Here is a 130,380-nt window from a genome sequence, read left to right as displayed (position 1 = left end):
GCTTACACTGCCATAACTCTAGTCTAAATGGGTTTAAACAAGGACTGCTTTATAGAGCAGCTGGTACAGGAGCCGATGAGAGAAGGAAAAATTCTAGACCTAGTCCTTAGAGCCCATGATCTGGTGCAGGAGGTAATGGTGATGGGGCTGCTTGATAACAGTGATCATAATATGATCAAATTATTAGCTTTGAAGTAAGTATGCACAGGAAATCTAATACATTAGTGTTTAACTTTAAAAAAAGGAGACTATGATCAAATGAGGAGAACAGTGAAACAAAAATGTAGAGGAGCGGCTTTGAGGGTCAAAAATTTACATCAGGCGTGTTCAAAAACATCATCCTGGAAGCCCAGGCCAAATATATTCCGTGTATTAAAAAAAGAAGGGTGGAAGACCAAACAACAGCCGGCATGGTTAAAAAGTGAGGTGAAGGAAGCTATTAGAGCTAAAAGAAAATCCTTCACGAAATGAAAGAAGGAACCGACTGAAAATAATAAGAAACAGAATAAGGAATGTCAAGTCAAATGTAAGGCACTGATAAGGAAGGCAAAGAGGAACTTTGAAAAAAAGATTGCATTGGAGGCAAAAACACGTGGAGGGGCATAATCGAACGAAAACGTCTATCTCCATGGGCATTTATCTCCGAGAACGGGTCCGTGAAGGGGCGGACCGAATCGTATTTTCACAAAAAATAGACGTCCATGTTTTGTTTGAAAATTTGTGAGCTGGGCGTTTTTGTTTTTCAGCGATAATGGAAAATGAAAGCGCCCAGCTCAAAAACGAATAAATCCAAGGCATTTGTTCGTGGGAGGGGCCAGGATTCGTAGTGCACTGGTCCCCCTCACATGCCAGGACTCCAACCGGGCACCCTAGGGGGCACTTTTACAAAAACAAAAAAAAAAGGTAAAAGAGCTCCCAGGTACATAGCACCCTTCCCTTGTGTGTTGAGCCCCCCAAATCCCCCTCAAAACCCACTGCCCACAAGTCTACACCATTACTATAGCCCTAAGGGGTGAAGGGGGACACCTACATGTGGGTACAGTGGGTTTGGGGGGGGGGGGGGTTGGACGACTAATAAGCATTAAGCAGCACAATTGTAACAGGTAGGGGGGATGGGCCTGGGTCCACCTGCCTGAAGTCCACTGCACCCCCTAACAACTGCTCCAGGGACCTGCATACTGCTGCCAGGGAGGTGGGTATGACATTTAATGGTGAAAATAAAAAGTTGTGAAACATTTTTTTGTGGTGGGAGGGGGTTAGTGACCACTGGGGGAGTCAGGGGAGGTCATCCCCGATTCCCTCTGGGGGGTAATCTGCTCATTTAGGGCACTTTTTGGGGCCTTATTCGTGAAAAAACAGGGTCCAGGAAAAGTGCCCTAAATTCTAGCTACAAACGCATACTTTTTTTCCATTATTGGCGAAAGGCGCCCATCTCTGTTCGGGTGATAACCATGCCCCAGTCCCGCCTTCACCACGCCTCTGACATGCCCCCGTCAACTTTGAATGCTTCCGCGATGGAGTGCAGTTGAAAACGTCCAAGTTCGGCTTTCGATTATACCACGTTATTCGTTTTTGTGAGATAAACGTCCATCTCCCGATTTAGGTCGGAACTTGGGCGTTTTTCTCGTTCGATTATAAGCAGGATAGTAAATGTTTTATAGGTATATTAAAAGCAGGAAGCCGGCAAAACAATCGGTTATACCACTAGATGACCGAGGGGTAAAAGGGGCGATCAGGGAAGACAAAGCCATAGCGGAGAGATTAAATAAATTCTTTGCTTCAGTCTTTACTGAGGAAGATTTGGGAGAGATACTGGTGCCAGAAATGGTATTCAAAACTGACGAGTTGGAGAAACTGAATGAAATCGCTATAAACCTGGAGGATGTAATGGGGCAGTTCTACAAACTTAAGAGTAGCAATTCTCCTGGACTGGATGGTACTCATCCCATAGTACTGATAGAACTGAAAAATGAACTTGCGGAACTATTGTTAGTAATATGTAATTTATCCTTAAAACTGAGTGTGGTACCAGAAGACTGGAGGGTGGCCAATGTAACGCCGATTTTTTTAAAAGGTTCCAGAGATCTGGGAAATTATAGACCGGTGAGTCTGACGTCGGTGCCGGGCAAAATGGTAGAGACTATTATTAAGAACAAAATTACAGAGCATATTCAAAAGCATGGATTAATGAGACAAAGCCAACATGGATTTAGTGAAGGGAAATCTTTCCTCACCAGTCCTACTACATTTCTTTGAAGGGGTGGATAAAGGTGAGCTGGTCGATATTGCGTATCTGGAATGGATTTTCAAAAGGCATTTGACAAAGTACCTCATGAAAGACTCCAGAGGAAATTGGAGTGATGGGATAGGAGGTACTGTCCTATTGTGGATTCAAAACTGGTTAAAAGAGAAAACAGAGAGTAGGGTCAAATAGTATTCTCAATGGAGAAGGGTAGTTAGTAGGGTTCCCCAGGTGTCTGTGCTGGGACTGCTGCTTTTTAACATATTTATAAATGACCTAGAGATGGGAGTAACTAGTGAGGTTGTGAAAAATTACAAGAGGACCTTATGAGACTGGTAGACTGGGCGTCTAAATGGCAGATAACGTTTAATGTGAGCAAGTGCAAAGTGATGCATGTGGGAAAGAGGAACTCAAATTATAGCTACGTCATACAAGGTTCCACGTTAGGAGTTACCGACCAAGAAATGGTGTCATCATTGATGATACATTGAAACCTTCTGCAGCGGCTAAGAAAGCAAATAGAATGTTAGGTATTATTAGGAAAGGAATGGAAAACAAAAATGAGGATGTTATAATGCCTTTGTATCGTTCCACGGTGCTACCGCTCCTCGAATATTGTGTTCAATTCTGGTCGCTATATCTCAAAAAAGATATAGTGGAATTAGAAAAGGTGCAGAGAAGGGCGGCAAAAATGATAAAGGGGATGGGATGACTTCCCTATGAGGAAAGAGCTAGTGCTTTTCAGCTTGGAGAAAGCACAGCTGAGGGGAGATATGATAGAGGCCTATAAAATAATGAGTGGAGTGGGACGGGTAGACGTGAAGCGTCTGTTTACGCTTTCCAAAAATACTAGGACTAGGAGGCATGCGATGAAGCTACAAAGTAGTAAATTTAAAACAATCGGAGTAGAGAGGTGTGGTAGCCGTGTTAGTCCACTCTTAAAGGTTATCAATAGAAATCAAACAAAATAAAACATGGAAAAGGAAATAAGATGATACCTTTTTTATTGGACATAACTTAATACATTTCTTGATTAGCTTTCGAAGGTTGCCCTTCTTCGTCAGATCGGAAAAAAGCAAATGTGGTAGCAGATAGTATATATGAAGAAAAGTTTTCTTCACTCAACTTGTAATTAAACTCTGGAATTTAGCAGAGTTTTAAAAAAAGGTTTGGACGGCTTCCTAAAGGAAAAGTCCATAGACCATTATTAAATTGGACTTGGGGAAAATCCACTGCTATTTCTGGGATAAGCAGCATAAAATGTTTTGTACTTTTTTAGGACCTTGCCAGGTATTTGTGCCCTGGATTTGCCATTGTTGGAAACAGGATGCTGGGCTTGATGGACCTTTGGTCTGTCCCAGTATGGCAATACTTATGTACTTATGTTATGTAGAGAATGTCATGGGGATAAAATTTGTCCCCATCCCGTGGATTCTGTCTCCATCCCCACCCCGTCCCCATCCCCACAGGCCCCGTCTCCGGCCCCATCCCATCCACAAAGGCTCTGTCCTCATCTGCAGAAGCCTCAAGCACTTTTGATTTTATATTTAAATCTTTTTATTAAAGTACAAAAAGGAACAATATGCTTTGTTGTGTATAAATTACAAATAGAATCCTCTACCCTTCCATCCCCAATAATAGCTCACTTCTACTACCCCAAGAAATCCTAATCCACCTTGTTAAAATGTCCAGGGGTACAAAATAGAACCCATTCTTTATGCCCTAGAGTTGAAAATATGCCCTATGAAGAAGTTATGATTTTTTAATCTGTGGATGAATAAGAAGTCATCAACAATCTCAGGATTCAGTCTAGCTCTCCTGTCTTCCACAGTCCCTCCTGCAATAGAAGATGTTTTTTAGAAGATGTGCTGGTAGCAGGATGTACAGGATCCCCCATGCAAAAATTTGCTAGCTGTGGCCAGCATGTTTGCTTGTTTTTCTAAAAAATAAAAATATTGTCATTTGCATCAATCAAATATAAATAAGTCCAGTTCATTAACAGGCTTCAAAGTAGAAAGTGACACAGGGACAAAGTTTGTCCCCATTCTCACGGGCTCTGCCCCTATCCCTGCCCCGTGGGCTCTGCCCCCGTCCCCATCCCCGCGGTTACTGCAGGTCTCCGTCCCATTCTCTAGTTTAAATCCTTGCTGGACAAGCTACTTAGGAATGAGGGGGTTGTAGATGGGTTTTGTTGTTGTTGTTATTTTCAAAAATAATTTTTATTGATATTTTGTATAAGTGCAATGGTACAGTATAACAGATGGTTTTTCTAACTAAAGAAATAAAATTTGACAGCTACAGTGGAATCTCTTTTGATTCTAGGGCTCCTGTTAAAGTAATTTAGCAAGAGTATGTCAGTGGTCTGACTGATAAGACCGTATAAAACAATCACATTCTTGCAGCACGTTTGAATACAAGTGGTACACAAGACTTGCTTCAATCACACAGTGAATGAAAGGAGAAAAGGATCAAACTGAGATCTTCTAATATTACTGCTCTGTACTCTTTAATGCACTTGCTTATAGGTTTAACTAACCACAGAATGAAGAAATGGAGGTTCCTTTCACTATCTGATTTGAATAGCATTTGTGGGTGTAGGAGAAAGGACAAAACAGAGTGCTTCCAGCCACAGCCCAAACTAAAAAGTAGCTTTACTGCAGGGTGTGAAATGAAGAGAATATGTGGCTCGCACATAAGTCACTAGCTGGTCATGTGTTCCTTTCAGTTTAGTTATCAGATTTGGTTACAGAAAAACACATCTTGTCCTGCTCTTGTAAAATATTCCTGCACTCTAAGAGTTCTGATGAAAAGAAAAAAAAAAGACAGGAATTTTCCATGAACACATCTCAGTGGTCCTGCAGAAACTAGTCTGTCGCTCTCTCTCTCATAACTCTTCTGGGAGCACTGGTTTCTAGCTCATCTTTCCAATAGATATGTTTCTCTCTTGACTCTTCCTTCTGTATCCCTTTCTCTCCCAAACTTGAGACTCTGGCCTGTACCTCATCTTCCCACGATACACGCCTCTTATCAGGCTGAGGAGGTGGTTGAGGCTGCGGTTGAGGAGGTGGTTGAGGCTGCGGTTGAGGAGGTGGCTGAGGCTGAGGCGGTGGCTGAGGTTGCGGCGGTGACTGCGGCTGAGGCGGTGGCTGAGGCTGCGGTTGAGGCGGTGGCTGAGGCTGCGGCGGTGGCTGAGGTTGCAGCTGTGGCTGCGGTCGAGGTGGTGGCGGAGGCTGCGGCTGAGGTTGTGGATGTGGTCGAGGTGGTGGCGGAGGCTGCGGCTGAGGTTGTGGTCGAGGTGGTGGCGGAGGCTGCGGCTGCGGCCGAGGTGGTGGCGGAGGCTGCTGCTGAGGTTGTGGCTGCGGCCGAGGTGGTGGCGGAGGCTGCGGTCGAGGTGGTGGCGGAGGCTGTGGCCGAGGTGGTGGCGGAGGCTGCGGCTGAGGTTGTGGCTGCGGCCGAGGTGGTGGCGGAGGCTGCGGTCGAGGTGGTGGCGGAGGCTGTGGCTGAGGTGGTGTCGGAGGCTGCGGCTGCACTGTCCCTTTCTGCTCCACAACTATGTCTCTATTTTTGGAGCTGGACTGTGGTTCATCTTCCCAATATACATGCTTCCTCTGCAGCAGCAGATGATTTGTCTCTCTCTCTGGCACACTTATGTCTTCAATGTCAGATGAGCATGTGTCTTCTGCTGAACTATCTGGTCTGATCCTTGCCTTGCCGGAACTGTACCTCTCTCTTGCTGCACCAGATGATTTGATCCTCTTCTTCCCATAAATGTACTCCAGTATCTCTTCAACAACTGGTCTGAGCCCCTTTGTCCCATAAAGGTGCCTCAGGCGTGCTGCTGTAGTTGCTTTGAAATCTGTTTTCTTAGATAGAGGTTTATCCTTTTTCCTATGGTCATTCAAGTATAACATCTGGTCTGGTCTGGTCTTCATTCCCAGAAGCTGCCTGAGTAAATCTACAGAATCTATTCTTTTCCTGTTTTCATTGCCAAATACAAATGATATTACAGCATTTGCTCCATCTTTCTTCTGATACTTGGGCCGCATTACTGCTATAGAATCTAGTCTGGCCCTTAGTTTTCTAAAATTCGAGCCCGGTACTTCTAGAAAATTTAATTTATCCTTGCTATCACTGTAATTTGGTGTTTCCCTCCTATCACTGGTACTCAGGGATGCCACAGAATCTGATATGTCCCTGCTGTCAATGGAGTTCAGTGATGTCTGAGAATCTGATTTCTTCTTCCTGCCACAGGAGCTCAGCAATGCTACAGATTCTGATCTGCTCCTCTGATTCCCACCAATGAAGGTCAGTGACGGTACAGATTCTAATCTGCTGCTCTGATTCCCATCACTGAAGCTCAGCGATTCTGATCTGCTCCTCTGATTCCCACTAATGGAGCTCGGTGATGCTACAGATTCTGATCTGCACCTCTGATTCCCACCACTGGAGCTTGGCAATGCTACAGATTCTGACCTGCTTCTCTGATTCACACCACTGGAGGTTGGCGATGCTACAGATTCTGATCTGCTTCTCTGATTCACACCACTGGAGGTTGGCGATGCTACAGATTCTGATCTGCTTCTCTGATTCACACCACTGGAGGTTGGCGATGCTACAGATTCTGATCTGCTTCTCTGATTCACACCACTGGAGGTTGGCCATGCTACAGATTCTGATCTGCTTCTCTGATTCACACCACTGGAGGTTGGCGATGCTACAGATTCTGATCTGCTTCTCTGATTCACACCACTGGAGGTTGGCGATGCTACAGATTCTGATCTGCTCCTCTGATTCTCATCACTGAAGCTCAGAAACGATACAGATTCTGATCTGCTCCTCCGATTCTCACCAATGGAGCTCGGTGATGCTACAGATTCTGCTCTGCTCCTCTGATTCCCATCCCTCGAGGTCAGTGATACTACAAGTTCCAGTCTCCTTTGATTTCCACCACTGGAGCCCAATGATGATCTAGAATCTGATCTACCCTTTTGATTTCCACCACTGGAGCTCAGTGATGTTTTTGAATCTGATCTGCCCATTTGATTCCGCCTGCCGGAGCTCAGTGACATTTTTGAGTCTGATTTACCTACTTGATTTCGCCCGCTGGAGCTCAGCGATGTTCTAGAATCTAATTTGCCCCTTTGAGTCCTACTATTGGGGCTCTGTAATTCTACACATTCTGATCTTCTCTTTTGATTCCTACAGGTGGACCTCTGTAACGCAACAGAGTCTGATCTGTTCCTTTGATTTCCATCACTGGAGCTCTCCAATGCCACAGTATTTGACCCACATCTTTGATTCTCATCATTAGAACTGAGTGGTGTGACATAATTTGATTCATCCAATTGACCATCACTAGGGGTAAGCGATGCAACACAATCTGATTTGTCTGTTGGATTCTCATCACTAATGTTAAGTGATGCGACATAATTTGATTCATCCATTTGACCATCACTAGGGGTAAGCGATGCAACACAATCTGATTTGTCTGTTGGATTCTCATCACCAGTGGTAAGTGGTGCGACATAATTTGATTCATCCATTTGAACATCAGTAGAGGTAGATGATGCAACACAATCTGCGCTGTTCGTTTGATTCTCATTAGGGGTAAACGATGAGACATAATCTGATCTGTCCATTTGATTCTCCTCACTAGGGGTAAGTGATGCAACACAATCTGCGCTGTCCGTTTGAATCTCCTCACTACGGGTAAGTGATGCAACACAATCTGCGCTGTCCGTTTGAATCTCCTCACTACGGGTAAGTGATGCAACACAATCTGCGCTGTCCGTTTGAGTCTCCTCACTAGGGGTAAGTGATGCAACACAATCTGCGCTGTCCGTTTGATTCTCCTCACTACGGGTAAGTGATGCAACACAATCTGCGCTGTCCGTTTGAGTCTCCTCACTAGGGGTAAGTGATGCAACACAATCTGTGCTGTCCGTTTGATTCTCCTCACTAGGGGTAAGTGATGCAACACAATCTGCGCTGTCTGTTTGATTCTCCTCACTAGGGGTAAGTGATGCAACACAATCTGCGCTGTCCGTTTGAGTCTCCTCACTACGGGTAAGTGATGCAACACAATCTGCGCTGTCCGTTTGAGTCTCCTCACTAGGGATAAGTGATGCAACACAATCTGCGCTGTCCGTTTGATTCTCCTCACTAGGGGTAAGTGATGCAACACAATCTGCGCTGTCCGTTTGAGTCTCCTCACTAGGGGTAAGTGATGCAACACAATCTGCGCTGTCCGTTTGAGTCTCCTCACTACGGGTAAGTGATGCAACACAATCTGCGCTGTCCGTTTGATTCTCCTCACTACGGGTAAGTGATGCAACACAATCTGCGCTGTCTGTTTGAGTCTCCTCACTAGGGATAAGTGATGCAACACAATCTGCGCTGTCTGTTTGAGTCTCCTCACTAGGGATAAGTGATGCAACACAATCTGCGCTGTCCGTTTGAGTCTCCTCACTACGGGTAAGTGATGTAACACAATCTGCGCTGTCCGTTTGAGTCTTTTCACTAGGGGTAAGTGATGCAACACAATCTGCGCTGTCCGTTTGAGTCTCCTCACTACGGGTAAGAGATGTAACACAATCTGCGCTGTCCGTTTGAGTCTTTTCACTAGGGGTAAGTGATGCAACACAATCTGCGCTGTCCGTTTGATTCTCCTCACTACGGGTAAGTGATGCAACACAATCTGCGCTGTCTGTTTGAGTCTCCTCACTAGGGGTAAGTGATGCAACACAATCTGCGCTGTCCGTTTGAGTCTCCTCACTACGGGTAAGTGATGTAACACAATCTGCGCTGTCCGTTTGAGTCTTTTCACTAGGGGTAAGTGATGCAACACAATCTGCGCTGTCCGTTTGAGTCTCCTCACTACGGGTAAGTGATGTAACACAATCTGCGCTGTCCGTTTGAGTCTTTTCACTAGGGGTAAGTGATGCAACACAATCTGCGCTGTCTGTTTGAGTCTCCTCACTACGAGTAAGTGATGCAACACAATCTGCGCTGTTCGTTTGATTCTCCTCACTAGGGGTAAGTGATGCAGCACAATCTGGGCTGTCCGTTTGAGTCTCCTCACTACGAGTAAGTGATGCAACAGAATCTGCGCTGTTCGTTTGATTCTCCTCACTAGGGGTAAGTGATGCAACACAATCTGCGCTGTTCGTTTGATTCTCCTCACTAGGGGTAAGTGATGCAACACAATCTGCGCTGTCTGTTTGATTCTCCTCACTAGGGGTAAGTGATGCAGCACAATCTGCGCTGTCCGTTTGAGTCTCCTCACTACGGGTAAGTGATACAACACAATCTGCGCTGTCCGTTTGAGTCTCCTCACTAGGGGTAAGTGATGTAACACAATCTGCGCTGTCCGTTTGAGTCTTTTCACTACGGGTAAGTGATGCAACACAATCTGCGCTGTCCGTTTGAGTCTCCTCACTACGGGTAAAGGATGTAACACAATCTGCGCTGTCCGTTTGAGTCTTTTCACTAGGGGTAAGTGATGCAACACAATCTGCACTGTCCGTTTGAGTCTCCTCACTACGAGTAAGTGATGCAACACAATCTGCGCTGTTCGTTTGATTCTCCTCACTAGGGGTAAGTGATGCAACACAATCTGCGCTGTCTGTTTGATTCTCCTCACTAGGGGTAAGTGATGCAACACAATCTGCGCTGTCCGTTTGAGTCTCCTCACTACGGGTAAGTGATACAACACAATCTGCGCTGTCCGTTTGAGTCTCCTCACTACGGGTAAGTAATGCAACAAAATCTGAACTGTCCGTTTGAGTCTCCTCACTACGGGTAAGTGATGCAACACAATCTGCGCTGTCCGTTTGAGTCTCCTCACTACGGGTAAGTGATGCAACACAATCTGCGCTGTCCGTTTGAGTCTCCTCACTAGGGATAAGTGATGCGAAATAATCTGATCTGTCTGTTCGATTCTCCTCACTAGGGATAAACGATTGAACACAATCTGATTTGTCCGTTTGATTCACATCACCGGGGGTTAGTGATGCAATACAATCTGATGTGTCTGCTCGATTCTCATCACTAGGGCAAAGGGATGCTATACAATCTGATGTGTCTGCTCGATTCTCATCACTAGGGCAAAGGAATACTATACAATCTGATGTGCCTGCTCGATTCTCATCAGTAGGGCAAAGGGATGCTATACAATCTGATTTGTCCATTTGATTCCCATTGCTAAGGAGAAGTGATGCCGTAGAGTTTGATTTGTTCATTTGATTGCCATCATCAGGGGTAAGTAATACCACAGAATCTGATTTGTTACTTTGATTTCCATCACCAGGTATAAGTAATACCACAGAATCAGATTGGTTAATTTGATTCTCATCATCAGGGATAAATGATGCCGTAGAATATAACTGGTCTATTTGGTTCACATCGACAACTAACGGTACACAATATAATCTTCTCCTTTCATGCCAATCTCCATGTCTTGGCTTTGCATCTTGTGCATTATTCAGACTCTCAACACTGGAGCTCTTAGATATGCCCCTCAGACTTTCATCACTGGGGCTCGGAGATACTCCTGAATCCAGTATGTCCCGTAGGCTTTTGTCACTAGGGCTAAGTGATGCTTCTTTATGTGATCTGTAGTTCTGATTTTTATCACTGGGGCTCAACAATGCCTCTGTATCAACACTGGGGTTCGCAACTGCTGCTATATCTATTATGTTTCTTTGTGTCTTGTCACTGGAGCTTGATCCCTTTATATCTACTCTGGGGCTTAGAGTTGCTGCTATATCTATTCCGTTGTTTTGTGTCTTGTCACTGGAACTCAGTGATTCCTCTATATCTGCTCTGGGGCTCAGAACTGCTGCTGTATCTGTTGTTGCTTTGTGTCTTGTTACTGGAGCTCGCCGGTGTTTCCTTTGTATCTGTGTTGATGACTCATTAATGGGGCTTGGTGATACTCTGGCACTCTGAGTCTTTTTTACTGGAATCTGATGCTACCGGATCTAGCCGGCCCCTCTCATTCCCGTTACCGGGGCTCAAAGACGGTTCTCCAGTTGGTGTCTCCCATTCATTCCCATCATTAGGCCTCACTGCAGCTCTCGAATCTTTCCCTTCCCTCTTATTCCTGTCTCCGGGTCCAGAGGCAGCTTCCTGAGCTATAAGCACCTTTATACACACCGTGGCAGAAACCGCTACTTTCTCTTTCTCCTCCAACCACTGAACAAGAGCTTCTAAATATTACATTAATGCGTTTCCGCACCGGCACCAAGAAGTGAAACATTCCGGAAGAGACTTCATAGCACTATACAGGGAAGTCAGGGGCTTGCAATTTTCGTAAATCCCCTTGGTTTATTAGTCAGTTGTTCCGACATTATAGCAGCAGCCGCTTTCAGTAACAGCAGCCATCTTTGCGCTTCAAACGGAAATGACGTTAAGCCATTTAACAACAAAGGTGCCTCGCAGCCGGGAGGGGCGAGTTTTACGTCACATGACTGAGCGAGGCCCCCGCCTTTTTTCTCGGGTGCTTCCGTTCCGGGTGGCGGTTGTCGTTATGTTTTATCATGTGAGTGGTGACTTTCTCTTCTGGTACAGAATATTGCCGTTTCTTTTCTCCTTACCTCAATTTATCTCGTTTCCCAAATCTGTATCCACTGATTTATCTTCGCCAAGTTCTGACTCCTGTCCTAAGATTTGTACCATTCCTGCTGTTTGCCTCCTATCTTGTCCTGAAATCTGTTTAGCTTGGATTGCAGATCTAGGAGCTCGTATGCTGTGTTCGAAGTGGGAGGGTGGGGAGAAGGGTGTTATTAATCATTTTGTTCTGTGGGGCTACCTGGCAGGTAGAGAGGAAGTTGAAGAGTGTAGTGTCAGTATCTCGCTCTCCTCTTTTTCTCCGCAGATTTCCCTAGAGCATGAAATTCTGCTTCATCCTCGTTACTTTGGGCCGAATCTTCTTAACACGGTCAAACAGAAGCTGTTCACTGAAGTGGAGGGTACCTGTACAGGCAAGTGAGTGACAGCCACGTGGGGGGGAGGGCTCCTCATGGGAGTGGAGTAAACCTTTGCATAATTTGTAGTCAGCAATCCAAATTACGGTAGGGATTTCAGAAGCCTTAATTAGACAACATGTATGTGTGTTCTAGTTTGAAGTTGAAACCTGGATCATGATCCACAAGACTCCACTAATGTTGAATGGGAGTTCATACACCTTAGCATTCTAAAAATGATTTAGGAGAAGTCACGGTTGCTGTAGTCGATTAAAATGGGAGGTCAGGGGATTAGGTAGTAATTTCATCTTCCAATCTTCCCTAGCCATATGAGATGGTATACTACAAAATGCACCACTAGAGAGAGAATGAAATTGTTGGATAAGCAGGGCTGGCCAAAGAATACCCTAGGTGAACCTTCAACTATGTGCGCCCACCCCAGGACCTTCCACCATATTCACATAGCTCCCCTACATGCCCCCCCCCCAATAATCCATTGTATCTCTGTACACCCCGTCCCCAGGTGTGCAGTATCTCTCTTCTCAGCTTCCCCCTCCCAGTGATCAATTTCTCAACTTCCCCCTCCCCCCGAGGTATTTGGTGGCTTTCCTTCCCTTTCTTACCCCCCTCCAGGGTAACACCGACATGCCTGTGGAAGCCATAGCAGCTAACAAAGGGCCTTGAGCATGTGCTGTTGATGAACGCCCCATTCCTGCTTCAGTGTTTCATAGATGCAGTGACTGCCACATTAGTGCCACTCCCCCCAAAATTGTGCTGCCCTAGATGTATGCCTAATCTACCTAGTGGTTGTGCTGGCCCTGTAGATAAAGGCAGGTTGAATGAGTCTCAACCTATTCTGGAGCTTTTCTGTTGTAGCATCCCTCCAGATTACTCGGTAGTAGTTGCCAAGTCTTTTGGATTTTATCTTATACCTTTTTCAGTAGTAGCTCAAGGCAAGTTACATACTGGTATAGTAGGTGTTCTGTTCCTGGAGGGCTTACAATGCAATTTTTTTTATTTAAATTTTTCAAAGGCAATTTTATTGAACTAGTAAGCATTCAATAAACACAAAAATAATCAAATGCAGTACAGAAATCAAATGGTTCAGCAAATGAACAGAACTCAAACCTTAAAAAAAAACGTTAGTTACACAGTATCTTACCTAACAATACAAGTTTACCTCCCTAAACACCCTATACCAGCACACACCACAAAGAGCAGTGAATTATATCTCGCTCATACTAATGTGAACAAACCGTGTCTCAATACACTACTACTGTAGATGAACCTGTAATTTATATGGTGGTCCTCTGTGTCAGAACTTTAAATACACGATGTGGTAAAAGAAGAACATATCTGTTCCCATTTAGCCAAAACATGCCTCTGTTCAGCAGAGAGCCTCTTAATTTCACAAATGTAGCGTAGCGTATTGTACCACTTAACTAATGAAAGACAACAAAGTTGCTTCTAGAACTTTCCTATTAGTCTTGCAGCATTAAAACATAGTGTAGATATTACATTACATTTTATACTGCTTCTACCATCAGGTGCGATTTATATCTTGTCAAAACGTCTGAAAAACATAGCCTTTAGATTTCACTCATTGTTCCTTACAGAGACAATGTAAGCAGTAGGGGGTTAAGTGACTTGTCCTAGATCACAAGTAGCTGCAGTGGGATTTGATCCTTGATTTCCCCGGTTGTCATCTGCTCTAGCCATTAGTTTATTACTCAAATGGAAATATTTGATGAAAACGTGCCATTAATAACAGATATATTATGGAATTAAATTACACATTGTAGATAGAATGTATTTGGATACAGGCAGCAGATGATGTTTTGTATATTCCTGAGAATCTAGCATGTGATGTTTTTGTTCTTTCCTGAGAAAGTAGCAGAATAGCAGGTGATGTTTGTACATTCCTGAGCAGGTTCACGAGCTGTTCAGGAATGTACAAACATCACCTGCTATTCTGCTACTTTCTCAGGAAAGAACAAAAACATCACATGCTAGATTCTCAGGAATATACAAAACATCATCTGCTGCCTGTATCCAAATACATTCTATCTACAACACATTAACAAGGATGTTATGGACTGACAGATAATGTACTGGAACACAGAACTCTGCAGTTGAATAACTTGCAGCAATAGCAGAGGGCCTGTTCCCATGAAGTACTAGCCACCTTATTAAAAAGATATTGTGAGTTCTGATTTTATTTGCAATCTTAATCACTTGCTTTCTACATGCAAATTCTTGTCAAGGATATACAAACAGAGCATAGATTTTAGATTTAATTATCAAAAGTTTAATATTTATTTTGTATGTTTTATTTGTTTACTATTTAGCTCTAGTAGCAATTAGTGGAATATAAATGGTTTTAAATAAAAATATGTGGGGGGGGGGGCACTCGTGAGTAGCATAGTAGATGGCAGCATAGAGCTTTAGCTTGGCTCTCTTCCTACTTTATTTTTGGCATCCTGTGGTCAGATTTGAAGTTTTTCAACTCAATCCATAGATATCCAGATTGTACTCTAAATGGCTGCTTCAAAAAATACCAAACTTGATCATGCTTATTCACAAAATCAAGTGTGAAGCCTCAAAAATCTGAACCTCTGTCACCTTGAAAAAGAAGCTGGATAAAGAAGAAGAAATTTCACTGCTTTCCATCATGCAGGAATTGCGGCTAGTTAAAGATCGAATCACTAAAAATAGTGAGTCTTTATCAGAACTTGAGGAAGATGTCCTTAATATAAAAATTTACTTAAATTCGCTTTCAGCAATAATAAATTCAGTGCAACTCGTACACGATCAACAACTGCAAGCTCTACTGCATCTGCAAAAAAAAGAGAAATGGAAGATCTCAATAATCGCTCCAGACACTGCAATTTCAGAATACTAGGTCTACCTGAAAAAAGAGAAGGATCAGACATAATGAATTTTTTGACTGAATGGATTCCTAAAATGTTAAACTTTAACCCATCTCTTCCACTGGAATTAGAACATGCACACCGTACTCCGTCCTACATACCTCAAAATTCTAAGTAACCAAATCCTACAATTGGTAAATCCAAAGCTCCAATTAATTATGAGGGTAATCCAATCCTTTTTATGACCAATCTTCATAAAAAAAACTGTACAGTGCCACAAGCAATTTCTTGCAATGAGACCTTGGCTAAAGCGCTCTGGCACGAAGTATGGACTGTTTTTTTCACGCCACTATGAAGGTCACCATTAACAATGCAACAAAGTCATTTGAAGATCCACTGGCATTTCAGCAATATATGGAACAACTCAGATTCCATGATATGGACACATCTCCTATTTCTGCAGTAACTTGAAAATTGCTGTCTGCAGATTCGGATCCAGTTTGACATTATCTTAAAACATTGTGTGTCATACTTCAACTCATCCGGTTTCAGGTTCTGGTTTAATACAGCTTTATTTCTCTTAAACTCGCACATAGTTCTACTGAAACCTGAAACATCTTGCAGACTCTGATCCAGTTTGAGCTTGTCTTTATCTTAAAATAATGCACTTCCTATTCTGAATACTCTTATAAACGAGTTATCTTTTGTGTTTTGCAGTATTTACACCCCCAATATAGATGACTCCCCTCCTTTTATTATTATTATTATTTATTGCATTTGTACCCCACATTATCCCACCTATTTGCAGGCTCAATGTGGCTTACAGAGTGTTGTTATGACAAAGTCATGACAGGATCTTAGATACAATCGGTAGTAATCAGAAGATGTATGAGGGATTAGAGAGGTAGGTGATTAGGTAGGGTGGTGTAAGAAGTGTATTTTAGTCCTTGAGTGGGTTGGGTGGTGAGTTGAGTCATTAAGGGTTCTTTTTGTAAGCTTTGTTGCAGAGATGTCTTCAAAGATTTGCGAAAGTTGGTTAGATTGTCCATGGTTTTCAAGGCTGTGGTTAGTGCGTTCCATAGCTGTGTACTTCTGTACGAGAAGGTAGTAGCGTAAGCCTGCTTATATTTAAGTCCTTTGCAGCTGGGGAAATTCAGATTGAGGAATTTGTGGGCTGATCTTTTGGCATTTCTGGGTGGTAGGTCCACTAGGTTTAGCATGTAGAGTGGGGCATCTGCGTGTATGATTTTGTGTATGGTCGTGCAGATCTTAAACTCAATGCATTCCTTGAGAGGGAGCCAGTGTAGTTTCTCTCTTAAGGGTTTTGCACTTTCGTATTTAGTTTTTCCAAATATGAGTCTGGCTGCGGTATTCTGAGCTGTTTGGAGTTTTTTTAATAGTCTGCTCTTTGCAGCCAGCGTACAACGTGTTACAGTAGTCCAGATGACTTATTACCATTGACTGTACCAGGGTGCGGAAAATGTTTCTCGGGAAGAAAGGTTTCACTCTTTTGAGTTTCCACATCGCGGAAAACATCTTTTTCGTCGTGTTCTTCGCATGGGTGTCAAGTGTGGGGTTTCGATCGATAGTGATTCCAAGAATCTTCAGATTTTCTAAAATGGGAAGAGTGCAGTATGGAGTGGTTATGGTGGAGTAGTTGCTTGTGTTGTACTGGGAGGTAAGAACTAGGCATTGAGTTTTTTCCGCATTGAGTTTTAGCTGGAATGAGTCTGCCCAGGTGTGCATGATTTGGAGGCTTTGGTTGATCTCGTTGGTGATTTCATTTAGGTCGTGTTTGAACGGGATGTAGATTGTGACATCATCTGCATATATGTATGGGTTAAGGTTTTGATTGGCTAAAAGTTTGGCTAATGGAGTCATCATTAACTTGAAAAGAGTTGGAGAGAGGGGGGATCCTTGAGGAACTCCGCATTCCGGTCTCCATGGAGGTGATCTTTCAGCGTTCGTTGTTACTTGGTAAGATCTGGTGGTGAGAAATCCCTCGAACCATCTGAGAACTGGACCTCCGACTCCGAAGTATTCTAGTATATGAAGTAATATTCCATGATCAACCATGTTGAAGGCGCTAGACATGTCAAATTGTAATAGGAGTATGTTCTTACCATTTGCAATTGTTTTTTTGAATGAATTCATAGCCGACACTAATACCGTTTCGGTGCTATGATTTGATCGAAATCCTGATTGGGACTCATATAGAATTGAGTGTTTAGTTAGGTATTCAGTAAGTTGTTTCGTCACTATGCCCTCCATCAGTTTGGTTATGAGTGGAATAGAAGCAACTGGGCGATAATTGGTTAGGTCCATTGTGTTTTTCTTGGCATCTTTTGGTATTGGGGTGAGTAGGATGTTTCCTTGATCCATGGGAAAGAGCCCATTTTGGAGTCTGTGGTTTACCTGGTTCGTGAGGTCTATTTTGAATTGTTTAGGGGCGGCTCTTATTAGGCTAGTGGGGCAAATAGCTAATGCTTTACTTCCTTTCTTAGAAATACCTATAGGGGTTAGTGATTTTAATGTAGCGTTAAATCCCATTTTTGATAGAAAATCAAAATCCCCCCCACCCCCAATCTTCAAAGAGTAAATCCTATGTTCTCAATATCTTAAATGAGTTACAGTTATGCGATGCATAGAGACTTCTCCACCCTAATGATTTACATTTTACTTTTTATTCAATACCTCATCACACTCACTCATGTATTGATTTCTTTTTATCTTCCAATTCACTATTACCTAAGGGCCCCTTTTACAAAGTGGTGGTAAGCCAAACTTGGACGTACTGCCGGGCTACCGCAGCAACCCAGCGGTAGTTCCCACCCTCAGCGCTCCGTTATATCCGGTGTGTACCCAGCGGTAATCAGGCAGTGCCGCGCAAAGACCGGAAGCAGTGCAAAGAAAAGCTACAAAAATGGTATGGGATTTGTGTTGCAAACTGTACGAGGAGAAACTTGCCGACCTGAACGTGTATACCTTGGAGGAAAGGAGAAACAAGGGTGACATAATACTGATGTTCAAATATTTGAAAGGTATTAATCCGCAAACAAACCTTTTCCAGAGACGAGAAGGTGGTTAAACTAGAGGACATGAATTGAGGTTGAAGGGGGGCAGACTCGGGAGTAATGTCAGGAAGTATTTTTTTCACGGAAAAGGTAGTGGATACATGGAATGCCCTCCTGCAGGAGGTGGTGGAGATGAAAATGGTAATGGAATTCAAACGTGTGGGATTAAACACAAAGGAATCCTGTTTTAAAACAATGGATCCACAGAATCTTAGTGGAGATTGGGTGGCAACGCTGGTAATCGGGAAGCTAAACCAGTGCTGGCCAGACTTCTACGGTCTACGCCCTGATTGTAATGGAATACATGTGGGTGGGCTGGAATGTAAATTTTAAGGGACTTCAACGTTAGCTTCAGAACTTTTAGTACAGGAAGAGTGCTGGGCAGATTTCTACGGTCTGTGCCCTGAGAATAGCAAGGACAAATCAAACTCGGGTATACATATAAAGTATCACATACCATGTAAAATGAGTTTATCTTGTTGGGCAGACTGGGTGGACCATTCAGGTCTTTATCTGCCATCATTTACTATGTTACTTCCCATTTTCCACCAGGTTAGTGCGGGAGCCCTTCCACTTTAATGGGTGGTAATAAGGGATCCCTGCCCCCCACTCCCCCGAAATGGCTGCACATCACTTGCTGCACGGCCATTTCCTCAAAAAAAGACCTACCTTTTACCCGCTGGGGTAAAAGGGCCATGGCGAGCGTCCTAAACACATGCCGATGCCAACGCAGGCCCCTTTTTGCTGCAGCTTGGTAAAAGGGGCCTTAAGATTTTAGGTGTAAAACTTCTACCTATAACTATATCAGATCCCATACCCATTCAGTTAAAAGTAGAACTTTCCTCCTGTAACAAACAAAAATCACAATGACGTTTCAATCCTATCTTCATACATGAAGATGGTTTCCGAGATTTAATTAAAAATACTATACAAGACTACTGTCTTTATAATAAAATTGAACATACTTCCCCCTCTATTTGGTGGAACACATTCAAGGCAACAATTCGTGGTGTATTATCAGCTTTTATATAAGATGGCAAAGAAAACAAATTACAACCTTATCAAACATAGACTTAGAAATTAAAGCTCTGGAATCTCAGTATTTTCTTTAAAGTAATTATACTACTTTCCTCTTATGTGAGTTTTGAAAAGAATATAACTCGACTTGTGCAAAACAAGCTGGACAAATTAATGCCTCTATTGGTGTATGATATTATGCAGAACAAAATAAAGCAGGTCGTTTCCTGGCCTCTTATGTTAAAGGCAAATTCACCAAAAGTAGAGCAACTTCCCTGAATGACTCTTCAAAAGATATAGTCACTAAAGATGCTGAAATTTATCTTTTCCAAAAATTCTATTGGGTCATTATATTCCTCAGAATCTTTCGCCTCTGGTAAAGACTTTGATACTTTTTTTCTCACAGTTTTCCCACCCAGCTTTAACAGAGTCTCAAATTAAGTCTCTCAACTCCCCCTTACGATAGCATTTAGTAAAGTGCCGGGACCTGACAGTCTCGCGGGCAAATTTTATAAAGTCTTTTCTTAAGACCTTTCTCCCCTTTTACATTCCTTTTATAATATTACTAGTAAAAAAAAGCCCTGTTTATGATGCAAATGAAACGGGGGCTAGCAAGGTTTTCTTCTGTGTGCATGTGGGAGTGTGTGTGTCTCTGCCCTCTCTCCCTTCCCGTGTGCTCTCTGTCCCCTCCCCCCTCGGAGTCGTCTCGAGTCCTTCAGTGTTAAGTTTCCTGCTGTGTTTGTATTACAGAGATAGTGAGGGCTTCTGCCCTCTCTCCCCTCCCCCCTCTGAGTCCTTCACTGTTACAGAGAGAGCGATTTGATTTCGTGCTTTGCTGTGTTTTCCTTCACTGTTTGTGTTACAGAGAGAGCGAGGGCGGGGCAGACACTCATGGGGAAACCAGATATCTCTCCCCCTTCACACTTCCGGCTGGAGGCTTCATTTAGAACGTTGGTGGTGCCTTTTATATATAGAGATTACTGAACAAAAAGTCTCTAACTTATGTAGAGGCCAAAATTGTTGTTATTATTATTATTACATTTGTACCCTGCGCTTTCCCACATAATGCAGGCTCAATGCGGCTTACATAAACCATGAAAAGATCACGCTTATGTAGCGATTTATAGACATACTAGTAAAAAAAGGCCCGTTTTGGTGAGCAATGAAACGGGCGCTAGGAAGGTATTTGATTTCTGCAATGATTGTGTTGAAAGAGGTTTATTTTATAATTGTGTTGGTAATGAATATTTGACATTTTTGAGTTATGTGCCATTTCATTTTTTATTTTTTGTTTTGTTGTACTGTTGTTTGTTTTGTTATTGTGTTTGTAGGATGTAGGATGTAGTGTAATAAAGTTACAAAGCCTTTTTTTCTCACACATTTTATTAGTTTATTGTGGTAGTGTGTGTGTGTGTTTGTGTCTGTCAATGACAGGGGGGGTGTTTCATGGGTTGGTGAAATATGAGGGTGGTTGGAGGGGGGGGTCAGCGTCTTGTGAGGGTTTGAGTGGGTTGTGTTTGTGTTGCTTTTTTTGTGTGTGTTGTGCTGGCAAAGTTGGAGGAAGTGTTTTTTTAACTGAGAGGGTTTTGCAGGTGGGTTTGAATTTGGATTTGGTTCTGAGTGTGTGTGATATAGTGAGAGAGAGAGAGTGAGTGAGTGTGAATGTTGTGCATCAGCGTATGTGTGTTTTTTTTGTTTTTTTTTAGTGGGGTTTTGGGTTGGAGGTTGTAGTTTGTGTGTGTGAGTGAGAGTGTGTTTGTGTTTGTTTCAGTGTGTGTGTGTGATAGAGGGTTGGGCAGTCAGGGTGTTTGTGGGGGAATGTGTTTGTTTCTGTGGTTGTGTGTGTGTGTTTGTGTCTGTCAATGACAGGGGGGGTGGTTCATGGGTTGGTGAAATGTGAGGGTGGTTGGAGGGGGGGTGGTCAGCGTTTTGTGAGGGTTTGAGTGGGTTGTGTTTGTGTTCTTGGTTTTTTTTTGTGTATGTGTTGCTGGCAAAGTAGGAGAAAGTCTTTTCTAACTGAGAGGGTTTTGCAGATGGGTTTCGATTTGGGTCTGCGTGTGGGCACGTGCGGGACCTGAGCTGTGTTAGAGAGGAAAGTTCAGAGTCTGGATGCTTTTGACTGCTGCTGCCATTCGCCGTAACAGCATCGATGGAGGGATGGTGCCTACAAGTGTTTTGGAGGGATGACGCGACGACCCTTTGGGGGGGGGAGGAGAGGGTGTTGTCCTATACGTCCGGAGGTGTGCCGTGACGGGAGGGCGGAGGGTAGAAACGGATTGTTCTCCAATTCGAGAGGGAGTCTGTGGGGGAGGAGGGGGAGGTCTGAAGTCGTGGAGGAGAGGGCAGGTGTCCGAAGTCGGTTGAGGGGGACGTGGTCAACTGGCACCTCGGGAGGGGTGATTGACAGAGCACCGGTGGTGTGGGGGCTGTGTTCTAGTGTGTCAGCTTTACTGGCAGTGCTCTTGTTTTTTTTTCCCGTTGGCGGTTTCCTTTTTTTTAATACTGGTCCGGCAGTGCTGTTCTTTTTGTGTTGTTGGCGGGTTTTTTTTTTTGTTTGGTGACATTGTCTCTTGCTGCTGTGCTGTGATTGGGCACAGTCTTTTGTGACGTGTTTGGAGTTGCGATACGTCATCATGTCAGCCGATGCATACTTTGAGCACGAATGCTTCAACTTTTTTGTCCACGCTGCCAGTGGCCTGTCAGCTTCTTAACGTTGGAGGTGGGTTTTATTATATAGGATATCACTTATAAATCTCAACAGTAAAATATATGCCAAACTGCTAGCTTTAAGGTTGTCCTTTATCCTCCTGTCATTAATCCATCCAAAGCAGAATAGATTTATGCCAAATAGATCCACCTCCGATAACTCAAGACTGTTTTGTAATATACTTTCTCCGAGGACAAGCAGGCTGCTTGTTCTCACGACTGGGTGACGTCCGCGGCAGCCCCCACCAACCGGAAAAAGCTTCGCGGGACGGTCGGCACGCAGGGCACGCCCACCGCGCATGCGCGGCCGTCTTCCCGCCCGTGCGCGACCGCTCCCGCCAGTTCCTTTTTTTCCGCGTCTGGAGAGAGTCGTGCTTTGCCGCTCTCTCTATTCTCAGCCGCCGGAAAGTCGATCGCGTTTACGCGAATCGTTTGAATTTTCGTTTCTTTTTTCTCTTTGGTTTGTACACCGCCCGGTTTTCTTTTAAAAAAAAAAAAAAAAAACCTGAGCGTGTGGAGCACGCGCTCCCCTTTTTCCCTCGCTTCTAGCGGGGACGCCGCGTTGCGGCCTAGTGGCCGCACGGTCGTTTTTCCCCTTTTTCGAGGTGTGATTTCCGCCACCATCGACGACTTTGACTTCGCCGACGCGATTTTTCCGTCGATGTCCTCGAAGGTCCCGAATGAATTTAAAAAGTGTGGTCGGTGCGGCCGGCCCATCTCGCAGACCGACACCCACGTTTGGTGCCTCCAGTGCCTCAGGCCGGAGCACAATCTCAAGTCGTGTCCCCTGTGTCTCGGTCTCCGGAAACGGACTCAGGTTGCGAGGCAAGTTCTACGGGACTGTCTTTTTGGAACTTGCGCCGGCCCGTCGACCTCGACGGCATCGGTATCGACGCCCGGTCCTTCGGTACCGGTATCGATGCCCGAGACATCGGCACCGATGGCATCGACCCCAGGAGAACAGGTCCCGTCGGCCCGCCGGTCCTCCGGTGAGGGTAGAGGTGAGAGGCCGCGTGGGCAGTCGGCCCCGGTCACTCCCTCAGCCCGTGGTCCACGGGACCGAACCCTGTCTGACCCGGCTCCTCGAGACCGAGGGGGATCGTCCTCCTCCTCCTCCATACCTCCCGGCGCCGGTGACGTGCATCGCAAGAAGGATAAGAAGCGTCGTCACCGGTCGCCCTCGGTGCATCCGGACATCGGAGAGGAGGCGACGCCGAAGCGTCCACGTCGAGAGGAGAGGTCCCCGTCGGTTGTGGAGGTACCGATGCGTCAGGGTTCCGGCACCTCGGTGCCGTCTCCTGGCCCCCATCAGCTTCTGGCGCCGACACCCCTACCGGCCCCACCGCCTTTCCCGGCAGCGGGCCTGGACGAGTGCCTCAGAGCCATCCTTCCGGGGATCCTGGAAGGGCTGATGCGCCAGGCTGTGCCGGCGCCGGCGAGCTCTAGCCCGGCGCCGGGGCCGTCGACACCGCCGCCGCTTGCGGCGCCGGTCTCGACTGCTACGCAGGTGGAGTCCCCGTCGACATCGATGGAGGGAGCTCCGTCCCCGCCGGCGCGGGAGTCCACCGCTCGACGACACCGAGACCTCGGTGCCTCGACGTCGAGCCGGGCCCGGTTCAGGACTCAGCTACATGAGCTTATGTCCGATACCGAGGATGAGGCCTCGTGGGGGGAAGAGGAGGACCCTAGATAGTTCTCCTCAGAGGAGTCTACGGGCCTTCCCTCGGACCCCACGCCTTCACCGGAGAGGAAGCTCTCACCTCCTGAGAGTCTCTCCTTTGCCTCCTTTGTGCGGGATATGTCTATCAGCATTCCCTTCCCCGTGGTCTCTGTGGAAGAGCCGAGGGCCGAGATGCTCGAGGTCCTCGACTATCCAACACCACCTAGAGAGTCCTCCACGGTACCGCTGCACAATGTCCTCAAGGAGACACTGCTCGGAACTGGGTGCGACCGTTAACTAACCCCACCATTCCCAAGAAAGCAGAGTCCCAGTACAGGATCCACTCTGACCCAGAGTTAATGCGGCCCCAACTGCCCCATGACTCGGCGGTCGTGGATTCTGCTCTCAAGAGGGCACGGAGTTCGAGGGATACCGCCTCGGCGCCCCCGGGGCGGGAGTCTCGCACTCTGGACTCGTTTGGGAGGAAGGCCTACCAATCCTCCATGCTCGTGACCCGCATCCAGTCATACCTGCTCTATATGAGCATCCACATGCGGACCAATGTGCAGCAACTGGCGGACCTGGTCGATAAGCTCCCGCCGGAGCAGTCCAGGCCTTATCAGGAGGTGGTCAGGCAGCTGAAGGCGTGCAGAAAGTTCCTGTCCAGGGGTATCTATGACACCTGTGACGTGGCTTCTCGTGCTGCGGCCCAAGGTATAGTGATGCGCAGGCTCTCATGGCTGCGTGCCTCTGACCTGGACAACCGCACCCAGCAGAGACTGGCCGACGTCCCTTGCCGGGGGGATAATATTTTTGGTGAGAAGGTCGAGCAGCTGGTGGACCAACTGCATCAGCGGGAAACCGCCCTCGACAAGCTCTCCCACCGGGCGCCTTCAGCATCCACCTCAGCAGGTGGACGTTTTTCCCGGGCCCGGCAGGCTGCACCCTATTCTTTTGCAAAGCGTAGGTACAACCAGCCGGCCCGAAGGCCTCGTCAGGCACAGGGACAGACCCAGCGCGCTCGTTCTCGTCAACAGCGTGCGCCTAAGCAGCCCCCTGTGCCTCCACAGCAAAAGCCGGGGACGGGCTTTTGACTGGATCCACGGGAACATAGCCGCCCTCAAAGTGTCCGTACCGGACGATCTGCCGGTCGGGGGGAGGTTAAAATTTTTTCACCAAAGGTGGCCTCTCATAACCTCCGACCAGTGGGTTCTCCAAATAGTGCGGTGCGGATACGCCCTGAATTTGGCCTCCCTGCCACCAAATTGTCCTCCGGGAGCTCAATCTTTCAGCTCCCATCACAAGCAGGTACTTGCAGAGGAACTCTCCGCCCTTCTCAGCGCCAATGCGGTCGAGCCCGTACCACCCGGGCAGGAAGGGCAGGGATTCTATTCCAGGTACTTCCTTGTGGAAAAGAAAACGGGGGATGCGTCCCATCCTAGACCTGAGAGGCCTGAACAAATTCCTGGTCAAAGAAAAGTTCAGGATGCTTTCTTTGGGCACCCTTCTGCCAATGATTCAGAAAAACGATTGGCTATGTTCCCTGGATTTAAAGGACGCATACACTCACATCCCGATACTGCCAGCTCACAGACAGTATCTCAGATTCCGCCTGGGCGCACGGCACTTTCAGTATTGTGTGCTGCCCTTTGGGCTCGCCTCTGCCCCACGAGTGTTTACAAAGTGCCTCGTGGTGGTAGCGGCCTACCTACGCAAGCTGGGAGTGCACGTGTTCCCATATCTCGACGATTGGCTGGTCAAGAACACCTCGGAGGCGGGAGCCCTCCGGTCTATGCAGTGCACTACTCGACTTCTGGAGCTGCTGGGGTTTGTGATAAATTACCCAAAGTCCCATCTCCAGCCAACACAGTCTCTGGAATTCATAGGAGCTCTGCTGAATGCCCAGACGGCTCAGGCCTACCTTCCCGAAGCGAGGGCCACCAATCTCCTGGCCCTGGCCTCGCAGACCAGAGCGTCTCAGCAGGTCACAGCTCGGCAGATGTTGAGGCTTCTGGGTCATATGGCCTCCACAGTTCATGTGACTCCCATGGCTCTTCTTCACATGAGATCTGCTCAATGGACCCTAGCTTCCCAGTGGTTCCAAGCCACCGGGAATCTAGAAGATGTCATCCGCCTCTCCACCAGTTGCCGCACTTCACTGCTCTGGTGGACCATTCGGACCAATTTGACCCTGGGACGTCCATTCCAAATTCCGCAGCCCACGAAAGTGCTGACGACGGATGCATCTCGCCTGGGGTGGGGAGCTCATGTCGATGGGCTTCACACCCAGGGTCTGTGGTCCCTCCAGGAAAAGGATCTGCAGATCAACCTCCTGGAGCTCCGAGCGATCTGGAACGCACTGAAGGCTTTCAGAGATCGGCTGTCCTACCAAATTATCCAAATTCGGACAGACAATCAGGTTGCAATGTATTACGTCAACAAGCAGGGGGGCACCGGATCTCGCCCCCTGTGTCAGGAAGCCGTCGGGATGTGGCGTTGGGCGTGCCGGTTCGGCATGCTTCTCCAAGCCACGTACCTGGCAGGCGTAAACAGCAGTCTGGCCGACAGACTGAGCAGAGTCATGCAACCGCACGAGTGGTCGCTCCATTCCAGAGTGGTACGCAAGATCTTCCGAGAGTGGGGCACCCCCTCGGTGGACCTTTTCGCCTCTCGGACCAACCACAAGCTGCCTCTGTTCTGTTCCAGACTTCAGACACACGGCAGGCTAGCGTCAGATGCCTTTCTCCTTCATTGGGGGACCGGCCTCCTGTATGCTTATCCTCCCATACCTTTGGTGGGGAAGACCTTACTGAAGCTCAAGCAAGACCGCGGCACCATGATTCTGATCGCGCCCTTTTGGCCTCGTCAGATCTGGTTTCCTCTTCTTCTGGAGTTGTCCTCCGAAGAACCGTGGAGATTGGAGTGTGTTCCGACTCTCATCTCGCAGAACGACGGAGTGTTGCTGCACCCCAACCTTCAATCCCTGGCTCTCACGGCCTGGATGTTGAGGGCGTAGACTTCGCTGCGTTGGGTCTGTCTGAGGGTGTCTCCCGTGTCTTGCTTGCCTCTAGGAAGGATTCCACTAAAAAGAGTTACTTTTTCAAGTGGAGGAGGTTTGTCGTTTGGTGTGAGAGCAAGGCCCTAGAACCTCGTTCTTGTCCTGCACAGAACCTGCTTGAATACCTTCTGCACTTATCAGAGTCTGGTCTCAAGACCAACTCAGTAAGGAATCACCTTAGTGCGATTAGTGCTTACCATTATCGTGTGGAAGGTAAAGCCATCTCTGGAGAGCCCTTAGTAGTTCGATTCATGAGAGGCTTGCTCTTGTCAAAGCCCCCTATCAAGCCTCCCACAGTGTCATGGGATCTCAACGTCGTCCTCACCCAGCTGATGAAACCTCCTTTTGAGCCACTGAATACCTGCCATCTGAAGTACTTGACCTGGAAGGTCATTTTCTTGGTGGCAGTTACTTCATTCAGCTCGTAGGGTCAGTGAGCTTCAAGCCCTAGTAGCTCACGCTCCATATACCAAATTTCATCATAACAGAGTAGTGCTCCGCACCCACCCAAAGTTCCTGCCGAAGGTGGTGTCGGAGTTCCATCTTAACCAGTCAATTGTCTTGCCAACATTCTTCCCCAGGCCGCATACCCGCCCTGCTGAACGTCAGTTGCACACATTGGACTGCAAGAGAGCATTGGCCTTCTACTTGGAGCGGACACAGCCCCACAGACAGTCCGCCCAATTGTTTATTTCTTTCGACCCTAACAGGCTAGGGGTCGCTGTCGGGAAACGCACCATCTCCAGTTGGCTAGCAGATTGCATTTCCTTCACTTACGCCCAGGCTGGGCTGGCTCTTGAGGGTCATGTCACGGCTCATAGTGTTAGAGCCATGGCAGCGTCGGTGGCCCACTTGAAGTCAGCCACTATTGAAGAGATTTGCAAGGCTGCGACGTAGTCATCTGTCCACACATTCACATCACATTACTGCCTCCAGCAGGATACCCGACGGTCGGTTCGGGCAGTCGGTGCTGCAGAATCTGTTTGGGGTGTAAATCCAACTCCACCCTCCAGGACCCGAATTTATTCTGGTCAGGCTGCACTCTCAGTTAGTTGTTCTTCTTAGGTCAATTTTCTGTTGTACCCTCGCCGTTGCGAGGTTCAATTGACCTGGGTTCTTGTTTTGAGTGAGCCTGAGAGCTAGGGATACCCCAGTCGTGAGAACAAGCAGCCTGCTTGTCCTCGGAGAAAGTGAATGATACATACCTGTAGCAGGTGTTCTCCGAGGACAGCAGGCTGATTGTTCTCACCTACCCTCCCTCCTCCCCTTTGGAGTTGTGTGTTTCATCTTTTTTGCTAGTCATTCAACTGGCGGGAGCGGTCGCGCACGGGCGGGAAGACGGCCGCGCATGCGCGGTGGGCGTGCCCTGCGTGCCGACCGTCCCGCGAAGCTTTTTCCGGTTGGTGGGGGCTGCCGCGGACGTCACCCAGTCGTGAGAACAATCAGCCTGCTGTCCTCGGAGAACACCTGCTACAGGTATGTATCATTCACTTTAGCATCTAATTATTCACAGCCCTTGGTTGTACTATTCCTGGATGCAGAGAAGGCATTTGATTATTAAAGGTTCTATCCTGGTTTGGTTTCGACACTCTTTTTGTTAATATGATTAAAATCCTGTATTTAAACTCCCAAGCCAGAATTTTTGTCAATGATATGCTCTTGTCTGACTTCTCGGTATCCAGTAGTACAAGACAGGGATGTCTCCTATCCCCCCCTTTTGTTTAATCTAGCGATTGAACCTTTTGCCATTGCCCTTAGACAAAATCCATTAATTGAAGGTTACAAAACTAATAACTTTGAAGTTTAATTATCCCATTATTTAGATGATCTACTTCTTTATATCACCTCCAATTCAGTACCTCCTATTTTAAACAAAGATTTTTCTTGCATATCAGGCTACAAAGTGAATTGGGGTAAAACAAAATGTCTTCCTCTTAATAATTTAGTTGACTTTCAAAATTTAGCATCCTTCCCATTTAAAATCCAAACAGATTTCATTAAATACCTAGGTATTTTTTTAAATAAGTCTGTTGAAGCTACCATTAATAAAAATATTACCACTCTTCTATCCTTTCTGAAAGATATAACTTTCCATTGGTCCTCTCTATTCCTTAGTTGCTGGGGCAGACTAGAATCTATTAAAATGACCCTCACACCAAAGATAAAGTATATATTAAACATGTTACCTCTTTGGTTGCCAAATCATATCTATAAATCAATAGAGAAGATTTTAATTAGCTTATTATGGAAGAAAAAACCTCCCCGCATTGCTTTAAAAATTTTACACCTTCCAAAAGAAAAAGGAGGAGTCAATTTTCCAAACTTCACACAATATCACCAATCATTCATTTTAAATCAAGCCTCAAAGTGGTTTCTGTTTATGGACGATAATTTAAATTTGAAATCCTCTTTTCCCTCCTTCCCAGCTTCCCTTCTTTATCAAAGATATTTAGTACATCCTGTATTGCTACATCTCCTCTCTGAAACAAGATCACTCCTTTACTAGTTATTTCCGCCACTGTTGATGTTATTAAAAGATTCAAATTTTACTTCTCAAACAAATCAAAAGCTGTATATATCATTTGCCAATTTGGAATAATCTCCTAATAAAGATTGATAACAAGTCATTTGGCCCTTTTAGCATAAGGAAAATAATTTATGGCTTCTTTCTCAATATCTAATGGAAAATTTAAATCATTTGCACAATTGCAACAAGAATTTTCCCTCCCCGACTCTCAGTTTTTCAACTAGCACAGATTTTTATAATTCATACTAACTTGAGTATTTCTTCTCTCCTTGTCTCTCACCACTCTGGTAAATACGCTGCCTGAATATTTTATAAGATATTTCAAATTCACTCTAAACAATTATGTTCTTCTTCACAGAAAGCTTGGGTAACTGATTCTAGTGAGCAATTGTCAGAAACTACTACTGCTGCTACTTATCATCATTTCTAAAGCGCTACTAGACGTACGCAGCGCTGAACACTTGAATATGAAGAGACAGTCCCTGCTCGACAGAGCTTACAATCTAATTAGGACAAACAGGACAAATAAGAGATAAGGGAATATTAATAGGTAAGAGAAGAGTTAGAGAGTAAGGCATCTAATTTTAAAGAAAGTTGCACATGAGGTCAGAGAGATGATTAACATATAGATAGGTAAGAGTAAGAGGAATTAGAAAAGAACAGAATAGAAAGAAGGGGGATATACTTAACATGTTGAGACATTAGCAGTCTAACATTATATATTGATCTTTGCAAACCAAGAATTTCTCTTTGGCCTCAGAGTATCATGAGATGAAGTGTTTGTAGGCATTTATTTTCCTACAGAGCAATGCAAATGATAGAAAGTTGCGTTCCAAGACGTATGAAGAGAGACTTGCTGACCTGAACATGTATACTCTGGAGGAAAGGAGGAACAGGGGTGATATGATGCAGACGTTCAAATATTTGAAATGTATTAATCCGCAAACGAATCTTTTCCAGAGATGGGAAGGCGGTAGAACGAGAGGACATGAAATGAGATTGAAGGGGGGCAGACTCAGGAAAGATGTCAGGAAGTATTTCTTCACAGAGAGGGTGGTGAACGCTTGGAATGCCCTCCCGCGGGAGGTGGTGGAGATGAAAACGGTAACGGAATTCAAACATGCGTGGGATAGGCATAAAGGAATCCTGTGCAGAAGGAATGGATCCACAGAAGCTTAGCTGAAATTGGGTGGCGGGGGGAAGAGGGGTTGGTGGTTGAGAGGCTAGGATAGGGGAGGGCAGACTTATACGGGGTCTGTGCCAGAGCCGGTGATGGGAGGCGGGACTGGTGGTTGGGAGGCGGGAAATACTGCTGGACAGACTTATACGGTCTGTGCCCTGGAAAAGACAGGTACAAATCAAGGTAAGGTATACACATATGAGTTTATCTTGGGCAGACTAGATGGACCGTGCAGGTCTTTTTCTGCCGTCATATACTATGTTACTATGAAAGACCATCCAATCCATGTAGCTTGCTCAGTTATTCTGCCTACGTTGCTAAGGATACACTCCTTCCATGAGACAAGAAGAACTGAGGTAGTGGAGACAATGGCTATGAAATTGTGCAATGCCTGCATCAGAAGCAGCTAGCATTATGAGATGAAGTTACAAAATATGTACACTGTAAGAGGCAGTATAATATGATTTATACACTTCTATTCCACTTAGCCATTAATTCAAAGTGGATTATAATCATATCTCTGTTACAAATAATTAAGTCGCATCTGCGATACATTCATATTAAAAAACAAGACAGATTAGAAATGTCATTATCTTAAAGGTATTAATGCATGAGCAGTCAATCTGTTTAAGGGGACAGGAACAGAAGTTCTACCATAGTATAAGGCTGTGAAAGATGGACAAATGTGAGAAAATGAAGAAACAATGGTGGAAGCATAGAACAATGGTCTCTTTTTTTTTTTTTTTTTTTTTTTTTTTTCTATGGCCTCAGACCTTCTGTCTCTACCTCCATCACTCAATCTCTTTTCTTCCTTCAACATAGAGCCTTATGGACCCCTATTAAATCGTTTAAAAGCAAATTTTCCTCTAATGATTTATGTTGGTCCTGTTCCAAACAAAAAGGATCACTTAAACATATATTATTTGATTGCAACAATGCCAACATTTTTTGGCTTGGTCCAAAATGCAGGAAGTTATAGAGTTTACATAACCCTTGGCTTTTAAACACATTGGGCTCATTTTACTAAGCAGTGGTAAGCCCAACTTGGGCTCACCACTCGCTATACAGGAAGTACCACCAGGCTACCGCAGCAGCCCGGCAGTACTTCTCACCCCTAGCACGCCGTCATTTCCGGCGCTAAATAAATTAATTTTTGTAGCGCCGGAATGTACCTGGCAGTTATTGGGCAGTGCCATGCGTTCTCATTTCTTATCTTGTTTTATGCTTCATGTTTGAAGCGTTCTGTTCCTTCTGTTCATACATATGTTAACGAATATGTCGCCTGTATATGATTTTGTATTATTGTAATGTTATCCTTAATACAGGTGATTTTAAAAAAATATGTGGGAGGTCCTAGAGTGTTTACAGTCTAAGCTAATACCTGACTTTCCTAAGGCATGTCAATGGGAGAACCAGAATTTTAACCCTGGCTTTCCTTGGTCTATCACTAACCACACTCTGTCCAAAAGACATTACACAATGTGATACCTACAAGCAAGCCTTCTCCGGAGTAGTCCCCACACTCTGGAATGCACTGCCTGAAAGGCTCCGCTTAACGCAAGACTATCTCTACTTCAGGAAGCAGGTGAAAGCTTGGTTCTTCAGCCAGACCTTTAATGGAAGAAGTAACTGACTTGTTAGTCTCATCACACACACAAGGAGTGACAAGGGCTGCACATACTGCAGCAGGACATGTTTATCCACTCCTAACCTAGCTGATATAATATTTAACCATGTCGCTGACCTCATTTGCACTTTTCTTTAAATTAGTCACTTTATTTTCTAACGCCTCTTACTCTCCTTTCTATCTGTATGTTAACCATCTCTCTGACCTCATATGCAACTTTTTTTAAATTAGTCGCCTTTCTCTAATTCTTACTCTACCTATCTATATGTTCCATCTTTTTTACTGTCACTTAAAATGTTCTATTATGTATTGTGTTCACATTGTAAGTAGTATATTATGCCATTCTTTGTATTATTATTTGAATATTTTTACTGCATGCTAATCTATTGCTCATGTTTGCCTATTGCTCATGTTTGATTTATTCTTACTGTACGCTGCCTTGAGTGAATTCCTTCCAAAAGGCGGTAAATAAATCATAATAAATATAAAGATTCAAATTTATAAAAAGTTTCCAACTATCTGTAATCATAAATCAATATAAAGACTCCACTATATCTATACCAATTTAAAAAAAAAAAAAAAACTAAATTAAAATATATATAACCTTACCACCCCACCTACTGGTGAACACAGTAACTTTTGTCAATCACCACTCCCGCTGTTCACACGAGAGGCATTGGCATTCAATAAAATAATACAGTAACACTTTACAGTTTCTGATATGTTTGTTACAAAATGCACATCAACTTATTCACTGATCTAAAAAACATGTACTTAATTTATCAGTGATACTTACTAAAGTCCCAAGTGCCTTTCACATGCTCTTGAATCTTTGAAAATGTATTCGGGGTGGGTAAAGTTTATCAGTTGGAGCTACTCATCCACAAAATATTCAAATCTGCAGTCTCCCAAATACAAAACTCAATGTTCAGAATCCATCATGCAGTTATCCTCATTATTTAATCCCTTGTATTTTCTCATCCAAAATTGCTCTTTTTTTTTTTTTCCCCAAATATTTTATTGGTAATATAGCAAATTACAACCATAACAAAATAACATCAGATATCATCAACCAATATCTAGTTTATGGTCCCCCTCCCCCCCTCCCTCCCACAGTCAGTGGCGTTGATTCTGGTTCTTGAGATTGTTCATATATTGACCAAATGTTCGTGAATATTTTCATGGTGCCTTTCCTCTTAGCAGTCAATTTCGACATCTGATATAGAAAGTCTACTTTGCGAGTTATCAGTTGTAATGCTGGTGTTTCTGCTTGTTTCCAGGCTCGAGCTAAGGCTATCTTGGCCGCTACAAAATATTGAGTAGCCAGTCTATGTTGTCCACTGGGAAGTGAGCTGGGCCGGAAATGGAGGAGGCAGTGTTCTGCCTTCTTTGGGTATGGTTGAGGCAACACTGTATTTACCAACTTCACTACTGCCTCCCAGAACAGTTCCACTTTCGGACATGTCCACCAAATATGGTAGAACGTACCCTGGAGACCACATCCCCGCCAACATTTTCCCGAGGTCCCCGGATATATCTTTTGCAATCTATCTGGGGTATAATGCCACCAGTACAATAACTTGTGTCCGTTTTCATTGATAGATTGTGCTGGGGATGCCTTGAGTAGATATTTATAATTGCTCATCCATGTTGTTCTAGGGTGCGTACATTGTAACACCCTTTCCCACTTCTTATGGTAAATAGTTTGAGGGTCTGTCCTACCCAATAATGCAAGATATATCCGGGATATACTACCTCTGCCCCCTCCCCTGCGCATTGCTAATTCGAGGGTTGTCTCTTCTAAATCTAGTTCGTCTTGTGCTCGTCTTTTAATAAAATTACGTAAACAGCAATAATAAACAAGATCTTTCTCCGTTAAACCATATTCTTCTTGAAGTTCCTGGAAACTAATCATGTTTCCCTCCGACCATACCTGCCCCAGTGTGTATAAGCCTGCTTTTGCCCAGCTGCCAAATACCTTTTCTGATCTCCCCAGTGGGAAACCCTCCGCCCACCGTATTGCTGTTCTTCGATAATATTTCCTTTCCGGGAACATATGCCTTCTAATTTGTAACCATGTTTGGAGAGGGTGTTTTAAACTAATAGGTAGTTCCTGCAGTATAGATGTCAGTTCTCTCCCTGATATCCACAATATATCCTCTATCGTGTATCTGCCTATCCATGCTCTCTCCCAATGCATCCATTTCTTTATTGCCCCTGGGGCCCAGTCAGCTAGTATTCATAATTGTGCTGCTTGGTAATATAGATAAAAATTGGGTGCTCCCTGTAGAAAAGGCCAGACGAATTTCCTATTTAATATAAAAAGTTGTTTATTCTTAGTTCAGAATTTACTGAATAGCTCAATGGGCTATTTCAGGAAGCATTTCGGTATAAGCAATATACAAGTCAGAATGATTAAAAAAAGCAATGTACAGCAAAGAAATCAGAATGCTTAAGGCAAAGGAGTCAGAATGCTTACTACATATTTCTTCTATCCTGCTTATATACTGTTTTTCCCTGCTATATCTTCTAACATCACGTGCAGGCTGTATGCAGGCTGTACCATACCATAAATCCTCAATTTAAAGCAGAACATATGCCGCATCTGTTTCCCCTTATTGCCCCCCCTTCTTGCCCACAGACTTTCTGGAGCCGTGCCTTTGGCTGATGTGTTTTACTGCCCTTTTCTCATGCCTCAGGAGATTTAGTGTTGAAACAGCTTGTTGTAATCATGGAGCCTTCCACTCCCATCTTTCATACTTTTATTCAACATCCCATACCCCCTCGGTCTAGTGTTTGATACATCGTGGCTCTATTAACCCGTGGAGGCCTCTTCCTCCATATATATCGAAACATTTTCCTATTTAATTGCGAAAAAAAGGAGGCAGGAATCGGTATGGGCAGCGCTAGAAATAAGTATAATAATTTAGGGAGCAACATCATCTTGATAGCATGGATACGCCCTTTCCAAGATATATTGAGGCCCTCCCATCTATCTAGTTCTTGAAAGAGTTCAGCTATCTTTGCTGGAAAATTAGCCTGGAATAAATCTTCTGTATTGGGAGTGATCTGTATTCCTAAATATTTAATGGATTTTTGTGCCCAGGCAAATGGAAATGTGTCTCGCAGGGCCGGTATCTCTTCATTCGGTACTGTTATGTTTAATAGGGTAGATTTAGTTAGATTGGGTTTAAATCCCGACACTGCTCCATAATATGTCACGTGATCTATTGCTTTTTGTACTGATATTGCAGGTTGCGCAAGGGTGAGTAGTATGTCATCAGCAAAGAGCAGAATTTTCTGCTCTTTTCGCCCTCTTACTATGCCCCCCACTTCCTCATCATTTCTCAATATACAAGCGAGCGGCTCTACCGATAAAGCAAATAGAAGTGGGGAGAGGGCACACCCCTGCCTAGTGCCCCGTCGAAGCGGAAATGCCGCTGTATATGACCCATTGATTTTTAATACTGCTTTCGGGTCTTTATATAGAAGTTGTAGCCATTGTAGGTAACGTCCCTTTATTCCCACCTGCCGAAGCACCGCGAAGAGGTATGCCCAATCAACGCGATCGAACGCTTTTTCTGCGTCAATGGAAAGTAATACTGCTGGTATTTTTTCATCTTGGGTGTATTGGATAGTATGAATGAGGCTTCGGATGTTGTCAAACGTTTGTCGTCCTATGATGAATCCCGCCTGATCTTCATGAACTAGGTTTGGGAGCTGCTTTTGTAACCTATGTGCTAATATTTTCGTGAAAAGTTTATAGTCTACGTTGAGCAAGGATATCGGGCGATATGAGCTACATTGTTGGGGATCTTTGCCTGGCTTTAAGAGCAATGTAATTGCTGCTAGCTTCCATGTTTGTGGTATCTCTTGAACCTCTTCCAGCTCATTAAATAACCTCTCTAGTATTGGGATCAGGTGCTTTGCAAATGTTTTATAAAATTTTATAGTGTACCCATCAGGGCCTGGTGCTTTCCCATGCGCACTATCCTTAATCGCCCATTTAATTTCCTCCGATGTTATGGGGGCCGACATTGTTTCACTCTCTACTCCCCGCAATTGGGGGACACCACTCTCTCTCAAATATCGTTCCACGATTGCTGGCTCTAATGTGGGCTCTTTCTCATATAGTGAGGTATAGTACTCTAAGAAGGTTCTCTGTATTTGATCTAATTGTGTGATGTGCTCTCCACTCGCATCTCGTATCCCCCCTATATGGTTCCGCTGAGCTTGCTTTTTAAGCTTATTGGCCAAAAGCCTACCCGCTTTCTCCCCAAACTCGAAATGTTCTTGTTGAGTCTGTTGTAATTGCGCCGCTAGGCTTTCCAGTTGGAGTTCATTAAGTGCTAATCTCAACTGGTGTAACTTTTCTGCCTCATTAGTGTCATCTGGCTGTGCTTTGTGTTTCTGTTCTGCTTGTCTGAGTTCTTTTCTAATATTGTTTTCCTGGTCCATGCGGGTTCTTGATATATGGGCTCGTAGTGCAATTAAATGCCCTCTAGTCACTGCCTTTAGGCCTTCCCACAAGGTGCTCACTCTGACCTCGCCTGTATCATTGAATTTAAGATATTCCATAATATATTGTTCTATCTCCTGTGTATTCCTCTCATCATATAGTAAGGTGTCGTCTAGTCGCCAGTACCTTATGCCTACAAAATGAGTTCCTAGGGTAAGTGTCAGCACTACTGGAGAATGGTCAGACCACGTGCGAGGTTCTATGCTGGTATCTTGTGTCTTTCTTGCTATATTAACATCTCCTAACCAGCCATCTATTCTAGAATAGGACTTATAATTGGGGGAGTAATATGTGTAATCCCTCTCATTACCATGTTTCTCTCGCCAAATGTCTATCAGTCCCCATCGGGCCATTAACTGTTTCAATAGTTTTCTATCTGCTTTGGCATATGTTGCAGATCCTGTGGAATTATCCATAGGGGGGTGTATGGTGACATTAAAGTCCCCTCCCAATAATAAGTGGCCCTGTTGGTGTTGTTTCAAAACCCGTTCTATCTGCTCCAAGAAAGGGCCCTGTCCCTGATTAGGGGCGTACACATTGAGTATAGTATAAATGGTACTATATACAGAAACCACCATCAATAGGTATCTCCCTTCTTTATCACTTATAGTTTTCAAAGCCTGCCATGGGCGAGACGCTGCCAGCGCTATCAAAACCCCCCGTTTTTTAGGCATGACAGCACAGGAGGAGAACTTGATGACAGAATACCGTCCATGGTTCACCAGTTTCTCATGCGATTTTTTCAAATGAGTTTCTTGCAATAGGACTATATCGGCCTGCAAGCGTATCATATCTTTAAACATTAGCTTTTGTTTTGTAGGTGAATTAAGCCCTCTTACATTTAAAGTAACAACTTTCAATTCTTTGTCAACCATAAATATAACAGATTTCAGTTATGAAATTACCACTGACGTCCCTTTCCCAGATCCCTACCTCCCCCCCCCTCCCCTCCTCCCCAAAACCCATGTAAGACATATCTTTCCCCTTGGGTATGACATGCCAAGGAGGTAAGTGAATGCAATCCCGAAACATTACCAGCCTGGTGTTGCTGCACAATGTTCAATCAGGTGCCATTATAGCCCCCTTTGATGATGTCTATCTTGGCTCTTTGCAAATTCCAATATTTATAATCCATCAGCGTTGGTTGGGCCCTGTATGACCCGATTGCTGCCTTCTCAGCCTTCTTCGCCCCTGCGAGACGCGCTGCCATCGCGCTTTGGTGCTGTTCTGTGGGGTAGTCTTTGGGCGGCTTGAGTGCGTAGGTTCCGCCATTGCTCCTTGGTCTAAATGCTCTTGGGCCACCTCCAATGATGTAATTCTGCACTGTTTACCAGCTTTATAAAATAGCAGGGCAAAGGGATGCTGCCACTTATACTTTATCCCTTCTGCTCGCAGCTGTGCTGTAAGTGGCTGCAATTCTCGTCTGCGCTTAAGTGTAGTTGCCGAAATATCATGAAATATTTCCAGCGGATAGGTGTTCCATGTAATCGGGCTATTCGCCCGTGCTTTGTGCATGAGTTGATCCTTAACTTTATATTCAGTGAAGCAGGCCACTATGTCTTTGGGTACATTGGCCCGTTGCGGCCCTAGCGCCCGATGCGCCCTTTCAATCTTTATTTCTTCAGAGGTAACCACATGCTCCGATGTAGATAAGAGCTGGGCTGCTAGGTCCTTCACAACTTGTTCGCAATCATTATGCTCTGGTAATTCCGGGAGCCCCCGTATCCTAATATTAGACCTCCGACTCCGATTTTCTAAGTCCTCCACTTTATCTGTTAGAAAGCGTAGGTTCGTGCGCTGTTCCTGCACGGTAGCCTCGATGGTATTTAGGGAGTCTGCGTGCTCTTCCAGGCCGATTTCCACTTCATTAACTCTGTTCCCTAACTCTGTAATTTCTCCTCGGAGTTCTGCTCCGAGTTGAGCAAAGTCCTTGCGCATCTCTTTCATTTCCATTTTAATATCTTGGAACCAAGTTTTAAGCTGCTCCCATTTATCGGGTAGTAGCTCATTATCTCCATCTTCCCCTCTTTCATGTTGAGGCGATGATGAGCGTGACCACATGGCGCTTTCATTTGCGTCTGGGTTCGCGGCCTGCGTTGTATCTTTGGCCTCTCGCTGACGGTATGCAAAGGCGGTTAAATCAGCTGATTTGGTTTTAGTGTTCGACATCTCTAGTATCGCTCGTCTTTCGCCGCTCTAATCCGCCAACAAGGCTATTTCAAAAAGCTAAATGTAGCTAAAAGCTTCGTTTTTCCAGGCTGGATGTCGGGAGCTCCGCTATTAGACCTCCATAACGGAGCGTGACGTCACTTCCTCTCCCATCCAAAATTGCTCTTAGCGATCATATATACTTGTTGTATCCAGAATCTCTACATGGATGCCATGTTTTGCTAAAAAGTGTCATCAGGAGATTCTTAACTGTGTAGTTTCTCAATAAGGACATAGAAAGCGCTGTGTGCTGGAGCCCCAAGCAACATTGCTCTGCTCAACAATCTGAGTCAACAATCAGACTCCTGGTTCTTAGCCTGCTGCTCTAACCACTTGGCTACTTTTCCAGCCTCTGGACATTCATGAAGATATTTAATTTCCTCTCGGTAGGGACAGAAGGTATTGGAAACAGCTTTTGTAGTGTATGGCCAAAGCCAGGTCCGCCTTTTCTGTACCCAGGGAGATACTCAGAATAATACTTCTCTTGCTTTTATTCATTTATTTTTTAAATTTGATCTCATCTTGTTCTGAGGACATGGGTGGGGTGCATGGAGTAGCAGTGCTGATTCTCCTCGGGATCTTTTGGAGCTAGATGACCCATCAGTCAAGGTAGAGACAGGGAGACCAGCAGGCCAGTAGTGTCTCTAGACAGAAGTATTTGGGATGATAAAGGGGGTGGACCTTCAAGGAAGACAGGGCCAGCCCCTTCTCCAAACCATCTTGTAGAATGTGCAAGATTAGGACCATGGTAGCCCACAAATGGCTGTAACCTCTCTCCGGACACCAGCCTTGGATGATTCTCCAGACATTTTAGAAATATTTAAAGGTCTGATTATAGTGAGAATTATAATATTCTTAGAAATGGCTGATACACTTGATTTGTGAATCTGCAGTGAACCAGAGATTTAGTAATTGTGGTATAGAAGCACTGGTATTGTATTGTATTGCACTTGTACCACCTTTCCTACAAGTATTGAAACAGTTTACCTTTTCTCTCGGTTACAGCATTTTTGTTTTTTTTATGAAGCAAGTCAAATCTTGAAAGTAGAAACAAAGATGCCCTAAATAAGCCGCTACACACGGACTGTGAATGTATGTGATTAATAAGTACAATGTGTACTGCAAAGGTGTAATTTATTTTTTTATTACATTTGTACCCCGCGCTTTCCCACTCAGGGCAGGCTCAATGCGGCTTACATGGGGCAATGGAGGGTTAAGTGACTTGCCCAGAGTCACAAGGAGCTGCCTGTGCCTGAAGTGGGAATTGAACTCAGTTCCTCAGTTCCCCAGGACCAAAGTCCACCACCCTAACCATTAGGCTACTCCTCCACTTCAATGATTCTGCAATAGGATAATTGGTTGATTTGAAGCTAGTTTCTTTACTTTTTATGTTATAGCACATGCATGATTTATTAAATGTTTGTAGCTTTCAGTGCATTCTGACATTCCTGTATATATGCTCCAATACCACTGTATTCCTTGGGAGATGCCCTATCTCTGGTATGATTGTGTCAATCTGTCTGCAGAAAGGCAGCATAATACCATGATGCCTGACTGCCTCTGGCCTGCGGTTTCTATCTTTCAGGTATGGCTTTGTGATTGCAGTTACTACTATTGATAACATCGGGGCTGGAGTCATCCAGCCTGGCCGTGGCTTTGTCCTGTACCCAGTGAAATACAAAGCCATTGTCTTCAGACCTTTCAAAGGGGAAGTGGTGGATGCTGTGGTGACCCAAGTGAACAAGGTAAAATGCTGTGCTAGTATTCAGTAAATAAGAGGGAATCCTCTGCTAACTACTAGCATCTAAAGACTCTGTGTTTGCTCAGCATGATAACTTTAATCCAGTGAAGTGTACAAGTCTGAGATGTTATTTGAGGTACTGTGTGCAATTGTACCTTCAAAGAATATAAACTGGACAGAGTCAGTCCAGAGGGTGGCTGCTAAAATGGTCAGTGGCCTATTGCACATATGGACAAACAATTTCAACATGCGCACACTGGAAGAAAGGTACTTTGGGATGATATGATAGACATTTAAATAGTTTCAAGGTATAAATGCTCAGGAAGCAGGCCTCTTTCATTTGAAAGGGAGCTCTGGACGGAGGGGATTATAGAATGATGCTGAAAGGGAATAGACTCGTGGAATAATCTAAGAAAATATTTTTTTTACGGAAAGGGCAGTGGATGCCTGGAACAGCCTCCCAGCAGTGGAGTTAAGGATGGTATCTGAATTCAAGAAATTATAGGACAACTGCAGAGGATTTCTGAGGGAGGGGAAGGGATTGTACTCCTGAGTAGTTGATGTGTTTGGGCGGACTGGCTAGGGTTCTTTCTGCTACCAATATTCCATGCTAAAGGGCGGGATATCAAATTGGAATAAACTTGAAACATATGAGGAGTTAATGCAAGCTTTCTTCTTGCAGGTTGGACTCTTCACTGAAATTGGACCCATGTCTTGCTTCATTTCACGCCATGTAAGCACCTTGTAGGATCTAGTTGGTTTTGACTGAGGGTGGGGGGAGAGGGAGGATGGCTCAGGCCTGTTTTTTTCTGCTTATCTCATGACTTGTAAGCCTCTTTCTGTGAAAATTAGGGTAAGGGAAGAGGAGGGAAGTGGCACAGCAAGCTGAAGTCACAAATCCTTCTATGGAAACCTAAATGCAAAGAAGTTTTGTCACTTCTGTCTAGGCACAGAAGGAACGGGTACCTGCATAGGAAATACTACATATTCAAAGGTACTTATCCTGGTAGGAGTATCTGCTACTAGTATAAGTGCTGGTGATCTGCTGGCCTCAAAACTTGTTTATTCTCAAGGATGTTTAAGCTCACTTAATTAATGCAGGGAGGTGATCGATATCACTACATTTTATATTCTACATGTTACAGTTTAGATTTCTTCTGTGTGATTGGTATGCGTTCTTTTTCTTAATGGATTTCCTTTTCATGTTTTTCTTTTTTTTTTATTTGTTATTGCTGAGACTTAAATTTATGGAGATTTATCAAATGTTATAAATATATTCAACAGCACTGACCAGATAATGCTGCTGAATATTGCCTGAGTGCCATAGCACTGTCCTGACAGTGCTGCGGCAGTATTCGGACCACTAGCTGACTATCTGGATAAAGTCAGAACAGCCTTTTTTGCTGCCCTAACTTTAACTGGTTAGTGGTCCAAATATTCTCCTAGGACAAGCAGGATGCGTCAGCCACATATAGGTGACATCATTCGATGGCTCCCATTGGACAGAAATGCTCACCAATAGCTCAGAGAGATTTTTTGTTTGTTTGTTTTTAAAAATCCCTCTGAGCATGTGCAGCAGGTGCCCCACTGGGTGAGTCCAGGCAACTCCATTTCCTGCCTCAGTCTGTTTTTCACTGTTCCCAACGGTTGGATTTTTCAACACTCCACCAACAATCTTTTAATCTGTTCATGAACTTGCACATCAAGAAACAAGCCTCAGGATACCAACACTAGGATGCAGGTGCCCACGTGAAGGTTCCAGACACAAGAGGAAGAAAGGGACTTGGTTGTGTCTGATGACCTTAAAGTGACTGTCAAAGCCAGAAGGATACTTGGGTGCATAAGGAGAGGGATGACCAGCAGGAAGAAAGAGGTGATGCTGCCCTTGTATAAGTCTCTGGTGAGACTCCATTTAGAATACTGTGTGCAATTCTGGAGACTGCATCTACGGAAAGATATAAACAGGATGGAGTCGGTCCAGAGGGTGGCTACAAAATTGGTAAGTGGTCTTGGACATTAAAACATATAAGGACAGGCTTATGAACCTCAACACGTATTCACTGGAAGAGAGGAGGGAAAGAGGAGCTATGATAGAAACATTTAAATATCTCAGGGGCATTAATGTACAGGAAGAGATCCTTTTTCAAATGAAGGAAAACTGGAATGAGGGGGCATACGATGAAGTTAAGAGGAAATAGGCTTAGGAGGAAACTAAGAAAGTATTCATTCACAGGGTGGTGGAAGCGTGAAATGGCCTCCCCGGTAGAGGTCGTGGCGTCGAGGACTGTGTAAGAAAGCGTGGGACAAGCATGTGGGATCCCTTGGGAAAAGGAGAAATTAGATCTTACCTGCTAATTTGCTTTCCTTTAGTCCCTCCGGACCGGACCAGGATTGGACTGATGGGTTGTGCTCGCCTACCAGCAGGTGGAGACTGAGAAAAACTCTGACTCTAGAGAGCCAATAGGAGCCCTGGCCATGTGACCTTAGTCTCAGTATTTGAATAACAAAGCAGGAAAGAAAGAAAGAAAGACCATCTGTGCCGTATGGAATCCTAGCAGCCACAAAGCACTCGGCAATGCCAAGTATCAGAGCTCACCAACAACTCTTACCAGAGAAGTGGTATGGCCCGATTTGTATTACAGCTCACCAGCAACTCTCACCAGAGAAGTGGTATGGCTCACTTGTCTTATAGCTCACCAGCAACTCTCACCAGAGAAGTGGTATGGCTCACTTGTCTTATAGCTCACCAGCAACTCTCACCAGAGAAGTGGTATTGCTTACTTAAAGTTTCACATATGTATACTAGCATGGCTTACTTAAAGGTTCACATATATATATATATATACCAGCAATTGGGTACCCCAGCAACTCTCACCAGAGAAGTGGTATGTCCCTTTTGTAGGAAAGCTCACCAGCAACTCCTACCAGAGAAGTGGTATGGCTCACTTGAATTAGAACTCACCAGCAACTCTCAGCACAGAAGTGCTAAGGACCTCAAAGTTCTATACATATATAGAAATGGGGGGAAGGCCGACAGTCGCTCAAAAGAGCATGGTTCGGGATAAGGTATCTTTCAAAGATATCACCATAACAGGGAAGATAGAGTATCCTGATAGTGAGGTTGCAAAAGAGATTGTAGTAGATCGGGTATCTTTAAATAACAATAAAAATCAGACAAAAGATTGCCAATTAATACTGTCAAGTACTAAGCATGATGTACTTAGGAACAACAAACATAGTTTGAAATGTCTATATGCGAATGCCAGGAGCCTAAGAAATAAGATGGGGGAGTTGGAATATATTGCACTAAATGAAAAATTAGATATAATAGGCATCTCTGAGACCTGGTGGAAGGAGGATAACCAGTGGGACACTGTCATACCGGGGTACAAATTATATCGTAGTGATAGGGTGAATCGGATTGGTGGAGGGGTAGCATTGTATATTAACGAGAGCCTTGAATCAAATAGATTGAAAATTCTGCAGGAAACAAAACACTCCTTGGAATCACTGTGGATTGAAATTCCATGTGCAAAGGGGAAAAGGATAGTGATAGGAGTGTACTACCGTCCGCCTGGCCAGGACGAACAGACGGATGCGGAAATGTTAAAGGAAATCAGGGACGCAAACAAACTGGGCAACACAATAATAATGGGGGATTTCAATTACCCGCATATAGACTGGGTTAATGTAACATCTGTACACGCAAGGGACATAGGATTTCTTGATGAAATCAAGGACAGCTTCATGGAACAGCTAGTTCAGGAGCCGACAAGAGAAGGAAAAATACTAGACTTAGTCCTCAGTGGTGCTCATGATCTAGTGCAGGGGGTAACGATACGAGGGCCGCTTGATAACAGTGATCATAATATGATCGGTTTTGATATTGGCATTGAAGGAAGTGAAACTAGGAAATCAAGTACGCTAGCGTTTAACTATAGAAAAGGTGATTACGACAAAATGAGAAAAATGGTGAAAAAAAGACTGAAAGGAGCAGCTCGCAGAGTAAAAAACTTGCATCAGGCGTGGATGCTGTTTAAAAACACCATCCTGGAGGTTCAGGACAAATATATTCCACGTATTAGAAAAAAGGGAAAAAAGACTAAACGTCAGCCGGCGTGGCTAAACAGTAAGATAAAGGAAATCATTAGAGCCAAAAAACAATCCTTCAGAAAGTGGAGAAGAGAACCAACTGAAAGTAACAGGATAGATCATAAGGAATGCCAAGCCAAATGCAAAGCGGAGATAAGGAGGGCAAAAAAGGACTTTGAGAAGAAATTAGCGTTGGAAGCAAAAATACATAGTAAAAATTTTTTTAGATACATTAAAAGCAGGAAACCGGCCAAAGAGTCGGTTGGGCCGCTGGACGAAAATGGTGTTAAAGGGGCGATCAAGGAGGACAAAGCCGTAGCGGAGAAATTAAATGAATTCTTTGCTTCGGTCTTCACCGAGGAGGATTTGGGGGGGACACCGGTGCCGGAAAGAATATTTGAAGCGGGGGAGTCGGAGAAACTAAACAAATTCTCTGTAACCTTGGAGGATGTAATGGGTCAGTTCAGCAAGCTGAAGAGTAGTAAATCACCGGGACCTGATGGTATTCATCCCAGAGTATTAATAGAACTAAAAAATGAACTTGCGGAGCTACTGTTAGAAATATGCAATCTGTCCCTAAAATCGAGTGTAGTACCGGAAGACTGGAGGGTAGCCAATGTTACTCCGATTTTTAAGAAGGGTTCCAGAGGAGATCCGGGAAATTATAGACCGGTGAGTCTGACGTCGGTGCCGGGCAAGATGGTGGAGGCTATTATTAAGAATAAAATTGCAGAGCATATACAAAAACATGGACTGATGAGACAAAGTCAGCACGGATTTACTGAAGGGAAGTCTTGCCTCACCAATCTAATGCATTTTTTTGAGGGGGTAAGCAAACATGTGGACAATGGGGAGCCGGTTGATATTGTATATCTGGATTTTCAGAAGGCGTTTGACAAAGTGCCGCACGAAAGACTCCTGAAGAAATTGCAGAGTCATGGAATCGGAGGTAGGGTATTATTATGGATTAAGAACTGGTTGAAAGATAGGAAGCAGAGAGTAGGATTGCGTGGCCAGTATTCTCAGTGGAGGAGGGTAGTTAGTGGGGTCCCGCAGGGGTCTGTGCTGGGTCCGTTGCTTTTTAATGTATTTATAAATGACCTAGAGATGGGAATAACTAGTGAGGTAATTAAATTCGCCGATGACACAAAATTATTCAGGGTCGTCAAGTCGCAGGAGGAATGTGAACGATTACAGGAGGACCTTGCGAGACTGGGAGAATGGGCGTGCAAGTGGCAGATGAAGTTCAATGTTGACAAGTGCAAAGTGATGCATGTGGGTAAGAGGAACCCGAATTATAGCTACGTCTTGCAAGGTTCCGCGTTAGGAGTTACGGATCAAGAAAGGGATCTGGGTGTCGTCGTCGATGATACGCTGAAACCTTCTGCTCAGTGTGCTGCTGCGGCTAGGAAAGCGAATAGAATGTTGGGTGTTATTAGGAAGGGTATGGAGTCCAGGTGTGCGGATGTTATAATGCCGTTGTATCGCTCCATGGTGCGACCGCACCTGGAGTATTGTGTTCAGTACTGGTCTCCTCCGTATCTCAAAAAAGATATAGTAGAATTGGAAAAGGTACAGCGAAGGGCGACGAAAATGATAGTGGGGATGGGACGACTTTCCTGTGAAGAGAGGCTGAGAAGGCTAGGGCTTTTCAGCTTGGAGAAGAGACGGCTGAGGGGAGATATGATAGAAGTGTATAAAATAATGAGTGGAATGGATCGGGTGGATGTGAAGCGACTGTTCACGCTATCCAAAAATACTAGGACTAGAGGGCATGAGTTGAAGCTACAGTGTGGTAAATTTAAAACGAATCGGAGAAAATTTTTCTTCACCCAACGTGTAATTAGACTCTGGAATTCGTTGCCGGAGAACGTGGTACGGGCGGTTAGCTTGACGGAGTTTAAAAAGGGGTTAGATAGATTCCTAAAGGACAAGTCCATAGACCGCTATTAAATGGACTTGGAAAAATTCCGCATTTTTAGGTATAACTTGTCTGGAATGTTTTTACGTTTGGGGAGCGTGCCAGGTGCCCTTGACCTGGATTGGCCATTGTCGGAGACAGGATGCTGGGCTAGATGGACCTTTGGTCTTTCCCAGTATGGCACTACTTATGTACTTATGTACTTATAAATATATACATATATACATAGATATATAGATATATAAATACATACATACACATATATTCCAGCAACTGAACCCACCAGCAACTCCGACCAGAGACGTGGCATGGTCCACTTAAAGTCCTATATATGTACAAGCGTCTTTTTTTTTTTTTTTTTTTATTACCCTGGTAATAAAAAAAAAAAGTGACAAAATATGGGAGGGGCCTGGTCCGGTCCGGAGGGACTAAAGGAAAGCAAATTAGCAGGTAAGATCTAATTTCTCCTTCCTTAGCGTCCTTCCGGACCGGACCAGAATTGGACTGATGGGAAGTACCAAAGCAGTAACCTTAAGGGAGGGACCCTTTCAAACCCCTAAGCATCTCCGAGTTGCATAGATCACCTCCTGGCGACAATGAACATGTAGAGTGTATATCAATCAAAAGAGAATGAAGATAAGCTCAAAATGGCACCGTACAAAATGTGCACCTAGTGCACCAAAAATCGCTGTGCGAAGGAAAGAACCCCGCTTCTCAAGATGGAGCATATGTTATAACACTCTCAGGAAATGGGCCCCCAGTGAGTAGACAAATAGAAGGTATGAATTCCTTAATACGTCGAGATATAGTGAGGCCGAAACAACGGCAACCTTACCTTGACTAGAAGTACCACAAGGAAGGACCAAATAGCTTGTAACAGCTCTCTAAATATATACGATCTGTTTTAATATGTAAAGCATATATAAAGTATATAATTTCCTGTGACCTTGAACGCCAGTAGAAGAGTCCAGACCAGTAAGAAAAAAGTGATTGGAAAAGATGAAAAAATGGGAAACTACAGTAGAGTGAAAAAGAAATACCCAGGTAAAGAAGTACCTCGTACCTAGACGTACTAGCTGATTGGAAAAAAAAAAAAGAAAACCTGTATGAGAGAAACTTGCAGTCCTGACCCTGCTAGCTGAAGCCATGGCTACTAACAACAGTGTCTGAAAGGAGAAAGAAACCTTAAAGGAAACAAGATGATTTTGAATTATCGTGCAAAGAAGAATAACACCCTGTCCCTCTGACAATGTCACTAAGGCACAGAGGCTAAAAGCTGAGAAGAGAATACTGCAACTACAAAAGATGCCATCCTGCTTAGCAAGGCTGAATGCCTGTCCCAGACTGAGAGCATGCACCAGCCTGAGCAAGAGAGAAACAAAGAGGCCGGACTGGGGAAGAGAGAAGGTCCTCTAGAGAAAACAGAAAACCCCCTCGGCTCCATAAAAAGTCAAGATGACAACCTAAAAGGCAGCCTGGTATATCTGCAAGGATAAATATCTAAGCGAAATGCCCGACCTGAAGAAAAGGCCACCATGCCAGAAGGGGATGGCATGCTACAGGGCTGGTCAGATGGTAGATCCATACAAATGACTCCCCTTGAATAAAACAGACATCAGCCATGAAATAAACCAAACGTCAGTGCGGATGTGAACCCACCTAGGAGGCAGGACGACTAGAGTCAGAGTGAGAACCGAAGCTGGGCCTCCCCGATGACATCTCACTGCACTGTTCACTAGATTACCCCTTAGGCAGCTTACAGAGAAAAGTGAAAACATGCAAAAATAAAATGACATACATGTCAATCGTGTAAAGGGGGGCACATGCAAGCCCTGTAAAGAAACAGAATGACCAGATAGTAGAACTGTCCGAGGAAAGGATGTACCTTCAATACACAAGAAGGCCAGAGACCTACCAGGGGCCTCAATATGTAGCCTAAGAAGGCAACAGACCTACCAGGAGACCGAAGACCATTATGAAAGAACATAAGCTAGAAACAGTCCTGCCAGAGAGCAGGATTGAGTCTTTGAAGTAACCTAAGATGATAACAGTCCTATGAGAGTCCAGAAAGAGCATTCCGGACTAACATAACATGGCAACAATGCTGACCAAAGACAGTGCTCAATAAAACGCTAGCCCTCAGGGATACCTCCTTGCTCCGAGAGCGACTGACAGTCCCCTAGTTTCAATGTAAAGAGACCACATGGTAATCCTGAAAGCAAACCGAATGCCAAGAGCCAAGAAGGAAAAAATTAAGTTGCAAAGTAAAGAGACCACATGATAGTCCTGGAAGTAACAACCAAATGCCAGGAGGAATGTCCTACTCAACTAATGCCGAAAAGAAGAGCAGCAGTCTCGGGGAAAAAAACAAAAGGGAAGCTGCAAATGCTTCAGAACACTCAAAAAGATAAAGAGCACGGGAGTGCAGCTCATGAGACTGCAAAAGGCAATTGCCCAGGGAAAAAACCTTGCAACTATGTCGCACGTAACCCCAAAATATTGTGGAGACTGCGAAATATTTAGATGACTCTTGACCCCCAGTACTAGGCATCCTGAGAACCATAAAAATTGCACTTCTCGGTCTGCGACTTGCTGACTTGTCGACAAGAGGTTTTTTTTTTGTTTTTTTAAATAGCTAGCAGACTCGCCATGAGAGAAAAATCTCCCCTTTTCTGAGGGGTAGCATAACTATGATGAACTTTTAGAGACTGGAAAACAGTGTTGTGAAGGGACATTATTGCGCATTGTGAGCTGGTCACCCTTCCAGGACCCAGCCCGGGCGGACCCTGCTTAGCTTCCTTCACACCGGGCTCTATCCTTCTCAGAAACTCTCCTAAGAGAAATATGCAGAAAAGTTTGTATCAAAAAATGTGCTGCACGAAGCTTCACTATGGATCGAAGGCTTTCATGAAAAAGACTTGAGACTGACTTTGAGAGCGCTCTTGACAGCATTTAGAATTGAAATAGGAGGAAGGAAAATTCCTTCTTAGGAACTAGGTTCTTGTGATAAAGATTTGAGACATTGAGAGTGCACATGACGGCAGTGAGATTCCAAATAGGAGGAAGGGAGATCCATTCTTAGGAACTAGAAATTAAAATTGCATTCGGAAGAATCAAGAGAGAAAATGGTCTAAGATCCAAGAGTCTATGTAGGGAGACCCCTACTTCACATGCCTTGCCGTGAGAGCGATAGAGAAAGGAGGCGAAATGAAAAGCATAACCATCTAAAAATAAAACCGCAAGAACTCCTGGACAGAGGAAATAAGAAAATGACTGTCATGTAAGAGTAGCCTGCAACTATGATTTCATGACACAAAGTTAAACAGGTGAGAGTGGCATGTACCTATGACAACATCCTTACTGCCCCCATGCCTGTGGAAGAACAAACGTATAGCTAACATATAGGAAATATCCTGGTATGGAAAGCAACCTTTTGAAAAATGCTATAACAAAAAAAAAAAAAACACAACTGTGAACTACCTTCCAACAGTCACATTGGAGCCGACTCTGTGGGTGCTTGAGCACCCCCAATATTGAGAAAAACTCATGTATATGTCCAGGGAGGGGTCATTTCCATTGGACTTAGCACCCCCAATAATTTTGAAAAGTTGGCTCCTAGCCCACAGACAAACGCCACCCGAGATTATAAAGAAACAAACATCAAACAGGCTGGCCAAGTAATGTATATATAGTGGGACACAGACATACAGGAGTCCCAGATAGAGAAATAAATTGCTAAAACTGGGACCTGCACCCAGTTCTGTAGCCCACCTTTTGATGCTGCTTTTAACACCTAACCCTTATTCACTCTGTTCAGAACCCTTATTTTAAAACTGCTCACTTTAAAATCTCCTTATCTCTTGTTTGTTCTGTCTGTCCTAATGAGATTGTAAGATCTGAGGAGCAGGGACTGTCTCTTCATATTCAAGTGTACAGTGCTGCGTTTTTCTAGTAGCGCTTTAGAAATGATAAACAGTAGTAGTAGCAGCTTCAGAGACTGTAGTGCTGACTATTAGGCTACAGCAACCAGCTACTCAACATTAAAAACATAAAAGGCAAAGAAATGACCCCCCCTAAAGAACATAGGCGACTCCTGAGAAAAACGGCCCGAGGACGGCGAAAAAGAAAGTCCCGACGCACCCCCCAGCGGCGCACACTATTTACAGGAGCCGGAAGAGGAGATCCCCGACGCTGGCATACAGCGTGTCTCAGCTTCTCGGACATGACGGTAATGCGAGTGCACGCGCGTACCCGATTCGCGCCAAAATCTTTTTTTTTTTTTTTAAGCCCTGCTCCGCCGAACAAACCGCTAAGGGAAGAACACAAACGGCAGTGCTAAATAAAATACAGCTCAACTCAAAGAGGGCTGAAAACAAAATGCTGCCGCTTACTCTTTTTTTTTTTTTTTTTTTACACAGCTGACTCACAGCATTCCCATGCAATCAAACGGAGCTGTCTGCTCATTCAGTCAGTGGGGACAAGTTGTCTTTAATTTTTTTTTTTTTACACCTAAACTCCTCCAAATTACTGCTGCCTCTTTTTTTTTTTTTTTTTAAACCAGCTAGATAATTTAGAGGCTCATTTTCAAAGCACTTAGCCTCCCAAAGTTCCATAGAAACCTATGGAACTTAGCCTCCCAAAGTGCTTTGAAAATATGCCTCATAGACACCTAAAACAGCAACCAGAGCTGCCTGCTCGTTAAAGTAATGGGGAAAACTCCGCTGAAGAGTAATAGAACAACACATAGCTGTCTGCTCGTTAGAAGCCGGGGGATGTAGCTTGCTCCTTAAAATGCTTATAAGATTTAACTTTCTATAGTGGCTGCCTCTCCCAAAGACATACACCTTTCTAAACAAAGGGTAGTCCTTCCCAGCTATGTATGGGAGATGGGGAGGAAGGGGGGAGGGACCCGGAGACATCCGAGTTTGACACCCCCAGAGGCTGTAAAAGAAAGGAAAAGAAGTCCCTACCTGACCAGCGTCTAACAGAGAATTCCTAGGCACAGAAGAAGAGGTAACAATGTTGTTCTTATTGTAAACCTCTAAAAGAGAAAGAGAGAGACTAATGGGCTCGCTTCCTACCTGCTGGGAGACTGAGAAAATACTGAGACTAAGGTCACATGGCCAGGGCTCCTATTGGCTCTCTAGAGTCAGAGTTTTTCTCAGTCTCCACCTGCTGGTAGGCGAGCACAACCCATCAGTCCAATCCTGGTCCGGTCCGGAGGGACGCTAAGGAAGGAGGAGTTAAGGGTTATGGAGGATGGGCAGACTGGATGGATCATTTGGCCTTTATCTGCCATTATATTTCTATGTTTCTAAGAGATGTATGTCTGAGATCTAGGACTAGCAGACCTTGTCCTGCCTGTTTGCTCTAGGGCTACATGTCTCTGCACCCACATGGACAGGCTGCCTGTTTGCTCAATGGCCGCATGTCAGCGCCCAGATGCATAGGCGAGACACTCCAGGACACTGTTCCTGCATGAAGCAGTATAGAACCCAACACACAGGCAAGAACAACTCTTTCTGCAGCTTCACAACCAAGCCTCCTTCTTCCCCCTCAGGTCTGCTAGACCCTATGGGGCCCCCCTCCTCAAATGCTCACACAACAATCTTGGAGCTCCCTGCCTGCCCCCCCCCCCCGAGGTCCGCTAGACCCTATGGGCCCCCCCTCCTCAAATGCTCACACAACAATCTTGGAGCTCCCTGCCTTAACCCCAGATTGTCTCCTCAAGCATTCAGCCATCGGGAACCTAGAAATTGTCCCGTGCTGAACAAAGGACACAAGGGGGGAAGAGGGGGCAGGGCCCCTACTGCTCTACTATTGGGAATCCAGAAATGGTCCCGTGCTGAGTGGAGGACAGATTGGGTGCTTGGTCACACCTGCTCGATGGTTCAGCCGCCAGAACTCAACCCCCCCCTCCAAAAAAAATATTCCTCCAAACTGTATGATACGTTAATTGCTATAGGCTTTAAAATGGTTTTAGCAAATTGGAAGGATAATTCCTTTCTTAATTCTCACTTTTGGTGGCATTCTGTGTTACAAATACACGCATTTGAATTATCTTTAGCCATCAAAGTTAGAAATTCCTTATATTTTGACAAAGTGTGATTGCCTTTAAAAACTTATCTTTCTTTAAACAAGAGTTCTCCATAATATTTGAGTGTAAATTGCAGGTTCTGTTTTGAATATATTTATAACTTGCTTTCCCCTAACCTCCCCTCCTTTACCTCCCTACCTTTCCCCCTCTGTTACTTATATATTGATATTCTTTGATATGACTATTTGATTATTCCTTGAATTTTGCATTTCTTATCCCTGTATCATTATAAATTAATAAAAAATTTCAAGATGGAACCTCCCCCCCCCCCCAAAAAAAAAAAAAAAAACCAAACAAACCTAAAAGAGTCTTCTCTCGAGTGGTGGACACATCAGGGTGCCTTGTAAGTACTAGCCCCCCCTCTAGCCATACAGGTCGGACCACTCTCATCAATGCTGAGCTCGCAAGGCTCGCCCACCATCACGGACACCGACCCTGTCCCCCTCTACTTACTCCTGCCGACATTACTGTCCCATGCCTATATGTCCTGCCCAACCAGACGCTGCAGGACAGGCCTATGAACACAGGGTTCTTAGATGTTTTCACGGAGCCCAGGAGCACGCAGAGGGATCCTATTGCTCCTCTGTTGGTAAAAATTCTTTCTACCTCTCTGGAAAGGGAAATGGGACTTGATATACCGCCTTTCTGAGGTTTTTGCAACTACATTCAAAGCAGTTTACATATATTCAGGTACTTATTTTGTACCGGGGCAATGGAGGGTTAAGTGACTTGCCCAGAGTCACAAGGAGCTGCAGTGGGGATCGAACTCAGTTCCCCAGGATCAAAGTCCACTTCACTAACCACTAGGCTATTCCTCCTGCAGCATTTATTCCCCCCCCCCCCCCAACACACACGCACACACACACACACACGCACACACACGCACGCCCAGGAGTGGACTGATGGGTTGTGCACGCCTACCAGCAGGTTGGAGACTGAGAAAAAACTCTGACTCTAGCGAGCCAATAGGAGCCCTGGTCATGTGACCCTAGCCCCAGTATTTTCTCAGTCTCCCAGCAGGTAGGAAGTGAGCCCATTAGTCTCTCTTTCTAAAGTTATAGAATTTTTTTTGTTTTTTCTCTGTGTTCTTTGCTCTTTATTCTGTGCCACAGGAATTCTTTAGAGGCTTGTTAATTCTTTTTATTTATTCAGTGTGTCAGCCTCAGGGGTGTTATACTCGGGTGTCCCGGGTCCCTCCCCCTTTTTCCTCCCCATCTCCCTCATAAAAAATTATAATATTAGAGGGAAGGGCTACTTAAAAAAAAAAAAAAGGGTTTTGCCTTTGGGAGAGGCAGCCAGTATAGTTTAAGCAGTTAAAAGTACAGAAAAGCAGTGCTTTCCCCTTTAAGCTAACGAGCAGGCAGCTCTGTTGAGTGCTTTATCTCTGTGTTTATTTTTATCAGCTTAGCTGTTTTTAAAAGAGTTGAAACGGTTTTTCAGCACCATTCGTCTGACTGGGGGAATATTTTTTATTTTTGGTCTGTTATTCGGAGTGAGTCTTACCTCAGTTATTATTTAAGGCGCGGACCGCTACGGCGCGTGCACGCGCGTCTCCGTCATGACGGAAAAACTTAAGCGCTGTGCAGTCTGTCAGCGCTTGTAAATTTTGTACGGCACTCGATGTTGCTTCTGGACCGGCTCTGTCTTCATTTTCGGCATCGACTTCTACCGCTACTGTCTCTTCGCCGTCGCGGTCTGCTTCTCTAGTTCTGGTGGTGTCAGGCGCGCCTCCGCAGGCCAGCACATCGAAAGTGGCGTGAACGGTGGCCATTTTGAATGTCGCTCCGCCGTCGCATGAGCTCACGGTTGCTTCTAATCCGGATAGAACAAGGGATCTTGTTACAGATGCTCTGGTACAGTCTGCAACAACTCAGGCAGGGGGATTTCCTCCTGAGTTTGTTCTACAGATGTACCAGGCTTTTCTTATGCATAAAGATGGTTCAGGAGAAGTTATTAAATCTGTTCCCCCTGCTAAAAGACCTAGAGATGGTGATTTGCATTTGGATTTTTGGTCAGAACAGGATCAGGAGATGCCCTTTTTAGAAGAGGAGGAGGATCCTCATCCTCATCCTCCTCGACCTCTCCGCCGCCTTTGACACTGTCAATCACAACCTACTTCTTGACACTCTGTCTTCCCTTGGGTTCCAGGGCTCTGTCCTCTCCTGGTTCTCCTCTTATCTCTCCCATCGTACCTTCAGAGTACACTCTCATGGTTCGTCCTCCTCCCCTATCCCGCTCTCTGTTGGAGTTCCTCAGGGATCTGTCCTTGGGCCCCTTCTTTTCTCAATCTACACCTCTTCCTTAGGCTCCCTGATTTCTTCTCATGGTTTCCACTATCATCTTTATGCCGACGACACCCAGCTTTATCTCTCCACACCACAAATCACTGCGGATACCCAGGCCAAAGTCTCGGCCTGCTTATCCGACATTGCTGCCTGGATGTCCAACCGCCACCTGAAACTGAATATGTCTAAGACTGAACTTATTGTTTTCCCACCCAAACCCACTTCCCCTCTCCCTTCACTCTCTATCTCGGTTGATAACACCCTCATCGTCCCCGTCTCATCTGCCCGCAACCTCGATGTCATCTTCGACTCCTCCCTCTCCTTTTCTGCGCACATCCAGCAGATAGCCAAGACCTGTCGCTTCTTCCTCTATAACATTAGCAAAATTCGCCTCTTCCTCTCCGAGCATACCACCCGAACTCTCATCCACTCTCTCATTACCTCTCGCCTTGACGACTGCAACCTACTCCTGACCGGCCTCCCACGTAGCCATCTATCTCCCCTTCAGTCCATCCAGAACTCTGCCGCACGTCTTATCTTCCGCCTTAACCGATATACTCATATCACCCCTCTCCTCAAGTCACTTCACTGGCTCCCAATCAGATACCGCATACAGTTCAAGCTTCTCTTACCTATAAATGCACTCGATCTGCGGCCCCTCTGTACCTCTCTACCCTCATCTCCCCTTACGTCCCTACCCGTAACCTCCGCTCTCAAGACAAATCCCTCCTTTCAGTACCCTTCTCCACCACCTCCAACTCCAGGCTCCGCCACTTCTGTCTCGCCTCACCCCACGCCTGGAACAAACTCCCTGAGCCCATACGCCGTGCCCCCTCCCTACCCATCTTCAAATCAATGCTCAAAGCCCACCTCTTCAATGTCGCCTTCGGCACCTAACCACTACACCTCTTCTCAGGAAAACTTATCTACCCCAACTTGACATTTCGTCCTTTAGATTGTAAGCTCTTCCGAGCAGGGACCGTCCCTAATTGTTAATTTGTACAGCGCTGCGTAACCCTAGTAGCGCTCTAGAAATGTTAAGTAGTAGTAGTAGTAGAATGATCCTGATCTCTTCGCTACAGATCCTGAGGCTACATCTTTTGCCCAGGGGGATGATCCTACAGTGGCTAGACTCTTTCATAAAGATGATTTACAGGAGCTCATTGCTATGGTCTCCTCTACTTTGAACTTTTATGAGAGTCCGCCAGTGTCTCAAACCCGTAAGGTAGACTTCTTGATTAAGGGGTCTAAATCCGCTGCCAAAACTTTTCCCATGCATCAGGACATTTGAGATGTTATTAAAGCGCAATGGGAGATTCCAGATGCGGCTTTTCGTCCGACTAGGTCTATGTCTCGTCTCTATCAGATTCCAGAGGTGGATAGAGCTATGCTTAAGGTTCTGGTCGTGAATGCAGTGGTGTTGGCGGTTACCAAATGTAAGACGGTTCCTGTGGATGGAGGAACGGCTCTTCGAGATGTGCAGGACAGAAGATTAGATTCTCTGCTCAGGAGTAGTTTTGACGTGTCCTCTTTGGCAGTACAGGCTGCCATTTGTGGTTCCTTAGTGGCTAGAGCCTGTTTTAGGTGGGCAGAGAGAGTCCTGGACAGGACTTCGGATGATCTTCAAGCTATAGATTTAGAGGTGGCTAGGATTGAGACGGGGGCAGCTTTTCTGGCGGATGCCCTGTATGATTTGCTGCAAGCATCTTCTAAATCCTTGGCTTTGGGAGTCGCGGCTCGCCAGTCTCTGTGGTTGAAAGGTTGGTCGGCGGATGCGGCCTCCAAGTCAAAGTTGAGCAAGTTTCCTTTTAAAGGTTCGTTCTTGTTTGGAGAAGAATTGGATAAGTTGGTGAATTCATTAGGAGAGGCTAAAGTTCCTCGCCTGCCGCAAGATAGGCCTCGTCTGGCCGCTCGAGGTTTCTTATTTGGTAGAGGTTCAGGAAGAGGTTTCGGTAGGTTTCAGGCTGGTCGGGGTTTTCAACCTCACAGGTCTCGGTTTTACAATAGGACTCAGTCCTTTCGGGGTTCTCGCAGAGGAGCGGGTTTCTCCAATCCAGGTTTTAGATCCCAGACCCGTCCTTCCCAATGAAGGTACGAGGGCCTCTCCTCTGGTTCCTGTTGGAGCTCATCTTTCTCAGTTCTATCAGAGGTGGGCCCACATAACTTCAGATCAGTGGGTCTTGGAGTTTATTCGAGACGGTTATGCCTTAGAGTTCGCAAGGCCTATTGCAGACGCCTTTCTGGAGTCTCCCTGTCGCTCTCCTCTCAAGGCGAGGGTGGTTCGGGATACTCTACAGAGGCTTTTAGATCTTCAAGCTATCTGTCCAGTCCCTCCTTCCGAGTACAGGCAAGGCCGGTATTCCATTTATTTTGTAGTTCCCAAGAAGGAAGACTCTTTTCGCCCTATTTTAGATCTCAAGGCTGTCAATCGCGCTCTCAGAGTCACAAGTTTTCGTATGGAAACCCTGTGATCAGTCATAGTTGCAGTGCGCCAGGGAGAGTATTTGACAACCTTGGATCTTACAGAGGCTTATTTGCATATACCCATTCGTCCGGCTCACCACAAGTTCTTGTGCTTTGCAATTCTAGGACGGCATTACCAGTTTCGCGCTCTGCCCTTCGGTCTTGCGACGGCTCCCCGCACTTTCACCAAAGTTATGGTCGTGGTGGCTGCGGCCCTCAGAAAAGAAGGGATTCTTGTTCATCCATACCTATACGACTGGTTAATCAGAGCAAAGTCTTATCAAGAGAGTTGTCGCGTCACAGGACGAGTGATGCAGTTCTTGCAGTCTCTAGGTTGGGTAGTAAATGTAGCCAAGAGTCGGTTGGTTCCTTCTCAATCTCTGGAATATTTGGGTGTCACGTTCGACACGGCACGAGGCCGAGTCTTTCTACCGCAGGCCAGGATTCTAAAGCTCCAGTCTCAGATTCGGGCCTTTCTTCAGCAGCAGCGTCCGTGTGTTCGAGATTATCTTCAGATTCTCGGATCCATGGCAGCCACCATAGAAGTAGTACCCTGGGCCAGACTCCATATGAGGCCCCTTCAGTGGTCTCTTCTATCCCGGTGGTCCGCTCAGAGGGATTCACTATTGAGGCGTCTGCCTCTCCGCAACAGAGAACGCAGCTCGCTGTTTTGGTGGCTCCGGGTGAAGAATCTAACAGTAGGGATGCCTTTGGAATCTCTTCGATGGATACCGTTAACGACAGATGCCAGTCTCCGAAGCTGGGGAGCGCATTGCCTAGGGAAGTGGGCCCAGGGTCTTTGGTCTCAAATGGAAGCAGTTCAATCAATCAATTTTTTGGAGACCAGGGCGATCCAGTTAGCTCTACAGCACTTCCGTGCTCTCTTGATAGGCAAAGTGGTCAAAGTTCTTTCGGACAGTGCCTCGGCAGTGGCCTATGTCAACCATCAGGGGGGAACGAAATGTCGTCTCTTGTGTCAGGAGGCAGAGAGTCTCCTCGACTGGGCGGAGATTCACTTCTCGGCCATTTCAGCATCGCATGTGGCCGGAGTGGAAAACGTTCAAGCCGACTTTCTCAGTCGCCACACTCTCGATCCAGGGGAATGGTCTCTCAGCGATCAGGCGTTTCGGTTGATAGTGGAGCGCTGGGGCACTCCAGTTCTAGATCTGTTTGCCTCCAGTCTCAACTCAAAAGTCCCTCGATTCTTCAGTCGTCGAAGGGATGTAAGAGCGGCAGGGGTAGACGCTCTCTTGCAACTGTGGCCCTACGACCTTCTTTACGCGTTTCCTCCTTGGCTGCTAATAGGTCGTCTCCTACAGATGATCGAGGATCACGGAGGACCAGTAATTTTGGTGGCACCGGACTGGCCTCGACGTCCTTGGTATGCGGATCTACAGCATCTATTGGTGCCGCCTCCTCTTCGGCTCCCAGTTCACAGGACTTTGCTGGTTCAAGGGCCAGTTCCACATCCAGATCCGGCTCGATTTTGTCTTACGGCTTGGCTCTTGAACGAGCCCGTTTAGCTAAACGGGGTTTTTCAGCGCCAGTGATTTCCACCATGCTTAGGTCTCGTCGGCATTCCACTTCGCTAAACTATATTCGCACTTGGAGAATTTTTGAGGCCTGGTGTGCAGAGGCTGGCATTCTTCCTTTTCGGGCATCTGTGCCTCAGATGTTGGATTTTCTACAGCGAGGGTTTGATAAAGGGCTGTCTCTTTCTTCTCTTAAGGTGCAAGCGGCAGCTCTTTCCTGCTTCAGAGGTCGGATTTGGGGTAAATCTTTGTCCAGTCTTCCTGAGGTGGCCCGTTTTTTGAAGGGAGTCTTCTTCGTCCTCTGGTCAGATCAGTCTTTCCATCTTGGGATCTTAATCTGGTTCTTTCGACTCTAACGAAACCACCTTTTGAGCCATTGCAAGCATGTTCTTTGAAGGATTTGACGCTTAAGACAGTGTTTTTGGTGGCTATTGCGTCTGCTCGGAGAGTCTCGGAGTTGCAAGCTTTTTCATGTAGATCTCCATTTCTGCAATTTTCCAAGGAGCGAGTGGTTCTTCGTCCGGTTCCCTCCTTTTTGCCTAAGGTGGTGTCTCGATTTCATCTGTCCCAGTCAGTTTTTCTTCCTGTTCTGGGATCGGCCTCAGGGACGCAGGAGCAGAGACAGTTACATACTCTGGATGTTAAGAGAGTGCTTAAATGTTATCTCCCAGTTACTGAGGATTTTCATCGCACGGACCGTCTTTTTCTTCTGTTGGCCGGCCACCGTAAGGGATTGGTGGCTTCTTAGCCCACATTGTCTAGGTGGATCAAAGAGATGATAGCGTCAGCCTACCTTTTGGCAGGTAAACCAGTCCCGGACTCAACTAGAGGGCAAGCAGCGTCCTGGGCTGAGTGTTCCTTGGTTCCACCAGCAGGAGATTTGTAAGGCAGCGACTTGGTCCTCTCTCCATTCGTTTTCAAAACACTACAGGCTTGATATTCAGTGTCGGCAGGAGGCGGTTTTTGCGTCACGAGTACTTTCAGCGGGTTTGCTTTGGTCCCTCCCGTAGGACTACTGCTTTGTTACGTCCCATCGGTCACAAGGAGCTGCAGTGGGGATCGAACTCAGTTCTCCAGGATCAAAGTCCACTTCACTAACCACTAGGCTATTCCTCCTGCAGCATTTATTCTCCCCCCCCCCCCCCCCCCCCGCACACACACAGAAATAGAATCCTTCCACATCAGCTGCAGCAATGTGCCGGCCCGGAGACTGGCGCTGAAGAGGACTTCGGCTGACGGGGGTTAGGGACCTCCGCCAGTACAGGTACCTGACGGGGGCAGCGGGGGGGGGGGGCCATGTCCCCGTGGCCCCACGTAGCTACGCCCCTGCTTCTGACCAGTGGTAAAGAGCAAGGAGCAGGGTCTGTATTCACAGTTCATGGACAGTTCCCCCCCCCCCCCCCCGATGACACTGTTTTTTCTAGTATTTGTATGTATTTGTATGTCCCCTCATGATGCAGCATGGGTCTACAGTGTGTAGGGTCATAAGACACCCTGGGAATCCTGTGCTTCCTAGGGTACAGCTGTCTTTTTAAGTGCTGGTGAGACCTGGGTCCCTTTTGGTCTTTTAAATGCTCCTTATTCCCTGTGCTTCGGCAGTTGCCTATATTTGGCTGACGTATCCTGCTTGTCCTAGGAGAAAACAAAGTTAGTTACTTGTAACGAAAGTTCTCTGTGGACAGCAGGATAAGTCAGTCACACAACCCACCCACCTCCCTTTGGAGGATCCGTCCCTAGCTAGGGATTGACTGAGGCAGGAAATGGAGTTGCCTCAATTCACCCAGTGGGGGCATCTGCTGCACATGCTCAGAGGAATTTAAAAATATATATATCTCTGAGCTATTGGAGAGCATTTCCGTCCAGTGGGAGCTGTTGGATGATGTCACCTATATATGGTTCACTTATCCTGCTGTCCACGGAGAACTCCCGCTACAGGTAAGTAACTTCATTTCACTGCCAGTTGGATAGCGTAACTGGCAGGGCTAATGCCAGATATTCAGTGGCTACCACTATCTGGATAGGTTCATTGAATATCTGGATTTGTTTCACCCATGCTGTCTGGCATGTGTTTTAAAAAAAAAAAAAAAAAAGCTGGGGCTCAGTATAAGAACATAAGAGTAGCCATACTGGGTCAGACCAGTGGTCCATCTAGCCCAGTATCCTGTTTTTCATACAGTGGCCAAGCCAGGTCACAAGTACCTGGCAGAAACCCAAATTGTGGCAACACTCCATATTGGGGAGTTAGTTTGACAAGTCTTAGGGGTAATGGCTCCATAAAACAGTGTGTACCCAGTCGTAGTTTGAATTCTAGTCAAGGGGTTTTGCTGAGAGTCCCTGCAGTGAAGGAAGTAATGAAAGCTCTTGCGAGTCTGATGTTTTCTGTAATGGCTGCTATGCTGTGGAATATTCTCCCAATGGAAGAAAGTGAAAACTTGGCTTTTTCCATCTTTATGCTCTGCATATTTTGAAAATGTACTTCTCAGTTTTAAGCATTGCTCTGGCCTGTGTGTTTGCTTGTAATGTTTGTTTATTATGTGTGTACTTTGTGAAATGTTCTGAATGTCTGGTTCAGCTCAGGAAGGGAGTATAGAAGCATTTCAAATAAATATAGCTATTGAGACAAAATAAACATAAGGTGTTGTGAATTATGACACACAGGAAACCGTTGTGAGCAAAGGGTTCAGTAGCTTTAGAAAATGATCAGCTCTTTGATCTTTCTTCTTTTTTTCAGTCAATTCCCTCTGAGATGGAGTTTGATCCAAACTCAAATCCTCCCTGCTATAAAACAGTGGATGAGGTGAGTTTTTTTCTTTATGTGGTTAGGAATTCTGTGATATCTGTATGAATAAAAGGCAAAGACACAGAACAAAGGGGATGGAGGTGTAAGTGAAGCAGAAGTGCTGAGTCATATGGAGGAAGCATGAAGTGATGACAGAAGGAGGCTGCAGAGGATACGCAGCAGAGAGGGAGGCTAGGAGGAGGGGACAGGTGGGTACACGGCAGAAGGGGACGGAAGAGAGGATGGGTGGGTATGTGGCAGAGGGAGGGAGGTCCTTACTGCAGTGCAGAATAGCAATGTGGTGGTAGAGGTCTGAGGGTGAGGATGTGGAAGCGTGATGGCCGTTTCAGCCTGTCATTTCTGACTATCCTATTCCACTAATATCTTTGATGAGGTTAGTCATTTGGATTCTGCAGGGTTTAGAGTATATAGGCAGGGGAGAGGGCATTTCTGGTACGAGTGTGCTGATTTTACTGTTGGACTTGGGATGCAAATTTTTAATTTTGTTTTAATTACAATACGAGATGCAACCCACTTTGTCCAAAATTTTTTGTAAAGGATACAAATATATGATGAGTAGCAGGCTTAACATTTTGAATAGGTAGAACTGACCATGCTTTTTTGTTTTGTATGGTAAAGTTGCTGTCATGGCTTACTGCTCTACAGAATTCAGTCTGTCTATCAGCGTTGCATATTTCACCCACAATCACTGCACAGCTTTGTATTCTGTAAACAGTGGATGTGGGTGTGCAGCAGAGAGATTGACCCAGAAGAGGGGTGGAGTGTATATTATAGAGCAAGCTTTGAGGAGGGTTCTAGATATATCTATATATCTCAGCAGTACAACTTTTGTTCTGTCTCTCTCTGGATTTAGGATATTGTGATCCAGCAAGATGATGAGATTCGTCTGAAGATTGTGGGAACCAGGGTCGATAAGAATGACATTGTGAGTGCCTTTAGGGCTTTTTTGGACATGCTCATATTGCATATCCCACCAAAAATATATCGAGGGGAGGTAGTACAGTGCTTTCCAACCCTGTCCCAAAGACCCCACAGCCAGTCTTCAGGATACCCACAGTAAATATACATGCGATATATTTTGCACATTGTGGGTCTTCCAATGGATGCAAAAGGGGTGTGCCTTCATGAGCATGCATTTGGTTTGTTTGGGCACCTAAAATTTAAAGTGCATGAAAATTATTACTACTCACTTATAACTACAAATTCATGCAAGTACAGTTGGTTTGCATGCTTAAAAAAAGTTCTGGGTCACAAAGAAGAGAGATGAACATATGCTCAAATGTCAGGGAACATTTGTTTAAAATGAGTCCAAACCAAACCTTTTTGGGACCATGTACAGTCCTAGTTGGCAGATTTATCTCATATTCTCTGTGGATACCTTGAATACCCAACTGCTTGTGGGAGCCCCACAGGGCCAAGATTATGATTCCCTGCAGCTCCTACACTCCCAGCCTTTCCTCACAGGAGGTGCTGTAGAAATATTCAGAAGATAATTTGTGCTATACCGAGCTTTTGCACTTATTATTTTTAGCTCACATCCTCCTTTTTGTTTTCTAGTTTGCCATTGGTTCCTTGATGGATGATTACCTTGGTAAGTTACTGCTGCTGTACATTAGTTACAGTTTCTGGGATATTTAATAAGGTCAAGTTCTTCCTTAAATTTCTCATCAGACCAGTCCAGAACCTGTGAGTTATGCCCATCAACTAGCAGATGAAGAGAGGGGCAAGATTTGTGTGATCTGCCCTGTAAGGGCACCGAGAAGCCTTAGGTTTTCAGTGTTTCTCTTTCTCCGATGTAAGCAAGTAGAGTATGCAGCTTCTAGACAAACTAAATTTTAGAAACCATGAGGGAATAGCGTGCAGGATGGAGTACTGAGAGTGGGTGATTGTCAGGGTAGGAGCACATGTCCAGATACAGGTGGGGGCCAAGCAGTGCTTGGCAGGACTCTCCCAAGGGTTTTTGGGGTGGATATTACAAGTAATGCTTAGTAGTTACGTGAGAGGTAGACTTGAGAGCATCATCCCATATAATAATTTCTCAGTCTGCATTCCTGGACAGCTGACTAGGTTCGTAACCGTATGCAATTGAGCTACTACGTAATCGGCTCGCCTCCATTCTTCCCTTTCCTTCCCTCTCAGTGTCCCGCCTTCGCGGAAAGAGGAAATTACATCAGAGGAGGGCGGGACACTGAGACGGAAGGCTGGAGGCGAGCTGAGCCTGCCACTGCTGAGACTTGAGGTAAAATAAACATTTTTAAGGCAGGGCGGCAGGAAGGAAAGGAGGGCTGTTGTGGGAGAAGAGGGTGGGCAGGGGTTGAACTGGAACTCAGGTGCTTAAAAGGGGGGCAAGTGGGGGCTGGGGCAAGTCACTGGACATGGAGGGGAGGGCAGAAGAGAATCGCTAGACATGGAGGGGAGGGGAGACGAGAAATTGCTGGACATGGATGGGAGGGGAGAAAGAAATCGCTTGACATGGAGGGGAGGGCAGGGGAGAGAGGAGAAATCGCTTGACATGGAGGGGAGGGCAGGGGAGAGAGGAGAAATCGCTGGACATGGAAGGGAGGGCAGAGGAGAGAGGAGAAATCGCTGGACATGGAGGGGAGGGCAGGGGAGAGAGGAGAATTGCTCCATCCGAGAAGGCAGGGAAGAGAGATTTAAAACATAATTACGATTAGACGATAGCCTTGCTAGGGCCTGTTTCATTTTTAATGAATGGGCTTTTTTGCTTGTCTAAAAATAGTTCTCTGTAGAAAGGGTGATGATTGCATGGAACAGCCTTCCAGCAATCTCCCAAGCCTTTAATGGGAAAAAGCAACTAATTAGCTAGTCACACATACAAGGACCAACATTGGTTGCACATATGGCAGCAGAGCTTATGTACTCTAGCTGAGATCAGTTGCACACATCTTTTCTGATTGTACATACAATTTTTCCTTACTACTAACCGTCCTCATTTGTGTAACCCCTTTTACTTTATCTTATCTGTCTATATGTTCCATCTCTGCTTGTCCTTTTTGCTATCTATAAAGATGTTTTAATGTATATTGTGCTGACTTTGTAAGTAGCATACTGTGCCATCATGTGTATTGTTATTTGAATATCTGTACTGCTGTAATTGTTTATTGCCTATGTCCAAGTTGTACTTGCTGTTCACTGCCGTTGGTGGAATTTCTTCAAAAAGTGGTAAATGCATCCTAATAAAAACAGTAACAGTTTCCAAATATATACTAAAATGTAATGCCAAAAAGTGCAGAGATCCAAAGGAGATGTACCAGATAGGAGGAGAGAGATTGATAAATACAGCTCAGGAGAGGGACCTTGGGGTGATAGTGTCTGGGGATCTCAAGGTGATGAAACAAGGCAGTGGCCATGGCCAGAAGGATGCTAGGCTACAGAGAGAGGGGAATAACCAGCAGAAGAAAAGAGGTGGTGAGGTCCCACTTGGAGTATTGTGTTGCTTGGGAGGCCATATCTCTTGCTAAGGATGTAAAAAGACTTTGAAGCGGTTCAGAGACAAGCAATTAAAATGGTATGGGGTTTGCGTCACAAGACGTATGAGGAGAGACTTGAGGACCTAAACATGTATACCCTGAAGGAAAGGAGAGACGGAGGTGATATGATACAGACACCCAAATATTTTGAAAGGTATTAATCTACAACCATCCCTTTTCCAGAGATGGGAAAGTGGTAGAACTAGAGGACATGAATTGAGGTTGCAGGGGGGCCGACTTGAGAATAATGTCAGGAAGTACTTTTTCATGGAGAAGGGTGGAAGATACCTGGAATGCCTTTCCGCAGGAGGTGGTGGAGATGAAATGTTAATGGAATTCAAAAATGTGTGGGATAAACACAAAAGGAATCCTGTATAGAAGGCTTGGAACCAAACAAGCTTAACAGTGATTAGATAACACCAGTTTCTCCAAAGACAAGCAGGCTGATATTCTCACAAGTGGGTGACGTCACGTCGGCCCCGGAGGATTTTAAAGCAAAATCTAAAAATCTGTTTTACGGCGTTCCGTCGCGCGAGCGATCGCACTGCGCATGTGCGCACACATCTTCCCGCTCGCTGTGCAGACACGCCCCTCAGTTCTTCTTTTTCCGCGTCTGAGGAGACACGGAGTTCGTTAGTGCTTCGTGTTTTCTTCAGGTCCTCGGAGTTAAATCTCTTTTTTATTTTACCCTTTTGGGTGTTCTTTATTTTTTCATTGTACTTTCTCATGGCAGGCTCATTGTGGCTTACATATACAGGTACTTTTTGTACCTGGGGCAAGGAAAGGTTAAGTGATTGCCAGAGTCACAAGGGGCTGTGCCTGAAATGAGAATCAAAACTTATAAGTTTTTCTTTATAAGTTTCTTTTTTTCTTTTTTCTTATTAAACAAGAGTGTGCTGGTAAATTGTTATCTGTGGGCTCTCTCTCGCCAGCAAAGTAAAACAAGCCCACATTTTAGTATCCATTTGTTAAAGTCCCAAAATTCTTTTAACAAATGGCTCTCGAGAGCAGTGAGAGCCTGTTCCAGCACACCACTCTCTTTAAGCCTTGTACCCGCTGCAACCGGATGCCCGCCTCGGCGCCTCCTGCTTTGCAAGTCATTCGGGCGCATCGGCGGATGTGTCTTGGGCCGGATCATCTCCCTGAGAAGTGCAAGTAGTGTCTCAAAGACGAGACGTATGCTACTTGCCAGGGATGCCCAAGAGGAGATCAATTTTTGAGTCCGATAGAGACCGATGCACGCTGGGTACAGTGATGCATCGAGTGGGTCTCCACCTGCCTCGGCGCCTCCTGCTTGGCAGGTCATTCGGGCGCATCAGCGGACGTCGGTACCATCGGTGCCCAGAGCTTTGCTCCCTTTGTTATGGAGGTATCCGGGCATCAGACATCGGTCGGTGCCGAGAGCGTTGCTCCCTCTGTTATGGAGGTATCCTGGCATCGGACGTCGGTACCATCGGGACATTGGTACCAGATGTCATGGGTACCATGGGTACCAGGTATCATCGGTACCATGGGTACCATCAGTACCAGGTATCATCGGTGCCATGGGTACCATCGGTACCAGGTATCATGGGCACCATCGGTACCGGGTATCATGGGTACCGGGTATCATGGGTACCATGGGTACCATCGGTATCAGGTATCATGGGTACCATCGGTATCAGGTATCATGGATACCATCGGTACATGGGTACCATCGATACCAGATATCGTGACTATCATCGGTACCAGGTACCATCAGTACCATGGGTGCCATTGGTACCGGGTATCATGGGCACCGTCGGTACCGGGTATCATGGGTACCGTCGGTACCATGTGTACCATCGGTACCGTCGGTGCCATCGGTACCGGGTATCATGGGTACCATCGGTACCAGATATCATGACTATCATCGGTACCAGGTACCATGGGTACCATTGGTACCGGGGGTCATCGGTACCATGTGTACCATCGGTACCGTCGGTGCCATGGGTACTATCGGTACCATCGGTCCCATCTCTGTTATGGACACGCAAGTCATCTGGCAGTCTGGTTTCGATTCCCCTGCATTTCCAGATTCTGCCCTCGGCTTCAGTACCATGGGTACCATCGGATGCCATTGGTGCTAGCGCCTCTTGCGGCATCTAGCTTTTCACCTGGGATTAGATCTCCTTCACCGATGCTGCCTCCGGTATTGGTGTTCGCAGCCTACTGGGTCGATTCTCCTTCACTGGAGTCGTCTGGAGAGTCAACTTCTTGACCCCGTCGTAGAAGTTACCGCGCCTCCATATCGGACGGGTTTGGATCTGAGCTGCTCTGTTCGAGTAGTTAGCTCAGTTCAATGATGGCTCATCTGATGAACATGAAGGTCATGGGGTTTTCTCTGCTGAGAATTCTCTAGATCTTCTATCTGTCTTGACATTACAGTGGACATTGTGAATCAGCCCAAGGCCCCAGATGCTCGAGGTCCTGGACTATCCATCTTCACCTAAGTCTTCTGCCAGTGGATTCTGCTCTCAGAACAGATAGGAGTTCTAAGAACTTGCTTCGGTGCCCCCGGGGCCAGATCATACATCCCTAGCCTCTTTTGGGAGAATGGCGTACCAGGCTGGCATGATCGCGTCCAAAATCAAGTCCTGCCAGATCTTTACGAGCATTCCCACCGGAGTAGGCTAAACCTTTTCACCAGGTGGTCAGGTAGCACACGGTGTGTCGCAGGTTCCTGTCCAGGGGCATTTTCAACACTTGTAATGTAACATCTAGATTTCTGCTCTAGGTATAGTGATGCGCAGACTCTCATGACTGTGTGCCTCTCACCTGGAGGAGGGGACTCAGCAGAAAATTGTAAATATTCTGTGCATACACTTCCTCATCTCGGAAGTTCTTTAAAGAGAAGAGTAGTTTTCCTTGTGCCTTAATGGATCGTACGTATACTCCTACTTCTCAACAGCCAGTTCAGGCTATGCCTCAGCACGCTCGTTCTAGTCAACGGCGTGCACCTAATCAAGCCCCTGCAGCTATTCCGCAGAAACCAGGGAGGGGTTTTTGACTGGCTCCAATTCAGCATAGCCACTTAAAAAAAAAAATAAAATAAAACGTACCAGCCAATCTGCCTGTCGGGGGGAAGTTTAAATTTTCTCCACCAAAGGTGACTTCTTTTAACCTCCAACCGGTGGGTTTTTCAAATAGTCCGGTTAGGATACATTCTCAATCTGGAATCAAACCCTCCACATTGCTCATTGGGAGCTTAATCCTTTAGCTTCCATCACAAGTGAGTACTTGCAGAGGAACTCTCTGCCTTTCTCAGCGCCGATGCAGTCGAGCCCGTTCCACCAGGGCAAGAAGGGTTGAGATTCTATTCCAGGTGCTTCCTTGTGGGTTGCGTCCCATCATAGACATAAGGGGCCTAAACAGATATTTGGTTCAGGATGCTTTCCCTGGGCATCCTTCTTCCCATACTTCAGGAAAACGATTGGTTATGCTCTCTGGACTTACAGGATACTTATACCCACTTTGCGTCCAGAGTATGTTTTTCCTAGTGCCTGGCTGTTGTTGCAGCGTATCTTCATGGACTGGGAGTGCATGTGTTCCCTTAACACGATGATTGCCCGTCTCAACAGATTACAGCACAGTAAATATTGAGACTTGTAGGCACATGGCTTCCACAGTTCACGTAACTCCCATGGCACTTTTACACATGACATCCGCTCAGTGCATCCTAGCTTCCCAGTGGTATCAAGTTCAGGGTATCTAGAAATTGTGACCCAACTGTTTACCAGTTTTCGGAATTCCCTTCAGAGGTGGTCAATTCTCTCCATTTTGATTCTGAGGCGTCCCGTCCAACTTACTCAGTCACAAAAGCTGCTGACGAAGATTGCATCCCTCCTGGCTATCCAACCAAATTATTTTAATTCAACCAAACAATCGGGTTGTGATGTACTCGATAACAAAGGAGTACTGGATCTTGCCCTCTGAGTCAGGATGCCATGCAGATGTAGCGGTGGGTCCGCCAACGCGGCATGTTTTCTCCAAGCCACTTATCTAGTTGGCGTAAACAGCAGTCTGGCCGACAGGCTGAGCAGGATAATGCTACAGTCATGGTTGTTGAGCATGGCTGTAGCTCGAAAGATCTTCTGGAAGTGAGATACCCCCTCAGTGGATCTTTTTGCTACTTAGTCCAATCACAAAGTCCCTCAGTTCTGTTCCAGGCTGCAGGTTCACGGCAGGCTAGCATCGGATGCCTTTCTCCTTCATTGGGGGACAGGCTTTCTGTATGCGTATCCTCCCATACATCTGGTGGAAAAGACTTTGCTGATTCTCAAGCAAGATTGTGGAGCCATGATTCTGATTGCTCCCTTCTAGCTGCGTCAGATATGATTCCCTCTTCTTCTGGAGTTGGAATGTTTTCCAGCTCTCATTACGCAGAACGAGGGGGCACTTCTACATCCCAACCTCCAATCTCTGGCTCACACGGTCTGGATGTTGAGAGTGTGGGTTTCGTTGAGTCTTCCAGAGAGTGTCTCCCGACTCTTGCTTGCTTCCAGAAAAGATTCCACAAAGAGGTGTTATTCTTTTTCATGGAAGAGGTTTGCCGTCTGGTGTGACAGCAAGGTCCTAGATCCTGCCTCTTGTCTTATACAGACCTTGCTTGAGTTCTTTCTACACCTGTCTGAGTCTGGTCTCAAGACCAACTCTGTCAGTGTTCATCTTCGTGCAATAAGAGCTTATCATCAACGTGTAGAAGGTTAGACTTTAGCTGTCCACTTCATGAGAGGTTTACTTCTCCCCCAATAGTGAGAGAATTCCTTGTATGTGTCTAGGGGGGGTTATTTCTGTTGGGCTTAGCACCCCCAATAATTTTGAAAGTTGGCTGTTATGCTTCGGTCAAAGTCCCTATCACTCCTTATCCAGTATCTTGGGGTCTCAATGTCGTTTTTCATCCAGCTGCTGCAAGCTTAATTCGGGCCACTGGATTCCTGCCATCTGAAGTATTGGACCTGGAAGGTCGTTTTCCTTGGTGGCTGTTCCTTCAACTCGTAAGGTCGGTGAGCTTCAGACTCTAGTAGCTCAAGCGCCTTGCCTTACTTCTCATCTTAACAGAGTAGTTCTCTGCATGCAGACAAAGTTCTTACTGGCGCTGGTATCAGAGTACCAACTGATCCAGTCAATTGTCTTGCCAACATTCTTTCTCCCTCATCTTACAAGCCCTGGCGAAAGCAAGCTGCGCACTTTTTACGTGCAGCGGACGAGCTCCCTCAGACAGTCCGCCCAGTTGTTTATTTCTTTTAATGCCAGTTGCTGTCGGAAACCGCACCATTTCTTCTTGGCTAGCAGATTGCATCTCCTTCGTTTTTGTCCAAGCTGGACTGACTCTAGAGGGCCATGTCACGGCTCACAAAATTAGAGCCATGGCTGAGTCGGTGGCTCATCTAAGATCAGTCACTATTGAAGAGATCTGCAAGGCTGCGGTGTGGTCATCAGTCCACATATTCACATTTCACTACTGCCTTCAGCAGGATAGCCGACGCGACAGTCGGTTTGGGCAGTCGGGGCTGCAGAACTTATTTGGGGTTTAGAATCCAACTCCAACCCTCCTAGGCCCATTTTTGTTCTGTTCCAGGCTACACTCATTTAGATGTTTCTTCTTTTCAGGTCAATTTTTATTCTGGCCTCGCCGTTGCGAGACTCGATTGACCACTGTTTGTTGTGTTGTGTAAGCCTGGAAGCTAGGGATACCCCACTTGTGAGAATATCAGCCTGCTTGTCTTTGGAGAAAGAGTAGTTACTTACCTGTAACAGGTGTTCTCCGAAGATAGCAGGCTGCATATTCTCACAAACCCTCCCACCTTCCCCTTTTGGAGTTGTCTCCTTCATCTTTTGGAATTAACTGAGGGGCGTGTCTGCACAGCGAGCGGGAAGATGTGTGCGCACATGCGCAGTGCGATCGCTCGCGCGACGGAACGCCGTAAAAGAGATTTTTAGATTTTGCTTTAAAATCCTCCGGGGCCGACGTGACGTCACCCACTTGTGAGAATATGCAGCCTGCTGTCTTCGGAGAACACCTGTTACAGGTAAGTAACTACTCTAATTATGAAGCAAAACCAGTGCTGGCCAGACTTCTACAGTCTGTGCCCCGATCATTGCTGGATGGGATGGAGTGGTTCTCCAATTTCTGAAGTTGTTCTTGAAGGCCAGTGCCAGGCAGACTTCTATGGTCTGTGTCCTGAAAATGAAAAGAACAAATCAAGAACAAGTGTACATATGTAGTATCGCATCAAAGCTTATGCTATAAATTTATCTTGTTGGGCAGACTGGATGAACCATACAGGTTTTCTTTATCTGCTGTCATCTATTATTTTTACATGTGGTGGGTGAAGATGTGAAGGGTAAATTGGTCATTCATTAAACCAGGAATGAAGTTGATCAGACTGGATGAGTTTAATGGTTTTTATCCACTGTTAGATTTCATGTCCAGGCTGGTGGGTAAAAGATGCATACCTAATAGCAGCATCTGGGCAATAGTTTAATGAGTATGCGGCTTTCGGACCTCAAAGAGACTATTGGAGTAAGGCGTGTTTGATAGTGAAGATTAGATCTGTTGTACATGGTCTTCCTCTATTCACAAATGTGACTTTTTTTTTGGAGCAATGTGTTGAATATTATGTTACTTCTGTCCCAACACAGGTGTATCTTCATCCTGGCCTGGCTTTAATCTAACGCTTCTTCCTCTCTTCTCTTAGGTCTTGTCAGCTGAGATGTTAATTGACCTCTGCTGAAGGATTTTGTGCTCCTGCTCCTGGAAGGATTTTCTGAATGGACATTTTTTTTCTGTAATACTTGCCTAATAGGATTTGTTCACAGCTTGTTTTTTTTTTTTCCTTGAAATGTAAAAAGTTTCTTCTGCCAATTAAACTGTATTTATATTGTGAAAAGTCAGATTTCTTAGATGTGCACTTCTGAAAAAGAACATCAGAGATGGAGATGTGGAGCGAGGAGAAATGTGTTCCAGGAACCGAAGTATAAGTTTTGCCCAAAAGGTGAAGATGTTTGGAGTGGTGACAGGAAGGGGGATGGTTGTAGCACCAGTTTTCATAGCTGCAACAGAAAGAAGAGATCCAAGTTTATTTTTTATTTGATATGCTACCCATTGGCATGACCCCCCCCCCCCCCCCACCCTGAGTGGTTTACAATTCAGAATACATGCAAATGTCTCTCATGAATATTCATTGTGGATATCCTGAAAGCCTGACTGGCTGGGGTGCCTCTGGAACCAGGTTTTTGAACCATTGGTTTATACACTACCATACCTAACTGGTAGATCACAGCAGCTTACAAAATTTAAGGGGTCCTTTTATAAAGCTGCAGCAAAAGGGGGCCTGCACTGGCCTCAGCCTGTGTTTTTGACGTGCGCCGAGGCCCCCTTTTACTGCAGCGGGTAAAAGGCAGGCCTTTTTTTTGTTTTTTTTCAAGAAATGGCTGCATGGCAAGTGAAACACTTTCTGCATGGCTATTTCAGGAGTGGGGTGGGGGGAAGGGCTCTTGTGCTAACCTAGCAGTAACCAGGCAGCTCTTGTCACTTCCCAGTTACCCCTGGGTACACACCATCACTACAAAAATTGAAATATTTTTGCAGTGCCAAAAATGATGCGCGCTGGGGGTGGGAACTACCTCTGGGCTGCTGTGGTAGCCTGGCAGTACTTCCTTTTTAGCGAGTGGCAAGCCTGCGTTGAGCTTACTGCTGCTTTGTAAAAGGGCCCCTAACAATGAAAAGAGATAATCAGAAAGGAACTACAAATCGTGACAGGAAAGAATACACAATCCAATCATATTTGTACATACCTAAGAGTAAACATGGGAAAAGGGCAAAGAAGGGAAAAAGGAACAAGCCATAAGGGTAACAGCGAACAGCTACTCTAACCTAATTTGAAGTAAAAGGCCTTTTTTTAAAGAGCCAAGTTTTCAATAAAAGTTTAAACATGTTAAAAGATTGCTCAGACTGACTAGAGAGGGGAAGGGAATCCCACAATGCAGGGGAGACAAAATAGAAAACACGGTGCCTGTTTGATTCAGGTTGTGCATTTCTAGGACTGTGGAGAATGAGCCGGAAATCATTAAGAGAGCAGTGTAAACAAGCTGAAGAATAGGGAATTGTGAGATTTGTTAAGTAAGGAGGGTCACCCATCTTAAAAGCCTTGAAAGTTGTCACCACCCAAGTGATTATTCCATCATGTTATGTAACTCCCTGAATCCGTGAATCTCAGCTTTCAGAAGGAGATGGTCTTATTATTTATTTAGATTTTGCTCACACCTTTTTCAGTAGTAGCTCAAGGTGAGTTACATTCAGGTACACTGGCTATTCCTCTGTCCCAGGAGGGCTCGCAATCTAAGTTTGTACCTGAGGCAATGGAGGGTTAAGTGACTTGCCCAAAATCACAAGGTGCAGCAGTGGGATTTGAACCTGCCACTTCTGGATTTTAAGACCAGTGCTCTAACCACTAGGCCACTCCTCCACTCCACTTTTAGACTAAGAAATGCACTAGGAACCTGTCAGAGCAAACACAGAAACAAAGGCAAGACAGTGGAAGAAAAGAGGGGAAAGGAATGGTAAAGAAAAAACCCCAGACCCTCTTAATATATATTTATGTGGGCCCAATATTCAGCTCATGGCAGTCGGTGATTTTAAAGATGCCGACCTGTGCAGGCAGAAGTTGACCTGGATATTCAAAGCTGGGCCTAATGCAGGCACTGACACTGAATATACGGGTCTTTCCTGACCGCCAGAAGTTGTCTGGGGACCAGCGATATTCAGAATGGTGCCTGGATCACTGACAGCCTTTTTGCTGTCTTATCTTTTTCTGACATTTGCCCCATTCGTGGACTGAAAATTGCTGCTAACCAGGTATATCCTGGCTTCATCCAGACTCTGCCCCCAGACCGTCCCAGCACTAGCCAGATAGTGCTGCACTGGTCTCGGCTTTTCAGCTGCACTATCTGGTCATATGCCACTGAAAATCTGGGGATCACCCAGTCAGTGCAGTTTAACCAGTTATGTTTAAGAGAAGGTGTGGCCTTATGGTTAGAGCTGTGGGCTGTGAATCACAGAAACCAGGGTTGAAATCTGGTTTCCTCACTGATGCTTTTTGTGATCTTGGGTGAGTCACTTTAAGTGGTACCTGAGCTAACAAGAGATAGATTGTAAGCTTTGTTGAGGCAAGGACTTGTTCCCAAATTTGAAAACAGCTGAATGTTGCCCTGAGTATCGCTTGGAAAGACAGGCTAAAAAAAACTCCAAGAAATTATCACATGCTGGTAGTTGCTCTGATTTTAGAGGGCCAAGAACATTTCATATGTCTCAGTGTTTCCCGTGCTGTAGTTTTCAGGTAAAACTGTGGTGGGGCCAGACCTTTCCTTATCTTGTGCACTGCCTGTTTCTTTAAGGCTCTTCACCTTTGGTTCCCTTCATTTTAAGGCACGTTCATCAAAAGGGGCTAAATTTGCAGGAACAGCCAACTACCCACCCCTCAATGTGAATTACTGATGCTGCATTTTTATTAACATTTGTAGTTCAATTCCCCAAAAATGTAGAAATAAAATAAGAGAAAAATAATATAGGAAGGTTAGAGTCATGCATTGGTAATACTGGCTTTCTATGCTACAACCCAGTCAGTATACTTATTTTATTATACAGGTACTTGCTCAGAATAATAAAAGGAGCTGTGATGGCGGCTCTGGATTTTTGGGATGTGGATTAGGAAATTGAAATATCAGTAAGGAGGGAGGTTTGCACGAGGATATGACAGTCTGAGGGGGAGGGGGACAAATCTAGGGGGGTTGAGGAAAAGTACATAGAAAGCTACAAATAAAAGTGGAGTAGGAACCATAGTTATCAGAGATGCTGATGTGATCTCCATCCTATTCAGTTATAACATCTTTTAAACTTTAGTGACAGGAATGGTTTGTATGTATGTGTGTAGGTTTGTATTTCTTTATTAAAAACATATATACCACTTATACCAGTATGAAATACTTGTTCAAAGTGGTTTGTATAAACTCACATTCATAATAATAAACATACATCAACACAATTTTAAAACATGAAAGTCCAGCTGCTCAAAAAGCTAATCAATATGAAAAGAGCCATGTTTTTAGCTTCTTTTTAAACTTTCACAATATTTTCCAGCCTTATTCCTCATGGGAGAGCATCCCACCAGATGGGTGCCGTAATGGAAACCTCTTGAATATTAGCCTCGCTTCTTTACATTGGGGACTTCCAACAAAAGGTTCTGACTTGATCTCAACATTCTTCCTGGAATATATTTTGTAGTTTGTCATATTGGTTACCAGGACTAGTGGAGGTTTTTTGGCCTTTGAAATTAACGCTTGATGGGAAGATGCAGAAGGAAGACACTGGAAGAATGGGGAGAGAAAGAGGGAAGATGCTGGATGGAAGGATGTATATAGAAAGAGGGGGAGACACTGGATGGAAGAATAGGGAGAGAAAGAGAAGATGGATAGAAGGGTAGGGAAAGAGAGGGAACACGCTGGATGGAAGGGTACTGAGAGAAAAAGAGGAGACTGGATGGAAGGATGCAAAGAGAAAGGGGGAGACAAAGAATGGGAAGAAAGAGGGAAGATGCTGATTGGAGGGATAGAAAAAGAAAGGGGAGATGCTGGATGGAAAGGGAGAGAGGATAGAATTAGTGAAAGTGGAGGAAGAGAATGGGAGCAACAGAATTAGAAAAAGTAAATTGCCAGACAACAAAGAGAAAATAATTGTATTATTAATTTTGGATAAAGTAATGTAGCTGTGTTGATAAAGGTCAATAAATACAAATAAAACACAAAATAGAAAATAAGATGATACCTTTCTATTGGACTAACTTTAATACATTTTTGAGACCAAGACTTCTTTCCTCAAGTCAGAGGAGGATACTATAACAGCAGTGACCTCACCTGAGGCATGAGATTTTGGCCTCTGAAAGCTAACGGAAAAGGCTAGTCCAATAAAAAGGTATCTTATTTTCCATTTTTAAGTGCCTGAACTGAGCATATGCAGGAGGTCCAGTATTGGTGGCTGAAGTACGCTGCATTGCACAAACAGCACGGTAGGGGACTCATGCAGTGGACCTTTTCCGCTAGTGGGGCTTGGGCATCGCCCCCAATTCAACCAGTGGCACAATTTTGGAATGGGCTTAAGCTCAAAGTGGTGGTGGGGGGGGGGGGGGGGGGACAAGGCCCCCTTGTGGTTATGCCCCTGGGGGGAATAGATGCTGGATACCAGGTGTAATAGAGTGAACTGAAACACACTCCCTCTTACCCCATCCTTACTGTTACTAGTGTAAATAAAATATTTTCTGCAATGGCTGTGGGATTGAGGTGTGCTGGGGTTCTACCAAAATCTCCCTTTCAAAAATCAAGACCCTTTGGCAGCTCTGTACCTGCCAGAATTCTGCTCAAATTCTGCATTTCACAAGTGCTCAGTATTTCCCCAGGACTAATACGTCCCTCCCCTAATCACCACACAACCTGACAGGAAAAGTTGGATCTCCAGAGAAAGGGAGGGAGAAAGAGAGAGAGATCACAAAGTTTGAACAGCTGTCAATCTTTCTTTTGACTGGTTGTGTCCTGCATAAATGCACATCCTATCCAAGGACCTAAGAATTATGGAGATACTGTCATAGATTATATGCAGTTCTGAATAAGCCTAAATTTGTAGCTGGGAAGGTGGTAGTCTTGCCAGGTTAAGCAATTCTAAATTCTCTGTATGACTCCCAAAGTCCATTTTATTATATCTAATCTAATTTATCAATATAAGGAAATAAAATAAATGGGCTTCGGGAGCCATACTACAGAGTCTTATAAAGAACTTAAAATTGCTTTAACCTGGCAGGCCAACCATCGTATCAAATTAGCCTTATTCGGAACTGCATATGACATTTCTCTCTTTATATATCATTTGAAAAGATGTTTTTAAAGGCGATTTGTTTTCTTCACAAAGATTATTACAGACATATTCATAGGTCCGTGGGGTATTGCCGTACCTCAAAGCACAAAAATAAAGGTTAATAAATACAATAACGATATATATTTTTTTATTAGACCAAATGTGTAAGGAAGCATTAGCTCCCTAAAGCTCGTCACAGAAGCATTGTTAGTTGTGTGAGCAAGTATTGTTTTATACGTACATATTATATTTTTGATAAGCATATAACGGCGGGTATATAACTAAGAATGCCTTTCCTAAAGTGATACTCCTCCGTCCACGTCCCATTCCCTGCCTCCCGCATACGTAAGCACGCACGGCACGCCTCGCCTCAGGCCGGCGCGGTTCCCTCTTTGCGACTCTTCGTGCTGATTTACGGCCGCTCTTCTATTCTTTACGGCCGCAGTAGTCAGGTCCCGTCCTTTCTTTGCGCGAAAGATGGCTGCTGGGGTGAGTTTTGATGCTCCAGTCTTAGGCATGAAAATCCATAGACATCGGGTCGACCTGCGCTCGGAGAAGCTCCGGAGGGCACTGTGGTACTTGAGTCGGCCTCTCTGTATTCTATATCAGGGGGGAGAGACAGTTGTAGAGGGCTGGGAGAGGAAGAAGAGTGAGGAACAGGCAAGGAGAGTGGGGCTGAGGGAGAAGAGGAATTGGGAGTGTAGTGGGCTGGGTTTGATGTAGGGTAAGTTACGGTTTTTGGCACGTAAAGGGGTGGCTGGAGGTGGGCTGGTGGGAATGAGGTACAGTAGTGTGGTAACGGTGTGGATAGGCTGAATTGTAATCGGTTTCTACTGGTGTACATATTTTTTATCTGATATATTTTAAGTTCTTTAGAACATCTTTTTTTTTCATGTTGCTCCTACAAATATTTTTTAACTTGTTTGTTTTCAGACACTCTACACCTACCCTGAAAACTGGAGGGCATTCAAAGCCCTGATTGCAGCCCAGTACAGTGGGGCACAGATCACAGTCCACTCTGTCCCCCCACATTTTCAATTTGGACAAACCAACAAGACCCCAGAATTTCTGAAAAAATTTCCTGTAGGAAAGGTAAGTGTAGTGCTGTTGATGGGACAGAGAATATTGCGGGAAGGTGGGCTGTGTACCATTCATACATGGTTCACTTAAGTATGCAGGGAAGTTAGGTAGTGGTACCATGGGCAGCATTATGCCTTATACTCGTTAAGATATCTACTGATGAAGGTGTGAGCTAAATCCAGTCTAAGCTGTTTACTCACTACCTTATCTGCACTCTGCTCATTACAGAATGATCTTTTTTGCATGTTCCTTCACCCAGTGGAATGCAGCTGGTGGTTACTTGTGAGAACAGCCCATTAAAGTTGAATTGGCTGAGAAGGACTTTATTTGCTCTTTAATTGACAGTTTCCGCCTTTTCTGCTTTCTGCATTAGTGCCTAATGCTGCAGCTCCTTCAGTTTCATGGCATTCTTTTTCAACTTTTCTACCATTGTAACCAATTTCTTCAAAGAAAACTGTCATCTGTCAATTTGCCTTTTTTTCAGTGGTAGATGTAATTCCTCCTAAACAGATTAAATCACTTCTGTAGGTGCGCTAACTTTTTAATGTGTGCTAAAAATTAGTGCTCACTACGGTACATACCCATTATATTCCTTATGGGTGTCTCTAGTGTTAGTGAATTTTAATTTTTAGTGTGTGTTAAAAACTTTGCACACCTACAATGCGGGTTAAACAGGGCACTAAATGAGTGTTTTTTTCCCAGATATTTTTTGGCACTTTTAAATCTTGAGTTTATCTTTAGACATTTTTTCCTGAGAATTGGAAATGCTCTGTTATCAGACCATTGTTGATAAAACCGAATTTAGATAGATCCTCAAAGTTTTAGACCCGTGGCAAACTTACCATACATGGCAAAAATTATTGAGAAGGCAGTTGCACAGCAAGTGTTGTAATTTTGGGAGGAGACTAGTGCCTTTCATCCTAGACAGTCCAGTTTTTGGACCGGACATAGTACTGAATCTCTTCAAATTAAATTGCTCAATGAAGTCTTAATGCATAGAGAATGCATTGGAGATGTGATGATTATTCTGTTGATCTTACAGCCACTTTTGATGTGGTGAACTGTAAATTCTTGCTAGAAAGGTTAAAAGAGATATTGCTTTCCGGAGTAGCCTTGAATTAGTTTAGGTTCTATTTTTCAAACTGAACTTCACAGGATCATGCTTTTGTTTTTGGTGTCCCAAAAGGATTGGTATATTTAGTTGGATTTTCACTCACCTTTTTCAGTAGTAGCTCAAGGTCAGTTATATTTAGATGCACTGGGTATTTCTCTGTCCCTGGAGGACTCACAGTCTAATTGGCCTTTATTTTATTTAATTTGTTTTTTCTCTCTCTGACGTTATTGATCAAGAGTTTGGGTCTGCGTGCTCGCTTTTTATGTAGTAGACATTGTTAGTGGTTGCCAGTGATGTTTGGACTTAAGTTCCAAACAGTTTCCTTTATCAGATTGATCATTTGGCTTATTGAACATAAATTATTTTTGAATCCGAAGAAATGTGAGGCACTCTGGATTTCTTATAAATAAGCTTTGCCACTTAATCCTCAGATTCACTGTTGATCTATATTGGTTAGAGAAGCTAAAACATCTTTAGGGGTGACTTGGTATTCTGAGCTTTAATTTGCACCTTATAATTCAAGGACAGTTAAGAGACTTCTAATTTTCAAAATAAAAATCTTTTCATTTTTTTTTAATTTTAGATAGGAGGGCAAAAGTATTCTATTGCATGCTTTGTTTATAATATGGATAATTACTGTAATTCATTATGTGTGTGTGTGTGGGGGGGGGGGGGGAGGTTACAGCCTGCAATCTCAACTGAATCAACTATAGCTGATTGAAAATACAGCTGTAAGATTGTCAGAGAACATGTGACTCCATTGCTCAGAGTAGCACTGGTTGCCTGTTAAGGCTCTTATTAAGTAAAGAATTTTTGCTTCTGTCACATCAGAAGATGATTACAGGTAGACCATTATATCTTCATTCAACATTAATTTCTTAACTGCCTACTATATAACTTTGATACAAGCAAATATTTTTAGTTATTTCTGCCTCACATTCTGGCATTATTCCTCAAGCACTGCAGCTTTTAGCATGGTAGCACCATCTCTCTGCAACTCTGCCACAGGAGTTGAGCAGGAGAGATTGATGTTGAGATTTAAGAAAATGGTGAAAGTGTGATTGTATAGGCAGTGCTTTGATGAATTGCTTGGTCATTGGTGGGGGTAGCTTGTGTGAGCCGGCTCCAGCACACTACTGATCTTGACAAAATGGTATGCAGAAGAGTTTTCACCGAGTCTCTCTCACATCCTTCTATTCTTCAGGGCGAATACCAAATAGAAACAACACAGAAGTGTTCCTAAAAGTTCAAGTTGCAACTTTTTCGTGTTTTCCAGGAGGATTGTAAATGTTCTCTAGCATTTCATTCACTTGTAGTGTGCTTTTTTTTAGGTGGGTCACTATGTCTTTCTGGGCAGTTCTCCTGTCCAGAAAATAATTTGATTTTGCTGCTTGATGTATTGGTATTTCTGTCCTTTGATCCTATTTAAAGAGCTTCGTGGAAGAATCTCACCATTTTATGTAGCTATTCTTGGGTTCTGTCTATTCTAAGAATTTTGAGTTACAAGTTTTAACATTCACAGATCCCTTTCTCTGGTTCGGAAGCAGGAATATCGATTAAACAGTTCTGTGCTTTCTTTCAAAGTTGATGTTTCTTTTGCTCCATGTCCTCTGTGTACTTGAGAAGTATGTTGATGTGACCAACCAATTTCCAAGGTTGGGCACATTTACTTTTCTCGTTTCAGGTAAGGCTAACACGCTTCTAAAACTATCATTGCCTGGTAGCTGAGGTAATATTTCATCTGCATATATGTTTGATTTCAAACAGAAGTGATATTTTAAGGATTGAAAACTTTCTACCAGAGGTGTTTTGACCTCATGGGTGGATTTATGAACCACACTTCTGATTTGCAGCTTTAGACTGATAGTCATTGCTTTTTACATTCACAGAGCATTGTTGCTTCCAGGTAGGAGCATGTCTGTATACTGTATTGAAGTCCCACCCCTCTTGAGAACTACTTTGATATATCCCACAGGTTCTAGATTGGTCTGGTCAGGGCACTATGGAAGGAGAAATTAGGTCTTGCCTACTCATTTTCTTTTAGTCCACTAGACCAGTTTAGAGGCCCTTTCTAAGATCTTTCCAGTTATTAAACCACTTTAGTATACTTACTATTTTTCACTTTGTATCAATAATCCTCTTGAGGTTCAATTTTCTCTAACACTTTAACCTTTGAGGGGTGTGTGTGGTTTTTTTTTTTTTTTTTAAACCGGTGGTATTAGTATTAACCCATTAGTGCCCAGCCTTCCCATATGGAATTTTATTATGGGACCATTGTGCACTAATGAGTTATTCCATATCATCATGCTGATCAATCCATAGACTGGTGGGTTGTGTCCATCTACCAGCAGGTGGAGATAGAGAGCAAACTTTTGCCTCCCTATATGTGGTCATGTGCTGCCGGAAACTCCTCAGTATGTTCTCTATCTCAGCAGGTGGTGGTCACACACAGCAGCAGCTCTGGCTAGGCCTCCAAGCCTAATTTTTAGGTTTTGTTGAGTGCCTGGGGTTGAGGGCTCTTCTTGAGCAAGTGCAAACCTGGTGGCGCCAGGTCCCTCCTTTTCTCCCCCCTCCCGCTGGCTCCGTTAAAAAAAAAAAAAAAAAATTTTGAACGTCCTTAAAGGCTTTTATTTCGACATTTATTTAAACGTTTATTGCAGCTACTCACTGGGACACCAGGTCGTTACAGCTCGGAGCGGAAAGCAGGTAATTTTTACCTTTTTGTAGCGGGCAGGGGGTTCCCCGATTGATCTCCACGTGGCCTATGGCGTCGGAGGGCGAGGGCGCAAAGAGTCGCTCCCCGGATCGCTTGGGCGCTTCTAGAGGGGATGCGGGGGTCTTAAAGTCTGATTCGCCCTTGTTGGGTGACAGTTTCGTGACCGATGAGTGTCCCGGTCCTTCCTCCGGTGTGGCGGTTTTTCCCGCCATAAACGCCCATCCCCCGCTGCTCGCCTCCGCCATCTTGGCCGGCCACGCGGCTCGGACGGCTTCTTCTTGGGCCGCCCTTGAGGTAGGAGACATTAATGCCATGAACGCCCTTAATTTGGGCGACGGCACAAAGCGGCTAAAGTTAAGCGCCGTTCTTCCCGCGCGGCTCCTTCGCGGAGTGTCGCGCCGGACGCCATCTTGGATGCGCAGCATGTCTCTCCCCCGCTCTTGCGAGCGCCGGTTGAGGGTGCGTCTAGGGCTGTAGCCCAGGCTGCGGAAGTGCACAGTCTGGGGGGTTTCTCCCCCGAGTTTGTTTTGCTGCTGCATCAGGCCTTTCTTATGCAAAACGCTGCCCCTGCTCCCTCGTCTGGTAAAGAGGTTGAGGCCCCCGGAGGTAAACGCCCTCGGGTTGATTCCCAGGCCTTGGAGGACTTTGTCTCCTCCGATGTAGATGAGGGCAGCGTATCTGAGTTCTCCCAACGGTCCTTTGCGGATTCCTTGGAGGAGACGGATTCCCGCTTGGATGGAGTGGATGACCCCTCTACAGCGCGGCTCTTTAGCTCAGAGGATTTGCCCAACCTGTTAGTGCAGGCCATGGGCATTTTGTAGATTTCCTCTCCGGAGGACGTCTCTCCCTCAGCCCCTGTTGGCTCTGCCATTACGCTGGGGACGAAGCGCCCGCCTAGAACCTTCCACGTGCATGATGCCATGCACACCTTAATTTCAGCTCAATGGGATGTCCCGGAAGCGAGCCTTAAAGTGGCTAGGGCTATGTCCCGCCTCTATCCTTTGCCTGAAAGTGAACGTGAGGCCTATCTGTGGCCTACCGTGGATTCTTTAATCACTGCGGTGACTAAGAAAACGGCGTTGTCTGTGGAAGGTGGCACGGCCCTAAAGGACGCCCAAGACAGAGGATTGGAGGCGGCCTTAAGGTCGTCCTTTGAGGCGGCTGCTTTAAGTTTGCAGGCCTCAGTTTGCGGCTCCTATGTGGCCAGGAATGCCTGACTATGGTGCAGCGGGCTTCCCCCTCGGATCATTCCTTGAGGGCTGATTGGCCGGCCCTGGAATCGGGCTTAGCCTATTTGACAGACTTGCTGTATGATGTCTTGAGGGCCTCAGCTAAAGGCATGGCTCAGACAATCTCTGCGCGGCGGTGGCTTTGGCTGAAGCATTGGTCTGCTGACCACGCCTCTAAATCCCGCCTGGCTAGATTGCCTTTTAAAGGCAAGCTGCTCTTTGGGGTCGAGCTGGACAAAATCGTGACCGATCTCGGCACGTCTAAGGGCAAGAAGTTACCAGAGGTCAGGGCTCGGGCTAGTATTCGCCCCGGTACCTCCAGAGGACGGTTTCAGAAAGCCCGTCGGTACCGCCCGGGCAGGTCGGGCTCCTCTGCCCCCTCTTCCTTCAAGAGGAACTTCTCCCCCAAGCAGCATTCCTTTCGCAGAGACCGCCGTCCCGGAGGTGCTCCCTCCGGTCCTCCCCCAGGGTCTCGTACCCAATGACGGGGCCTTGGTCCACGCCCCAGTGCAGATTGGAGGACGACTGTCCTCGTTTCTGGGCGAGTGGACCACAATAACTTCAGACGCTTGGGTGCTGGAAGTCATCAGAGACGGCTACAAGCTACAGTTCTGCCGACCCTTAAGAGACGGGTTTGTACTCTCTCCCTGCAAGTCTCTGGTCAAAGCTGTGGCAGTGCAGCAGACCTTGGACAATCTGATCCGCCTGGATGCGGTCGTTCCGGTGCCAGAAAATCAGTTTGGCAAGGGGCGTTACTCCATTTACTTTGTGGTACCAAAGAAAGGAGGTTCTGTACGGCCTATCCTCGACCTCAAAGGGGTCAATCGGGCCTTGAAAGTTCGGCACTTTCGCATGGAGACTCTCCGCTCTGTTATAGCGGCAGTGAAGGCAGGGGAGTACCTGGCATCCTTGGACATCAAGGAAGCGTACTTGCATATTCCCATCTGGCCTCCTCATCAACGCTTTCTGCGTTTTGCAGTCCTGGGCCGACACTTCCAGTTCAGAGCCCTCCCGTTCGGGTTGGCTACTGCTCCGCGGACCTTCTCCAAAGTAATGGTGGTCATCGTGGCCTTCCTGAGGAAGGAAGGAGTACAAGTCCATCCTTATCTGGACGACTGGTTGATCCGAGCCCCCTCTTATGCAGAGTGCGGCAAAGCTGTGAACCGGGTGGTTGCTCTTTGAGCTCCCTGGGGTGGATCATCAACTGGGAGAAAAGCCAGCTGCGCCCAACTCAGTCCCTGGAGTATCTGGGAGTTCGATTCAACACCCAAGTGGGCAGAGTGTTCCTGCCAGACAATCGGATTGTCAAGCTTCAGGCTCAGGTGGACCAGTTCCTACTAGCCTCTCCTCTTCGGGCTTGGGACTATGTGCAGCTGTTGGGCTCTATGACGGCCACGATGGAAGTAGTGCCCTGGGCCAGGGCTCATATGAGACCACTACAACACTCTCTGCTGCAGCGCTGGACTCTGATGTCGGAGGATTATGCTGTGCGCCTTCCCTTGGACCCAGCAGTGCGCAAGGCGCTGAGCTGGTGGACGCAGACAGACAAGTTGTCAGCAGGAATGCGTCTGGTGACCCCGGAGTGGATTGTCGTCACGACGGACGCCTCTTTGTCGGGCTGGGGAGCCCACTGCTTGGGAAGGACAGCGCAGGGGCTCTGGTCTCCTGCAGAGGCAAAGTGGTCTATCAACCTCCTGGAACTCAGAGCCATTCGGTTGGCGCTTTTGGAGTTCATCCCGGTACTGGCGTTGAAGCCAGTACGGGTCCTGTCGGACAATGCCACGGCTGTGGCCTATGTCAACCGCCAGGGAGGTACCAAGAGCGCCCCTCTAGCCAAGGAGGCCATGAATCTATGCCAGTGGGCGGAAGCGAACCTGGAACAGCTGTCAGCGGCCCACATTGCCGGAGTCATGAATGTCAAGGCGGACTTTCTCAGTCGCCATACCTTGGAGCCCGGAGAGTGGCAGCTATCTGCTCAGGCGTTCTTGGACATCACGAAGCGCTGGGGCCAGCCGAGCCTAGATCTGATGGCGTCATCGGCCAATTGCCAAGTGCCGCGCTTTTTCAGCAGAGGACGGGACCCTCGATCCCTGGGAGTAGATGCTCTTCTCCAACAGTGGCCGACACAAGAGTTTCTCTATGTGTTCCCGCCCTGGCCCATGTTGGGCAGGGTGCTAGACCGGGTGGCAAAGCATCCAGGCCGGATAATCCTGGTGGGTCCGGATTGGCCCAGACGTCCCTGGTATGCGGACTTGATCAGGCTCTCAGTCGACGATCCTCTGCGGCTGCCAGTGGAGCAGGGCCTGTTACATCAGGGTCCCGTGGTGATGGAGGATCCCTCGCCCTTTGGTCTTACGGCCTGGCTATTGAGCGGCAGCGTCTGAGAAAGAAGGGCTTCTCAGACAAGGTCATCGCCACTATGCTGAGAGCGAGGAAGCGCTCTACTTCTACGGCTTACGCCAGGGTTTGGCGTACCTTTGTAGCGTGGTGTGAAGCGGGCGCACTTTCTCCCTTCACTGCTCCAATTTCTTCAGTGTTGGCGTTCCTGCAAGAAGGTCTGGAGAAAGGCCTGTCGCTCAGTTCCCTTAAAGTCCAGGTAGCGGCTCTGGCTTGCTTCAGGGGCCGCCTGAAGGGTGCTTCCCTGGCTTCGCAGCCAGATGTGGTGCGCTTTCTCAAGGGAGTTAGTCACCTGCGCCCTCATCTGCACTCGGTGGTGCCTGCGTGGAATCTCAACCTGGTACTAAGAGCCTTGCAGAAGCCGCCTTTTGAACCCTTGTCGAGGGCATCTCTGAAAGACCTGACGTTGAAAGCAGTCTTTTTGTGGCTATCACTTCAGCCAGAAGAGTTTCCGAGCTCCAGGCACTCTCATGTCGAGAGCCTTTTCTGCAGTTCACTGAGGCAGGAGTGACTATTCGCACAGTGCCTTCCTTCCTGCCCAAGATTGTTTCTCGCTTCCATGTGAATCAGCAGCTCTGTCTCCCTTCCTTTCTTAGGGAGGACTACCCAGAGGAATTCTCTGCTCTCAAATATCTGGATGTGAGACGAGTTATCATCAGATACTTGGAAGTGACCAATGATTTCCGGAAATCGGATCATCTGTTTGTCCTGTTTGCAGGTCCTTGTAAGGGTCTGCAGGCTGCTAAGCCTACAGTGGCAAGATGGGTCAAGGAAGCCATTGCAGCGGCTTATGTGGCCGCGGGGAAGGTGCCGCCTATCCAGCTGAAGGCTCACTCCACTAGAGCTCAGGCGGCCTCGATGGCAGAGGCCGGGTCCGTCTCCTTGGCAGAGATATGCAAGGCGGCAACTTGGGCATCGGCCCATACATTCTCCAAGCATTACCGCTTGACTGTGGCTGCTCGGGCGGAGGCCCGGTTTGGAGCTTCAGTGTTGCGGTCAGGGATTTCTATGTCCCACCCTGGGTGAGTACTGCTTCGGTACATCCCACCAGTCTATGGATTGATCAGCATGATGATATGGAAGGTAAAATTATGTATCATACCTGATAATTTTCTTTCCATTAATCATAGCTGATCAATCCATAGCCCCTCCCAGATATCTGTACTGTTTATATTCTGGTTGAATTTTAGGTTCAAGTTTAGTCTTCAGTTACTTCAGGAGGACTTCGTGTTCAAGTTTTTTCACTTGGATTCTTCAAGAGTTGAGACGAGTTTGTGTTACAGTGAGCTGCTGCATTCCTCTCCCCTCCGTTTTACGGGGCTGGATTGAGACTTAAATTCTGCCGGCACTCCCTCCCGCTTCGTGCGGCTGTAGGGCAGCTTTGTACCCCTCCCGCTTCGGCGGTGTTAGGGTCAGTCAGCTCCTCCCGCGGTTGCGGTTGCAGGATAAGCCAGATCCCCCCGCATCGGCGGGGTGGTGTCCCTCCCCCGCTCCGCGGGGATGAGCTGGACGGATTCCCCTCCCCCACTTGTGTGGGGATGAGCTGGGTTAATTCCCCTCCCCCGTTTCGGCGGTGGTGAGCTGGGCAGAGTGTCCCTTTGTGGGTGTAATTCTCTAAGTGCTGAGTCCTGCGGATGGAGCTTTGATATCGACATACTGAGGAGTTTCCGGCAGCACATGACCACATATAGGGAGGCAAAATTTTGCTCTCTATCTCCACCTGCTGGTAGATGGACACAACCCACCAGTCTATGGATTGATCAGCTATGATTAATGGAAAGAAAATTATCAGGTATGATACATAATTTTACCATATGGCTCAAGTGAAATACAATACAGATGGGCCATTGCTTTTATTTGAATAGTGAACAACTAAGGCAGTATAGGTCCCTTACATAATGCGCTCCACCTCATTCACTGGTCAGCGGGTACAAACACACGTTCTAGATTGGTCTGGTGGTCCTAAAGGAAAGAAAATTAGCAGGTAAAACTTAATTCTTTACATTTGCTATCTTTAAGTCCATGAGGGGAAAGTATTAAACTGAAATATCCACCTTGCTGTTTGGGTGGTTAGGGCATTAACATGCTTTTTAAGGTAATGATGTGAAGAAACTGTGTTTTAAGCCTGTAAAATGTATGTTCTCTATTTTAATTATGTCCTGAAGTGTATTTCTCCTATTTGGCCAGCAGATGGTGTTTCTTTGCTGTAAAGCTGTTATAGGGAACTGAATTTTTAAAAATTTATTTATTTTATATTTTGCTCACATTTTTTTCAGTAGTAGCTCAAGGTGAGTTACATTCAGGTACTCCGGATATTTCTCTGTCCTAGGAGGGCTCACAATGTAGGTTTGTACCTGAGGCAATGGAGGGTTAAGCGACTTGCCCAAGCAAGCAGCAGTGTACTTTCAAATCTTGTTGCTTGGTCTCTGATTGGGCTAGGAGCTCGTTTCCTTTAGAGTGTATTGATTTTTGCCTTCAGTCTTAGCAAGGAAGAAAGAGAGACAATGTCTTTACTGAGGCTTGGTGAATTATATGTCCTGATTAGCCAGTATGGGTAGAGAGACCCCAAATGGGAATTATAGAGAAAGGACTGCTCCCTTCCCTTTGGACCTCCACTGTGACTTAAGCTTAGTAGTGGTAGTCACTTTAGGGCCTGTGAGTTAGTGATTGTACAGTTCCCTTTTCTTGTGTAGGCTCCTGTTATACTGGAGATCCATGCAGAGTACTGGGGTCTGTTTGTGCTACTGATATTTAGTGTCCTGAGCAGACTACTGCTGCTGGTTCTGCTTTCGTCCTTTGGATAAGTGAGGGCAGAAGGAATTGGATGAAGGAGGGGGCAGGGGTTTGCTTTCATTTTCATCTAGGGTTCTGTGAAATTTTAAGTGTTTAAAAACATGGGAAGCAATGTGTTTTTATATAAAAATGTCTATAGGGGTGGGGTTTTTTTGGAGAGCTTGGGTCTGTAATAACACTTCAAAAGTAAGACGGTTACTTAATATAGGGTGGAAATTTGACACATTTCTGCAGACTGCTGAGGCTAGAGGAATGGTTCAAATGCCATTTGGTTACAACATTTCAGAACCAAGCACAAAGTTAAATCTAATGGTCGGGCAGTTATTTTTGATTATGACTTGGCATTTGACACGTGGGATGAAAACCTTGTCTTGCTGTGATGTACCAGCAATGATTTTTTTTCCATTAGCTCACTATCTCTGCATGCCTCCTGATCAGTCTAGATGCATAGGTTTATTCTCTCTGGAGACCATCTGCTGGAGACTTGAGGAGCCAATGCTCAAAAGTCCCTGAACTGTGTGAGTTTTGATCCATGGTATAAGCTAACTGATTTTTGAAAAAGCCAGCGATGCTCAAAGAAAATCGCATGCAAATGCGAGTAAATTCAGCAAGCAACTCGGTAGGGAAAGCACCTAACACATGCACAGAACATTCTCTCAGTAAATGTCCATGTTATGCACATGCCTAGGAATCCTGCTGCTGTACTCTCCTTTCCCCTGCAGTACTTGCTGGCAGTGCTGATGCTGGCTGTACCTTCTTCCTACAGCTTCCTTGCCTTCCCTCAGGCTGCCCCCCCCCCCCCCCCCCACCACCACCAAAAAAAATTACATTTGGAAATCTTCCCCTTGCTGATCCTTCCCCCCCCCCCCCCCCATCCTCCCCCCAAAGCTAACATCATAGGGGCTTCCCCCAACTGATTGGCTGCCTGCTTGTTTTTTGCTCCCCACCCAAGCTGACGACATAAGGGCTTTCCCCAGTCGATTGGCTGGCCGCTTGTTTCTCCAGCCCTCTAAGCTGTTCTCTGCTCTCAGACAAATTTTCATATTGAATACTGCAAGCAGAGTTTTCCTCCCAGAAGTTTGCCCTCACACGACAACAGCTCCAGACCCGCTGGAAAATTTAGCATGTTAAAGGTAGGCACTCCTTTCTGTGCATTGCATGGAATGCTCACTTTAATACTAATGAGCTCATTGTAACACATTTGCATTGGATTATCACTAGCAGTTACGACAAATGGTTAAAGCCACTCAGAAACCCTTTGTGCATTAGATGCTAAATAATAATTGTTTTAAGCATGGTAAGATTTGTGCATCGAGCCATGAGAGCCATTGGTTTGACATCACCGTATTAACGACCTGTGCAGCCCACAGCTAACCAGTATTTCTGTCTCCAGCAGATGGTTGTTCAGGTAGGCCCATTCAGTCTGGATTTGATCACAGGAATTTGGTTTCAGGGACTGGTGTAAAGTGGTATCCTCTTGGAGGATGCAGGAAAGAGAGAAAATGGTTAAAATTAGCTTGAGCTGGTTCACGGAGCCCAGGGGGTGCAAAACCTAGTGATACTCCTGATGCACACAGCTGAGACAACACTTGTCCTCCCCAACTTTTAGGGGGAGGCCAGAGGTAGGAATACTGGATTGGTTAATAGTTTAAAAAAAAAAGAAAGTAAAAAGTAACTGGTGCTTGAAGTTTAGGGAATAGACATGAGTGGACTGGCAAGAGATGGCAGCCTCCAGTATAGCAGATCAGGCTGAGTACAGCAGGTGCTGCATGGCATGAGACAGCTGCTGCTTGAGCATCAGTACTAGCAGTGGGTAGATTAGCTCCTGGTCCTCAGGGAAGAGCATTGATAGCAGTACTGGGGAAAGCATGTGCTGCAGCTGGTCGGACAGGGCAAGTTTATGAATACACCCCAGGGGATGAGGAATAGGCAATGGAGGGTTAAGTGACTTGCCCAGAGTCACAAGGCAGCTCCTTGTGACTCTGGGCAAGTCACTTAACCCTCCATTGCCTACCGCATTGAGCCTGCCATGAGTGGGAAAGCGTGGGGTACAAATGTAACAAAAAAAAAAAAAAACATTAGGCTGTGCCTGAAGCAGATTGGAGCCATGTGGAGGGGCTACTGGTACTAAGCCTCCACCTTTTTTTTTTAAATTTTTTATGGCTGGATCAGAGGCTAAGTATGGGCTTTCTTGATCTTATGCTTTTTAATACAGCGGGTGATTTCCTCAAAGGGGTTGGAGGAGCAGTTCGGGGAGGGTTTCTTAGCCCAAGTTGGCCGTGGAAGAAGACCTGGATAATGTGTGCTCCCTGGTATTAGTGAACTCACTGGAGCTTGTGGAGAAGCCTTTGGAAGAAAGGGAGGCCCTAATAGAGAGGGATGCCAGCAGTGGTCTGACAGGGTTCCTGACTCTGTACCACAGGGTTCACTACTATCCCCTATTTTTTAAAGTGAATAAGGTATGAAAACAAATTACAGGAAACAGAATGCAAATTGTGAAAAGTGTCATAAATTAGTCCACAATAATACGATGAAGGGCATTTCCAAATAACGAAGTACCTTCCCATATAAAAGAAACATCCATCTTTCTTAGATGACTATATAGAGGAGGAGTGAAAATGGCAATTAAGGAGCAAAACAAAGCATAAATTTTAAGGTAAGGTTTAACATGGTTACCCACTCAATATTACTATTACATCCAACTATAATCAAACTAACTTTTTCACATCAAGAAAGCCTTTCAACTGTTCTCAACTCGCAATGTCTGTCTAGCTCAGTACCCTCGCCAGGAAATGCACTTTCATCCACTTCGGCTGGCTGCATTCTCCCACACAACTCCGCAGGAGATGCAGGGTATGGAGGTGTGTTGGACGTCAAGGGCAACAGCGAGATCTCTATCACTAAGGCGCTTCTCTGCCATTCCCCTCAGTAGGGCACTGCTCACCAGTACTTTGCAAGTGGGGTCCAGATAGGAAGCGGTCAAGCTTCTGCTATGCGGGAGAAGTGGAGTCCAGTGGGGACATAGACTTCACTACACCCTTCCTCTTTGCAGCATATCTTACTAGTCACATCTAGTGTTTCAAGAGGACTGCATCAGTTTAACATGTGGCAGGCACTGCACAGTTATGTGAAGTGAAACACTTTTTTTTTTTTTTTTTTTTAGTGGGGGGGGGGGGGGGGGGGAGAGTAAGGCGATGTCAAAGTTGACAGCCTACTGAATTAAGGAGAGGTGTTGGCATTCATTGGCATACAGTATCTTCAGCTGTGAGGGCTCACCTGACTAGGAAACAGGCTTCCTCTAGGGAGGAGCATATCCTGGTTCTGCCTCATAACATTAAGTACAGCAAGTCTCTGCATTTGTTTGTTTGACATTAGATTGGATTTTGAGGCTGAAGAGGACATATATTGGAGGCAGTCTTGTCAAGGTCTCTCGTTTTATTAGAAACTGTTTTGGTACTTGTGTCTGGACTGGTCTGGAAAGATAAAGGAGAAATTGGAGCTTACCTGCAAATTTTGCTTTCCTTGAGTCCCTCCAGGCCAGTCTAGAACTGCTTGTTGGAGTATGTCGTGTCTTGGAGTGACGGGGAATTGAAACTGTTTGGAAGGATAGCAGGGCTTGTTCCATTATTTTTTTAGTTAGCGGGGTTGTTTTTTTTTTTTTAATAGTTTTGATCAAGGGGTTCGATCCTATCCTGATTGATTGTATTTTTGCCTGGTTTTTATTATGAGTTACATTGCTTGTTGCTTTGCTACAATAATAGACTGGTTGTGGCCTGCATGGGACTCTATATAGGATATTGAACCTGTGGTAGTCTCCATCTGCTGGTAAGAGGATAAACCCATGCACAGAAACTTCACAACGACTTCAGAAGAATGGAGGTTTGGATAAACATGGACAGTAGTGCAGCAGAAGAAAGCTTAGAGATGATAAAAGGGAGGGGAAAAGTGTATACATGAACAGTGAAGAGGAAGGGAAGAGAATGTCGAGGGCCACAGAGGAAGAGATTTGGTCTTCGAGAGAGTACAGTGGAGTTGAGGAACGAGACTACCTTGCCAGAGGCTGCAACATTTCCTGCAGCTCGTCTAAAGGTGCATTAGTAATTTACAAAGTGGTCAGTTCAAAAGAACTTGTACTGATGAGCATCCCTTAACATTTTTTTTTAAAAATTTTGCTACAAGACTGCACCATGTGACACTAATGGAAAGGGTAACATCATATGTTGCAGCCATGTATATGCACATGAGATTGAGAAGGGCTTGCTGAACTACAGACAGGTCATCTGAGCAGATGTCAATACCTACTGCGTTCAAAACTTAAGACAAAGATACTGAGGCCCCTGGGGTCTGTTCCCCTTTTCTGAATTCTGTGCTTTGGGGTTGGCTTTAGCTATGCTTTTCTACTGTCTTTAGTGGGCAGCTGTTCATACTTCACTGCTTATTCACATGTGACATGACTTGAAAATTACAGTACACCATGTCTCTTCTACATGGCTTGGAATAGATGTAACATGAGACTGATCTGGGTGCAGTATGTGGTTCTTGGAGACCCTCATGGTCAGACACCTGTAGCATCAAGTACACAGCTGACTGTGTGTCTCTTGGCCCCTTACAAAACTGTCTGGATCTAGTCTTAAACTGCCTCTCAACACAAATTAGTGTTAAATAAACAGAAGACAGTGACGGGCTGGTTTCCCCCCCTCTCCCCCCCCCCGTTCCAACTACCACTCTAAACCTCTTTGGAACCCCAATCACGCCTGGGGATCGTTCTTGACTCCCACCTCACCTTTTTCGCCACAGATTTCAAATTTATGCAAAACAGCCTTTAGCCTTTTTTGTCATACGTTAGTTGCACTCAATATTAACTTTGATCACTATTCTTTCCATTCTCTCATTCTATCCTTAGTTACCCCTAGGCTGGACTATTGTAACATTGTTTATTTAGGATGTTCTTGAGCTAATCTGAAAAAAGTACAATCCATTCAAAACACTATTAGACTGTTGTGCCGTGCTAGTAGATATGACCATGTTTCACCTTTGTTCCAAAGCCATCACTGGCTTCTTGTAGAGCAGCGCACTGTCTTCAAACTCTTGACGCTTAACCTTATAAAGCCTTAAAAAAAAAAAAAAAAAAAGGCCTGCAGGACTAGTTTTCCCCCTTATCTGGCTTCTTTTACCATTCCATAGTCCTCCACTCGTCTTCTCCATTGTATAAATGATCACTGTTTAGTTCTCCCTGGCCCCAGATCTGCCCAATTAGAATCAACTAGACACTGCCTTCTACTTCACGCCCCCTTTCTTTTTGAGTTCCTTGCCATTAGTTTATCAGTGCAGAACAAGTATTTCAAATCTGCTCTGAAGACATGACTTTCTGGACAGGCGTTCAGCCCAGATTAACCCACCGTTAACAAGTGCTGTGACCAGTGTTCTTCCATCGCTTTTCCAATTACTCATTTTTCCCATCCCTACTTTCCCTTATTATTTTTGTTGGATTTCCTCTTGGATGCCTGTGATAGTCTCTCCTAATTTTGTAGTGCCTTTCCTGCTTTGAAGTTTTGTTTTGGTCTGTAAACCGCTTAGATCTGCAAGTTAGTCCAGGCGGTATAGTAATAAGTCCTAATAAACCATTACTGTTGTGATTCTGTAATTCATAACTTGGGCAGGGTTGAAGTTGCATTGGGAGAATGCTTCTTTGCAAGCTATATTTGTCTGCCTGTCTTTGGGGAAGTTGGGTTGGAAAGCGGGAGTAAATAGGGATTTACGTGTTTGGGTAGACTTGAGTTATGAGATTGCGACTTAGGTCATGTTAAACAGAGAAAATCTTTGGCCAGATATTCCTGCTTGTGTTGATTCAACCCCTTGTTATCCAAATAGGGTGGGGTAGGGGGTGTGTGTGTTTTTATACATATGAGAACTATGGAAGTGGGGATGTGTGGGCGGGATTTGTAGGGCAACATTTCCTGTAACAATATACAGATGTCTACTGGTTTTGTGATCACAGTTTCTGGAGTAGAGGCCCCACTTCCACCCCTTCAATCCACTCAAATGTTGTTTTTTTTTTTTGGGGGGGGGGGGGGAGCATTACTGTTGCGTGCATGTGCAGGAGGAGCAATGCATCATGTTCTGTTTCTTCTTGCCCTCTGCCCACATCACCATGTAAAACTGACTACCTCCTCCTGCCAACATTACCAGACTTGAGCTTTTTCTCTTCCCTTTCCTCATTCTCAGCAATGGTGGCAAGAGACAGATGCTGTCTCTTCTTACTTCAGCACCTCTGCTTATCTTTAGCAACATTTCTCTCTGTTGTACACTGTTCCTTTTTTTTGTTTTTCATTCCCTTCACTTCCATCCTTACACAATGTGCCCCCACATTTCTTACACTCCACGTTTTCCCTCCTGCCTCGTTGTCCCCTTCCCTGTATCTATGCCAGACTTGAAGGCAAGAGGTATTTAGATCACATTCAAGCAACTAGTGCCCCCCCCCCCCCCCTTGCCTCATCTCAAGGTAGGGTCACAGGAGTAAGGATCCAGTTAATTGGCTAAAGTACCGTCCTGTCCAGGGTGGAGTATTTAGAGTAATCTCACCTTTTCCTTGCTCTCTAAAATTCAGCTGAATTCTCCATGTTTCACAGGTGCCGGCCTTTGAGGGAGCTGATGGATTCTGTGTGTTCGAGAGCAACGCTATTGCTTACTATGGTGAGTTTTAGTGGGAGGTGGGGGAGGAGTGTCCGTGTTCTTGTTGAGGAGGTTCTTTATATTTTTTCCTGGTTATAATTTTAGATTATATTATGGTATAGATGAGGCCTCGCCAAAGTTCCTTAGGATCTTGTAGCCAGCCTAAAAGAGCCAGACTTGGAACGACTGGAAGTTTTATGCATATGTATAAATTGCACATTCCTAATTTGCTCAAGGTGCTGCACAGCAAGTTATTTAACACAGAAGCAGGGAAGGAGTAGATAAAAGGTGACTAGGCTGTATGTGGGTGGGCGATGGGGAGAGTATCTTGCAGTAGAGAGGCTTTAGGCTGTGGTTGCTGGGGCGATGGGAGAAAAGCTAAAACTGCAGATGCCAAGGATGGGTGGAGTGGTGTACCTATCCACCTACACCTCCCACCCCCCCCCCACCCCCACCAGCAGCTGCAGTTTTAACCCCTCTTTACTACCATCCATCTGCTCCCTGCAACCACAGCTTAAATCCACTTCATCTACCCAGCTACCTCAGCAGCAGTATTGCCATCACATCTGTAGCAATAGCCTTTCAATGTTGTCTCTTCCCCCCCACCCCCAGCAAAAGAGCTGCTGTAGTCTTCAAAAATTTAAATTGATGCTACCCACAGAGCTGACTGTGACTGGCCTCTTCAGTAACATTGTTCCTTATGGGCTACTTCTACAATTTCTAGCACTTCATATATCCTGATTTAAAATGACTGTCTGGGCTGCCTTTCCAGGACAGATGCCCCAAATTTCTCGCTGCTCCTAGCACGTGCTTTTTTTCTCCCCACCCCCACCCAATAGCTGCATCCCAATGATAGCTGCTTTCTAGTTTTCTATCTCTCTATCTCGCTAATCGAGATGCAGTGTTCAGAATTTTACTCAATACTCAAGGTATGGGCTTACTGCAGATCAATACTGAGCACAAATATCCAGCTCTCTTCCCCCTCCCCTCCCCCCCCCCCCCCCCCCCCCCAAGCACACAGCTGTCACTCCTTCACAGCTCTGGCCCAGCAAGGATCAGAAATGGAAGGAAAGAGCCAGTTGCACATCAGGCCGTATTCCCTTCCTCTGCCACTTTGGCGCTAAATTCAAAATTTGAACCACATGGTTCAATTCTTATATTCGGTACTGGGTGATGGAAGAGGAGGCTGTGGCCTGACACATATTTGCTCTTCTTTCCCTCTGCTTCTGTTGAGCAAGGACAGGAGTGGGAGGAAGGTATGTGCGTGCATTTGCGTGCACTGGGGTAGGGAGGATGGAGGAAGAAAGAGCCTGCTCCTAATCCTGGCTGCTTTCCACAGCCCAAATGAGCTGCCCATGTTTTCAGGCTGCAAAACCTAGGCACCAGATCTGATTTTTAAGTGTCTCTGTGGTGACCCGGCACCCAGAGTTTGACAAACCCTGCCTTAAACTATGATCTAACAGTGATTGAGGGCTTCTGCTTTTTCCCCAGTTTGGTGGTTTTCCCTTCATTAGGTAGCCCCATCCTCTGTATTTTTTAAATAGTTGCAACGTACTGTGGGTTTTGGTCTATTAATGGGTGACTTCTTTCTAGTTGCTAACGAAGATCTTCGAGGCAACACTGTGGCGGCAGCTGCCCAAGTCCTCCAGTGGGTGAGCTTTGCTGACAGTGAGATTCTGCCCCCTGCCAGCACTTGGGTCTTCCCCACACTGGGCATCATGCAGTACAACAAGCAGGTGGGTGACCTGGAAGCTAGATGTGAACTGAATCAATCCTGATTAACTTTCTGCATCTGTCCCCTCAATACACTGTCCACCCCCCCCCCCCCCCCCCCCACTTCAGTGACTTACTGCCAGCATTTTCTCGGAGTCAGTTTTTTTTCCCCCAGTGCCACACTGCTCTGAATGAGTTTGAGCATTGCAGTGCCTGAACTCCTGCACTAGTCTTACAAGACTTAAGAGCAGTGCATGGGTTTGGGTTCTGCACAGCTCTGTTACTGAGAAACATATGGTTCTGTCCCTGATGGAGTGCTGGCATGGAACCTCTGGAGAAGGTGAGGTGGAATAATAAACTGAGGAGGGAGACAGGTGTGGGGGGGGGGAGTCACGCTGGGATGACACTAGGGGAATGTGTGTACTGTGAGAGGGGTGGATTTGGTTGGAGGAGAAAGAGCATGTGCACAGGGAAAATGGACTTCCACATTATTGAAGGAGGGCAACCTTGTCCCAGGATACTGGCAGGTTTGTTTGCTGCTGGTCTGATTTAAAATGATTTTTTTCTCCACTGTTTCCCTTGGTTGCAAATAGTGAATGTACCCGGCATAGCCCGTTGCAATGCAGAGTGGGACATGAGTGATATTTTGTAAATGAAAAAAATAATGCTGGGTACTAAGATGTTGCATCTGTGTAACTTAACAACAGTGCTTTGTCTAGCGATGGCTGTGCAGTCCTACATTAGTGTTCGATCTCGGCTACCTCCAGTATGATGCTTAGGTAGGTCTACAGCATCTCTGGCTCTCGTGCCCCTGAGGTATCTGCCACCCTTTGCTGTTCATGGGTTTGGAAAGGTGAATAATTAAAGATCCCCATCCATTTGGCTTCTGAATTCCCAGGCCACAGAACATGCAAAGGAGGAGGTGAAGAGAGTGTTGGTTATCCTGGATGCCCATCTCAAGACGCGCACTTTCCTGGTGGGTGAGAGGGTCACCTTGGCAGACATTGCTGTGGTTTGTTCTCTGCTCTGGCTTTATAAACAGGTAAGGCACAGGCTCTGCCCTGCCATCCACTGCTCTCCCCTCTTGATGTATCTATTCCCACCTTGTCTTATAGCTAGAGCCATTCTCCAGACAGGGAGTGGGTAGCCTTTGTCCTTAACTATCCTTTTAATCCACATGAGTCTTTGAGTCTCATCCCCTTCTTGGTATCTCCTCTCTCTTTTCTTAAATATAGTGCTAATTTTGCAGCATATTGGAATGAATTTACTTTTTTTATGACCTTGTAAATCACTTTTACCACAAAGACAAAATATCAAAGTTGGTGATAATGGACAACTGCCTTGCTTTTGACTGTTAGGTACTTATTGGTGGAGATGTACATGTTTATAGGGAGGGAGGTCCTGTATTGTTTCAACTTCCTAACTCAGTCTGCGCTTGGATGTGGTTATGTTGTTCTGGGACTGTTTCCAAACTGGAAGGGATGGGATGTAATGCTGAATGTTAATTCTGGTGATCTGAGAGGATGGAGATTCTGTTTCATGCTTTTTTTGTTTCCCCCACAAGGTCCTGGAGCCCGCTTTCCGTCAGCCCTATGGTAATGTCACCCGCTGGTTTGTGACCTGTGTGAATCAGCCACAGTTTCAGAGTGTCCTTGGGGATTTTAAACTTTGTGAGAAGATGGCACAGTTTGATGGTAAGGGAATTGGGTTTGGTGGAGGGGGGACAGGGTAGTAGGGTATCTGTGCTCACAGTAGCTCAAATTTGTGGCAGTTTAGAGGACTGCAACTAGCAGCTGTCATCCAGAGAATCTAATGGACGGTGAAGGGAAAAATGGGTCCAACTACATCAACTTTTGGTCTTTTCCCACATGGGGGAGGAAGGAGTTTACCAATGTGATATATGTATGCAGTAAAGAGCTCACTTCCCCTGTAGCAGGGAGAGATAAGCCTGTTGCACTGTGCAGTGAGGAGCGTCCTCTAGTTATCTTCAGAATATTCCCCTCCACCCTGCTATACTGCCAGTACAGAGAGGATTGGTCAGAATTACTGTGCTTTGAGATCATATCTTCCTGGCCACACTGTAGCAGCTCTGGATGAGGCGGCCTGTGTTTCATACTTTGTTGTTATTACAGCTAAGAAGTTTGCAGAGACCCAGCCCAAAAAAGAAACTTCTAAAAAGGAGAAAACACCAAAGGAGATGAAGAAGGAGGAAAAGAAACAAGAAAAAAAGAAAGAGGAGGAGGGCCCTAATGAGGAGCTTGATGAGTGTGAGCAGGTCCTGGCTGCAGAGCCCAAGTCAAAGGATCCCTACGCACATCTACCCAAGAGGTACAAGTGGTGGGACTGTTCGTTGGAATTCTGTTCAAATGGAGGACCTAGGTGCTGAGCTGGGATTATGAGCTGATCCATTTTTTAATATTGGTCAATATTATTTTTGGCCCCAAGGGGGCACTGGCCGCATCTTTAACAGGGAGAACATGCTGTCCCACGCCCTTTCGCATGCCTCAAATATTTCTCTAAAAGTACTGAGCTGAGAGCTCACATTATTGGCAAAAGCTGCCTGTTGCTCTCCAAGGCCTTTAGGTGCAAAGTTGGGAGTGACAAGAGGTTCTTGGTATGAAGCTGAGAAAGACGGGAACAGTTGGGAGCAGCTGGGAAAGGACCAGGCTCCCCCAGGGGCTCAGGTACAGAACAGGGAGAGGTAGGGGAAGAATGAGGCTCTCCCAAGGGTTCCAGTGCTGCAGAGATGGCCCTCACAACTTTTATTTTAAATTTATATCCTGCCTCAAGAAAATAAATAATACCATAACAAAATTTTAGTAGCATACATTTTTATGGGTACAGCAAGATGGTGAGGTTCTGAGAGGCAGGGAAGGAGGCGGTTCTATAAGGTGATAGAAGCTGATGTATTGAATGGAGACATGTCAGAAGTCAATGTACACAGAAGATTTTCAGCCTCATCCCTTGGTTTGCTCTTTCATTTTTGTCTTCTCTGGTAGTTTTTTCTCTTGTGACTGGACTGTCATGATGGGGTGCAACAATTGCCTTGCTCTATCTAGTACAGTCATTTGGCCACCTCCGGTCTGGACCCCTCTGCGCCCCAGGATGAGGCCAAGAGTAGCACAACAGATTTAACTGTGGCACCTGCTCTGTGATCCTGTCAGCTTTTTCCTCCAGTCTGCTTTTGGCCACTTTAGAGATTGAGGCTTTATTTTGTTTTGGGGGTGGGGGAAGGAAAAGCGTTCTTACTGTACAGTATTCATGCAAACCAGCATTATCCTTCCATAAGACATTATCGAATGATGTAGCTGGTGTTTTTACCAGATCTGGTCTCACTTTGTCTCTCGCCAGCTCTTTTATCATGGATGAGTTTAAGCGTAAATACTCAAATGAGGACACACTGACGGTGGCGCTGCCCTATTTCTGGGAGCACTTTGATAAAGAGGGCTGGTCCATCTGGTATGCAGAGTACCGTTTCCCCAAGGAGCTGACTCAGACGTTCATGAGCTGTAACCTCATCACAGGTACCTTGCTGGCTGTTCCTTTTTGGTTGTACAGTATAAGGTTCACGACTGTGTCTAATTTACTCTCCTCCTGTGTCTTGCACAGTCCTATCATTCAAGCTTAGTATTTCCTTATTCTCATGATTTGTTCTTTTGGTGTGTATTCTTGGCTAACAGGGAGCTCGGGACTCTAGAGGAATATTGTTTTTTTGGGGGGGTAGGGAGCTGCTCTTCAAGGGGTATGTGCATGAGTGTGATTGCTACCTTTTCAGAAAGCCCTTCAGCTTTGCGTTTGCCCAGGAAGTTTCAGATGTGACATCTTAATGCACTATCTCCTTCCCATCAGGAATGTTCCAGCGCTTGGATAAGCTACGGAAGACTGCTTTTGCCAGTGTCATCCTCTCTGGCACCAACAATGACAGCATTATCTCTGGGGTCTGGGTCTTCCGTGGCCAAGAATTGGCCTTCACAGTAAGTAAGGGGGTTGCCATCTTTTATGTGGACACTAGTAAGAAATGCCCATTTCGGGGGGAAAAATGAAACGGGCGCTAGCAAGGTAATCCCGCCCCCCCCTCTCCGTCCCTCACTCCCTCCCTCACTTGGTTGCGAGTTTGTGATGAAAGTTCGCATTGCTCTCTCCACTGCTGTCACTATGTGGAACTCGTGCGTTGTGCCTTCGCTGCCCCGCCCTCGACGTCATCGTGTTTTGACACTAGGGCGGAGCTACAGTGACCGGATATCTCGGGCGCCTCATCATCCGGCTTGAGGCTTCATTGGAACGTTGGAGGTGCCTTTTATATATATAGATTCCATCTTCTCTCCACCTGTTTGAGCTGGCTAACTGGCTGCGGGGGGGCATGGAGTCTGGTCCACAGGATGAATATGTTACTGCATTCTCCAGCCCTGTTCTGGGTAACTGTAGGATACGATGTGCATGTTTTTTGCTGGATACACACATCAGAGAAATGTGGGGGCTGTGTGAGTGAGGATTACCTTTCATTAGTTATTGGATTGTCCTAGGCTCTCGTTTGTCTCCGCTCCATTTAAATCTCTGTGTCTTACAGCTGTGTGAGGACTGGCAGATAGACTATGAATCATACACCTGGCGAAAGCTGGACGTGGACAGTGAAGAGTGTAAGACACTAGTGAAGGAATATTTCCTATGGGAAGGGGACTTCAAAAACCTTGGCAAACCCTTCAACCAAGGAAAGATTTTCAAGTGATTGGCTGGCCTGCAACAACATGCACAAACTGACCTGTCAACAGCAAGTGTGCCAGAGCCAAATCGGAAAACCGCCAGCTGAGAATCATTTACGATGGGAGAGGCATCAGACTGTTACTTTTATAAATTAACAGTGAGCATATGGAAAATAAAGCTGGTTAATGACAATGGAGCCATCAGTTGTCTGTTATACAGTTTGGGGGGGGGGGGGGGAATGAGGAACAACTGTGGAGTGGAACACCTACAAGTTATTTCTCTTCTAAGCCATCCTTAATGGAATTAATTTACTGGTCTACTGCATGTTTCTATGAGAAGTACAAACCACATGCCCTCTTGAGTGGTGGGATCAGATGATTCTTTTTTTGTCATACTGCATGTGTTTAAGGGTCTCACCTTCCCACACTCAGGATTCTGTTGTCCTGAGCCTTCCATCTTTATCCATGCTGCCTGTGAGTGACCTCAACAAAGCCTCTGCATTCATTTGCCCTGTCTTCCCAAGCTTAGCAGGCTGCCTGGATACCTATTATAGTTATCCAGTGAAGAGGTCTTGGTGGTCTTTCTTGATCAGACATGATGTTGACAAGCTTGTGTTGCTGAGGTGTATGGATCAGTAATAGAGGGACTCGAAATGCTTATAAAAGGTTTGCTGCCTTAGTGAGGGTTTGGCTTCTCCATTTGATTAGCATGGCTTAGAACAAGAGAAAGAAGAGTGGCCAATGTAGCCACACACAAACAGTTTTTTATATATAAAAATGAGAAAAGCAAGAGGATGACAGATTTTCTTTTTTAATTAAAAGGCCTTTGAATGTCTTGTAGCCCAAGCTATTTCAAATCCCAGCCTATATCATGTGATCAATCACTTCCCCCTTTTGCTTTTTATCTCGGTTTCTATGGGTCAGCAGGCTGCAGAAATAAACATTAATACTAAACATAGGCATGGAGATTATCCATAATAACTCAAATATAACAAAAATAGAAACCGATCACTTTTATCTGCCACTGCAGAATCTGCACTGTAGCAACATTTTAGCACCTGACGTCCACAACAAACTGTCCTGGTATTTCGATCAAAAGGACCTGTTTCTGGGGTTGTTGTTTGCTCGCTGCAGGTGCCTTCCAAAAGGTGAAAATACTAGTACAGTTTGTTGTGGAGGTTGTGTTGGGTGCTACAGCGCCAATTCTGCGGTGGCAGATAAGTAATTTTTTTTTTCTGTTGTCCATCTCCATGACACTTTAGTATTAATAAAGTTTATTTTTTGGAGCCTGCTGGCCCATAGAAATTGAGAGAAAAAGCAAAGGGGGCAAGTGATTTGATCACGTGATATAGGCTAGGATTTAAAATAGCTTGGATTATGAGATCCAATGGCCTTTTAATAATGAATCTCTGATGTCCTCTTGTTTCATTTTTATATATAAAAATTTGGGGTTGCCATGTTGACTGTACACTTCTTTCTTTTAATTTTATAGTTTTTGAAATAGTAGTGTTCCCCCCCCCCCCCCCCCTTGTGATTGTTTAGAACAAGACCTGCATTCTTCCCCTTGGTTTCTGAGGGAGGCAGGCTAAAATTGATTAATATAGTTCCTGTTCAGATAAAGGAGCCCTTGGTACAAAATAGAATGGGAAAGAAGAACCAAGGGGCGGGGGCGTGTTCGTGGAAAGCACTGTCCCAGGAAAGCAGAAAGAAATGGAAAAAAGAGCAGAGGTTTGGAGGAAGCTGACAGAAGGTGGAATGATGGGAGCAGTGGGCTAGGGTGAGGAATATGTTCTCATACCACTGTGCCCTCTGAAATGGGGTGAGAGATTTAATGTACCCTTACCATCCTCTTCAGATTGCTCACATTGCTTAAAACCAGGCAAACAGGGAGAAAGTAAAGTGACTGGAATAGTTCCTCTCAGACTAGTTGCAGTTCATACCTCCCTCTGCCTAGTGCAGATGGCCTGGAATATACTAACGTGGTAAATCCCTAAAATGATTAACCTTAACAGAGTGCCATGCCTGATCAATGAGCGTAGATGGGGACGGGAGCACATTAACCCTCACTTGTATGTCGCAGCCTAAGAGGGGAGAGGTTGCATAGTTTGGACTCTGTAAGTCGAGTCCAAGGCTGGTGTGTGTATCTTCCTTAGGTGTAGTTTTTACATCTTCTCTTTGCCAGAAAAGCCTTTTATTTTTATCGGAGGCAAATCTTTTTTTGTGTGTGCAAGCTTGAGTCGGAAATGGGGAAGTTGGGCGGTTTTAATAATGCCCATCTGTTTTCTGCTCTCCAGCCCTTCAGAAATTCTGACTCACTCGTTTCCTGCTTTCCTTTTAATATGTGTGCTTTGGCAAAGACTTCTTAGAGCAGTTGTTTGTTGTGAGACCCAGTGTGACTGGTTCTGATCCGTTTTTGTCTTATGACCAGCACAGGCTGCTTCATAATCTGTTCCGTTATACCATGCTTATGATTGCAAACCATTTAGGTTCAAACTCAGTGTGGTTGACCATCTGATATATGGAGTATTTGGGTGGGAGGGAGGGAGGGTGCCCCCCCCCCCCCCCCCCCCCCGTGACCAAGCTACTTCTGGTTCATATCTGCTGCCTAGTTCCTTGTTGGGGGTTGGGAGAAGTTAATACCTCTAAAATTAGTAAGGCCTCATCTGAAATGTGCTGTAATTCTTGAGGCTCATTGTACATTTATAGATCGCCTTTCCTCTAAGCTTATGGTGGCTTACAACAGCATCCCAAGTACAAGTACAATGTCCCTTCCCAGTAGAGCTTATTTATTATTGGGTTTTGCTCACACCTTTTTCAGGAGTAGCTCAAGGTGAGTTACATTCAGGTACACTGGATATTTGTTTTTCCCTGGAGGGCTCACAATCTAAGTTTGTACCTGAGGCAATGGAGGGTTAAGTGACTTGGCCAAGATCACAAGGAGCAGCAGTGGGATTTGAACCGGCCACCTCTGGATTGCAAGACCGGTGCTCTAACTACTAGGCCACTCTTCCACTCCCACTAGGCCACTTCTAGAATCTAAATGGGCACCTGAGGTCATGGAACTTGTTCAGCATTGCAAGAAGTGTCTGTGGGAGAAGCGAGGTTTGATTTACCACCTATTGCTCTAAGCACTAGCCAGCTCGGAAGAGTTCTACCAAAGTGGTGTAGTCTGCACAGAAAGCCCTGTGTGGTGAGACTGAAGGGGGCTAAATAAAGTGTATCCTCTGCATTGATATGATTGTAATATCTTGACGATATGGAAGTTTGGAAAAGTTCTAGAATCAAGAAGTGGGATGTTCAATCCAAGCATGTTGACTACCACCTTAAGGGAAATGTGACTGAGGTGAGACTTAGGGTCTTTAAATATGCATGGGCTGGAAAGATTGGGGGGGGGGGGGGGGGAATAGTACACTTAAATAAGGTATGCAAATCAACCTCTTTTTCCCAGTGGAAGTTTGCCCCCTTGTTCCTCTTGTTAGAGTAGCATCAGAAAGTGTGCACCATGCATGCATGGAACCGTGTTCTACTGGAGGCAAAAACAGAACCAGTGTTCACAGTTGCTTGAGGATAACCACAGGGGCTCCAGAGTTGTGAAGGGAAAGCTAGAGAACGGCTGGTATGGGGGTGGGGGGAGTGTAGGGCCTCACTTTAAATATCTACATAATCACCTAATCAAGATTGGTCATTCTTGGAAACAGGATATACTGTGTGCAGTAGCCCTTTGCTCTGATCCAGTATGGCCTGTCTAATGTTCTTATGTCAAGGAATGCTGCTGACTTGCTTCCCTTACTCCAACCCATTTAGAAAAAGAATATTCACATTTTGATGTCACTTCAGTTTATAGCAACACAAACTCCTTCCTCTAAAGTAACACAAGAACCCTCAAAAAGAGAACCCACGTTTTGGCACTTCAAAGTGAATGGGCTGTGTCGGCATTACTGCACTGCTAGTGTGGTTTAGTAAACGGGGGGGGGGGGGGGGGGGGGGGGGGGGGGGGGGGGGGGGGGGGCGCTAGAGTTCTAAATAACACAATATGGCAACAAATTAGAAAATCAAACACAATTGGAATCGGGCCCCAGATTTACATGCTGTGCAGCAAAACAAATGTCTCCACTAATGTGCAAAATGCAAAGTTAGCTGAGGTTTCCCAATGTTCAGAGAGAAAAGTAAAAAGAATGAGCAGCAGAAACTGTTTAGTCGTGGGGCATATAGGATGCATGAAGGGGCAGGTGCATGCAATGCTGAGTGATGGAGGGCTGCATGTTCCCCATCCTCTGTAATTAATACCTCACTTCAATCATACACAAAGCACAAGAGAGACCTCCACCAGTTAGAGGGTATGGTTCACCACAAGATATGAATGTACAGACTACAGCAATGTAATACAATATGTACAGAAGGCTCATTTTCAATGGTCAGCTATATATATATTACATAGTAGATAAACTGGAAAATGAGAACCAGAAATATATTTCCACTTGGATTAAACTGAACATTAGTCATTGTAAATACAACTACCCCCAGGAATAATGTTGGGGCCTCAGAAGCATCATCCCTCTTCAACCTAACACCCCTCATCACATAGAATAGGCATGGCAGTATAAGCATCTCTGTCTTCCCCCCCACCCCCTTCCAAAAAAAATTATTAGGTTTAGTTATCCACCACGTACGTGTGCAAATTGACTTCCAACAAGCCTACCTACTTCTTTCTCCCCTTTCTATCGTCTTGCCTTTTTGTCTTCTCAGGGGTGGTGCAGTGGTAACAATGGAGGCCATCTACCCCTCCTGCAAGTGCCAATAACTTTCAGAGGTGGTATGTGGGGGACTGATGGCCTTTGAGGTAGGGATGGGGCCCTGTGCACAAAAAAAAAAAAAGCTGTCCAGGATTTGTTGTGGTATAGCAGGGAGTAAATTTGGGTCTTGTAGTTCTCATCGGATTCAGTTTCTAGAATAGGTTTAGCTGGCTGTCAAGCTTTAGATAACTATGTCATGTGAAAGGCTGATGGTTAGGTAAGTATGATGAGGTTTAAGGATAACATTTACTTGTGCATTAGCAACTGGTTGAATCAAAAGCTACAGCCAGCCACAATTAATGGCACGTGCCTTAACACGAGGAACATCCCTTTGTCCAGAACACTTCAGTCACTAAGTTGCTGGATTTGGAGGAAGGAGGCGGGTCATTCTGTTCTCTTCTCTCCCCCCCCCCCCCCCCCCCATGTGATGCCAAACTCCTGTTACACACAGTGTGCACTTTGATTTTACTACTATTAATCATTTCTATAGCACTACTAGACGTATGCAGCGTTGTACAGCAGGCACTGTACCTGGGGCAATGGAGGGTTAAGTAACTTGCCTAAGGTCACAAGAAACTGCAGTGAGAATTGAACACAGGTGCTAGGATCAAAGTCCACTGCACTAACCATTAATTTACTTGTCCATCCCTCCCAGGAAAGCTTTGATACTTGAGGTGAATGAGCAGGTAAGCAGTGCACGAGATGTAATATGGATAACTGAAGCGTGATGCACTTAGGCAGAAGAACAGGCTGCTGCAGTACATGGCAGCTGGAGAAATATCCTAAAATTAACCATGCAAACAAGCTGATTTAAGTTTAATTGTTCAGATGGGCTAAGGGATAGTGCATTCACTGCTGCCTACAGTTCCAAGTGCAACAGTGGTGAAATCATGGAGCACTGTGATACACTGCTCACATGGGCATTGAAAGCCCTGTGCTGTGCCAAACAGCTTTCTAAAAATAGCGCAGAATCAGTGCGGGGCTTTACCACCCCTATGATCAGAGGTAATAGCATGCAAATTTAAGCACGCTATTATCTATGATCATAGGGTAAAGTGTGGGAGGATAGTGCCTGAGCATGTGCTCGGATACTATCCTGGATGTTTGACAGGTCTGGGCTGTCAAAAAGTCCAGACCTGTCAAACACAGGGGCTGGAAGTCGATGGGATCACCAGACCCCAAACAGCATAGCCCTCGTAGCCTAGTATCCTCACCTCGAGCCAAGCAAAATGGATGCTGGAGGATCACAAGTTCAGGGGCGGGGGTCTGGTGGGTCTGCATCCCCTCAAATAGAGCCCTGGTGCCCCAATGGGCGAGTCAATCCCCCCCCCCCCCCCGGGTGTGAAGCCCTGCCCAGCGCATCCCAGGATGCACAGGGCTGGGTGCCACAATTTTCAAGATGACGCTGATGGAAGAGGAGGGACGGGGTGGGGAAGACAGCTGCTAGACCGGGGGGGGGGGGGGGGGGGACTCACTCCGCTGGGTCAACAGGGCTATTTGAGGGGATGTTAGGGGGGGTCAAGTCCAGGGGGGTCGGGGGGCCCTGCTGCATTGGAGGGAATGGGGGGGGCCTGCTAGCATGTAAATGCATGCTGGACAGTGCTCACCATTCCTCCCCAATGGTCTGCAAACCCTAGCGTCAACTGAGCTGGCATAAGGTTTGCCGCAGACAGCATGCCAATGTTTGGCGCACTACTCGCTCATCATTGGGGAGAAATGCATTTGCATGCTACTTGCGCTAAAAGCCCTGTTTTGCATGTATCTGCATGCAAGTTGCATTCAGAGCCTGCAAGCGCATTTCATGCGCTCAGGGGCTCTGATCATGGGGTGATAGAAAATACAGATGCTTGTATGGTGCTAACAGCCTCTAGCGCCTGCATTGGCTTCTGATCATCGGCCCAACAGTGCTCAAACAGTAAATGGACAGATTTTTAGAGGACAAACCAGAAGCAGTAAGGTCAATGGATGAGTCTTTCAACACTAAACATTCATAAAACTGGTGAATTTTCAAAAACACTTCTGAAAATTGAATGTTTAGTGTTGGAAGGCTCATCCATTGACCTTAGTGCTTCACTGATTTGTACACTTCATTTATTCAGTTTATTTTTTTCCTCTAAGTGGATTTTTAGAGGAAAATATTAATTCCTTAGCATGTGCAGCAGATGGAGCCAGAGACTTGTGGGGTGTGGCCATTTACCAGCATGTGGAGATAGAGTTCAGCTTTATACTCTGTGTTAGCGAATGACACAGGGACAAAGTTTGTCCTCCTGGGCTCTCCTCATCCGCACAAGCCTCAAACACTTTATTTTATTTTTGTTACATTTGTACCCCGCGCTTTCCCACTCATGGCAGGCTCAATGCGGCTTACATGGGGCAATGGAGGATGATTTTATATTTGAATCTTAAAGTATAGAAAACAAGCACAAGCAACTATAATAACCACCCCGTTAATAGCTGACTTCTACTACCACAAGGAGCCCTAATCCACCCTGTTAAATTGTCCACGGGTACAAAATACAGCCTGCTCTGTATGCCTTAGAGGGGGAGAAATAGACCCTATTGTGGCTTTTTAAATCTGTGGATGAATATGTTATTAACAAGCTCAGGATTCAGTCTCGCTGTCCTGTCTTCCACAGTCCTTCCTGCAGTAGAAAATGCCCTCTCGGAAGATGTGCTGGTAGCAGGCATGCACGGGGGCAGACTCAAGAAAAATGTCAGGAAGTATTTTTTCATGGAGAGAGTAGTGGATGCTTGGAATGCCCTCCCGCGGGAGGTGGTAGAAATGAAAACGGTAACAGAATTCAAGCACGCGTGGGATAAACATAAAGGAATCCTGTTCAGAAGGAATGGATCCTAAGGAGCTTAGCCGAGATTGGGTGGCAGAGCGGGAGGCGGGGATAGTGCTGGGCAGACTTATACGGTCTGTGCCAGAACCGGTGGTGGGCAGCGGGGCTGGTGGTTGGGAGGCGGGGATAGTGCTGGGCAGACTTACACGGTCTGTGCCCTGAAAAGGACAGGTACAAATCAAGGTAAGGTATACACAAAAAGTAGCACATATGAGTTTATCTTGTTGGGCAGACTGGATGGACCATGCAGGTCTTTTTCTGCCATCATCTACTATGTTACTATGCACGTTTTGGCCAACACTTTTGCTTGTTTTTCCAAAAAATCAAAACAGTGCATCACTCAATCATAAATAACTGTCCAATTCATTAACAATAGCTTTCAAGGAGACATTGTTCCATACAAGTTGCTCATAAGACTGCTAACATCGATTTTCATTCTTTCGCAGGGGGTCTTTTCCACATATGTGATGCTTTCTGGGAATGTGGATTGTAGGGGATCCTGATGAGTTGATGATGATGGATTTGAGCCTTCCATTTCGATCTGGTTTTGATACAACCTCAAAGATTTGGTTGCCTGTGTTTTTACATCATCTGGGTAGATAATTGGATTGTCTTTCAGACATGGGTGTAGAAGAGAGCCAACACTGTGTAGCAGATGAACAGGAAAATAAGTGTCTAATGTTGGAAATGCTCTGGCACTGTATATCCAGTTTAGCACTGACTGCAGGAGTTAGTCAGGCTTACTCCTGCGGTCTGAATATTGTCCCTTTAATGTTATTTAAGTGTTTCTTGTAAACCCAAAAGCAGCTTCTGCAGTTTTTTTTATCATTGAATTCAGTTGCCAGTTTTCTAAGATGTGTTAAGTTTTTGCATATTGATTCTAGCATTTTATAGATGTTCCATCTTGTTGGAGCAGCCTGTTTAAGGCTAGCTTTAATCTTTTAGAGAATGACGAGGGATCGGTCCCCCAGGCTTACCTGTATGTCCCCATACCTGTGTCAATCTCTACTCTGTATTACAGGATGGTATGTTCCTCAGTCAGTATCTCTGTTCAGCAGGCGGATGGACAGTCTCTCTCAAGTTCCTGCTCTGTTTCCTGGTTCCAGTAGAGCTTGGTTTTGTGGTTTGGCTGTTCCTATTGTGCATTTGTGAGGAAGGCGAAATATGGTGCCTAAGTCTTCCTTCAGCTTTGTTATGCGATACTAACTGACTGAGGAGCATACCATTCTGTAATACAGAGTTCAGTTCAGTATTCTTATCTCTACCTGTTGGTAGATGGTCACAACCCACACATCTCTTGTTTCATCTGCTGTGATTAAAGGAAAGAAAATTATCAGGTAAGACAATTTTTTCCTTCTGAACCCAGGCTTTTCCCCTATTCATTTTGCTTTGGAGTTGGGTAAAATGTTTTTCCATTAGAGATGCATATTTTTTTTCTTCATTTTCCATTTATATTCTAGGCCCAGGTCTGGTGCCTGCTTCTGCCGCTCTATCACTTTCCTATTTCTTTGTAATGATGAATACGTTGGCCTCAGCAGGAATTACTCTCAAGCAAAGGGCAGACCACATGATGCTGCATGGTGGGCCTCTCATGTGTCTCAAGTGTTTCCATTTTGTCATGTTGGATATGGAGGGAATTTATGGCCTTCAGACTCAATTGTTTCTCTTCTGTTCCTTCAGGAAGCAGTTCAATTTCCCTGAAAATCCAGGCTAATTCCATGTCCCAAATCAGTGCAAGCTTTCTAGGAAAATGTGCAGATTTTAAACTAGAAGCCAGTTGTGGTCTTCGCTCTCAGTCCTTGAGGCCTGTTAATGACTTAGGGCTAGATGCACTAAACTAAACGAGCCAGCAACTTGGGTTTTAAACTGGTTCTAGCCAGTTTAACGTGCAAGTAGTAAACCAGGACATGCACAAAAGGACATTGTCCTGTCACGGTAGCAGCTAACGAAAATGGAATGCAGATGAGCAAATTAGTATTATAATGTGTATAATTCGTTTTACAATGAGATGCACCGCATACAGTTCAAGCTTCTCCTACTTACCTACAAATGCACTCGATCTGCAGCCCCTCATTACCTCTCTACTCTCATCTCCCCTTACGTTCCTACCCGTAACCTCTGCTCACAGGACAAATCCCTCCTCTCAGTACCCTTCTCCACCACCGTCAACTCCAGATTCCGCCCTTTCTGCCTAGCCTCACCCTATGCTTGGAATAAGCTCCCTGAGCCCATACGCCAAGCCCCCTCGCTGCCCATCTTCAAATCCTTACTCAAAGCCCACCTCTTCAATGTCGCCTTCGGCACATAACCATTATACCTCCATTCAGGATATCTAGACTGCCCCAACTTTACATTTCGTCCTTTAGATTGTAAGCTCCTTTGAGCAGGGACTATCCTTCTTTGTTAAACTGTACAGCGCTGCGTAACCCTAGTAGCGCTTTAGAAATGTTAAGTAGTAGTAGTAGTATGCACTACCGTTTTCCGTTCCCCTCACCTTGGAAAACCTAACGGGAGGTCTGCACCTCTCGTTGGGGCTGTTGTGAGGGAATTGGAAGGCGCAGCTCACAGGACTGTGCCAGAACCGATGGTGGAAGGTGGGGATAGTGCTAGGCAGACTATACGGTCTGTGCCAGAGCCTGTGGTGGGAGGTGGGGATAGTGCTGGGCAGACTTTTACGGTCCGTGCCCAGAAAAGGACAGGTACAAATCAAGGTAAGGTATACACAAAAAGTAGCACATATGAGTTTATCTTGTTGGGCAGACTGGATGAACTGTGCAGGTCTTTTTCTGCCATCATCTACTATGTTACTATAGGGATAGGCGGTGGGGGTGTATGTTTACCTTTAAAAATAATGTCAGCAAAGTGGGTAAAAAAAACGTTATAGTTGCTGGTGCAGTTTGGTTATTCCTCACTTCATATACAACAGAGATTACATGCGTGTCTGTGTGTGCTGGATTTAACTACAATTGATGGCATTATTAAAGACATGAGGATTGGAAATTAATAACAAAAAATGAAACAACGACTAAACAGCAGTTCCTTCTTTAAAAAAAATCTGTTCAATAGAACCCACGAAGCGATCTGCTCAGCACTTACACTCCAGCCCCAGGGGGTGTTTGTGTGGACGGGTAGGGCAGGGGTAACACCCCTGTTGTTTTTTCAGTGGGTTGAGGAGGGGCAATGAGCGTGTACAGCTTTTTGTTCGGATATTTGACTAGTAGCGAGCAGCTCATTTGCATGCGATTTCCTTGATGCATGCCTGTTTCTTACCAATTCGCTAAGGAATCGGTAAGGGAAGGGCTTTAACGTTTTTGTTAGTGCATCTACCCCTTAGTGTTATAGGATATCCGTAAGGAATATGCATAAAACATTTGTGTAGTGGAGGTGGTAGGCATACTAATGTCTCTCACATTCATTAGGAATATCCTGAAAACTTGACTGGCTGAGTGTGCCCTAACTACTGGGTTGAGAACCAATGGTCGTAGATGGCAGAAAAGATCAACTCATGTACATCCAGTTATCTCTGTTTTCACTATGCTACACTGTCTACAAGCCACAGAACATAATAAGCATCTGTAAGATATCGCCTTATCAGTCATATCTTCCTTGTTCATGATCTTGTGTTGATGAACATAACTTCAGTGAGTCTCAAACCTGGTCCTGGAGGAACCCCAGCCAGCGCCAAGTTTCAGGATCTTCATAATGATTATTAATGAGAGAGCTCGGCATGCACTACCTCCACTGCATGTAAATCTCTCTCATGAATAATCATTGTGGATATCCTGAAAACTGGTCTGGCTAGGGTGCCTCCAGGACCAGGTATGGGAATTGCTATCCTAAGGCCTATGCATGAGAAATTTGCATTCAGTTGCAGTAGTTGGCATGCAGATCTCTCATGCATATTAGGCCTACGCTGAAACCCTGACATGTTGGTGGCCCTTGGCGATTGGGAGCCACTAAGCCAGTCAGGTTTTCAGGATACCCACAATGACTATGCGTGAGAGATTTGCTTCTCCTGGAGGTAATGCTTGCAAATATCTCATGTATCTGAATATATCATGTATTCTGAAAAGCAAACTGGCTTGGTGTGGCTTGAGGATTGAGCTAAACCGCCTGACAGGGCATAGGTGCTTTTCAACCCAGTTCTTGGGACACACCCAGCCTCTTGTATACACAACGATTAATGCATAAGCGAGGTTTGCATACAAAAGGTGGTATCTTGAAACCCTGACTGGGTGTGCCCCAAGGACTGGGTTGAAAAGTACTGTGGTAAAGAATCAAGCCTTTTGCTGGCTGAAATCAGGGGTGCTCAAGGCCATTCAGTCAGTTGTGTTTTCAGGATACTCAATGAATATGAGGTTTTCATGTAAAAATATTTTATGCCCAATTCATTGTGGGGAATCTTGAAAACCTGACTGGCTAGGAGTGTCCCGAAGGCTGGGTAGAGAACTTGCTCTAAATTTTTGCTTGTCTTACAACCTGTACAAACTGGAATGCAAAGAAATAGGAAGCCAAACTGCTTTTAAGTTTTTTAAAGGCAGGGGACAGATCCAGATCATTCTTTGCAATGAGGAAACCTGCCTAAAGGAACTGTGGCATGTTGGGAGTGTTACGCTCTACTGCTTCCCTCCATTAGGACGTCTTTCTGCAACTAGACAGAGACTTTTCCTCCTGTTAATCGCTATCTTAAGATGGCTGCCAGATGCATTGGAAGCCAAAGACTTCTCCTCTGTCCAGGCGCTGAGCCTTTGTTACACATCTGGAGATAATTTTGCTGTTGTGAAATTCACTCCACCCAGACACTCTGGGCTGTTCTGGCTGAGGCGGTCATCCACAATGACTCCTTAGGACCTGTAGTACTACTTTAGAGCCTGCTCTGCAACAGTATATATGTGTGTGTGTGTGGGGGGGGGGGGGGGGGGGGGGGGGCAACCCTGGTGGAATGGAGCCACAGCTTTCTTCCCTCTGGTGGTTGCTGGTTGCCAGGTACCCATAAGGAAGGTAGGGTCAGCACTGATATGTGCTATAGGAATGTTGTCTTGTAGAGACCTGTTTTCCTGGAGCAGACAGAAGTGAGGAGGAGGAGCCCTGTCTCAGTCTTGCTTTATGGTCTCCAGTAGAGGGAGCCATTGAATTTAGATGGTTATATGAGAAGGAGCTATGTGCGCTACTTTCTGTGTGATAACAGGGTACATTTCTCCTTGCCACTTGTGCTGTTATGAGTGTGCAGGTTCCTTCTGTAAAACTGATTTGATTTGAGGGTACTAACTGGGTTGTAGCAATAGCTGGGCATAATTCCTACATCCTCCTTTCAAAGAGTATGTGATAGTCTGCTTGTAAGATAGTATTGGTGAATGAGTTCTTTTGCTTGTAGGGGTGGAGGAGGAGACTGGGTAAGTGTGGGTCTTTGCAGCTCTCCATAATTCACGGATGCTCTTTCCTGATCTGGAATGAAAATAAAGCCACAGTGTGGAATCTAAAGACCCACTGAGAGTTATGTTGGTATCTGAGGGCGATGTTCTCTGCAAGTGGACTACGGCCTTTGGGGTGTGACTGGCATTTTAAATATTTCAGGCATTTATTATTTTAAAGGAATCTGCAAAGCCCCAAGAAGTCATCTTGGGCTCGCAACAGAGCAGGGCCCCCTGAAGCATTCCTGAGACCTGCTTCTGTGTAGAGGTAGCTCTTTCATGCTTGGGCTGCAACGTGTTAGATATAGGCAACCTCTAGTCCAGGGGTGTAGCCAGAAAACAGATTTTGGGTGGGCCTAGGCAAGAAGTGGATGGAAACCAATTGTTCATCCTCCTCCCCCCCTCTCACCACCCAAACAATATCTCAGCTGGTGGGAAAACACTTCTTTTCAACTTGGCAGTCTGCAGCAGGCATGCGCTGAAAACTGAGCATGTGCAGATGCCAGTATCATGGAGAGTAACATCTTCATTACCATCAGGGGGAAGCTTCAATTGGCAGAGCATGGGATCCCCACCAGCTACTGTTAAATGTGTGCTACTGTTGGCTGGGCCCTGGCCACGCCCCTGCTCTAGTCTGTTCTAGGTTTTCAAGATCTTTGAGGATAGTTACCATGCAAATCAAGCAATCATATTTGCATATATTTGATTTGATAACCAAGCTATGAATCTTAACCTAGCTAGCTGGAAGCGTAAGTATGTGCTATGGCAGTTAGATTGCTTATAGCCCTTGTCTAGATGCAATAAGTAGGAGAGGGGGCTGGGAGGTTGTGGGGTAACTGTGTGCCCTTCTCTCCAGTGGTGTGACAGACAGTTAAGCTGAGAGTTTTTTTTTTCTTGCTGAATGCCATAAACCAGAGTTTAGGTTTAACAATGGCACCAAGTATTGTGGCCATATAGCTAGGCCAATGTCTCTCTTTTTTTTTTTTTCCCCCTATTGGCCCAAGTGTTATCTCATCTAGGTTTCTTTTTTCATTTCTTTCAGTTCATCAGAACCAAGGCTAGGATTAGATGCTGTGAGCCTTCAGTCACATGACCTTAGGATTTCCCCCTTATTTTGTAACAGACTGCCCCAGTGGTCCCAGTCTGATTATTGCAGTGACTATCCCAGGGCTTTGAGTCATATGTCAAGGCTCTTTCTCAAACCCTGTTTCATACGCTGTAAATATGGCCAGCTGGTGCCACCCTTAACAATGGGCATGAATCTCCCAGTCTTTGCAGTGACCCAGGATGCAGAAGACCCTGCTCTGGGGCTTGAACTAGGAATCTTTTGTGTGATATGGCAGGGCATAGTACCTGGTTGAGGGCAGGCTGCAGACCTCTGAAAGAACTGTGTTTCTGAAGTAGCTCTTTCACTGTTGCTTAAAGAGGTGTATCTCATTTCCTAGGCCTGGGATGACTGTTCTACAGGCCTGCAGAATCTGTGTTGGGAATAGAACTCTGATCTGTTACCCTCTTCTATACTCCCAGCAGGACAAGCAGGATCTGAAGCTGGGAGTGGAACAGAAGTCTCCTAATGACTACAGCACTCCTAACCTAGCTGGGAATGGAACCTAGGCCTCAACCTTTGCAGTACTTTTAGACTGACTGGCAGTAGCCCAAACCATGCAGAGAACCCAAGCATCATAATCTTTGCAAACAAAACAGGAGCCTGTGTGGGGAATGGAACCCAACTCTCCTAAACTCTGCAGCACTTGAAGCTTAAGAAGCAGAGCCTGAGCTGGGTGTGCAACCCAGATTTAGCACTTTGCAACACAAACACATCACCACAGGGCTCTGCCACTGAATTTTCACCCATGCTCTCTTCTTTGAAAGCTGTTCTACTCTGGCCTGTTCCTTCTTGCTGGTACTGAGTTTTTGCTTTGCCTTGTGGAATTCAATGGGACTGTCAGACATGTTCTCTCAGCACGCAGGTTGCTGATACTCAGCCTTTGAAAGCAGGCCTGCCTCAATCTGATTCCCCCACCCCACTGTTCTCTTTTGCAGGGAGGTGCCCTGGGCTTCTTGGGAAATCTGACACGGGCAGGGTTGGACTGCCTTGAAATGCAGGGGCTTGGCTGCTGCAGTCTCTCACATTCTTGGGTCTGATCCATATTTGATATTTGCACACGGCTTTGTTTTCGTCCTTATGAGCAGCAATGTAGGTCAGTTAACATGTAAACATGTGGGCGGAGGCAGACGTGGAGCCCCAGAGCAGGGAAATTACTGCCTGCAGCTCCTGCTGAAGGGAGAGTCTGGCCTTCCCTTAGAGCTCAGTAGGGACCCGGGGTTGTCTAATAATGGAGTGACCCTTGCAAAAGTGAGCTGGGATGTACCATGCCTGTATTGTTGTAAAGCAGGGGTTCTCAACCCAGGCTACACCCAGCCAGTCAGGTTTTCAGGATATGCATAAGCTAAATGTGCAATAGAGGCAGTATGTGTACATTTGTCTCATGCATACTCATTGTAAATATTTTGGAAAGCAGACCAGCTTGGTGTGTCCTAAGGACCCCTGCTCTAGTGTAGCCCTTAATACTGGGTGTAGCCTGAGTGCTGTACTAATATAGTAACATAGTAGATGACGGCAGAAAAAGACCTGCACGGTCCAGCCAGTCTGCCCAACAAGATAAATTCATATGTGCTACTTTTTATTTGTACCTGTCCTCTTCAGGGCACAGACCATATAAGTCTGGTCAGCACTATCTCCGCCTCCCAACTACCAGTCCTGCCTCCCACCACCAGCTCTGGCACAGACCGTATAAGTCTGCCCAGCACTATCTCCGCCTCCCAACCACCAGCCTCGCCTCCCACCACCAGCTCTGGCACAGACCGTATAAGTCTGCCCAGCACTATCCCTGCCTCCCAACCACCAGCCCCGCCTCCCACCACCGGCTCTGGCACAGACCGTATAAGTCTGCCCAGCACTATCCCCGCCTCCCAACCAGTAGCCCCTCCTCCTACCACCAGCTCTGCCACCTAAACTCAGCTAAGCTCCCAAGGATACATTCCTTCTGAACAGGATTCCTTTATGTTTATCCCACGCATGTTTGAATTCTGTTACCATTTTCATCACCACCACCTCCTGCGGGAGGGCATTCCAAGTATCCACCATTCTCTCCGTGAAAAAGTACTTCCTGACATTTTTCCTGAGTCTGCTCCCCTTCAATCTCATTTCATGTCCTCTCGTTCTACCGCCTTCGCATCTCCGGAAAAGATTCCTTTGCGGATTAATACCTTTCAAATATTTGAATGTCTGTATCATATCACCCCTGTTTTTCCTTTCCTCCAGAGTATACATGTTCAGGTCCGCAAGTCTTGTAACGCAAATCCCATACCATTCTCGTAGCTGCTGCTGCTGCTGCTGCTGACATTTGTGACCATAGATCTCTCCTTCAGTCTTTCTGGCATTTGCCCTCTCTCTGTTCCTTTGTCATCTTTAGTGCACTGCCCTATGCCTCCTCTCACTTTATTTTACATTTGCCCCTTTTCCTCCTCCCAGGTGTCCTCATCCATGCTATCTCTTCTACCTGTCACTGGATCACTGTCTTTTTGCTGAGAATTGACACCCATTGCCACTCCCAGGGAGCCAGGCCCACAGTGAAGGGACAGGCTTTCATGACAGGCACAGAAGGAGCTCCTATTAACCAAACAGCTGGAAGTCACCTAGCAACTGTAGAGAAAGGCCTAAGCTTTTTCCCAGGCAGACATTTTACAGGTTTATTAAACAAACAGGGCCAACATGTGCCCTGGTTTCAGCACCTGAGGGTAGAACCAGTTTCTATTACTAATGCATGAGCTGAACTCCAGCTGCAGTGGCTTCTTAATGAGAAGACAGTTGTGTCTTTTCTCAGCAGTTGGGAGGTAAAGAATAAGGCCTGCTGCATTGAGCAAAAGAATAGAAAGCAAAAGAGAGATACACAAAAATTAGAAGAATGGGCTAAGGGCTGGAGTTAAGATTTATTTATTTATTGCATTTGTATCCCACATTTTCCCACCTCTTTGCAGGCTCAATGTGGCTTACAATACATCATGAATAATGGAAATGTGTTAGAAAATATACATTTAGTATTACAGTAGGATCTTGAGCAACATGATAATGAAGAAACATTATAGTAGCATAACAAGCAGATTTTGTAATACAGTTCTGAATATATGTGTAGGAGTTATATATATATATTCACATTTGTTAATTTTTGTGGTATGCCTTGTTGAAGAGATGGGTCTTCAGCAGTTTGCGAAAGTTCGTTAATTCGTAAATCGTTTTTAGGTTGCGCGGCAATGCGTTCCATAACTGTGTGCTCAAGTAGGTAAAGTTTGACGCGTGCATTAGTTTGTATTTTAGACCTTTGCAGTTAGGGAAGTGCAGATTGAGGAATGTGCGGGATGATCTCTTGGCATTCCTGGGTGGTAAGTCTATCAGGTCTGACATGTAGGCAGGTGCATCTCCGTGAATGATTTTGTGGACTAGGGAGCATATTTTGAACGTGATGAGTTCTTTAAGTGGGAGCCAATGTAGTTTCTCTCGTAGAGGTTTAGCGCTTTCATATTTTGTTTTACCGAATATGAGTCTTTTGCGAGGAAGTGCAGAGTGATGTAATGTATGAGATAGAGTGATAAGCACAGTTCAGGAGAGAGACCTTGGAATGATAGTGTTGGAGCATCTCAAGGTGGTGAAACAATGTGACAAGACAGTGGCTGTAGCTAGAAGAGTGTTATAGTGTAAAGACTAACCAAGACTGCCTTTTTTCATTTTTGGTTGAATCTGAAACTATTTGAACATTTTTGACTAAAACTGTGGCTGAAACTTAGCATCTGGTTTTTGGTCAAAGCCAAAACTGAAACTGAACGTTTGGTTATGTGAATGTGAACTAATTAGGCCCACTGGGGCTTTCAATCGGCAACCCTCTGCTAAACCCACAGGAGATTTATAACCACCTAGGCCCAAGCATGGCAAACACAGGTAGACAACTGGGTGAGCCATTTTAACAAGGACTTGTCAGCAAGTCTGGCTCATGTAGGTTCCCAAGTCAATGTAGATATAGCTAAATATCCTCTGAGATGGGAACTTTGTGAGAACATGTCAAAAAAAATCATAATTACCAGATTTTTATGCTTACCCAAACTGTACAAATAACAAGAGAAAGTAGCATCAAGGTATTTTCTGTTTTGTATTTAGTTATAAAACTGATTAAGACAAGCATGATATAGATTCTTACTAAAATATGGTAAAGGAAGCCATATACTGGTCTACACCGCGGACATTATATCAGCCCGATGCACAATCCGGAATAAAAAAGCACATTGATGTTACTAAATGCGAGGACTATATACTCTGGAAAATTGCAATTGAGCAATACATTTCTCAAATATTTTCTAATATATAAACTTCATTTAATTTTAGTAATATTTCCCTACTAACACTATAAGCTGACCAGTACTGCAGGTTCCTCTTTCATAGAATCTAACTTCTGCATGACAAAAGTTTGATTAAAACACTGCATCTTCATCATACCCAACAGAGCCTGAAAATCCTTTAGAATTGCCTAAATAGTTTCCAAGCCAGAATATGTATAATAATTTATATAATGAAAGACCATATTTTACCTTCAAGCAAAATAGCGTCCACACACATGGACCTCAGCTAATGAAAACTGAAACTACAAGCCACAGTGCTTTTACAGTGGCTGGCTTTGTGCCACATTTTTGGAGTGACAGCTGCTGTCCTGTCTCCACTGAGAGGCTAATTCCTAAGGAGCTTATCATCCCAAATTTGCAGACTTAAATTCCTGTTAAACTTTTGTATCAAATGCATTTATTTGGAGCACTCTATTTACCATATAAACTACTGTACATTATCATAACTGCATTACTTGCAATCATATTACACCAAAAAAAGGTGTAAAGAATAGCCCCCTCCCCCCAGACTACCTTACAATCTCTTGGTCTAGTGGTGTAGTCAGGGCAGGAGCTCTTGCCCATGTAATCTTGTCACGAAACGTGCAGCCACTTATAGGCAGTGGCGTAGCAAGTTCGGGGCGGTGGGGGCGGTCCGCCCCGGGTGTCAACAGGTGGGGGGGGTGCTCTGTCCACCCCCCCCCCCGGTGCAGTGCCTCTCACTCCCCCCAACAGTCCCCACCTGCCTACCAGCTGAGCTCCGGCCGGCACCTCCAATCTGCAGCGCTGCTGACTTTAAATGAAGAAAACCGTCTCATCGTTGGCCCTTCACTACTGAGTCCCGCCCTCGAGGAAATAGGAAGTTATATCAGAGGGTGGGACTCAGTAGTGAAGGGCCAACGACGAGACGGTTTTCTTCATTTAAAGTCAGCAGCGCTGCAGATTGGAGGTGCCGGCTGGAGCTCAGCTGGTAGGCAGGTGGGGACTGTCGGGGGGAGTGAGAGGCGCTGCGCCGGGGGGGTTAGGGTCCACACCAGGGGGGGTGCCGACGCCAGGGGGGGTGCCGTTTCACGCCGGGGGGGGGGCGCCATGTTGCACTGCACCCGGGGGGGTGCACGCAGCGGCGATCCGCCCCGGGTGTCAGCTAAGCACGGAACGCCACTGCTTAGAGGGTCTATCCCCAACACAGTTCAGGTCTGCCTGCACCTGCCATTTGTACTCTACACTAGCACCCTTCTCCCACTGATTGGGTCACGACCGCCTCTGGGCGAGTCTCCCACTCTCCAATTATCTCCAGTGATTTGTAGGTTACTGGATCCACACTCCCAGTGGTCCCACGGTTTCCAGGAAGCACTCACAGACCCAACACACAAATCACCAGGATTCTTTATCAGTCCAGACAAACAGGGGAACAAATAATTATGTTTATTCTCTGAACTTGGAATAGTGGACAAAAAAAATGTTCAAATAGCAAACAGAAACAAGTAACTGAAAAATGGATCAATTAACACTACCTAGACATCTATATACTGTCTAAACACTACCTGAGAAGGTCATGACATACAGCTGTTCACAGAGCTACAGCAAAGAAATCTCTCTCTGTCCTCCCGGGCTAAAACTGAACTCAAAACCAATAAAGTCCAAATGAGGTGAGCTCCTGGGCAAATCAGAGCCCAGTCAACAAGAATTTCAAATAAAAACTGGTTACATCACTGCAAGGCACTTCCCATTATCTGTGTGCTAACTAAGAAAAAGGGGTCAGTCCTCTGTAACAGCTTTAAGCATAAACATGTACCACCTCCTGGCCAAAGTAGAGAAATACACTTCAGAACATAATTAATGCAGGAAAATATCCAATACATTTTACAGGCTTAACACACTATTTCTTCACAAAGATCTACTCTCAAAATGGCTATCATGAGTTTTTGTGGCAATCTCGCAAGATTGCCACTAGAACTCATGGCAGCCATTTTGAGAGCAGAGCCAGCATGGGCAGGCATGACTGGTGATTATTCTTGCTCTGGCTGCACCCCAAGACCACCAGGGATTGTAAAATAGGCCTGAGGAGGGAGAGGTAATTCCTTTTTGGAGAGGAGGAAGCATAGGCGTAGACTGGGGGGGGTGAGCCCCCCCAAACGACGATGACGTGGACTGGCGCTAGAATGAAAAAAAAAAACAAAAACAAGCAGGCACGCGCTCGTCTCCATCCGCTTCGCTGCTTCCCTGCCCTCTCTGTCTGCGTCCCGCCCGAAAGGAAATGACATCAGAGGAAGGCGGGACGCAGACAGAGAGGGCAGGGAAGCAGCGAAGCAGACGGAGACGAGCGTGTCTATAATCTACCCCCTCTCTTCCTACCCTCCGGCGCAGGCAGCACCAATCTTCTCTAAGCCTTTCTTGTTCCTGGCAGCGGTAGCGACGTACACGCTGCCTTCAGCTCTGCCCCGAAGCCTTCTCTTCAAGTTCCTGTTCCCGCATAGGTGGGAACAGGAACTTGAAGAGAAGGCTTCCGGGGCAGACCGAAGGCAGCGTGTACGTCACTACCGCTGCCAGGAACACAGAAAGGCTGAAGAAGACTGCTGCCTGCACCGGAGGGAGGGAGGAAGAGAGGGGGTAAACGGAGTCACGATCCTGGACCTTGCGGGGGGGGGGGGTCAGCAGAGGGAAGATGAATGGGACTGGGAGGGTGGAGAGCAGAGGGAAGGAGTAAGAGATGGATGGGACTGGGAGGGGTGGGTGGGGAGCAGAGGGAAGGACCAGGAATTGGATTGGACTGGACTGGGAAAGGAGGTCAGAGGGAAGGAGCAGGAGATGGATGGGACTGGGAGGGGTGGGAAGCAGAGGGAAGGACCAGGAATTGGATTGGACTGGACTGGGAAAGGAGGTCAGAGGGAAGGAGCAAGAGATGGATGGGACTGGGAGGGGTGGGTGGGGAGCAGAGGGAAGGACCAGGAATTGGATTGGACTGGACTGGGAAAGGAGGTCAGAGGGAAGGAGCAGGAGATGGATGGGACTGGGAGGGTGGGAAGCAGAGGGAAGGAGCAAGAGATGGATGGGACTGGGAGGGTGGGAAGCAGAGGGAAGGAGCAGGAGATGGATGGGACTGGGAGGGTGGGAAGCAGTGGGAAGGAGCAGGAGATGGATGGGACTGGGAGGGGTGGGTGGGGAGCAGAGGGAAGGACCAGGAATTGGATGGGACTGGGAGGGGTGGGTGGGGAGCAGAGGGAAGGACCAGGAATTGGATGGGACTGGGAGGGGTGGGAAGCAGAGGGAAGGAGCAAGAGATGGATGGGACTGGGAGGGGTGGGAAGGAGCAAGAGATGGATGGGACTGGGAGGGGTGGGTGGGGAGCAGAGGGAAGGACCAGGAATTGGATGGGACTGGGAGGGGTGGGTGGGGAGCAGAGGGAAGGACCAGGAATTGGATGGGACTGGGAGGGGTGGGAAGCAGAGGGAAGGAGCAAGAGATGGATGGGACTGGGAGGGGTGGGTGGGGAGCAGAGGGAAGGACCAGGAATTGGATTGGACTGGACTGGGAAAGGAGGTCAGAGGGAAGGAGCAGGAGATGAAAACGGTAACGGAATTCAAGCATGCGTGGGACAGGCATAAAGGAATCCTGTGCAGAAGGAATGGATCCACAGAAGCTTAACTGAAATTGGGTGGCAGGGGGAAGAGGGGTTGGTGGTTGAGAGGCTAGGATGGGGGAGGGCAGACTTTTTATACGGGGTCTGTGCCGGAGCCGGTGATGGGAGGAGGGACTGGTGGTTGGGAGATGGGAAATACTGCTGCACAGATTTATACGGCTGTGCCCTGAAAAAGACAGGTACAAATCAGGGTAAGGTATACACATATGAGTTTATCGTGGGCAGACTAGATGGACCGTGCAGGTCTTTTTCTGCCGTCATCTACTATATGTTACTATATGAGATGGATGGGACTGGGAGGGGTGGGAAGCAGAGGGAAGGAGCAAGAGATGGATGGGACTGGGAGGGGTGGGTGGGTGGGTGGGGAGCAGAGGGAAGGAGTAAGAGATGGATGGGACTGGGAGGGGTGGGGGGGGAGCAGAGGGAAGGACCAGGAATTGGATTGGACTGGGAAAGGAGGTGAGCAGAGGGAAGGAGCAAGAGATGGATGGGACTGCGAGGGGTGGGGAGCAGAGGGATGGACCAGGAGATGGATGGGATTTGGAGAGGTCAGGCACAGCAGAGGGAAGGAGCAAGAGATGGATGGGACGGAGGGATGGTGAGCAGAGGGAAGGAACAGAAGATGGATGGGACTGCGAGGGGTGGGGAGCAGAGGGAAGGAGCAAGAGATGGATGGGACTGGGAGGGTGGGGAGCAGAGGGAAGCCTACTGGAAAGAAGACACTGCATAAAACAGAAGACACTGGGATCAAAGCGAATAGAAAAACTAAATGATCAGACAACAAAGGTAAATAAAAGTTTATTTTATTCATAATTTATTAATTGAAATGTGTCAGCTTTTTGAAATGTGCATCTGTGATATTTTGCCTGTAAATTTCATTTCCTTCCTCCATATTAGCATATTCATTTGCATATGTATATATGCAAATGATATGCTAATATGCTCCGCCCATTCTTTGCCCCCCCAAATGAAACAGTCAAACTACGCCTATGGGAGGAAGGGAGACAGGACAGACAGCATCCACTGAAAACACACAGTCAGTTTCAGCTGAAACTGTGGCTGTAGCCTTTCAACCAAAACCAAAACTGGGCAGAAAAAGGATTTGAGGCCAGTTTTGGCACTGAAACCGAAATTTGGTCAGCCTCCAAGTTGGGTGCTGTCTACACCAACTGAACTCTAGTGTAAATACCTGTGTCTAAATTAGGTGTGGATCCCCTGAATTCTATAACAGTGCCTGCAAATCCTAGAACTGCCCCCGACCCTCCCATGGCCATGCCCCCTTTTTGGATCCTCTCGGAAAAACTTACGTGTACATCTCTATAAAATAGTGATTCTAAAGATGCCTGCGTAAATTCCAATTATTGCTAATTGCCAACAATTGATAGTGACCAATTATTAGCACTAATTGGTTTGTTAAGCATTTGAATTACACACACAATTGGAGCACGTGCCCAAATTTGCAATATCAGTTTTTGAGCGCTATGCCTCCACTTTGCCTGTATCCTTCTAGAGGCTCTAAAGAAACAAAAATGTAATTTTATGCTCTCCTTTGTGTATGTGTATGTGTGTGTGTGTTTTTTTATCTGCAAAGCAATACTACTGTTAAATCTTTATACATTTATACGCTCTATGCATTATTTGAAACATCTCACTGTTTGGCCTTCAGTCTCTCACTTGGGATGGTAAATGGTTCACCCCTGGCATCTCTGACGTGAGTTCTAGAAAACTTCCTTTCTGCCATATAGTTAGGACTTCAGATTTTAGATTTTAACTAACAAAACACAGATGCAAAAATAACTAACTAACTAACATTGGTTGCATGAGCAAAGGGATTTGTGATAATTTAATTGGATGTTTTAATTGTAACTGCTGTTTTATTTTGCAGGGCCGGCTCAACCTATGGACCAGGTGATCACTCATAAAGGGCTCCAACGTATCAGTCTGGTCTACCTTCAGACTCCTTAAAGGGATAGATTCTGGCCTGAGATTTGGGCAATCTTTATCATCAATGCCCTAAGCCAGTACCTCACCTGGTTCAGCAGGAGGGGGTGATACTGGATCACAAGTGAAAGGGGGGAGGGTGAAAGGAGAGAGATATCAGAATGCAGGGAGCATGCCACCATCCCTTGAGCCGGCCCTGTTCTTTGTAGTAACGTTTAGGAAGCTTGTGCATTACACCTATCTATCTATCTATCTATCTATCTATCTATCTATCTATCTATCTATCTATCTATCTATCTATCTATCTATCTATCATAAATTGCAACTGTTAAGAATAAGATTGTAAGCTGTCTCAAACCCTTATTGGAGATGGAAGTGGAATAGAAATGCCCATCTCAAATCAAAATCCGTGTTTATTGGATAAACAGTGGAAACCCCTACTTCCTCATTATTTTCACCTCTCCCCTGGCTTGTCTTACATCCTACACTCGGGTTGTGTACCGATGATGCCTGACACAAACCTACATCGTCCAAGGACCCAACAATAATACTTATATTGTGAAGATGCCCATAATCACCAAACTTGTGTAGATGGGAAAGGAAAATAAACACCTAAGAATAGAAGCACTATATATAAAGCATAGCAGCCACTATAATCTCAAGGCAAGTCTGGGACCTCTTTAGAGACAAGATGATAAGTCCCAGAATACCTTAGATAGGAGCAACGTTAACAAAACAGTTGGCACTAGAACAGGTGTGCTCAGTGTCAGTCCTCAAGGTCCACAACCAGTTGGGTTTTTAGAATTTCCCCATTGAATATGCATGAGATCTATTTGTATGCACTGTCTCCATTGTATGCAAATAGATCTCATGCAAATTCATTGTGGAACTCAAGGACCAACATTGAGCACCTCTGCATTAGAAAGAGCTTGGAGTTGGTTAGCAGATGAGAGGTGAGCTCAGCCACTGATCTGTCCTCCCAATCTGCTCTCTAGCTGGCTTTTAGACAGACCTCACTCAGGGACAGAGCTAGATTTGCCAGGGCCCCCCAAAATAAATACATGGCATATAACACAAACAAAAGTTTGGCTGTTATCATTGGAGAATTCGAGCTTCAAAGTGGGTTACAATCATATATACACATCATCACAAAATGTTAAAATAAATCTAAGATTATAATGAGTGGGAAAGCGCGGGGTACAAATGTAACAAAAAAATAAGACATATACTAATACAAATAATTAATATTTACATATTACAGTAATAGAAAAAAAGCTCACTTATTAGGTTCTATTGGGTAGGAAGCTTTCCAATATAATATCAAATTTACCAAAATGAAACCTCAAGAATCCAAGTGACCTATAGAGATGGTCTAACCTTTATTGGACTCATCATCATGGATTTCCAACCTACCTCCGAAGTCAGCCTCAGTGTAAAAACTCCAATCTGGAGCAAAAACACTGTGGCAAAAAACCCCAGAGGATTCTTTATAGTGGTAAAATGCAAAAAACTGGGAGGATTAAGTAAACGCCAATATTTAACAATATGGGTGCACCACATATAAGAGGAAGAAATCCTCTTATATGTGGTTGGAAATCCATGATGATGAGTCCAATAAGGGTTAAACCATCTCAGTAGGTCACCTGGATTCTTGAGGTTTCATTTTGGTAAATTTGATATTATGTTGGAAAGCTTCCTACCTAATAGAACCTAATAAGTGAGCTTTTTTCTATTTAGTTTCATCTATTTGTGCTCTCTAGCTCTTTGTGTATACATATTACAGTAATACCATAAGACAGTGCTTATACTAACAGTGGCTATATTAACAGTGTCATTCTTCATATTACTCAACAGTAGAACAGAGTGGCTATACGATCCATAACTAGTATTATCTTTCTCATTACAGTGATAAGTCTATTGAAACATATGTTTTCAGGCACTTTCTAAAATGTTAGAAATTAACCTTAACCATTCTTCCCCAGGGAATTATTTCGCAACTTGATACTATCAATGGTACTAAGCCACGCAGACTATTGCAATGGAATTTATGCGGGATGCAAGGAACAAATCATAAAGAAACTTCAGACCGCCCAAAACACAGCAGTGAGGCTTATATTTGGAAAAACGCGTTTTGACAGCGCCAAAGCCCTCCAAGAAAAATTGCACTGGCTTCCAATCAAAGAATGTAATGCTTTCAAAATCTGCACGACATAAAATTATTTACGGTGAAGCCCCAGGATACATGACAGACCTCATCGATCTGCCAACCAGAAACACTACTAAATCATCATGATCATACCTAAACCTCCACTACCCAAGCAGCAAAGGACTCAAATACAAATCTACTTATGCATCCAGCTTTTCCTACTTAAGCGCACAACTATGGAACGCACTACCAAAAGAAGTAAAAACTACGCTTGACCACCTAAATTTCCGGAAAGCACTAAAAACAAACCTGTTCAAAGAGGCATACCCCACTGACCCAACATAAAAAGCCTGGCTTCCTGTGACATAACGTAACCAAAGACATATCCCAACTCATCTTCCTTTCTATGTTCCCCTAATGTATTTACCTTACGTGAACCTCATTCTACCACAATATTACCTTGTATTTGTTCATACCGGAACTGGCTAACGCCGTTACGGTACTATGTAAGCCACATTGAGCCTGCAAATAGGTGGGAAAATGTGGGATACAAATGTAACAAATAAATAAATAAATTCTATGTTAAAGAGTTGCACAATATTGGCGCTGCTACAGAAAATGCTCTTGCCTGGATCTCACATAATTGAGCATATTTCAGATTAGGTATATTTATTAAGCATCAATTCTCAGATCTTAAAGATTGAGGAGGTAGATATAACCTTAATAGTGTAGCTAATGTCATTGGGATCTCTTTACTCAATGCTTTATTATACCAGTAAGAATATTTTAAACATGTGATAAGTAATGGGTAGCCAGGGCAAAGACTGTAATAATGGTGCCATTGAATAAAAGCATCTTCTAACCGTTAATATCTTGGAAGCAGCATTCTGTGCTATGTGTAGTGGTTTAAGTGTAACAAGTAAACTGATATATACCCTGGGTTCTCTATATATAGTGCTGAGATTTCCGTGCGGAAATCGAAGCATATTCCAGAACGATGTGCATCGCTTAATTAGCTAACAAGCTAATCAGTGCTGGTAATTGGATGTTAACAAACAATTATTATTGTTTGACATTAATTAGCATTTATATGCATTATTTGCTAAGTGTATTCTTTAACGTGGTGTATGTAAATATAAGTTACATAGTTGACAAGGCGTGGAATGGGCGGGTTGTGGGCATTTCTAAAATCTATGCGCATTGTTATAGAATACACCCGCTCCACGCCTAATTTAGTTGTCTAGATTTACACCAGGTTTTACTTGGTGTAATTGACCGTGACTACATTTAGTAGCGAATTCTATAAATTGCGCAGAAATTTAGGCTTATTCTATAAAGTACGCCTAAACTAAAGCATATTTTATAGAATACTCCTAAGTGAAATTTCATTTTGGTGCTGAATTTTTAGAATCTAGTCTATAATACATTACAGAAATTGAAATTTTGAAACAACCATAGCCCAAAATACAGTACATAAGCTCTTAAAGCTCAGATAAGGTTTCAGCCAGCATAACATCAATAGTTCATAAACACCTTTTTCACAGTTGTCGCAATTTGCTCTTTCATAGACAACTGAGAGTCCAAAATAACACCTACATTCTGCAGGGATTTTGATACCAATGACCATTTAGTACCACTGATTCACAAAATTGAATATCCGTAATAACTTTCAGAAATATGACTTCTGTCGTGTCCATATTAAGACATAATCTGCTAACAACCATTTTTAATTGTCAACAGGTCACAAACTCTTTCAGCCTGTTGCTACTTCCTCCCCTTCCCCCTCCCCCGATCCACCATCGCAGTACTGACATGTGGTCTTTTTCTCATGGCCGCTGAGAGACTGAGCCAGGCCCAGGGCAGGATCGCCGCTGCCGCTTCTGCCCCCCCCCAGGATTGCTGCCGCCCCCAGGATCGTCGCTGCCACTGCCACCCGCCGCAACTGCAACTACCTTGACTTGGGGGGATCCCAAGACCTCGCCAGCAGAAGAGGTGTTCCTCCAGCACTGCTCTTTTTCACTCTGCCGCGTGGCCTGCCCCTGCGGCTGTTTTTTCTCTCACGTCGCGCATGTTCAATTTCAAAACAGAGCATGCATGGCCTGAGGGGAAAAGCTGCTGCTTGGCAGGCAAGGCAGCAGAGTGAAGAAGAGCAGTGCTGGAGAAAGACCTTTTCTGCTGGTGGGGACCCCTGTTAGCCAAACCAGAGGCCCTGGCCCGAAGTCCAGCCTCCAAGGGGGGCCCGGCGCCAGAGTTTTCTCTCATCTGCTCCTGTCGGGTAGCGATCACCTGGGTCCCATCAGGAGCAGGAGAGAGAGAGACCCTTGCTCCAGACCCCCCTTGGAGGCCCAGGTCTGGGGAATTTTGGCCCCCCTGCCCCCCATCTTGGCGAACCTACTTCTTCTAAAAGCCACACTCCAGTGTTGCCGAAGTTAGGCTTCCTCTTCCTTTCAGAAGGGGCAGAACGTGGGCTTGGCACCGTGGTAAGCCAGGTAAGTAAGGCATCTCCTCCAAGCATTGGTGCCCTACTGCCATGCTTACAATCTTCCACCAAGCCTATCCCCACTCCTGTGAGGTGAGAGAGTGTCAGAGTCACCCACACTCAGCCCAAATACTGATGCTTGTTAAATATGAAGAGTCGTATAGTTGGAACTTAGTTTTAAGTGGGGGGGGGGGGGGGGGGTCCATTGCAGATATTGACACTGTTTCCAGTTCTCTTCTCTATACTGTTATGGATTTACAGCCTGTCTCACTGACACAGACT

The 130,380-nt window shown here is 45.5% G+C and overlaps 2 protein-coding genes across 2 annotated transcripts; both read left to right on the top strand.

Annotated features, from left to right (window-relative positions):
* Nucleotides 1-11,678: 11,678 nt before the first annotated feature.
* POLR2G (RNA polymerase II subunit G) lies at nt 11,679-71,986 on the top strand. The gene is made up of 8 exons (XM_030217585.1): nt 11,679-11,783; nt 12,120-12,229; nt 40,239-40,398; nt 41,077-41,127; nt 61,516-61,581; nt 62,438-62,509; nt 63,142-63,175; nt 71,795-71,986. The coding sequence occupies exons 1-8, from the start codon at nt 11,709-11,711 to the stop codon at nt 71,806-71,808; spliced, it is 582 nt and encodes a 193-aa protein (XP_030073445.1). The 5' UTR covers nt 11,679-11,708; the 3' UTR covers nt 71,809-71,986.
* Nucleotides 71,987-77,383: 5,397 nt separating this feature from the next.
* On the top strand, nt 77,384-101,609 carry EEF1G (eukaryotic translation elongation factor 1 gamma). Its single transcript, XM_030217584.1, has 10 exons — nt 77,384-77,487; nt 77,932-78,090; nt 94,957-95,020; nt 96,593-96,735; nt 97,611-97,754; nt 98,277-98,406; nt 98,845-99,040; nt 100,064-100,236; nt 100,562-100,686; nt 101,280-101,609. The coding sequence occupies exons 1-10, from the start codon at nt 77,476-77,478 to the stop codon at nt 101,436-101,438; spliced, it is 1,305 nt and encodes a 434-aa protein (XP_030073444.1). The 5' UTR covers nt 77,384-77,475; the 3' UTR covers nt 101,439-101,609.
* Nucleotides 101,610-130,380: the final 28,771 nt, after the last annotated feature.

Source organism: Microcaecilia unicolor, chromosome 11 (assembly GCF_901765095.1).
Source record: "Microcaecilia unicolor chromosome 11, aMicUni1.1, whole genome shotgun sequence".
In the NCBI taxonomy this organism is placed as follows: domain Eukaryota; kingdom Metazoa; phylum Chordata; class Amphibia; order Gymnophiona; family Siphonopidae; genus Microcaecilia; species Microcaecilia unicolor.
The sequence above is the reverse complement of the archived record's forward strand: the minus strand, read 5'-3'. Positions and strand labels throughout refer to the sequence as shown.

Bases quoted from the DNA above. Each gene is read 5' to 3' on its own strand.
- POLR2G (XM_030217585.1), top strand. From the start codon at position 11,709: ATGACTGAGCGAGGCCCCCGCCTTTTTTCTCGGGTGCTTCCGTTCCGG. The intron at 41,128-61,515 runs GTAAGCACCTTG...TCTTTTTTTCAG, and splicing joins CTTGCTTCATTTCACGCCAT to TCAATTCCCTCTGAGATGGA. The intron at 61,582-62,437 runs GTGAGTTTTTTT...CTCTGGATTTAG, and splicing joins GCTATAAAACAGTGGATGAG to GATATTGTGATCCAGCAAGA.
- EEF1G (XM_030217584.1), top strand. The intron at 96,736-97,610 runs GTGGGTGACCTG...CTGAATTCCCAG, and splicing joins TCATGCAGTACAACAAGCAG to GCCACAGAACATGCAAAGGA. The intron at 97,755-98,276 runs GTAAGGCACAGG...TTCCCCCACAAG, and splicing joins TGCTCTGGCTTTATAAACAG to GTCCTGGAGCCCGCTTTCCG.